The sequence below is a fragment of the Phragmites australis genome, chromosome 7 (genome assembly GCF_958298935.1).
Source record: "Phragmites australis chromosome 7, lpPhrAust1.1, whole genome shotgun sequence".
NCBI lineage: Eukaryota > Viridiplantae > Streptophyta > Magnoliopsida > Poales > Poaceae > Phragmites > Phragmites australis.
The window spans coordinates 21,560,857-21,702,815 of NC_084927.1; the positions used below are offsets into that span (position 1 = coordinate 21,560,857).

A 141,959-nucleotide genomic window follows, 5' to 3' on the forward strand; every position below is an offset into this window, starting at 1 on the left:
GTGACTTCTGGGGTGTTTATGCAATTTTCCCTTCCACTTACTCTAACTTATATTGGGAGTTTTTCTCCATGGCGCTGTAATCACGTTTCCACTGCGCTACCCAACATATCGAAGGGGGCCTGTCAGGCAACCCGTCAGTGGAAAAGTGAGCTCAGCCACGAGAGGGGCCGCCCGAACCAACCTCGTCACGGCTACACTACACGTGCGCGTTCACAGTGCCTGGACGGCCAGGGTCCAGGCTCAATGGACCGACCGTCTCTGGAGCCCTGAAGGTGATATCAGCCGTCCAAGCCTGGTCGAACGGCGGAGCACGACCTGTCGCAGCGGCGCGGCCTGGCCCAGCGAGGCTGGGAGGTCCCCCAGGAATCACAGCGCCCGCTACACGTCCCTCCGCGGCGGGGACCCCCGGACAGCGAAGCATGACGCGGCCTCGGTAGAGTGCGGGGACAAGTGAACAGGACTTGGGAGAAAAAAAGATCGGATCCGGCGTATTTTATCCGCGGAGGCAGCGTTAGATCCACCCAATTCCTCGCTCCACCATCATTTGCTTTTCCTTCCCCGCTTCCCGTGTCATTATAAGAAAACAATCAAATAGGTAGAGTAGGATCCTTTCTTATAGCTTGTTGACGTAAATAAGTATTTAATAGATAATTCTAAATTATAACTTAGTTTATTTTTTAACTTAAGCAGACCAGAGTGAATCTTTAGTTAATTTTTAAGTTTTGAATCGACTTAATGATAAAAAAATATAAAACTTACATCCTAAGTACTAACAAAACCCATAATCCTATTTAGCGAAGAGCCTAAAACTACATGTTGTTTTTATAGTCATGTTCTAAATGGAGGTTATTTGTGTGGTGTCTCTCTTCCCCTTTGCTGTTTTGTTTGTGCTAGCAGTTAACTAATATCTATTCCGGATGCTAAGAGGTGTTAGCTGAGATAAGACTAGTGGATAGCAACGATATAAGTCATTTGTGTCGTCGCTTTAATTCTCACTAGCTACAACCTTGAAGATCGTGTTAAAACCATAGACTATTTAGTTGAGAAACTCATCTCTCCCCTAAAAAGAAACCTCTAATTTGATGTGAAATAGCTCAAACCTACTAATAATAGACCGTTGTTAGCACGCTTATAAACAATGTATTTGAATCTTAATTGGATCAAAGCTCTACTAATAGTCTAAGGTCATTCTTTATCTCATTTTTACTACTCAAACCCACTAAGCATTTAAAAAAATGGTTATTATATTTATCGTATTAGACTCAATCACATTTGAGTAAACTATATAGACAACATCACTTGTAACTTTTAAGGAAGCTTTCATCTCCATTCTGAAAAAACTCACGGATAATCCTCTTTTTCCCTAATATACTAACCCTCGAGCCACCGCACGGCCAATTTCGCACCTCCGTTACCCACAAATAGGGATGAAAATGAACGGGAACGGTCGGGAAAACTCCCTAACCATTTTCATTTTCACATTTTCTCTCGAAAACGGAATTGAAAACGGGAAAGCCGGAAACGGGTACGAACTCGGGAATGTCGGGATATCAAAAACGAACCAATCCGAACATAAATATGCGGGTATCAGTCAGGAACCGATAATTTAAAATGAGAACACCGATCCATAGAACAATGATTTTAATCATCGGCGCGACACATAATTAATTCACACCAACAAAAATAATTTATATCATACACAGATGAACCACGTAATAACATAAGTATCAACTGAAAAATAACTATCATATCGTAACTTGAGTACTCGACATAACATACAATCACACAAAGACTAGGATTGGAGGTGGTGCAAGAGCTTGAACAATATCAGTAGGTTAGCAGCCGACTAAAACTGGACTACTGGGATCTGGTTGAACTTTGGGATAGAGGTTATGTTTGGATTGACCGACCAGGCTTGGCATGTGGGCTACATTGTGATTTGTGAAGTTTGATCTCAATTAGAAAAATGAAAAATTCTAGATTAAAAACGGAAAATCCGAAAACGGTCGGAAAAACCTCTTAACCGTTTTCATTTTCACATTTTCTCTCGAAAACGAAATCGAAAACGGACGAGAAAATATAGAAAACGGATCGAAACGGAACGGAATTTATCCCGTCCGTTTTCATCCCTACCCACAAACACCATCAAACCTGCAAAATTTTGAATCTGGCCGTTAAAAGGCAATCAAACATCCAATGGGCACACCTGACGAATTAAACCGCCTCCTCCCAATCTGCTCCGTCCGTGCGCGCCACGTCCCGCGCCCCCGTACGTGCCGAGCCGGCCGAGGAACCGATCGAAGCGAGCGTGCGGGCCCGCGTGTCTCCCCTCAACCCGGTGGGTGCGGGTCGCGCCGCGCCCATAAAAACCAAACCCCACGACGCCTCTCCCTCGCCTTCCCCAACCAGGTCGCCCGCCCGCCGCTGGGAGCCGAGACGAGCCCGCGGGGTCCCGATTCAGCCCGCAGCCGCATGCGCGCGCGGCCGCGCGCCGCCTCCTGAGCCTCCCGACCCAGAGCCGGAGCGTGCGGCCGTCCATGGACGAGTACCGGCCGCGCCGGTCCCCGGCGGGGGAGCGGTTCATCGGGATGTTCTCGTCGCCATCTCCCTCGTCGTCCCCGACGGAGCCCTCGTTCGTCGCGGGGGACGAGCTCCACGAGGATGACTTCCTCTTCTCGTCGCCGGACGCGCCGCCGCCGCAAGACGGGCCCATGAGCCCTAGCCGGGGACTGCAGCAGGGGCACCTCGGCCTCCTCGCCGCGCTGGCGCTGCACGAGGGGGACAGGAGGCTCCTGGTCCGTGGCGGCGGGGGAGGGGTAGCGGCATCCGCGGCCGCGGACAGCGCGGGGACGCTTCTCCGGCGCAAGGCGACCATCGCGGCCGCAGCTGCCTCGGCGGCCTCCGGGAGTGGGAGCGCGCTGTCGCCCACCCAATCCCCGACATCCACCGCGCGGGCCATCCCGGCGACCGCGAGACCGAAGAACGCCGTGCCTGCCCCGCCGTACCAGTACCACCAGTCGGCGCCCGTGAAGGTGCCGGTTCGCCGTCCGACCCGGAAGCCGGCGATCGGGCGGTGGGACGAATTCGACGACGACGACGACGACGACTTCCAGCGCGGAGATGCCGCCATGCTGCCCCCGCACGAGATGGTCGCCCGGGCATCCGCTGGTGGGGCCGGGCCCGCCGCGCCGTTCTCCATGCTCGAGGGCGCCGGGCGCACGCTCAAGGGCCGAGACCTGCGGCGGGTGCGCGATGCCGTGCTCCGACAAACCGGATTCCTCGACTGAATCCGGCAAGGTGATGTGGCTCTGGCCTTTTGTTCAGCTCCGCATGCTCAGAGTCGTAGATGGGTCACATTAGGGTATAATTCTAGTGGGTTCTTGCTGTTGATCGAGAGGCAAAACGAGAAGGTAAGGTAACAGGTTGAGTTTTTGATGCAACTGCTTGCAATTTTGGTATCCTTGGAGGTGTGCGTGTGCTATTACTATCACTTTCAGCAGTAATAAGAACTGGTGTCCTGTGTTTGGGTCTCTTTGTAGTAACAGGTTGAGACCAATGCTTGTTGGCTCCTCGTGAAAATTGTTAGTTTTGTTTCTTAGTCTCTTGAAGTCACCAAATTGCCGGTGGTGTTGGAAAGTTGCAATCCTCCTGTGCTAGTTGCCTGATGTGCATGCTTGACTGAATCTTCGTATATACTTCTCAGAGAACTTCAGAATTATTTGGATCATCAATATGATCTCACACCATAGAGAACTGATAATGTTTTAAATGTATATCTGAGATGTATGTGGGTTTGTGTGATGGCATCTGAATTGGAAGGTATGTATGAACTCATTCCCTAATGCATGCTCATGGTGCATTTCCTGGGAAGGATTGGTAGTTGGTACTAGAGCACTTTATGCATGAGCAACTGCAAGATTTGAGCTTATTTCTTGAACTCACGTTAGTACATCTCTATGCTTCTGTTTGTAACATTTTTTTTTAAAAAGATCATTAGTTTGGTGTTCAAAATGAACTGCTTGTCATGTTTAGTTTTACTAATTTCAGCACCTTAATGGCAATGACTTATTGAACACATGGGATAAGTACTAGCAACTCATGTCAATCATTCAATGACTTTTTCTAATAGTGTATACATACTTCTGCTTTGCTGTAGCACACAATGCTGAAAAGATGCCTGGTGTACTACTAGAAGAACTCGTTATCATTCTTCAGTGCTTCACGACTTTCTATTTGATGTTTAGAGTTTGTATCTTATGCTGTGGTATATTTCAGTGCCTCTAGGTCTGTGGCTGTTGTAGATCCTCTGCATTAATTCAGAGTTATGAAAGTTGGAAACTTTGGGATGCCCGGAACAATGGAGTTCTTTTTAAACTACATGCATCATTGTTCAGAACTTGTATGGTTTTGGAAATCTGAAAAAAGGTGCTTGCAGCTAGGAGAATTGTGCGAACATGAATACAACTATATTGAATCACCGATACTTTACGTGATGTTTATCATGAATCGGTTGACCTTTTGAATTCTGGTGGGCAATCCTTATTTTTGTTGTTGGTGTTCATAAAACGAAGGACATAGGAGCTAGTCCTGATGCTTTATGTCTTTATCACATAGTTTTCTGTGACAATTTGGTTAGGTTTCGACTGTGAATCACTTGGTCCACTTTTAGTGCCCCTTAGTTGGGGAAAGTGGGTTTTTGTTGCCCCTTTTTAGCTAGATTTTGCTTTATTCCTTTCTGCACCTCTTTCTCCTTGTCAATTTCAAATGTTGGTGCAGTGCTTTAATCAATTCATGGACCCCTATTCAGCATGCCGAGGATCAATACAATGAACCTAATTGATGGAATTGAATATGCCATGCTTTGTTGCATGCCATTCTGTCTGTGCCTCTGTGGGGCTGTGTTGAAGATGAATTTGCTGTCTGGTTCCTCCATTCAATAAGAACTAACTGCACTGCCTGCACATTTGATTTCTCACAAGCATTTTATACCTACCTGGAGCATGGCAGTTGCTGCCCCAGTTTGTTGCTAAGCTGCTTCCCAAGACAAGTTTAGTGTTATCAGAGCCTACTGATGCCCAGGTGTATGTGTTCCCTGTTGGTAGAACATCCATGATGCCTTAAAATGCAGGTCACATCACAGGGCAATGCTTCCATCTTTCCACCTTAATCAAAGATATTTTTTTGACGATTCAAAGTGAGCAAGACGCCACTTCGACCACTATATGTTATTTAGCATGCACTAGAAAAGATGCATGATGTAACAATTAGTATTTTATGAAAATTATTCATATTGTTTTCATGTGTGTAATTTAGCCTACATATTATTGACTATCTTTTGTCAAAAGAATATGATTTGTCTGCACACCTTCCAGAGCATCGCTTTGTCTCCACAGAAAGAAGTCCTCGGCCTATTTGATCACTGTCTAACATTTGTCAAGCGAAATTTCACAGTGAGCTTAACTCCCGCGGGGTCAGTTCTTTTATTTTTCTTAAAACATAAAGGAGAAAAGGGTAAAATGTTCTATACAATGGCTCACAAATTGGATGACCACTTGCTCATTTATCATGCCGCTGGCCCGCTCCCCTTAAACTCTCGTTTGTCCTTAAGTTCGATGAGTTTTTTTCTTTCGGAATGGCTAAACATCACGCGAATGAATTTTAGGGTCAAAATCATTCGAATTTCTGACATTTCTATAGGTGGTGAGATCTGTGCTATTTCCACCACCTTCTTCATCTTCTTCGGTTGCTTCTTCCTTCTCGCTGTCGTGCCGCCTCTTGCCATCATATCATCTTAAACTATTGGATTAGGGTTGAGGGTTAGGGTTTATGATTTTGCTCTCGGGCTGTAGAGGGGTGACCAAAGAGGTCTGTAGGCCTAGCAGTGATGGCGAGTGGGACGGTGAGGTGGTGGCTGGTGGGTGCATCGCTCGCTGTGGTGGTGGAGGATCACTGTTTGGTGGGGCTGGTAGCAAGGGTGCCGTGATTTGTAGTGGTTTGGGAAGTGACGGTTGAGAGAGACAACTCCGATGATGGTGGCATCGCTAGAGCCATCGGGGTGACGTTGGAGGCGGGGGTGCCACAGATGGATTGGCTGGTGTCGAGAAAGACAACTTTCACGGATAGCGACGGATGAGGTCATCAAAGGTAGGGATGGGTGGTAGGGAGGCATGGAGTGTGTGTGGGGGCGATGATAGTGGGATATGGATCGAGGTGGGGAATCTTGGTGGGACTAGGGTTTGATTGTTTATATGAGGCAGGAACTAATATGAGATGTTAGATTGCGATCCGACGGTCTAGAGTTCAAATGATTTTGAGAAAAAAAATGCGAAAGATAATTAGACAAACTTTTTTTATGGCCAGCTCATATTTAACAACGGAGCATGTCGAACACGGAAGGCTAAAAAGGCTAAAAGCTTTTGCTCGTTTCAGCCCACTAGCCAATCCCAACAAAAGAAAACAAAGTCCAAAACCTACCCCGCAAGTGTTCGCACGGGTGGCACCTCGCCGTCTCGTCCGCCCTCCCGGCTCCCTATTTAATACTAATATTTTTTTAGCCTATTTAATACTAATATTTTAATAAAAGCACGTGGGGATTTACAATTTCAGGAAGTAGCCCCTTTTGTCACGCCAAGAGCTTTGGCGTGACTCCCGACTTAGTCACGCCAAGCAGCCTGGTATGACCAAGGTGCCACGCTGGCGATCACCCAGCGCCGTGCCACACGGCGTGCCGACGTGGTAGACATGTGTCGCGCCAGGGGGGCTGGCGCGACTCCGATCACGTCACCCGCTTTGGCGTGACACAGCGCCATATAGGGGGCGTCCGGGCCCTTCTCTCCCCACCTGTGTCGCGCCAAGGGGGCTAGCGCGACTCCTATCACACCATCCCCTTTGGCGTGACACAACTGCATACAAGCCGCGCCCTGGCCCTTCCTCTCCTCACCGGGCTTCTTCTTCCTCACCCACCCGCGAGCAGCAGAGATGCCACGCGCCGCCGACGCCCTCCTCCCTCCATTCTCCATCGATTTCGGGCCCGATTCAAAGGGGATTTGAGGGAAAAGTGTCCTAGGAAGGTAGCTCTTCTAATCTCTTCAAGTATTTTTGTTGTTTTTGGTTTACATTGTTAGTTTTTGGGTAGTTAGGGTTTAGACTATGATTTTGTTGATCTATGAAATTTGTACGTTTCGGTCTAGATCGGATCTTATATATCGTGCTATGTATGTATAGTAATGTATATGTATCGTATAAAATTTGTTGCATGCAATTGTTTGAGCGTAGAAAATTAAAATACATATAGCTACACTTAATGTATATGAGCAATGCATGTTCTTGTGTGTATACAAGTATTTTTTTAATTGTAGAGATGAATTTGAATCATATTGAAATGTATAATGTGTAGGATTTGTATAAGTTATAGCGATGATATTTGTGTATACGTGTAATGTTTGGATGGTTTGTGTAGATGGAACGGATTGTTCGTATGTTTTGTGGTGGCACGGTTAATACAAATAGGGAGTTTGATAAGATGAGGGAGGAAGTGTTGAAATTTGGGAACCCTCCTTGCTTCGACGAAATTGTTGCTCGGGTTAGGGCAGTTATGAATGTTGATACGGATGTAAGTAATATAACCGTACGGGGAAGGTTTGATGCCGGCAGGGGTGGTAGGGATCACTATTTTGTTATGGACTTGGCGTCAGAAATTGATTGGAAGCTGTATAAGGAATGTGTGAATGGTTCTCAAGTTTGTTGCGCGAAGTTGGTAGTTGATGTGGGTGTCAGAAGAAGCTCGATGCCATCGATTCAGGATGTGCCGGGCAGTGGTAGCCAGGAAGTGGAGCCTGTTGAGCATCTGACCCAGGAAACTCCCTGTATTATCGTAGAGGTTGCTGGTGCCATCGGACTCGCGGATGTTACAGTTCCAGAGGGTAACTAGTGCATCTGTTCAGGAGGTACATGCCAGTGGTTCCAATAACTTTGATCTGGCTGTTGTATGTAATGACTTCGACGATGGTTATTTCGAGGATGAGGAGGTTCAAAGAAATGTCGAGGAAACAACAGTATTTTCGTCGGACAGTGAGGATGAAGATGAAGATGATGAGGCAGAAGAAGTGAAACATGTGTCTGGTGTTGAGCAACGACACGGGGGTGTTGAGGTGGGTGGAGAAGCAGGAGAGGATGAGAAGGCAGCTTGGTGGGATGGAATTTACATGGAGTAGGAGATACAGACACTCAAGGCTGTACATGTGGATGTGCCCGAGGTGCCGGGCTACGAGGACATTTCATTGACCAAGAATGCTCTTTGTGATAATGACTTAATGTTGATGGAGGAGGAGCGAGACAGTGAGAAGGAGTTGATTAAGAAGGGGATGCTATTTGATAGTCTTGATTAAGTGAAGTTCTGGTTCAGGGACTACTCAGTTCAGCACCACAGGACGTACGACGTGGTTCATTCTTATGCGAAAGTGAGGTACACTTTAAAATGCCAGAAAGATTATGGATGGGGTGTATGGGTCCGTCGTATCCCAAGTGACGGCCGACGATGGAAGGTCACAAATGTGAAACAACCTCACACTTGCGGGTCTGCGAGGCCGGAACAAGTGCACTCCTAGTGCACGGCGAGGTACCTTGGTCGGCGCATCGTCCCCATCGTTTGGGCGGACCCGGACACGACTGTGGCCTCTCTGATTGAGTCTATAGTTGGGTTTATAAATTACCGCGTGTTGTATGGCAAGGCATGGAGAGCGAAGCAACATGCCATGGCATTACTATAGGGAGATTGGAAGGAGGCATACGCGAGGGTCTCTAGGATCTTGGATGCAATTTCACATTTCAACCCCGGGACGAAGTAGTTCATTTCAACTGGTGGTATGATGGGCAGCGATGGTGGTGTCATTAAGCCGGTCATGCAGCGTGTGTTTTGGTGTTTTCCTCAATGCGTGGAGACCTTCAAGCATTGTCGGCCCGTGGTTAGTGTTGATGCCACTTTCTTGACAAGGAAGTACAAGGGTGCACTGATGATTGCTGTTGGCATCGATGCAGAGGATTAGTTGATCCCCTTAGCATTTGCGCTAATAGAGGGAGAGAGGAACAATAGTTGGTCTTGGTTCTTGTTCCTGGTTCGCCGTCACGTAATTGGCTCGGGGCGCCAAATCTCTATGATATCGGATCGGCAACAGGGTCTCCTTAATGCAGCTAGAGAACAAATGGATGGTTACCCTCCTCTCGTGCACCGGTGGTGCATGCATCATTTTGCTATAAATATTTGGAGAAGACAGAAGAGTAAGGAGGTACTAAAAAAAACTGAAGACACTTTGCAAAGTTAAAGAGGAGAGACAATTCGATAATAAGCTTGTAGAATTGGAGAAGATATTGAACGAGCATGCGACAGAGTGGTTGAAGAGCAAAATGCCTAATAAGTCCAAATGGGCGCTAGCGTATGATGCGGGTGGCTGTAGGTATGAAACCATGACCACAAATATCTCGGAGGTATTCAACAATGTCCCATACGTTGGGCGTGCAGGCTTCCTGCCGTTGGCCAGGTTGGTCACGGTGGGGTTGCCGATGTTCGACAATGCAGCTCTAACTGCGCTAGTCAACCACTGGAGGCTGGAGACACACACCTTCCACCTCCCTTGCGGCGAGCTCACGATCACTCTGCATGATGTGGCCATGATTCTCGGGCTTCCAGTGGACGGGCAGCCTGTGTGCGGGAATGTGCAGCCTGTTGGATGGAGAGACATGGTGGAGCAGTTTGTTGGTAGTAGGCCACCTGAGCCAGCGCAGGATGCGAAAGACAAGAAACCTTCTGGCGTCAGCTCTGCCTGGTTGGCTCAGAACTTCACGGAGTGCCCTGATGATGCAGCGGAGCAGGTCATCGAGAGGTACGCACGCGCGTGGTTGTGGCATCTTGTGGGCGGGTACTTATTTCCAGATGGGAGTGGGAACACAGTCTCGTGGATGTACTTGCCGATACTTGGCGAGCAATGGGAGAATGTCAGACTGTACAGTTGGGGATCGGCCACGCTCGAATGGCTGTACCAGCAGCTATGTGATGCATGCAGGCGCAGTGGGGACCATGCCAACCTTGGGGGATGCGCGTACCTGTTGTAGGTGTGGATGTGGGAGCGGCTGCCGGTTGGTAAACCCGACCGATTCTCTCCCGGGGTACGTATTTTTATTTCTGTTTAAATTCATATTGTTTGTCGTTATTTGCTAATGTGATATGATGCGTTTGAACTGTAGGTTTGGCAGTTCGAGGATTAGGGCTCGCTGCCGACCGTTGCTTTCCTTTGGAGGAACGTTAGGGCCGTGACTGGAAACACAGGCAAGTGGTACCTCTTCTACACCAACGAGCTCGACTGCATCATGCAAAGCCATGTGAGTGCAATTGGTTATGCATTATTTCTTTCACACACTTGCATATGTCAGTTGACATTGTCGTTCATTTTCAGGTGATGTGGGAGCCATATGACTGGCATGAGATCGTTGCCATGGGTCTTAGCACATTGTGCACATGGGATAGTGAGTACTGGCGGTCCGTTCTGCCGCTTATTTGCTTCTATATTATTGAAATGCACTGTCCGAACCGTGTGATGAGGCAGTTTGGAAAGTTACAGCGTACGCCTCCAGACATGACCCCCACATCTGTGGCTTTGCACAAGTGAGTAAAAATACTTGTCGGGTGGTTCCAGGTATCGTTTATGTGAGGTTACATTTGTTTCTGATTTTGCCATCTTGCAGGATTGACAGGAGGAAGCAAAGGGGTGCTAGAGATTGGCGGGACGTCCACAATAACTACTTAGTGCAGTGGACCAACCGGGCACAGATTATCGTGCACGATGGTGCCGCACACCGCTCGGGTCCGTACCGTGAGTACTTGAGGTGGGTGCACAACAACTCCAGGTTGACAATCAAGCCACCTCGAGTTGCAGTTGAAGCGGAAGATTTGCCGGACTCCGATGACGAGGATGACCTGGTAGATGAGTATGATCAGATCACTCGACACGGTCACCAGCCTGAGTGTGCCCCACTTCACAACTACATGGTATTTGTAATTCGTGATAGAAACATCGTATTGACTCTTGGTTTGTACCGTACTTAACGCATTGCGTCATGTTTGCAGAGACAGCAGCTCGGACACCTTGTAAATGAGGAGGACGGCCATCTTCGCTCTTTCGTGGAGTTAATAGTTGACAAATAGACCATTGTGTAAAGTTTTCCCTTTTTTTACACTCTGAAAATTTCACGAACTTCTTTGCAGAGGGTTCGTAGGAGCTGTCGCCGCCTTGCGTACAAGATGAGCTACATGACAATGTCGGATGTGGAGGTTGCACAAGGTGGTCCTTCTTTGGAGCCATCTGCCAGCCACATGGCTGCTTCGACCCAGCAGACGCCGGTGCACTACGGTACCCGAACCCGCACGCGCAGTAGCAGTGTTGCGCGCACGCCGTCACGCACTAGGTCAAGAGCTGCCTCTACTTCAGCTGGCACGGCTGCACGAGGCAAGGCCCCATACGAGAAACCCTCTGAGAGCGAGGAATACAACTCAGACGGTGGCGACCCATCGTACGACCCTGATGTGATGGGGAGCTTACAGCTCGCATGCGCCCCTCCAGCGATGCAGCATTCACAGCCACCGCGGCGTCGCCGTGACAGGACTGACATTGCGAGTGGTAATGTCCTTCCGACCAATCCGGGCCGTGAAAGGAGGAAGAAGAAGCCATACACACCACGGGTGTGAACGACGACACTTTAGTCTCGTTGAGTTGCGTGTGATGCTTTTGTATGGCTAATATGTACTATTCAAACATTGCGAGTGGCCTATGGGTTCTTTGTTGCGTTGCATAAACTGCGTGTCGAATTGTCATGTAATGAATATTGCCTATGTTGCATAATGTTAAGCTTCAAATTTAGTTGTGTGCATTTGATAACTAATGAAGGAAAAAAGGGGAAGATGATATATTATCAGACCATGTTCAAATTTTTGAAAAACCTGCGAGACTGAATGTTGTATATGTGCTGTGGTTTGGATACAGAGGTGAGTAGTCATGCAAAACTGCTCTGTCCAGTTAGTCACTCCAGGGACTATGGCAAGACTAAACTCGTAGTCACGCCAGGACGGTTGGTGTGACACTAGTCACGCCAGGGAAGTTGGTGTGACACAAGTATTAGTCACGCCAGGGACTTTGGCATGACACAAGTCTTAGTCACGCCGATCAACTTCCCCCCACCTCGATCCCAGTGGTGTGCTGGAAATTGCAAAGGCCTGGCGCGACTAAACTGTTAGTCACGCCAGGCACCTTGGCGTGACACAACAGTTAGTCACGCCAACCACCTTCCCCCCCACCACGATCCCGGGGGGTGCTGGAAACCGAGAAGGCCTGGCGCGACGGCAACGTTAGACACGCTAGGCTCTTTGACGTGACACCACTGCTAGTCACGCCAGGCTCTTTGGTGTGACTAACAGTAGCTCACGCATAGAGGGAAGAATTCAGCACCATCTGCTTGCTGACAAATTTCTAATTTCACAATGTGTTTGCCTAACCTTTCAATTATTTAATTGATGCTGGATAAGGATCAATACATGCATCAATGGAAAAGGCGTGCTATAAAGCAACATTAGATAATATCTATACTTCCATCGTTTTTGAATTTTGAGAAGAGAGAAGAACAACAACTAGTTGTTTTGAACTCTTAATTCCAAGGCAATCGGTAGTCAACTAGGATACTCCTCATGTGTATTTTTCCCTTAGTTTTTGATTTACCTTTGTATGTCTACAAATTTTATTGCTTCTTGTGCTTATCCTTTCTAACATGAAACTGGTGGGGTTGACTCATATCATCTCTCGCAACATTATGGCATATTTCAGGCAGGGTGAAAAGATAAAGAATCTCACAAATAACCACTACAATAATGTGGTGGGTTCTTATTCTTCTGACAACAACGTCGAAACCTTGTCTGCTTTTGTAGAATGAATAGACAAACTTACCGGTTTAAATTTTGTGTTTATGTGCATTATCAGCATATGTTTTACTACATAAATAAATCTTTAATAATTATGCTACAAAATCTATTGAAAGATATGACGCCAAGAGTAGCAAATTTGTTGGCATATTCCAATTTGGTCGAAATACCAAATATTCCATGCTTCACAATATAATGGAGATTAGGGTGTGCCAATGCCATACATAGTACAATCGACAATAATTACACATCATGTTCACAAATAGTTCATATAGTACAATTTATTTATCTACCCATATGCCCCATCGTACTAATCGTCAGGCCCATTATAGAGCACATCATTGTCATCATTGTCCGGGATAACCACAGGTAAATTAGCAACAAGAGCCTTTATTGTCTCTATTTGCACCGTCGTAGCCGCAACATCTTGACCCTCCATGGTTCTCCTTTTGAGTTGGGGATACAAAGCACGGTAGAAATCACGAGTTTTCTTCTTACGATGATCCAGATAGCTTGACAGCACCTTCAGATGACGCTTACTCCGCCATGCAATCTCATGATCCACCACACCTTTATCAAGGTACTACTTCCATAAACATCTCCACGCACTCTATTAAAAAAAATCATATGCACACCAATTAACAATACGATAGCGAAACAGAAAATATAGATAATACGCATAAAACTAACCATATCCTTGCCAACCATATATCCGCAGTAGTACCCCATATCAAGTTCGGATGGCACTATCCCGTGTTGAGCATTCACACCAGAAGGGCACTTCCTTGGAGGACATGATTCTATCACTCTTTTCCCCTTTACTTGATCCTTTTCCCAATCTATCCATTGACCATTAGGACCGTACAATGAATCCCAAAAGTCACAAGTAACACCATGGCGCTACATTACAATTCATGATACATGTTACATGACATATAACTCTTCCTCATTCAAATTGTAAACAAGTAACCATGCTCAGTTTTTACCTTCGTCATCCCTTCGCAGCGGAAGTAAGGGAATCCTCAGAAGGTTCACAAAGTACGTTTTGCTTTCCGCAGTTGCACAATGGAGGATCCGCAACACGTGTATTCCTCAATTCCCACTTCTCTTTATCTGTCAGTTTTGGCGGATTTGGTGGAGGAGGAATCCAATGAACAAACTTGCCATATGGCTTCGGATATTGACTAAACTGTTTCACCTTCAGAATCCTCTGGTCATACATCTCGAGCCCATCAATCCATTGGAAGAAGTAGCACATCTCCCACTCCTGCAAATTATTAAAACGTCAAGTTAACAAAAGTAATGCCATATGCTTCTACCCTAACCCATAACAAATATACACTCACACGATAGTCCGTGCATAGGTAGTAAGTACGACCAACAATATCTTTGTGTAGTGACTGAAGAACCACGACAGGCTTACCACAGTCACACGTCGGGATGAGGAGGGCGGGGGGAACGGGGGCATCTTTGCAATTGACATCGGGATACTTCTTACCGATATGTGCCTACTTTTGCTTACGCCATAAATTCGAAGTCATACTGTAAAACTGCACGAATACAAATCCTACACATTATACATTTCAATATGATTCAAATTCATCTCTACAATTCAAAAATACTTGTATACACACAAGAACATGCATTGCTCATATACATTAAGTGTAGCTATATGTATTTCAATTTCCTACGCTCAAACAATTGCATGCAACAAATTCCACACGATACATATGCGTTACTATACATACTGTCAGTGTATCAGGAACCGGGGGTCCCCAAGTCTCGAGGCCAGGCCAGCTGTCCGCCACGTGTCACCATCCCGCGAGGTCCCTCCGGTGGGATGAGGAAAATCTAAGTTCCATGAGAAGGTGCTCGGGGCCACAACCTCTGGTCCCCGAGCACCCCAGTTCCCCGATGACCCGCAGAGTTCAAGTACCGGGAAGAAAGTGCTCGGGAAGGTGCTCGGTCGCCCCCGAGCACCCTAGTCCCCCGATGATTAGAAGAGCTAAGTTCCGGGAGAGAGCGCTCGGGGGGCTGCGTGCGGCAGCCCCCGAGCGCTCGGTTCCCCGAGCGTCAGTACAAAAGTGCCCGGGAGAGAGTGCTCGGGGAGGTGAACAGTACCCCCGAGCACTCGGTGCCCCGACGACCCAGAAAGGCCCCCGAGGGGCCCGCCGATGAGGTGTCAACCAGTCAGAGGTCTGAGGCCGCATTTAATGGGCGTGCGCGGCTTGACATCCTGACATCTCCAACTGCTCCCGCCGCAGTGTCAGTCCCTGCCGTGCTTTGGCAGAGAGGCGTGGGGCCATTAATTGCACGGGTCCTGTCCCGTATCATCCGGTGTATCTCGGGATAACGTTGCCAGGATCAAGGCGTTCCGCCTGCCACCCTACCATGGCAGAGGAACAAGACAGGGTGGGCACGTCGGGTGCCTCTGTGGCTGCCCGGTGGGCCCTCTCAACGGCGCCCGTCGCCAGGGCGTCCACAGTGACGGGTGATCAGACGCGCGCCGCGTTTTTTCCACCGCCCCTGTCACTTCGCCCAGAGGGAATGATGACGCATTTCTCAGTCGTGGCATCTTGGAACTTGTGCCCCTTCTTTCCCATTCGGGGTATGTCGTGGCCGGCGAGTGCATAAAAGGATGGGCATATAGAAAGATCAAGAAAAAAAGATAGATTGAATGAGAGACACGACCAAGACATCGAAACATCGGAGGAGAGAACAAGCCCAAGCAATTGACCGTGCCACACTTAGACGAAGAACACTGCAAGCAAGCCTGAGCAGAGCTAGAACAAGGAGCCTCAAGCTCTTAGTTAGACAATATATTCTTGTAACCAGACATATCCCTGAGGGATCCTCCTCAGGGAAGGTTATTGCATCCATACAGGAGTAGGGTATTACGCCCCTGTGCGGCCCGAACCTGTCTAAACTTCGGTGCATTTACTTCCCTTTGCACTAGGTCGATCATCCCCACCACCGGCCGTTGCAATTATTTCCACGTCCATTTATTTCTCCGACGAACTTATTCAGGATCATCCCCCCGGCCGAATCTCTAAAAAGGGGTCTCTCGGGATCCCTGCGACATGAGTTAATCCTCCGACACATACATAGCACGATATATAAGCTCTGATCTAGATCGAAACGTACAAATTTCATAGATCAACAAAATCATAGTCTAAATTCTAACTACCCAAGAACTAACAATGTAAACCAAAAACAACAAAAATACCTGGAGGAATTAGAGGAGCTACCTTCCTAGGACACTTCCCCCTCAAATTCCCTTCGAATCGGGCCCAAAATCGGTGGAGATTGGAGGGAGGGGGCGTCGACGACGTGTTTGGCGTCTATGCTGGTCGCGCTGGGGTGAGGAGGAAGAATGGCCGGTGGGGAGAGAAAGACCAGAGCGCCCCCCTGTATGGTGCTGTCACGCCAAAGCGGGTTGGCGCGACACAGGTCTGCCACGTCGGCATACCGTGTGGCACAACACCGGGGGACCGCCAGCGTGGCACCTCAGTCACGCCAGGCTGCTTGGCGTGAGTCACGCCAAACACTTAGCATGACAAAGAGAGCTATTTTCTATAATATTAGATGACACTGTCTTTATTAAAATATTAATATTAAATAGGCTAAAAGAATTCCCTGTCGGGCAGGCAGCGGAGCCGGATGCAACCAAAGCGAAAAAGGGAAGGAAAAACAAAATGGCAAAAGCAAACTTGCTCCGTAAGACTGGCTGCCTCACCGCAACTCCTCAGATGGCTGCTCCTGCAGCAGCAGCCACTCCTCCCTGATTCACTCCCCACTGCCTCCCCAAGCCCCCTCGCCTAGCGCTTCCTCCCATTTCCGAGTCCTGCACCGGCGAGTGGCGAGCCAGCAAGCCGATGCGGCCGATACGACTGCCGGAGCCGCCGGGCGGGGCCATGTCGGAGATCTTCAGCGTTGCCGTGGTGTGTCATGCCGTCGTCATCGGCAACGGCTGCGCCGGCGCCGAGAACCAGTGCCTCGGCCTCCTCCGCGCCCTCTGCCTCACCGACCACCTCACGCTCTACTAGTAATCCCCGACTTGTCCCCTCATTCCCTGCCAGCTCGCAGTGATGGTATGGTAAAAGGGTTGGTTTAGTTGCTCATGCATTATTGATGGTATCATTGCGTATAATTAATGGCTAATTGCAATTGGTAATGGCAGTTGTATCTCTGATACAACATTGGATTGGTTTGGTTGGTGTAGCCAATTAGATACTAGGCCAAGCACTAAGTACTCATTATTTGAAAATTCAAGTTGCTACTTACTAGAGAACGAGCATTACGTTTTTTGTGTGTATAATTTTGTGCCTCTTCCGTTAAACGGGTCGTTTGTTGGGGCATATCCATGGCCCATGATTTAAGGAGAATGCATACCTCTTTCTCAATAAGTAAATCAAGAGCTCTGGACTGTGGTTTAAAGATTTACTATTTAGGGATGTAACTGTAAGTTGGATGTTCGTTTATTGTTATTGCAGTCTCTGCTTGATATCTTGCAGCATGTGTTTGAGAGTGGGCGAGAAGGGTTGCCAATTTCATTCATTTGTTCTATATCGAGATATATTTCTGAACTGCAGTTGTCTGCAATTCATCAGTGGAACAAGTTAACTGAATTCTGAAATGATGACTGTTAATCAGTGGAGTTGACTCCAGATGTTCATCAGTTGAATTCTGAAATGATAACTGCTGGATGTGGAACAAGTTAGTCATTCTCTACTACATTGCAGGTTGAATTTTTTGGGTAGTGTGTTTTGATGTATACCAGGGCTACCACAGTTTCCACAGTTGTAGAGTGCATGTATTGTTGTTGCTTGTATATGCAGGCATTTGCTCTTTTTGAATTTTCTTTGTTCAAAATAAATAAAGAAGTAAATTACAGAACATGGCTTAATGGGAGGGAAATTCTTGGTGATATCTCAGTACCTATTTCTCGTTTTCCATTTTTAAACTTCCTCGGTGTCTGTGGGGGCAGAGTACAACCGTTCATGGGCTTATGGCTCCATTGGCTAAAGTTTCAAATGGAAGTTATCATCTGTAATTCAGATAACAATTCAAATGTGTCCTCTCCCAATTCATTCTTTCGTTTTAAGCTAATGGTTGCTAATCGCATTTGTTGTAAATCTTTCTGGCCTCACAACGCTTAACCAGGCCAACAGGAGGAATCAACAAGCATGCTGAACTTGCTCCTTTGCCAAAGCCATTAGTAGCAGTAAACATTGGAGTACCAACAAGTAAATCCTTCCCTCCCTCCTGCCCTTCCTGCCTATATGAAACGATTTTTCCAATGTGTGTACATAGGCCAGGTTCTTGTTTGACTTTGATTGGGGAATAGAACAATCTGTAGTACCAACAGTGGCACCGCAAATTATTACGAACATAGAGCTCCTTATGCATGAAACATATGATCATGCTACAACCAAACCATAATCCCACTTTGAATTCACACCTTATGTATATTGTTATTTTGATGACCTCTTTTGATGTATAGGTCGTTTTTTCACATTTTGGTCATTTTCTAATTAATATTAAGTGATAATGTTAATCTCCTAGGGTGGGAGGTAGCCTACTACCCAATGTCAGGTAGTATGTTACCTATTAATGACATCCATTGGTTCTATGTTAAACAACTGATCAAGAACGTTCACATGTTCCAGGTTTCATATTCCTTTTCATGGTGATATCTATGTTAAACAACAAGCATGAAACATATTACAAAGCTCATTGCATAAACATTCACATGTTCCAGGTTCCATATTCCCTTTCATGCTAACTCTTGCAATCGACATGTGCTTTTGTTCATGTTATTATTCAGGAAAAGGTTAGAACCTTTTCACGTTTGCCAACTTGTGGAAACCAACAAAACAAAGCTTTTAGACTTTCACTTGTTTCAATAGTTTTTCGTTGTTTTACCTACATGTTGAGCTGGTTCTTTTCAAACTTCGTGCGGCGATATGTGGGTACTAATGCATAGTGTTTTCAATGGTTAGGAAACTGTAAATATGATGTAGACCTTGCCAAGCAGCTGGTAAGCTCCCTACACAATGTTCTAAAGACCTGTGTGAGTGTTAGAATTTCATTTTCTAGGAGAACACCGCGAAAGGTAGAACTACTAGAACCTTTGTATGTTCATTTATCATGTTTAGTTGTTTTACCAAGTGTTGTCACTTAATTTCTAAACTATTTATTGGCAGGTATCTGATCTTATATTGAAAGAGTCTAGCCCACATCCTAAGATTTATATTTGGGATGGTTAAGGTGCATTCACAAATGAGATCAGTGGGATTTCTTGATCTCTATGTAAATGAGAAATCTTATGTTGAGTTGGTTTTGTCACTGCAGATCCTAACCTGCACTTGGGCCATCTTGCATGGGCTGATGCTTTCATCATTACAGCAGACTTTATTAGTATGCTAAGTGAGGCGTGCAGCACTGGGTGAGCTGATATGTTATATCTTTTTGTACGTTGGAATCTTTTACAAGATGCATAACTAAGCTTCCAATTTCATTTCTTACAGGAAACCTGTTTATGTTATTGGAACTGAGCGCTGCAGGTGGAAAATTTCAGATTCTTACAACCATCTACATGAGCATGGGGCTGTCCGCCCTTTCACCGGATTGGAAGATATAAGCTTGCTTAATTTCTACCCCTTTTCAGTTGGTTTCTCTTGGGTGCTTAGTTGGGCACCCAGTCACTGTTTCCTTGGGAAAAATGTTTTATTTCCCCACATACTATCTTTGTACAGTTGCACCAAAGTGTTTTCCCATCATTTCAGTTTTGAAACTCTTCAGCTTGAATTTCTAAACATCACCATGTCCTTCATTGTAGATGTCGGATAGCTGGAGCTACCCTCTCCTGAATGATGTTATCGATGTGGCTGCATGGGGTTCGGGAGGTGCTTGCACAACGTGGATGGACGGTGGGCTAACAGTAACCGAAGTAGAGAATGAAAATGTCATTTTGGCCCAGTTCTCTCTTTCGAGTTCTGGTATTTAAAGGACCGCACTTTAGTTATCTTGATTGCACAGAAATTATGCATTTAGTCATGTCCTGTTTGCTAGAAAAAAGCGAACCGATCGTGTGCGATGTGCATGAAACACAGCCCATCCCCCCCCCCCCGCCAAATACCACATGAAAATTTTGAGCAAGCATACCTCCAAAAGTGTGCAGTGCTGGCATATCCATGCATCAGTGTATTGTTCTGCTGCAAAGATGCCGATTGAAGTTCAAGCGGAGTTAATATTTATCGTTGGAAGAGGTCATGGCCTCATGAGACATTTGGCATCGTGGGCTGTGACTGTGTTGAATATATCGTCGAATGATATTGCTCCTTTATGCTAGATTGCTCCTCTTTCGTGACATAACAAATTATGTAGGCCACGTTAGGTGGTTAGCATATATAAGTCCTACTTTGTGGAAGGTTAATAGATCTAGTTTGGCTGTTGCTCTTGTTTATGTGGTGCTGATGATATATTGGAGTCACTTACCTGTCTGGCCTTTCTGGGTGCTGAATGTACCTGACGATTTGTTGGATGGCTGCTGGTTGCTGAACATTTTTAATCGAAACCAATCATCCGGATTTTGATTGGTCTGTTCGTAATATAGCTTGTCGATGTGCTTGTCTGAATTCATAATTGCGTATTTGCACTGTAAGCACCCATCAAGTTATGTGGTAGTCGACGTTTTGTAATTCCGCCTGGACCATGAGCTGTCTTCATGTTTATGGCTGGTTGTGTGCCGATCAGGTATATATACTGATGTAGCGATGCATGCGGCCTTGTTGCAGAGTTCCTAATTGCTACAGTGCCTTGTACTAGCAACATCTAGGGTGTGGGTGTACGATAAGAAATCAAGAATGTATGGTCATTGTCACAAGAACCCGGTTTGTATTGGTCTTCACTTGACTGCTAACATCTGGCCATCTCGTGGAACCTTGCAATCCAAATTGCTAGCCGGTGCACATGTGGATAGCGAGACACTTTGTTGATTTTGTTAATATCAAAGCTCTATATCTCAAATCAATAGATGTTGTGTGAGTGAGTGTGTGGTGATGTAAATAAATGAGTGTGTTTACGAGTTATACTGATGTAGTTATACTGGTATTTCAAAGAACAATATAGGGTGACATGTTTCACCGTTTCAAACAACCTTTGCGTCATACAACCAAAAAAGGATATACCATTCTATCTATGCCAGCAGCTCCTATTTATCTCAAGTGTTCACGGAAGATAGTCGTTGTTGTAGTAGCCACCAACCAGACTCACTCGGTATTGCATATTTGCATGGATGAATCCTAGTCATCTTTAGAGCTCCTTTGGAACGGTAGGATTTTGGAAGCATTTTATAGGATTTGGATCCTATAGGAAATTTTCATATGTGGTCGTTTGAAACAAATAATTGAACATTTTAGACTCCTACAAAATTCATATAGAATTCCTTAGTTCCAAGAGGACATTTAACATAAGGTCAAACCTTACAGGGATTTTTTTGCCTATCTTTCTCCAAATTCCCGTGTTACATTAAAATGTTCCATTGATAAATTTATGTATTTTGAATTCCTATACGACTGTAAGTGATAGACAACTCTAATCTAGACCTCAAAGCATGCCTCACACCAATCCATCGCCCTTTTCTTCGACAGCGCCGCCGAACTCGCCACCAGCCTTCTCCCACCACCGAAGCACGCGAGCCTTCCCGAAAGAGATCTCCCCTCGCACCCGCCATCGCTGCCGTATTCCTCCTCCTCCCCCGCCTCAGTGCTATCTGATTGGTGGTGGAGTGGAGATCGACCCTGTCTTGGAATTCCCTTTGTTGGTAAGGAACCCTAATTTGGTCGGATGGATTTTTCATCTTCGACAGCGCGCGCGAGATCGACCGATCTCAGCTGACGCGTAGGGATTGAGTACACATGGTGTGGGTGCAGTTGATTTCCTAGGAAGATTAGGGGTTCAGCTGAAACCCCCATGCTCGACGCTGAGTACGACCCTGGCGGGTGATGACGAGGATCTTCGTGCAGCGCGGGGCCGCCGGCTCCTCGTCCAGCTCCGGCCGCTCGGGCTCGCAGCAAGTGCAGCAGCAGCAGCAGCAGCAGCAGCAGCAGCCGGCAGCAGCTGCCCGGGAGGATGACCTGCCGCTGCAGCCTCAGCCGCAGCCGCCGGAGCTATTGGCCTCAGATGACATAACTGAGAATTTACATGAGGGCAGCGAGAACGTTAGTGGCAGCAATAAGCCTTTGAGGCTGGATGACCCCGTATCTGAGAGCTCGAGCTCGGCAGAGCAGAGGGCTGTGAGGGAGAAGCCTCCCAAGGATGACTCCAGTGTGATCGATCCTGCTTTCTTGGTGGAGGAACTGACAGGGCTCCAGTTTCCTGATCAATTTGAGCATGGGAATTCAGCGCCATCAGGCACTGGCCCGTCGCAGATGGCAGGCGCAGCATCGCATCCACCGCCGCCACCACCAGCCCCACCTCCAAAACCGTCATCTGGGAATAATGGGTTGCGGAGAATAGGGTCTGGAAGCTCAAATAGTGTGCGAATTGGATCTTCAAGAAGGCCAATAGTTTGGCCACCAGCGGTGGCTCGGACATCTGCTTCAGGTTCTCGGCCTTCTTCTCCCAGGTCGCTTGTGGATGGTGAAGGTTACAATAGTGCAGATGAACAGGGCCCTGGTTACGCCTTGAGTTATAATGATTCGGTATGCTTTCATTTGTCTTGTTCTGTTTTATATGGGTGCTTTAATTTCCCCAATAACTTTTAAAGCATCTTATATATCACATCAGCATTTATTGTATAATGTGAAGATAATGTCATAGATGTATAGGACCTTTATAGTTGAACGATATGCTCTTCTTTGGTAGCTGTTTTTCCTGGTGTATGATTATTAGATGAATCTGTTTATCATGTGCTTTCCTTCATGGTGTAAAATAACAGAAGCATTCTTCTTACTGGAGTTACTTATTCTGATAGTATAAGCAGATAGGGCTATCTAATCTTGGTCAAGGGAAGTACGACGTTTCTTACTTATATTATTAGTGACCCTTTTTTTCCATGTACACAAATAGGTATAATATAATATTTTCACAACTGCTCATCTTATCCATTTTGCGCCTCAGGAAAGGGAGCACATGTTTGAGCACGATCTAAGGCGAGTGAAAGGGTTGGAAATCAGAAAGATGGCGGAGGATGGGAACTGTCTCTTCAGAGCAGTTGCTGATCAAGTTTATGGAGATGCAGAAGCTTATGACATGGCTAGGCAGATGTGTGTTGATTATATGGTAGGTTGCATCTTTGCATCTGAGTAGTAATTTTCTAGTTTATATCTATGTAAGGACAATATTTTGATGTCCATGAGCAGCATATATCCAAATTTTTTAATTTATGAACTCGATTATCAATTTCTGAATTGTTATGTGAATATATTAGTTCTTGCCATATTCTGCGCACCCTCTTTTTCTACCTCATTTATGAACATTAAGTCCTTAGCTTTGTTAGTTTTTTCATAATTTTGGGCACAATTAATGTGAGCTAAATAGTGCACCGAGAGATTGAGACAGCCCCGTTTGCAGTCAGATAGTGTTATGGAAATGGTTGTCACCTGGCTCCATGCTTCCAGCTGATAACAAATAACAGTTTCTGCCTCACTGGTTACTAACAAGTAATAACCAGCTCTCAGCTAGGAAGGATACTTGTCGAGGTAGCTTCCAGCAATTTGGTCCAGGACTGGTTATGCCCTGTTATGAAATTGGTTACAACTGTTTCCAGCAAAAATTACTGCTACTTCTGTTACTTTTCTAGCATATTAGGTTAAAGAATATTATCAATTAGGATAATCATGTGCATAAGCAATACAAACCCTGCTAATTCTACGTGAATCTTCTGTCTGAGTTGACAAAGAAAGTCCTAACTCAAGGTATGGCATATCCAGGAGCCGGATAGCCAATGGATAATGATTTAACCATTTGGTATTTAAGTGGAATGATTAAGGATTCTCATGTCTTTCTATGGGACCTCCAAACATTGTTATAAAAATAGGTTGAAACAGGAATGAGTGCATGTAGCTGTTACCTAATAATTGAGACATTTTGTCTGTATAAACATTACTAGGTGGGCCATTGAATGATTACTGCTTTCCGATTTTCGGAACATCAGCATTAGTTTCCTAGTCAGCTTTTCTAGTGTTTTTTTGTGTGGTCAAAGTATGGTATTCGACAGTGCATTATAAGTAGTTGAAAGGATGGGGGAAACTACTGATCTCTCTGAATTTGCAGAACAGGGAAAAACATGCATTACCATGATATAATATAATCCGTTACTCCATTAGCCATGCAGTTGAAACACTCATTGTCATTTTCTATTTCTTTCTCAGGAAAGGGAGCGGGATCATTTCTCTCAGTTCATAACTGAAGGTTTTACCTCTTACTGTAAGAGGAAAAGGAGAGACAAGGTAAGCTTTCAAATATATGCTTAGCAAATCATTAGTTTCCCACCTGTATTGGTTCATTTGCCTTCCCAATCATCTAAATTCAGTACGGGCAACCTAATATAATCATAGTTATTAAAGTGTCGCCATATCGACGATATATCGGCGTGGTGAGAAACAGTAGCTCGCCACGGTGACGCCACAGCTCGGGTGTGTATGGTACCCGCCATAGTGGTGTGGCGTCGCCGTGGCCCCTCTGTGGCATCTTGTGGCGAGAAGAAGCCCTGTGGCGCCCGCCCCAAGCAAATGGACGATTTTGTCGTTGATGGCCTTCGCCAACTTGATCTTCCACCGTCCACCAGTCCATTCCGTCGCCTCCTGCTCCATTTCGCCCATTGCATCCTCCCTGAGGATGGAGCTCCGATCCAGAACTGTAGAAGTGGGAGAGGGAGGGGGGAGAAGCAAGCTCGATGATGGTATTGTGGCGATCAAGATCTGTGGAAGAGGAAGAGGGATGGATGGAGGAGAAGAAAGCATTGATCTAGATCTGGTGTCTTCAACTGGAGTGGTGACTGCAGGCTGCTTGGTGGTGCTGTTAGGGCATGGGAGAGGGAAAGTGTTTAGATTGGCTGTTGGGCTTCTAAGAGGTATTGGGCTGATCTGTGTAGTGGCCTATATCACCTCTCTCACCTCTCTTTTCCTTTTATTCTCTGATGTATCTGTAATATATAGGCTGGTGGGCTGGGCCAACCCTCCTCCCTTCTCCTTTCCCCTTTTTCTGGTGTTTATTTAGCTCGTATGGCATCGCCACACCACGCGCCGTAAGCGATATAAAGGTGTGAAGGTGGTGGGTTGCCACGCCTCGCCACACCGCCATAATAAACCTTGAATAGAATGCTGTTGTGCTGTGCTTGTGTGCAGTTCTTTATATAACCTTGTGAGTTGTAAAGCCCATCTTGTTCAGTCAACTGACTGTTGTACATATTTGGCTCTTTTTTTTTTCTGGCGCTTTCTTGTGCTCCTGCCAAGCACTGCCCACCTATTTGAATCAGCATTTATGTTTCCTAATTATCTGTGCTTCCACACATCAAAGCATGTATTTTGTCTTAACTTTTGAAACCTTTCCTCTGGTTTTAAATGCTTAATTAGATATAGTAAGCAGCTGCTTTTCATGTACAAACTAAAAATATAGGAAGTTATACAAGGAAAAAATTGGCATTGTTGCCTCTAAGTAGTTGTGCTGATTAATTGTTCAATTCTTCAAGGTATATGGCAATAATGTTGAGATCCAGGCATTTGCAGAGATGTACAATCGTCCCATTCACATATATTCCTACGGTACAGGTAAAAGTTGCTCATGCATTTGAAGTTTTTAACCCTTGTTACTTTTTTTTTCTTTTTTTTTTGTGATAGCTAGCATCAGCTCTTTTAACATGGTTTGCTGTTACTGCAGATCCCATTAACATTTTTCACAGAAGCTATAACACAGACGTTCCTCCAATTCGGTTAAGTTACCATCATGGTAACCATTACAATTCAGTGGTTGATCCCTGTCGACAGACAGTTGGGGCAGGCCTTGGATTTAGCTCCTTTAGAGGGGTAAACCTTTGCTTCTCTGAACCTTTTCTCTGTCTTGCATGAGGTTCAGTTATTACAAGTTTGGCCATTTTTTCGGATTGATAGTAATGCTCTCTTAGATCTCTACCATTTCCTTTTTGTGTAGACCAATAATGTTGACAGGGACCAGGTGAAGGCTGCAATAAAAGCTCAGCAAGATCAACAGATTGAGAATGTAAGTACCGCTAGTTGTTTTCCATGTGTTCTTGCCATCCCAATATCCTCACATATCAAACAGGCCTATCTGAAGCTACCTGAGAATGAAATGTCATATGCTTAATGCTTCTGTTGGCAATGTCAGGCACTTTTGGCTGAAGGGCGATTCTACTCTGATCTGGAGTTGACAGAGAGGGAAATAGAACGGATGGTGATGGAGGCCTCACGGGCAGAGTATCTGGCCGAGGAGAAAAGGCTTAACATTAGAGATTCATCAACATCAGGGGCAGAGCCATCTTCTTCTGCCGCAAGTAAGCCCGCGCTCCTTGACATTTGAAGAACAACTCTACAACGCCCTGCGGTCCTGCCTATCAGTTTGCTTGAAACTAGCATGATTTCCTACCATGCAGTTAGTGGGTCGTCTCGTTCGGCTGCGGCAGCAGATAGAGGGAGCGAGGAGTGCTTCGTACTTCCAGACACTGTGCTGACTCGCAGCATGCAGTTGCTCCTGGCAATGGGCTTCAGCTACATCCAGGTTATGGAAGCCTACAGCATATTCGGCGAGGACGTGGACTCGATGATCTGCTACCTGGTGGAGACAGGAGGCACCGGAGCCTCTGCCGGCGGTAGCAATCGCCAGAAAGGAAAGGTTGCCGAGTGATGTGCTCACCTCTCTAGCTTGTGATGGATCGGTATCATTGGGCGTAAGTCATAGGAGATAATGACAGCCTTGTGAGTTGAGAAGTCAATATACTTGCTACATTATGAGTGATAAATAAAAGTTACTCGCGAGTAGCGACTTTTCTATGGGATCTGATGTTTGAAATGAATGGATGTTGGTGCTTTGTTATCTTCTTAGGCCTTCAGGGAAAATTGTTGGGTTCCCCACTTCACCTGTTGTTCCCCTTTGCGATCGTTGTGAGAAGCCTGGAATCTTCTTCGAGACTTGCGTCTTTCCTAGTACGCTAGCGTGAAATTGGGTTTATGATGCTTTGTGCGTAACAATTACAACAAGATCTAAGGGCGTGTTTGTTCTGCTATTAGTGCTCAAGCTTGCCCAATCAAAACTCGTAGTTTCCATCAAACTTTGTCCACCGTTTAGTTTGAGGATTGAGATCATCTGATTTTACCAACTGAAAAGTCAGGTGATTTTAAAATTTTAAATTGACGTGAACCGTTGAAATTTAAGCAGACGAATCAGCACTTCTCTTTGGGTCTCTCTTCTTTTGGTAAAAAAAAACCTCATTAAAGAAATCAAGTTGAAGATGATGCATCGGTCCACCAATAATGACATGAAAACTCATACTGAAAATGAAGACAAAAAAATATTCATATAGTTGCCTTACATAAAACAGAGAAACTGAAAAAAAAAATGAAGTGACTTCGAACATAATTCACGTCTCTTTTAACTATGAGAAAATATAGATATAGTGATATAGATTCGCTATTAAGAACAAAGCTATTATGTTTAGGTCATATTTATTTTTTATTTTAATTATGGATTCTATCTCCAAAAGCAAAAATAGAAAACAGTCATATTCTAAAAACTGATTCTCACAATTCATAAGTCAAATTGTAATACAAAATCTTATAATCCATAACTTAATAAGAATAAGATTCTTCACGAAATCCAGATTGTGACAATCTAAAACAAAAACAAATAGGACCTTAGTAAACCTACAAAGACAATTACCCAAAATATTTTAATTAAGGAGACAAAAAATCCCAATATTAGTGAATCCCTACAGAAATAAAAGATAAGTAATTTTTTGCTGTATACAAAAGAGATGGAATGATTGGTGAACCCAAACACAATGAAATGAAAATAATAATTAGACAGACAAATAACATCAATTTTAAGGTTTTAGAATCCAAAAGTTTTGAAAACCGAATCAAAGTACCCGTATTAACCAAATGACGGTGCATAACATAAACAAAGCCACGGCTGCTGGCCACTGGGCGTTGCATTGCACATCCAGTTCCCCTTTCATTCCCGGTCCTTCGCTCCTTTAGTTCCCCAGCTGTTCCAAAAAAAAAAGGTCGACATGGTCTCTGCTTATTTGGTGCTGCGCCGTTTTATTCACGGTTGTGTTATGGTGGAGTCGAAGCTGCTACGTCAAGGTGTCTGTCGAGTTTTACAATGATGACACATGATGGCTGTGGACAGAGACACGAGAGCATCAAGATAGAGATTAAGATCTGTTACAGGAAGTCGGAGTTGCTTGGTCGCAGTGACGACCTTGACAATGATGGCCCGTTTGTAGACTCTGTGTTGTTTCCTGTGTGTAGTGGATTTTGGCTTTTGTTTGTCAGGGCGTTCATGTTGTTAGATTTTTGGTCGGTTAGTTTTGATTTAACTAGGTATTTGTTAATGTTTTTAGATCTAATTTCTCTTATAAATAGGATCAACTCTTTTCTTCTATAATAGCATCGGTATTGTTGTTGCCGCCCTTTTGAGAACAAGCCAAAAAGAAAGAAAGAAAAGAAAAATCTAAACATTATGAGTGGCGTGGATCCCTGGCCACTCGTATTTCGGTAGCACAGGCTCGCCCCTATGGCTCCACAACAGGGTTCACAAATTCATTGAAAATTGTTTGAAATTTATGGTTTTTCATAATTTTGATCTGTACCGCATTTAGTTGGCGATCGTATTTCAGTCCGATTCAAAATTAAAATTAAAAATTCTCAAAAATTTGACAAAATTTATCCGATTTCTACTGAACTTCATTGAATTAGTACCAATATTCATGAATTTTGGAGAATTTGCCGTCCACCACATTTGAACTGCATGCTGAGATGACGGGCACGACGCGTGGTGCCGGACATGGTTCGGGACGTCCGGCCCAACGTTGGCTCTGGCCTGCGGACATGGCACCTCCCGGTTCGGCTGCGTATGTGCGTGTGCTTCGGGCGCACAGTGTTGTCCCCCCGACCGTGGCCGGCCAGTGTTTGGAGCAGATGTTTATGCGTGTATCGAAGGGATTTTCGTGCACCTGTCTGTTACACGGCTTATGTAGTAACAGATCAAACTTATTTTCAAGGGTCTTAAGGTTGAATTAGCCAAGTCCAACAAAAGTTGTAGAGGGTTTTATAATCTTCCCATATTTTAGTTTTATGTGATTTTTGACTGAGTAAATCGAGATATATGGATTTTCAAAGTTTACTGACTAACATGTCGTTAAAAGATTTGGCTTTCTCGGTTTTAGTAGTTTTGAGAGCTTTAGAACCCGAATCATTTCTAGATGTAGTTGAAGATGTTGTAGATCGTTTAATCATATTTCTATGTAGTACTCATATATCTTTTTAGCCTGAGTAATTTGAAAGGTATGGAGTTCTCAAGTCTAATATCAGTATTAAGGCTGTTTTTCTGTCCGTCTATTTTGAAGTTCAGTTTAAACATGCTAGTTGTTCGAATTAAATTAGGGCATGGACAGAGAAGTTGTAGTTTGATAAGGATATATAATTATTTATTATATATCTACTACAAATATGGTATATCCATAATGGATATCTACCATACACATGCTCTTTACTCATTTTTTAGGTATCGTGACCGCTATGGAGTAAATAAGACATGTGTGGAAATATCCGGCACTTAGTCTTGTCCAACACAGATATTATCCCCGCATTTGGAAAAGATCTACTAGATGTCCTGGAGATCTACAGTCCAAAAAGATTACACTCAAAGGAATTCGAGTAGGATGGAACTACCGGGTAGAAATCAGAGACACCCAACAAAGATCCACGTCATAGCTTAGAATCATCCGACTAGGGTTTTTAGAACGTAGAATACGGAGAATCCCGCCTAGAGCCTTATGATTAGATACACATAGTCCTAGTTGTAATCATTTATTCATGAGATTAATTGAGACAAGATATGATATATGCTTGTTATCATAACGGACTTGTATAAAAATACATGTCTCTATCTTCAATAGTTACTTTGTGATAATTGGGTATTCATACTTAATATCTAAGTATTCACTATCGATTTACTAATTGTCAACACAGTTCTTTTTATGTAGATGGTGAAAATGCATTTATTTTCCCCATAGCTTATGTAAAAAAATAGATACAAATAATCATATACAATATCAATGCTATATCTGAGACTTAATAAAATTGCTATATTATATCTCTTGTGTGATTGTTCTCTTCTTCGCCCCCTCATCTCCAAATCTTGGCTCCACCACTGGAGCCAACAATACTAAAATTTGGATTATATTAGTGCCAAAATTTGTCAAGACTTGCCAACACTTTGGCAATGATATGGATTAAAAAAAATGATGACAACAATTTTGGTAATTAAAGGAAATTATCCCCCTCCTTTTATCTATGACATGTGGGTCTATAATTGTCATCTAAATTTGGACGCACAATTGCTTTGGCTAGATTGGTTTGGAATGAGTGTTTTTGTTTATGCTTACAATTTGGTCATGATTAAGAGCCTATTTGGTTGGACTAAGGTTTTTTTTAAAGTTTCTTTTAAAAACTGTTTATAGAAAAACTATTTTTAATTGGTTTTTAATGTGGATGAAATATATAGTATATATAATACCTATCAGAATATCATCCTTCAGAAGCTATAAAAGCCCCTCCATACCAGTTTCTGCCTTCTGGTAATAATAACAGCTTTTGTCTCTCAAAAGTTATTTATAGAAACAAATTATTTAGTTTAACTTTCTGTTTCTGAGTAGCCTAAGAATTGGTAGGGACGTTGCGCTACAACCCAAATAGCCTCTAAGACATTACACATGGCAATTGCGTCGTTATCATAGCAGCACCGTGAGAATTGACTTGTCATCCAAAATGTGTTACGCGTAGTACCAGACTCTAAACATTGCAATTGCATTACGCATACTCACCGGGAGGCCTGCGTAGTTGTATGGCATCGCCAATTCACAGTAAATCTTAGGAGGAGAATTGTTGGAGAATTGTCGGATTCCCCTGGTGTTCCCTTTTTCGATCGTTGTGGGAAGTATGGAACCTTCTGCGAGACTTGTGTCTGCCCTACTACACTTGCAAGAAATGAAGTTCATGCTTTGTGGTGCACAACAATTGCACAGGTGTTTAAGCTTTTGGCAGTTTCGATAAAATTTTGCCACCGTATGGTTTGAAGCTAATGTTTTTGTAAGACATTCTCTTACTTATAGCCGTCTATTTCATTTCTTTTTTTTTGAAAGGATGAAATTACATTAAAACAGTAGCACCGTACATCCCCATATTACAACAAAGATCCCATGAAAAGAAAAAATTACAACTAAGTCCTCTTGGATCATTTCCAACTCCGAAATCAGCTTCTCCTGTTGTTGACGCCATGGAAGGTCACCGGAACCGGAACCGGCTCCACTGCTACGTCGAGAGGAAGGTCCAAACTTTGGAATCTGCCATATCATCCAACGCTCTGGACCATCCAAGACATATCTACTCCACCGAAAGTGCATCAGCTTCCACCTCACCAGACGCAAGAGGGAAAGGAACATGGCGCTACCACCTTCAATGAAGAGTAGCAGCCTAGAGATGTATCTGCAACAGCTCACCATGGATACTCCACCATGACCCGACCAGAAGGAAACTCCTCCACTAGCGATAAAGTCGCCAGGCTGGAAGCAAAACATAGACATAGGGGTCACTAAAAGCTCCATCACACTCGCAGAAAGACAAAACAATACTAACCTCCTTCGATTGTCATCAAAGATGTCACCAACACTATCACCGTCGCCAGAGATACCGAAGAGGATCGGAACCCTAGGTGGAGACGCCATGGCCGCCGCCAGGATAAACCTACCTAGCCTAAATACTAGGGAGCACCTACAACCGCGCGTCGAGGACTTGGCCTCCCTCTCCCTGGACGCCGTCGAGGGCGCCAGAGGGAGAGGGAGCTAGCAGATCAGCAGTGGAACTCAAGAGTCACCTTCGATTCGCCCTTTAGTACTGTAGATGGGAAAGAGCAGCGTTCCATGACTTGAATTAGTGATACCGTCTATTTCATTTTCGATGCCATAGTTGGCCAAATCTTGGGCCACTAAATTGATGGTCCAGGTTTTGACATGCCAAAATATTAGGCTCGGTTTGTGTGTGCTACTTTCGTTTGCTAACCAAAAGGGCCCATAAGACTCCATCAAACTCGAGCCCACGTATATTGCTGGTGTTTTTGCAATTTTTTATTTTTATATTTTGAAAATAAAAATTGCAAAAAAATAAATTTCGTTTTAAAAAATTTACAAAACTAGGTTACTAGATTTTTAAAAAATAAATCTATCACCTTTCCAACAGGCAACATGTTTAAAAAATTAAAAAAATACAACATTCCAATGCTCTCAAAATTCAAAATACTATCGAAATAGTCATGAAAATTCTGAAAAAAAATATATGGTGCAAATGATGCTATAATAAAATATATGGTTTAGAGCAATGAAATTAGTCTTTTTTGTTTTTATTGCATAGATCATATTTTTGTCTTTTTAAAAAAGCTAAATCATAGTATCCTCTACACCATCAAGTGTTTTCCTCACTATTTTGGTAGTATTTTAAATTTTAAGAGCAATGAAAGTATTTTTTATTTTTAAACTGTCTCCCTTCCCACCGGTGATAATAATCTAGTTCTGTGATTTTTTATTTTCGAAATATAAAAATAAAAAGCTCGGTGTTTTTAACCTACGAAGCCCAACGTAGCATATGAAAAGCCCGTTTGTAGTTAGCCAGCCCCTTTCGCCCACTGGAAGGAATCGGGTCCATTCGCAACAGTAGCGTCCGCCTTCGACTTATTTTTAGTGGCGAATCATCAATTAATTCGGAAGAAAGGGCCAGAGCACACGTAGAAATTAGAGTCCGCTGGCCTCGTGCCCTCACACCCGCCTTGGCGCCTTGCAAGCGGCAACGCCATCTGCTCCAAGACACTAGAAAAGGGCGCGGCAATGGCCATGGCGGCGCTGCGCGAGGCATCCCGCTGCCTGCGCTTCGCGTCCAGGGGGAGCCCCAGCTCCTCGGCCGCGCGCCCCGTGCTCGTCGCGCGCTCTCGCAGCATCACCTACAAGCTCTTCGTCGGAGGTTGGTTTGTTACCTCAGTTGCCAGCCCTCTCCCCCCCTCACTCGCGCGTTACCGCCTGGATCAGTACAGTTCGTTTTGCGTCTTATCGCCTCTCATGAGTTTCCCTGGTAGAGGAACATCATCTGCTGCGTGGCTGATGCGTCGCGGGGCGTGCGTGCCTAGTGTTCGACAGAATGCCCGTGCAGGCAGTGCACTTTGATGCCGTATTTCTACGCTATAGTTACACTAGTACTATTTAGCTGTACGTTGCTTGAGTTTTGCTGCTACGAAGGACGGAAGGAGATTAGTAGGGTGTCTGATTTGAGGAATGAGGTGTCACATGTTTGGTTTGAGAAGTGGAATGGGTGGATCCATCACCAGCTCATTCCCACAAGCACATAAATAGTGTAAATATGAGGAATGGTGTCATCCCACCAAAACTCATAGGATGAACACAATGGAGAATCCCATCTAGGATGGATTTACCCCTCAAACCAAACATCCTATAGAAGTCGGAGTAGGTGTCAATGGCTGCTTGTTTTTTTTAGCTGATGGTGTTTAGTCCTTTTGTTTTCAAGAAAATAAATGTTCTGGGGCATTCGTTAATATGTTGTCCGTCTTTGAGCAAAGGATCGTGTTTAGCAACAGAGTACGGGTAGGTGCATGTTTTCTATAACTTTCATTTATCTTTTAAAAGTGGGTGCCCTTCTAGAAGGAGGGCCTGTTATCTAGGACTAGGAGTCTAGGACGCTTATGTTCTAGTGCTTTATTACTTTGTGGGAAGAAAGAAATAAAAAATTACATGGAGTACGTATTTTTTTCGAACAGAATACATATTCAACCCATTTTTCTCCTAAAGTTCTAGATGCAATAGGAGTTACCATATATGACTAATCAACCGAATTTAAGTACTAGATTCCAACGAACAGCTTATGAGAATATTTATATAGCATGTTTTTACTCCCGGGTGTATGTACTCCCACTCTAAAAGGTGTTTAGAAAGAAGTATGTACATCTTAAAAATAGTATATATACATAACAGGGAGTATATATTTCACTTAAAAAGAAATATACACATCTCAGAAAATAGTATATACATCTTAAAAAGTAGTATATACATCTCAGAGTAGTATATACTTCAATTATAACGGGATCAACTATGGATCCAGCCGGAAGTACAGATTAGTTTTCCTATATATATATATTGTTAATAAGGAAAACAAAATATCTATCCCTAGATATTCTAGCAAGGGTTGGTATTTTGTTAATCTATGCTGCTTTACACTGAATTATGCCAAGTTATTAACTACACATATTCACACTAATATCAGTTGCTAGTCATGTACTCGTATTGTTCTTGCAAGTAACACAGTGTTGCATAGGAGTAATATTATTTGAAATCTGAGATTTCTGAGAAGCGCCTGAGCTCAATCTGAGCTGATTTTCTCATTGGGGATTAAAACACAAACACCATACACATTTGAGAATCGCTGGGACCAGTAGGAAACTATTGTCCAATTCTCTCTAGAAAATTGTGTCCATAAGTGTCGTTTCTATAGCCTCCTCTGAGTCCTCTATCCTTTTGCAGGCCTATCGCAATTTGCGACTGAAGACAACCTAGCAGAAGCTTTCTCGCGGTACGGCCAAGTAATAGAAGGTCTATCTTATCACTTGCCAGAACAAACTTCTGTTGATATTCGCTGTGTCTGACGTTATTACCCAAGTTGGAGCTTCTTGTTTGAGTGCAGCTACGGTTGTAACGGATAAGGTGACCAACAGACCGAAAGGATTCGGCTTTGTGAAATTTGCCTCTGAGGAAGAAGCCAATAACGCAAGGGAAGAGATGAACGGCAAGGCAAGAGACTACTCCTTGGTTTATGTTTTTGGTATCATGTATGTTCTTTTTTATGCCATTTGGAAAAGAGCTGAGAAATGCAAGCTTGTGACAGGTACTGAACGGCCGAGTTATATATGTCGACAATGCAAAGGCCAAACTGGACCGTGCCGCAGATGCCGGTCCAATAGCGAGAGGTCCTCCCAAGCCAATTAGCAACGACTGATAAACGCCTGATTTGTGCATACTTCCTTTTCCCTGTCTCTATTATACTACTACCACTCAGATTCAGAAGCTCTTAGATAAAAGGTAATGTGTAATAATGTGATGAAATTTTGAGTTTTTGCGAGAACATAAAGAGTCCAGTTAAACATCCTGGGTACTTATAACATGTGCTGCTATAAGCTTATAACGCTATTCACACGAACTGTCTAGTTGATGTTACGGATTTCACTTGCATACGGTAGTTGCATGTGCTCTTCAAGCTGCCCTAGATTCTAGAACAGTACGTATGTTAACCCGTTGCAATTCTGTTTGGAACCAATGCTTTGTAGTTCGTCTGTACTTCATCTGATCCCTGGAAGTTGGGAAAAGTAATTGATTGTGGAATAATGAATGCTAATGCACTCAACGAGAGATATTTTCTTCTGTATTATTCTCATTGTTTGGTTGAATGAGAACGATGTGCATCAGTACATGGTATGATAGATGTACCGTTCCTTGTTAGAGCTAATCTTGATATTTTGCATGTTTATTACGTTAGTTTGCATAGGAGTCTAGTTCTTAGCATTGCAGCAGTACAAGACCCGGTAGATCAAGAAGAGCTTGGCGTGCGAGATGTTCAAGCTGCTGTCTTGAACCGGAACGGAAGCGTGAGAAGCAGCACCAAAAGGCCTTGCTTGAGTGTTGTGTGGATCAATCGAGTGTGCAGGGAGGTGAGTGAATCACCAGGCTGTGCTCGCGTTCCAGAGAGCTGCGCGTCACGTTCAGGTGATCAGAGTGGCGCAGCGGAAGCAAGGGTGTAGCCAACATTTGGTATTCAGAGCGAAGGTATGACGAAGACGATGCCGCGCGACGACGCTTCACCGAGCAGAGCCATTGTGAGCAGTGGTGCGGGCAACTCGATGACGACGGCGACGACGGGGAGGCTCCCGTACCCGATGCTGACAAGGACGAACTACGCGGCATGGGCGATGAGGATGAAGTACCTCCTGCGAACCAATGGCGCATGGGGTGCTGTTGTTCGTAAGAAGGAGTCCGAGGGCGTTGATGAGAGCAAGGACCAGCTGGCCTTGTCGATCATCTCCCAGTCGATCGACGACGAAACGCTGCTACGAGTTGCGGAGAAGGAGACCGCCTCCGATGTGTGGGTGGCACTGCGCTCCATGCATGTGGGCGTCGAGCGCGTCCGGGAGGCAAGGATCCAGTCCTTGCGCTTGGATTTTGATAACCTTAAGATGAGTGATGCAGAGTCCGTGGATGATTTCGCGGAGAAGTTCATGACGCTAGTCGGGCGCATACGTGAGCTTGGAGATGCGATGGAAGAGAAGTACGTCGTGAAGAAGCTGCTGCGAACCGTCTCCAACAAGTTCATGAACGTTGCTTCGTCAATAATGTTATTCGGCGACATCAACTCTATGGCCATGGAGGAGGCTATTGGGTCACTAAAGGCACATGAAGAGCTGCTCAAGGGACGAGAGGTCCAAACAGAAGAGCAACTTCTCATGGCAAGAGGACATGACTCGTTGCGAGGACGAGGTCGTGGCCGTGGCCGTGGCGAAGGGCGCAAAGACAAGAGCAAGGTACAATGTTATAACTGTCAAGAGTATGGACATTATGCTTGGGAATGTCCTAAGAAAGAAAAAGAGGAGAAAGCCCTGTTAGCTCAAGGCTACACAAGCGACGAACCAACACTTCTTTGAAGCTACAGGTGGAAAATGGCATATCAAGATTAGGGGGGTGATTGTTAGAGCTAATCTTGATATTTTGCATGTTTATTACGTTAGTTTGCATAGGAGTCTAGTTCTTAGCATTGCAGCAGTACAAGACCCGGTAGATCAAGAAGAGCTTGGCGTGCGAGATGTTCAAGCTGCTGTCTTGAACCGGAACGGAAGCGTGAGAAGCAGCACCAAAAGGCCTTGCTTGAGTGTTGTGTGGATCAATCGAGTGTGCAGGGAGGTGAGTGAATCACCAGGCTGTGCTCGCGTTCCAGAGAGCTGCGCGTCACGTTCAGGTGATCAGAGTGGCGCAGCGGAAGCAAGGGTGTAGCCAACATTCCTAACTATTACTACTAAGGAAAAGGTGTAACACAAAAAAAGTTCGCTACTCGATCTGATGACATGCCTGTGCACCTACATGGTAGTTGGATTTGTTGCCGAGTTCGTCGGCGGCCAAAAAGAGCCGCGCACGAACTTGTCCGGCCGTCAGCCGGCAGGCGCCGATCACCGGAGCGCGACAGCGCCGAGGAAGGTCAGCACGACGACGGCGCTGGCGACGGAGCAGCACAGATCCAAGAGTGCCTCGCGTCGCGCCTTGCTCTCCTTCCTCCCCTTCTTCCTCTTCACGAACTCTTCGTACCTCCTCTTCGCCTCCTCCGGCTCTTTCTCGCCTCCCCTCCTCTGCCCTTCCATTGCCGCGGCAAGAAGCCGCAGCGTGCCCTCGCCGCTGACCGCGGCGCCGTCGGCATCCTCCACGGCGAGGCTGACCTCGTTGACGTGCCCGGCCCCCTCGGAGCAGGTCACGGTGGCCTCGAACTTGCACCCGCCCAGCACCACCGCGAACCGCACCATCGTCTCGCCGGTGTACCAGTGCCGGTCCACCGCCACCGCGCGCCGGCTCGACACGTTCACCGCCCGGCCGCGGGCGGGGTCCACGACCACCCAGCTCAGCTCCAGCTCCGCCGGCGACGACACCGCCTCCAGCGCCGGCTTCTTGTGCTCGACGGCCTCCACGCGGAACGGCGAGCCGAGGAACCACGACGACGACGCTGGCGTCTCCACCACGCGGGACAGCAGGGGCGCGCCCCTGCAGTAGACGTCCACCGCAGAGACGAGCTCCCCGGGGAGCTCGAGCTCGCCCTCCCCTCCACCGAGGCCCGCGGCGTCCGGGGACGGGAACGGGAACGCGTCGGCGAAGAGCCGGTGCGGCGGGACTGCGGCGAGGAGCCGGCGCTCGCCCGCCAGTGACGGCCACTCGGCGAGGCAGAGCGCGCGCCACGTCTCCGGGTCCGCTGCCAGCGCCCGGAGCCCGGCCGTCGCGCAGCTCGCGGCAGCCAGCGACCGGCCGTCCAGCCGCCGCAGCGCGCGGGCCAGCACGTCGGCGTGCAGATCCTCTATCGTAGTCACCATCTCGCTCCTGTGATCCTGCTCTCTTCCAGTAACTCTTGGCTTGTGATGCGAAGACGCTAGCCGCACGGGATTATATAGAGAAGTCGAATAAAAGCGCGCGGGATACTATAGTAAACTCCGGTCAAAGCATTTCCCCTTGTACATCGCCTCATTACTGCTGCTGGCGCATTTGTTTCCGCGAGGTGTCTTCGGCCGAAAACGACGGGGCCCAGCGTGAATTTTTCTCTCTGTGTTTCGGCGCTCGATTTATCGCGTGCCAGAACGGGGGGCCGCAGTGGCGCTGCCGTGGCGTTGGACGGGAAGCGGTCGATGGGGCGTGCCGGCTCGCAGCGTGGCACGGCTCCGCGGCCGTGCGGCTGGACGCGTGGTGCGGGGTCGCTCACGCGCGGCTTGGGGTGTCTCCCGTACCGTGCCGGGCCGCGCTCCCTCGCACGCGCCCGGGGGCGTGTGACGCGCGTTTTCACCGGGCGGAGGCCGCGTTTCCCCCAGGTTTTCTACGCGCGCGCCGGTGCGGCCGCTGCCGGAGCGTTCGCGTGGACGGGCGCGGGCACGGCTCACCGAAGGAAGCAGTGCGCTGTCCCTTCTCGATTTCCCTGTCTCCAAAGAGAGGGTGGTGAGCCGTGAACCGTTCACGTGACGGCCAGATTTGTGGCGTGGCTACCACGAACGCTACGAGCCTACTGGCTTCTAGGAGCCGCGAGCCATCGGAGGCGTAATTGCGTTAGTAGGATATCGTTTTCTTGAATGGTGATCATCATCTGTACCGCCGACGAAGAGGCGATTCATGTGAGGTTTTTAGGGGCTACTGCTGCACGAGCTGTTTAGGGGCTCGAATCTATGTGTAGCCTAGCTAAACTAGCTAGTAGCAAATGCTTTCCAATCGGAAGGTCGGAGATTTTTCGTGAAAAGGCGAATTGATATCACCACAATCTACGCTTCATGCCAACGCTGCCTGCACCCTCGCCCGCGTGAGGAAGCCTGTGATGTTAGGGGTAAGGCCCTCTCCAACAGGATCTGCAAATTTGAGGATTCTAGTGCTACAGTACTTTGCAGAGTACTGTAGCACTAAGAAATTCGTCTCCAACAGAGTCTGCATCCAGTGATACAGTACTGCTACAGTGATAGTGATAGGGGATGCTGTAATAGTATTTTGAGGATGAAAATTTGAGGTAGCTGTTGGAGATGGCCTAAGGATGACAATTTAATCTGATTATCTGTTTATTTATAGATAAATATTCTAATAGAGTCAAATATGTATTACATTTGATACTTGTATGTACGTTCGTAGCGAATAATATTACCAATGGATATACGAGTATAGGTAAGACATACTCATATCTACACGTACTTGTACAACTCGTTTACCCATATAACCTCTACAACGGGTGCGCCCAATGCTCCAAACCCTAATATACTTACCCCTTTAGTCCTTCTCAGTTTCCCAATCTAGCAAACAATACTATTTATCATTCATCATGACTAGAACTAGATAAAAAAACTCGAGGTTCACGAGCTAGCTTGGGCTCGTGGAGGCTTGGCTCGACTCAGCTTGGCTCGTTTGGAAAACGAGCCGAGCCCGAGCCATCTTGCTGGCTCATTTCCGAATCGAACCGAGCTGAGCTAGCTCGTGAGCCAAATGAGCATATGCTCTTCTAAGTCTATCGATCTCATCTCACTCCCTCGTCCCTACTCGCTACTCCCCATAGGAAATGGCACTCCCACCCACCCTCGCCTCATCTTCTCCCTCCCGAGCTCTCTCCTTTCTCTCACTCACTCCCCTCTCCATTTCTCCCTAACACAGCACCGCCGAGCTCCTTCACTTTCTCTGCTCAGCGTGCCACTATGCAAAATCCTTTGTGCCTAAGCTGGATCTACCTAGCCTGATTAGCAAGGAGACAGAAGAAGCGTCATCGAGAGGTCTGATGCCTTTCTCCATCACGTGCTCCCCTCATCATTGCCAGAAAGCATAGAGCTGAGCTCATCTTCCTTGACTCCGACGTCAAGCTCCACCCGTCGTTGAGCAGATCTTCCGTGCTGCCACCCAAATCTGTTGAGTTGAGCATGGATCCGCCCCTGCCCAATCCACGAGAGCCGAAGGGGAATGATGCACGGGGCTTCTCCGACCGGATTCCATCTTGTCCCTATCGAATCGAGCCACACACCATTTCTTTGCTAACTCCGGCAACACCTTCGCCCGTCACGCTGCCGCACCATAGCTCCTCCTTCCTAGCAAAGTCCCCCAACCCCATGCCACGCTGCCATCGCCCGTATTGTGCAGCCCACCGTTGCCCGCGCTGTGCAAGCCGTTGTCGTCCTAAGCCCCACGACGTCCATGTTGACAAGATCACGAGCCCACGTGAGCTTGCTCAAGCCATCATACGAGCCGAGCCAGACTAGCATTTTAGCTCGGTTTGTAGGCCAAGCCGAGCCATCATTCCAAAGCTTTCATGAGCCAAATCGAACCAGATCATTTCAGCCCTAACCACGACCTGTGACTAACTACTCACCATGCCTCCCAGCACCACCGCGCCACCAGCCCCATCGCCGCCGCTGAGCCCTGCCTTGCAACGCAGCTACCAGCCAACCCTGCCATGTGCCGCCGCCACCTCTCAGTATACCGCACCACCGCCTCCCAAGTGCCAACCACGGTCGACTTCTCAATCTTCCTGATCTACTCCTTGTACACACAGTAGATGTCATTGATCTGCACCAGCGACATGCACTTACCGTCCTCTATCCTATGCCATAGCTTCAGCACACAGCCTTCCCGTGCTTGGAGCATGTGCAGCACAAGAAGTAGCCAATACCTCAGCTGCCTCCGGAAGATGGCCTCATTTGGAGCCTCCAGAGATGTGTTCGGAATCACCTCTTGTATGCAACAGTTCAGCAACTCTCATCAGAGTTAGACTTGGTTTTTTTTAATCTGAGGTCTATACCATTTCTTTATGAACAGTTGGGTTGAATGAACAATGAAGTTTAGTGGTTGTTTGATTGGATGATAGTCTAATGGATGAGAGGTGTGCCGGTGGTGATAGTGGTGATGAGTGGGGGAGTTTGGACATAAAATTAGCCAAGGCCAACACTAAATCATGGATGAATAAGCAAGGTAGAGGGAACCACTTTGAAGTTTAATCAGCAAAATTATCTAAATACTACCACGTTTACCATGCAGTTGCCCAAATATGGGGGGGGGGGGGGCATGGCCCACTTAGCCCCAACGAAGCTTTGCCTTTAGTGGTGATACCGCAAACTTTGTGTTCTATCCAATTCTAATCTCTGCTGATGCAAAATCACTAAGGTACTAAGGTGTCATTTTGTTAATACAAAATCAGTAAGGTATGTATAGGAAGGAGAGTGACGATTAGAAGGGGTGAATAGCCACCTCAATAGATTTCTTGCAAAATTGATAGTCTTTTTCTATTTTGTCACACAACACACCTCAAGAACAAAGTGAAACACAAAACACAAAAACACAGCAGAAACACAGAGCTCAATCCAGAAGATCCGTTTAGAACAAAATAGAAACTCAAAGAATTCAAAAAACAAACTTGAAGATCTAATAAAGGGTGGGTCTCATGATTAGAATTGAACACTAGGTTCCATAGCAAACCAATCCATGACTCATCCTCACACAAAGTTTGAATCTTGAGAAAAGATCACTCAAGGATCAAAAGATGAACACCGGGTGAAAAAGATCTCCAAGATGATTCAAGACCTTATCACATATGCATGTGTATGTGAATTTTATTCCTTTAGCATCAAGAAGAACAACCTCCTAAGGTGTTAAAATTTCAGCTAAAAAGAAAAACGAAAATCAAAACCGAAAAGAAAAGACTTGCACACAAGGCAACAGAACCAAGAAAGGGAAACTAGAAGGAGGAGAATTCAAGCATATGTAACAAAATAAACTTCATTACTCAAAGAGGTTAGCCCTATTTTAGTGGATTACAAAGTTTTTCCTCTCAAAACTCTCACCTATTACATAGGATAATCACTTATCCTCCTCATCTCTAAAACCCTAGCATAATGCTCTCACATGGCTGTCACAAGGGGCTCAAATGGATGGTTCATCCTCTCACATAACCCTACCCATCTATTTATAGGCTTAAGAAACTTGACTTCCAAATTTTCTAGCTTTATCCCAAAATACAACTCTTTTATACTACACTCATACCTATCACCGAGGGTATTTTGGTCTATTTTCTTCTCTATTCATCGAACGGTTTCGGCGCCTTCATGATTTGGCTTCGCCTTGATGCAAGCTTTACGATAGTGTCACGTACTCCTCTAGTCCTCCTATAGTTTTGAGGCTAAACCGCAAAACCCTAACATGCTTCTCAAAGCGTAACTAGCCGCCACTTGCTTCCACCTGAAGCAAGAGCTCTAATGATGACGTGTGTCTTCCGTCTTGCGATCTTGACCGCCAGTAAGTCTCTCTCGCTCCCGATCCCTTGGGCCGTCTTGTCACTTGTATCGGCATCCACTTCGCTTGACTTTGTCAACATGCTATCTTAATCATCCGTTTCATACTTTGCTTGACCTTCATGTGTACAGCTAGGATCATCCTTGACTCTACTCAACCCTCCTTAATCGTCCACCAAGCACCCGCTTAGCCCCGATCACCCATCGTCGACCGCCAAGTTGCATCTATCAGCTACACACCTTGAAACGTGAACACTGGATGTTCCTATGTGTTCTGCTCCTAAATACTAGTCCATCTAGTGAGTGTAGCACTATCTGTTATAGGAAATTTTTGCTCTCTACAAGAAAAGGTCCGGTAAAAGCTTTCGGTGATCTCATGTCCATCACCGGATAATCTAACGTATGCCAATCTACCGAACCACCCTTCTACAACATCTCTGCAAAAAAAGGTCTGATGCATTCTTCGGTGTTCCCAAACTCAATGTTGGACTATCTGGCACACATAATTAAACTCGACGCCAAAAATCTCCTCTTTGTAGAAAATACTTTGACGCTCTCTAGGTCCATCACCAGACCATCCGGTGTTTGCTTCTATTTCTGCTTCAACACTGAAAAAGCTTCGATGCTCATTTCATTGTAACACCGGACTATCCAGTGTGGTCAAAACCCCACAGACTGGATGTTCCGGTGAGGCATAATTTTCTGGACTGTAAAACAGTCTGCTCCAATTCAAACTTTGGTTAGCCATAAACAAGATCATACATAAACAAGCTCATACTAACCAAAATCATTTCAAATCTAATGTTATCAATGACTCATTACATGCAAATCAAGACATATTTCAACTTAATTTCTCAGTATGTGACTTTTGTATTACTATTCTTCTAGAAGTATTGTTAACTTGCTGTTCTGCTAAAATATGTGAGTATGTGACTTGCGGTCATTTTGTTGAGTTCATTTTGCTAGATGTCATACCTTGTTATTGATGTAATGCTTTTTTTAAATGGCCGACGGGTAAATAAGTATGTATATCCATAGGCGACGGGTTTGATGTCCACTCTTTGCCTATGGACAGAGTCAAGCATTACATAAGTTTTGCTTACACAGGAAATTAGATGAACTCCACTTAGTACTACCCCAGCTTGTGCCTGTTCATCTCCTCCTTGACCAGCCTAAGGATTTGCAATGATGGCAACGTCTTATTCTCAAACCACGCATATGACACTCCTTCCAAAGGTTCCAAATTATGTGCATGATCACTGTCACCGTCGTTCTTCGCTAGCTGCTGCACCACGAGCTGAGCCATAGTGTCATTCCACCAGTCCTGGAAGGATTGCCCTTGGAAAGTTGGCATGCTGATCATGTCTTGCATCCAAGCTCTGACATGCTCCCCCAAACCTCCTTTGTGTAGCTGCATTGGAGGCATATGTGAAGCGTTGTTTCTTGCTCTTGGCCACACAAAAAATAAATTGGATTGCACGGCCAGTTTCTACGCAAGAGCTTGTCTGCTGTTAGGATTCGACTCCGAATGACCAGCCAAGTGAAGAATTTTTGTTTCCCTTCCGCGTGTGCTCGCCATATCGCCTGAGCATCAAAGGTATTGCAAGCACCCTCTGTTCACTAATCTTTGCGCTTCATTTTGAGATTTTAAAGCCAAAGTGGTCAAAGACTCTCAGCATTCTATTGGTTTCAGATTTGTCTCACAATAAAAAGAATCTTCACATTACTTCAGGAGCTGCATAAAATAGAGTGGGTATCTTCGATTCCGGCCATATCCAAGTGAGTTCCAAGTGAGAGTTGATAAGAGTTGAGCTTTCCCCATGCTATAGGGCAGAGAGGCGGCTAAGCAGGCGATCTTCTATTCTGGCCAGATCCAGCCCCTTCCCTCTCCCTGGTCGGTGTCGTCGCTGGTGACGAGAGGGAGGCGGGTCGACCCTAGTCATTTGTAGTCTTATAGCTAGTTCTCTTCTAGTGTAGGGATTAGTTTGTGCGTGTTTTGTTCTGACCTCCGTGCATGGCGCCATTGTCTGGGTGAGGCTATCTCTATGCCGGTGGCGAGTTGCTGGGCTTGTTCATGGTCCTGGCGGGGCTGTCGTGGAGGCCTTGAGGAGCACTTTAGGCGGCTTCTACAAGAGCGTCGTGGCATTCTTCGTGTGATGTGCTGCTGGTGCATCATTGTGGAGGGTGCTGGCCATGGGCGTGCTCGTCTACGCAACCATGCTGGAGGATGTCATGTCTCAAAACGCTAATCATGTGATTAAGCATTCATAATCATCATGGCATTATGTTTATATGTATTCATTTGATAACTTGAGTTTAAACATATTTCAAAAGTACTTAGAGATAGTTTAGAGCCCTTTAGGAAAATCCTAAATGCCTTGAAGATGAAGAAGAATAGAATCAAATTTTCAGCACAAGACCGCTCTCACGGTCTGACCGGGATTCCCCGTGGTCTGATCGTCAGGGGACATCCACGTAGGCTTGCCATGTGGGCTTTCCGCGGTCTGACCGCCACAGCACAGAGGCTCCACTTAGGAAGTCGGTTAACTCTCTCACACTCTCTCTCACTCATTCTTTCACCCACACCAAGAGAGAGGGAGAGACCACCTCAACATCCATGCCGATCAAAGATCGACGGAGAGGACTTCCTCAAGCTCCCGAAGGGCTTCCTCGATCTCACCCCTTTCACCCTCGTCATCGGTGAAGTTTCCACACAAGTTCATCTACCTCAAGTCCCAAACCACCCTAGAGCCCGATCTTCAAATTGGAGCTTCCCCGGAGTGATCCCCTCTAATATAAAGCTTTCGTATCCTAAGGTGAGGCATCTCCTATCCTTTTCTGTCATTCCCAAGCTCTAGTCGATCCCCATGTTGTATGGACCCAAGTTCAACATAGCCTAGGGCTTATCCATGGGGTGTTTTGAGTTTAGCTCAGTGAATGTTGTCCAAATCACTTAAGAAGCACTCCACTAGTCTGATATAGTATTTTGGTACCCTTCATGATCGAATGCCTCGTCGGAGCCTTCGCCGGTGGCCCCGTAAAGTGGCGCTGGCAGGATCTCACAGTCTGACCACCAATAGGGCTGGTCTGACCACTAATAGGGCCGTTCTGATCGTCAGACGACGGTCTGACCGCCAACATACCGTCTATCTGATCGCTAGAGTCCAAAACCTTATGCACACTGGCGGTCTGACCGCCACTTCAACATTGGTCTGACCGCCAACCACTTAAAGCTATATGCACTTAGGTCATCTTATCCGGATTTTCAAACTTCATAACCCTAATCATTTGGTGGCCTTTTGCAAATGTTTTCGAAACGCGATGCTCTATTAATTTTCAAGCATGCATCATATACACACTTTTCCATCATTTGATTATTTTTGTAATTCAGTCTTGATTCGTTTAGAGGGCGTTACGCCGACGGTCCAAGCGAGTGAAGGCGATGCCAATCTACCAGAGTTCTATGAGTGTTGCACCGGGAGCAACCGCCATAGCAGCAAGACAATCATCTAAGCATACTCAACCTACTACTTTAGATCTCGTATTGTATAACTTGATAAATTACACTTTATGTATGTTTGCATGAGTAGTGAGTCCATTGTCGGGCTTAGATGGGTATAACCTATGTTGATAAATTGCATTACCTCTACCTTGAGTTGTTGATTATCCATATCCTTGTAGCTTTGATACCATTGTTAATGTATAACTTACAAATTATTCAAAATGCTTAGCAATGCATAGGTCATCGGTAGAAGACAAGTAATGGTTCAACCATTGTTCGCGAGCTTAGGGCTTAGTTATTGTTTACAAACACAATGACAATTATATGAATTGTATAAGACGTGAGAATGAGGAGAGATGTGGATGCTGCTATGGGTATCTTCTGCACCGGAGGAGTTCCTCGGTATAGTTTGGGAGAGGAGCCCGGATGCCATAGACCGCTCGCATCATTTAAGCACCATCCGTCAATGTAGTTGGCTTTATCACTTTTCATACTTACTACATGTCACATATGGGAATGATAAGACGAATACCTTTGTAGCTGTGATCTTTTGGCTGCGAGTTGATGGTGTCGTGGGCATAATGGGCTTGTAGGGATATCCAATTTGTTCTAAAAGTAGTTCTGGATGACCCTCGCACCTATCGATGCATGATCAAATGGTTGGTACCCTTTATGTGGGCCTGTGTGGACATGTAAGCCATTTGGTCCTCGAGTCGTGTAGGTAAAGGAGTACCCCCTGCAGGATGTAAAAAATTTGAATTGCTGTGCTCTCAGTCATGAGCATACTTCTGTCCATTTGCATCGGTCGTAGAGTCTACGAATTCGGAGATCTGTGATATGGAATGGTGTATTGGGATGGTTTACTATTGCAAAAACCCTCATCAGTGTTGGTTCAAAATCGTCATCAGTGGTGAGTTTTGAACTGACACTGATTACTCGGCACTAATAGTCACTGACTATCAGTGTCGGGTATGTAACCGGCACTGATAGTAATTTTCAGTGTCGGTTGGAGCTACCAACCTGAACTGATAGTCTTGATCTTGATTCAACATTTTTTGGGCCGAAAAAGCTTAAAAAAAATTCACGACCAGGGGCGCCCGACCAGAGGGTGCCCACCCGAACGCGCACAACATTCACAAGTCACGCGATATTCACTCTCATGCGGCAACCAAGATTCGAACTCAAGACCTCATAGCCTGTGCTTACGTGTGACCCCTCTAACCATCTCAGCTATCATCCGTTCATGAGTATAGTAGCACAATAAATCCTTTTGACATCTTCTGGCCAAACATTTAAATAGCTATTTGGACATCTAAATGACCTCAAATGAAGAAGTTATCAACTACAAAGCTGTGCATCACGTCGATTTCTACAATTTTCATATAAAATTTTTCTCCATCCGACTTCGTGTGAAAAAGTTATGAATTTTTTAATGTGAGCTGTCATCGACCGCTGCTGCAACTTTATTATAATTATTTGGGTATTTAAATGACTTTAAATTAAAAGGTTTCAACTACAAAGTTATAGATCTTATCGAGAGCTATAATTTTTATATAAAGTTTTTCCCCATCCGACTTCGTGTGAAAAAATTATGAATTTTTTAAAATGAGCTGTAACAGTAGCAATCTTCAATACCGGTTCGTAGCTAGAACCGGCACTGATACATCAGTGCTGGTTCATGTCTAGAACTGGCATTGATACAGACTGTATCAGTACCGGTTCTTTACTCCTCAGTCGTTATTCGCGCGTGGGAGTTTAATAACCGGCATTGATACATCTTCAGTGCCGATTACTGTTGAACTAGCACTGATAGGGCGCTACATATGTGGTTTTCTGTAGTAGTGGTTGGAAATATTTATTGATTACATGAGATAGTTCCAGTTACATTTATATTCAAGTTGTTTGTTATATGGTAGAAATGTACTTTTGATTAAGCATAGAAGCTCAAATGTGTATGTTAAGTTACATTTCGCTTATAAAATTTACTTAACCAAATGGTTGATTTCTTGCTAATACCTTAATGCATTCTCTTTGGAGTCAGGCTATTATATGTACCTATTATGATTAAGTCTTGCGAGTACCTTCGTACTCACGCTGCTCTTTTAGGTTCTACCGGTGAGAAGGAGCTCGTGTTTGGTAATTTCACGCCTATCGATATAGGTGGCAGGAATGAGTAGTCCAAACTTGAAAGTGCATTTAGCCTTTATATGTGGTTTTGATAATTAATGGCAATATCTGTGGACTAACAATATTGTTGAGTTTGTTAGCAAATTGTTCCATAGGTGATGTATGAAGGAGATATATGTATCAAGATCAATGAGCTCTTAGTGATGCTCATAAGAAGAAAGAAAAGCTCATATAAGATTGACAATAAGTGTGAATGCTAAGTTACTTGTGGAGATCAAGTAACGAAAAGTATGCCATTGTCAATAGACTTTTATGGACTAACCCGTGTGCTTTATGCTTAAGAGTAAATTAGGGTTAGAATATATAAGAAGGCATAAGTTGAATTAAAATCCAATATACCAAGAGTGAAGAACAAGATTGGATTCCATATATGATAAAGTGAATTTATTAAATATGTCGGATACAAAATAGTTTTCTATAGCTAGACGGTGAAGGGCAAGCAAGATTCGCCTGTGGTGGACTATCAGTGGTGAAGGATAAGCAAATGGCTTGGCACTGAAGGACCAAAGCGATGGTGAAGAGCTAGTGAAGGGTTTGCACCAATACCATGCGAGACCATGGGAAGTTATGGGTGATTCACATCAATCACATGAAAAATCAAGAAGAGATGGAGTAAATACGATATAGAAGTTGGCAATCCTCAAGGTTTAAAAGAAAGAAGCGGTTCTTGAAGGTATTCAAAGGCTCAAATTGGTTCAAACGAGTATTACATTTGAATTTAAGTATAGGTATACCACACTATTAAGAGGGTGCAACGTGAGCTATTTGTCATGTCTCATTACTCAAGAGTTTCTAATCAATCAAAAGTGATAGTTCGCTTTAGGAATCCCGTTCGAAAAGTGTGAAAGTGTCTAAATTAGGTTTTGAGTTTTCCTAGTTTGGTCCTATGTGTTTGAGGTCATGATTTCAGTTGATATGTGTAGCCATTTGAATAAGCTTTCTGTATGAGTCTAAAATCGTCGAAATCGGACTTCGGGATCAAAAGTTATTGTTGTTTTCAGAGGGTCAGCTGTGCTGAACTTAGACATTCAGGATTGACTCGGATACTCTGGGTTGGCCGAAGTCTCTGGGTTTAGCTCTGAGTCAAGTGGTTTGTTGGGACTAAGAATTTCACACGGATATTTTGGGTTGACCCGGAGACTCTGGGTTCTGGTAGTTGTCTGGACCCTTCGAGTTGTACTCTGGCTAGGGCTCTCAGTTATACATTCTAGTGTCAACCTGAAGACTTTGGGTTGACCTGGAGACTCCAGATCAGTAAAAAAATTGTGTAACGGCTAGTTTTTGGGGGAAGAGTATAAATAACCCCTCACCCCACCATTGTTTGTTGTTGCTTGGCCACGAAAGAAAAACCTTCTAGAGCCAAAAGAACTCTCTCTCTCACTCCAATCTAGTGTGTGATTTGAGGAGAAAAGTGAGTTGGGTTGAGAGATTGAATGATTGTGTGCAAGTGAGCTAAATCCCATCTTGAGCACTCGAGTTCATCGAGAAGAAGTTTATCGTCGTGTTTGTTACTCTTGGAGCTTTGAGCTCCTAGGCGGCTAGGTATCGCCAACGAGTACCCATGGTTGTGGTGTGCTGCGGGAAGTTTGTGAAGACTTTGATTTCGCCTCCAGAAGGGAAGAAATCAAGAGTGGAAACCCAAGCTCAAGTATGACCGAGCTTGAAGAGGAAAATAGTTGAGAGAGACCCAGCTCAAGTGTGATCGAGCTCCTCAACGGAGACGTAGGAACCTCTAGTGGAGGTGTCCGAACTTCGGGAAACAAATCACGTGTTTTCTCTCTTGTTTCCTTGTTCTTAAGTTCTTGCTCAATATTTATGCATATTGCTTGATGTACTTGCTCATATGAAATTGATTGTAGGTTCTCCGTGAATCTACTTAGAATCAACATTTGGAACACACGATTTCATTTGGTTTGAGCTAGAACTCCTTAGACGTCTTTTAATTTTAGTTTTGAGTTCATTCTCTGCTGAACTCGGAGGTTCCGAATTTAACCCGAAAACTTTGGATACTTCATTTGGTTTGATCCTACATTTAGAGTAAGTCTCTCTCAAGTACTTTTATTGTATAAAAGGTGCATAGAGCTTTCACTTGATTTTAATTAGTATATAATTTTATTCGGTGTATATTTTCAATTGGTATCGATCTATTGGTATGAACTTCATTTGTTATCATTTCCATATTATATCAATATGCACCGGTGATTAGAGAGTTTTCTCTATGTGGTAGGTTTCACTAACCTTTTCGAACCCAATTAGTTTAAGAACCAAATTGTACTTACATTAGTTTTAGGTACAATTGACATACATTCTAAGCTTGGATTAATCATAATGAATGCCCTTCCAAATAGAAGGTTATTTCATTGGAATTTTCATGAACAAGGTATTTATCTTTCAATTAGATTATCTTTCAAATGGTATCTACAAACAAGACCATTTCCTTCAACTTCAATTAGAATAAAAAAAAGTACTATATCAAAGCAAAACTAAGCAAGGATGTACAATGATTTGTTACATCAATCCAATGCTTATCTCGATAATTTGTTTTAAATTTATGCAATCTACACAATTGCTAGATTGCATCATAGCATGAAAATAACTTACGAAAATTTATTTTTCATACGAGTGCTTAAAAACCTCTTTATTGAAAATATGAGCAATTTGAAGTAAATATTTTTGTGAGAATTTATAGTCATGTTTATGATTCATCCAATCCCAAATATGAAAAAGATTTCATATCAAATGCTTAGTTGCTTTTATATGTTATATTGATGAAAATTGCAAAATCTTTTGTCTAAAGTTTTTAGTCCACCTTAATTGCTCTTTTGGACATATATGCTTATGTGATATTGACACCTTGTGATAAACAAGAAATTCGTTATAATGTCAACTATTTTTCTATGTTCAACTTGGAGCCTAATCTAAAACACAAGTGCATTCTATTGGAGATATCCAATTGATGTGCTTTGGATATTTATTTTGGATTCATGACTTGCCTTCAATTGAATTTGTTTCAATTGACACTCTTTTTCAATTGGTATCTCTTTCTACGGGTATGCAATTGATATCTTTTAAAATTTTAATTGATATATTTGCTATTGCATTTGATATATTTTTCAATTGGCATCTTTTAAAATCTCATTTGACATATTTTTTATCTACTTTGATCTACTGTATAGCTTGTTCTCCTCACATAGTTTATAATTGGATAAGTGTATTTGATTTAACTTAAATTATTAGAAATTCACATATTTATGAAGACTTTACACTATATATGGTCTTGCACTAGTTCTCGATGATTTCTTTTGTGGGATAGAGTTAATACACTTTGGAGGAAAATTTCTCTTTGGCAGGTTCTCCATAATTCTTACCAATTTGATTCAATCGGGGGAGAATTCGTTTCAGTGATTCTATTTTAGCATTGGTATCAATTGGGGGAGAATTTGGACTAGATGTTGTATTTTGAAAGAGAACTTTGCTTATGTGGGAGAATTATTTCTCATGAGGAAAAATTTGTAATAGATATTTTGTTTGTAAAGAGAATGTTAATTGGGGGAGTTTTAAAAGTAAAATCATGCAACTCTTTTGTTGTTGAAATGTTTTGCTTTGCATGAGCGTATTCATCTTCATACACACTCTATCATGCTTGCTTGATATGTATAAAGGAAACTCTGTCCAAAATTTGAGATAGACTATATATACAACGATATTCAAGATTTATTCACACATGAATAGATTGTGGGGGAGTTTAATATATACATATTGGTTTTTATTAACATAAAAACATTTGTGGTGTTTGATGTTAGTGAAGCTATTTTTGGCAACCTCAAATGTCTTTGTGATGTTTGATGTTTCCAAAACTTGTTCTTTGTATACATTTATCTTCGGATTAAATATATACTTAGAACTTTAAATTTTTGTCAAATATAATCATCGAGCGAGATTATCATCAATTACTAAAATGGAGGAGATTGAAAGTGCATCTAACCCTTATGTGTTTGGTTTTGTTAATTAGTGACAATACCTATGGATTAACTACATTGTTGAGAATTGTTAGTAGAATGTTCCATCGGTGATGCATACAGGAGAGATATGCATCAAGATCAATGAGCTCTAGGTGATGCTCAGGTAAGTGGTAATAATACATATGGGCTAACAATGATATTAAGAATTGTTATTAGATTATTCCATAGGAGATGCATAAGAAATGAAGTATGGATTTATTGAGAAATATCATGAGTTCAATGAATTGCATCAAAGTCATTGAGATCTTAATAATGTTCCTAAGAAGAAGAAGAAGAAGTTTGAAGAATGAAGGCTAAGTTACTTGTGAAGATCAAGTAATTAAAGGTATGCCATTGTCAATAGAATTTTATGTACTAATCTATGTGCTTTGTGCTTGAGAGTGAGTTAGGGTTAGGATCCATAAGAAGACATAAGTTGAATTGAAATCACATATAGCAAGAGTGAATAACAAGATTGGACTCCATATATGATAAAGTGAATTTATTAAAGATGTCGGATACAAAATGATTTTCTATAGCAAGACAGTGAAGGATAAGCAAGACTCGGCTGCGATGGACTATCTAGTAGTAAAGAGTAAGCAAATGACTTGGTGCCGAAGAATCAAGGCGATAGTGAAGAGCGAGTGAAAGTTTTGTGCTAATGGACCATGTGGAGCCATGAGAATCTATGGGTGACTCGCATTAATCATATGAAGAATCAATAAGAGATGAAGTAAAGATTATATAGAAGTTGGCAACCCTCAAGGTTTGAAAGAAAAAAAGCAGTACTTGAAAGTATCCAAAGACTCAAATTAGTTCAAACGAGTTTTACATTTGAATTTGAGTATATGTATGTTGCACTATTAAAAGGTATGTAACGTTGAGATACTTTTCATGTCTCAGTACTCAAGAGTTTTTTAACTAACTCAAAGTAAGAGTTAGCTTAAGGAGCCCAGTGCGAAAAGTATGAAAGTGTCTGAATTAGGTTTCAGAATGTTTCTAGTTTTATCAAATATATTTGAGGTCATGAATTTAGTTGGGATGTGTATCCCTTTGAATAAGCTTTCTGTAGAGTCCAAAATCATCGAAATCGGACTTCAGGATCAAAAGTTATCGTTGTTTTCAAAGGGTCAGATGTGTTGAACTCGGACATTCTGGGCTGACCCGGATACTCTAGGTAGGCCGGAGTCTCCGAATTTAGCTCTGAGTCAAGTGGTTTGTTATGGTCTAAGTGTTTCACCCGGATACTTCGGGTTCCGATGTTCTGTCCAGAGTCTCCGAGATGAGCTCCGGCCAGAGTTTTCGGTTAAGCGTTTTAGTGCCAACCTAGTGTCTCCGGGTTGACCTGGATACTCCAGGTCAGTACAAAATATTATGTAACGGCTAGTTTTTTGGGGTTGAGTATATATACCCTCTCACTCATATCCTTTGTTGCTGCTGCAAGAGCACGAAAAATAACATCTTTAGAGCCAAAAGAACTCTCTCACACTTTGATCTAGTGTGTAATTTGAGAAGAAAAATGAGTTAGGTTGAAAGATTGAAAAACTAAGTGCAAATGAGCTAAACTCTATTCTTGAGCACTTGAGTTCATCGGTGAGAAGTTCGCGAAGCATTTGTTACAATTAGAGCTTAGAGCTCCTAGGTTGCTAGGCTTCATCGGCGAGCACCTAAGGTTGTGGTGTGCCGTGGAAGTTTATGAAGACTTCAATTTCGCCTCCGCTAGTGAAGAAATCAAGAGTGGAAGCCAAGCTCAAATGTGACCGAGCTCGGAGAGGAAAAGAGCTGAGAGACCCGACTCAAGTGTGATCGAGCCCCTCGACGGAGATATAGGAACCTCTAGAGGAGGTGTCCGAATTTCGAGAAACAAATCTTGTATCAACTCTCTTGTTTCCTTGTTCTTGTGTTCTTGCTCAATATTTATGCATATTATTCGATCTACTTGTTCATGTGAAATTGATTGTAGGTACTCTATATATCTACTTGGAACACATGACTTCATTTGGTTTGAGCTAGAACTCTTTAGATGTACTTTAATTTCAGTTTCGAGTTCTTTCTCTGCTGAACCCGGAAGTTCCGGATTTAACTTGAATACTCCGGATACTGTACAATCACCTTTGAACCTGGAGGTTCTGGGTCAACCCGGAGTATTCGGTGAACAATATTTTCAGGATTTTCAACAAGAGTTTTCTTGCATATCTTTTGCTAGTTTTGAATAATCTTTGTCACCCTATGATTGTAACTTTTACACTTATTTAAGGTGATTGTGCACTAGTTGATTCTAGCATATTTAGGTTTTTTACTTATGAAAAATCCGTTAGTTTATTTTTCGCTATAAGTTTAGACAAACGGTAAAAGGAGGCAAATTTTATAAAAATACCTATTCACCCCCTCTAGGCTACATCATTGTCCTTTTAGATATATATTGCATCTGTGTAATATCCCCGTGTTATAAAGGGTTCTTTTCATATTACTCATATGTACATGTATATTTATTGGCATATGACCACCATATAATACAAGTTGCTATCTCTAAAATGGTATTAGAGCTTGGTTTTCTCCAGGTGACGCAACTCATCCTAAAACCTATATTTTTTTTTTCTTTCATCGACCTATCTCTCCCGCCGGCTCTTTTCTGCTTCCGCCTGTGGCCGCCTCACCTCCTCCCTGTTACCGCCTTCACTGCACCGTTGCCGGCCATATCCGCCCGTGCTCCGCCTCCTCCTGGTTGCTTTTGCCTGTGGCCTCCTCCCAGCCGCCGCCTCAACTATGCCACCTCCGGTCGAATCCGCCCATGCTCCTATCCACGGATCTGCTGGCACTTCACCAGGCTGTTCTCACGCCACCATTGCTTTGTGTTTGGAGTCATCATTTGGAACACATGACTTTATTCAGTTTGAGCTAAAACTCCTTAGGTGTCCTTTAATTTCAATTTTGACTTCATTCTCTGCTGAACCCGGAGGTTCTAGATTTAACCCAGAAACTTTGGGTACTGTACAATCAGATATGAACCCAGAGTATTCAATGAACAGTGTTTTCGGATTTTCAACTAGAGTTTCTTGCATATCTTTTGCTAATTTTGAATAATCTTTGTCACCCTAAGATTGTAACCTCCAAACTTATTTAGATGATTGTGCACTAATTGAGTCTATCATTTTTACGTTTTTTACTTGTAAAAAATTCGTTAATTTATTTTTCGCTGCAAGTTTGGCCAATAGTAAAAAGAGGATGGATTTTTGTAAAATCGCTATTCACCCCCCTCTAGACGATATTATTATCCTTTCAAAACTACTTATGTGGCGTGCTTTTAGGTGGAGTCTAAGGGCATATGGCTTCACCTAGCTTTTTGTGTTGATAGGTGTTATTTTTCCGCTATGTAGTTTCTTTAATCTTTTTTAATTATTGTAAATGGTTGAATGCTTAAGAACTTGTAATAGAATTTAATTATTTGCTCTTTCTTAAGCTTTGTTGTGATGCTATATGTTAAAAAGGTATGTGTCCCGATCTTAGCCAAAAAAAAAATGCCGGGACTACAGGATGGTGAAAGGTTAATCATCGTGGTTGTGATTAAGTAAATGATTGTCTTGATGATTAATTAGAATATTATTTGGACGGTTCCTCACAGAGAAGGTCGCCGTTCACGTCACCGATTTCGTCGTTGGTGGCCTCTTTCATTTGTGCCATCTTTTGGTGTTACAGATGGAGCTTTTGTCTGCTGTAATGGGAGTCTGGGCGGCTTTGCCTGCTGCTGTTGTGGTGAGCTATTGCAAGTGGTATATGTATGTTTGTGTGATGCTTGTCTGGGTCGACAACGGCCTCGTCGGAGACGCAGGGTCTCCTTTCCGGGCTGCCAACTTGTTCGACAGTGTCGGGTTCCTTTTTAGCCGGCGAGATTGCCCAGAGCATTCATCGGGCTCAATGCATCTTAGTTGCGAGATGTTGTTGGTGATGGCTATGAAATATCTATTGGCTTGTTATGACTCTTCTTCGTCGGTGCAGAGTGTGGCTTCGGTTCCTTCGGCCAGGATCGGCGATGGTGGATTGGAGATAAAGTTTGGGTGATAGCGTTAGGATTTGTGTTGTTTTCTCGGTATTTTCTTTGACCTAGGTTCCTGTATGCAATATGTATATGCTACTCTTGATCAATGAAAGTCACCCTTTCTGCAAAAAAAATAGAGTGGGTATCTGAGAGCATCCTTATCTAGGTGTTACAATACTGTTGTCTTTTAGGTTTCTGAAGCCCTGGCCGACCATCATGGGTTCCCTGATCTTGCATCAGGCTTTGGGGCCCAAACTCTTCAAGAACCACTTTACTCCATTCAGGGATACATTGTCCCCATGACTATCTACATAGAGTATTTGACGATGCGTTCTTTTATTTATACGCGCGTTGCTATATGCACGAACAACATCTATTATTGCACATTGTTTGTAATACAGTACCCAGTTACGGAGTACTAGTGATTTTGCTAGTCTTATAGGACTTTGTAATAGCTGTTAGAAGCATTTGAGCTAAAGAATTACTGGATACATATGCACAGCTTGGAGAACGTAGTGGCCATCTTAAAAGTTTTTTTTTGTTACACACAGAAATTTCATCATTTTCTAGGGTATTCTGTCCTTAAAAAGGGGGGGGGGGGGGTTTACTTGGAGAAGCATTTCAGCATTTTTTGTTACATATGCACGGCTTGGAGAAGCATCTCCAGTTCTTTGGTCGCTCTGAACCCATTTTGGTCTAGTTTCTTCTAGTTTCCTGATTTATGCAGATTGGTGCGTCTTGGTGTTGTTTGCAGTTTCAGCTGGGATCTTGTTACTGGCGCTTTTAGCCAGTTCGTAACTGTAATCTGCAGCTTCTCCTATAATGTTAATGTTCTCGCGCTGCGGTTTTCCTGAGGCGCCGTCTAAAAAAGAAGCACCCCCAGTTTCTCCAGTTCAATGACACATTCAACGGTTCCTTTTTACCTTTTTTCTCATGCATGCATCTCTCTTGCACCTAGAACTCTCAGTAGAACAAGAAAATGCCGCTTATTGCGACTCGTGCATGTACCTGTAGGAAACTGTTAAGCTTAGGCCAAGGAGCTACGTCTGCTACGACATTCTAAGTGGAAAGCTTCAGAAATGCTAAAGGAAAAAAAAAAGAGCAGTTGGAGTCTTGGATTAATCACATTTGTGCACTTTCAGCCTCTCCTTAGCCGCCCCCAACAGCCTCCATTCAATTTCGTTCAGTGAATTAGCGTACTAGCTGAGTTAGACAGAGCTTTTGACGCCTCCCCAAAGCTTATGATCTCAATTCCTAACCTAAGCCTAAACTGTCAGTCCCTTCTCTTCCTTGTTTTTCCCTTTCTGTCATTTTCTTTTCTTTTCTTCTGCGACTCAAGACCTGTTGATTGCGTACATTCAATCACTGAGCAAGTTGCCTAGATTCTCTCGATCACGGGCGTGCGTTCTCTTTGTGCGGCTCTGGAACTGGACGTATCTGGTTGAAAATCTGTTCAGAAACTGGTTCACATCTCCATCTTCGTACTGCTCTCTCGCTCTAGGTCCGACATTGTACCGTGGCTTTTGGACTGGATCTGGATTGAGTTTGACGACGGGTCATCTCTCTGTTGTCCTGTAAGGCGAGTGTTTGGTGCAACAGTAGAAGCTCAAGTCGGATACCTCCATTCTGAGTAAACTCAAGTCCTTGTCGTTTCCGTGAGAATGGAATATAGATGAATTGGATGGAAAATAGCATTGGATGCAAGCGTAAGTGCAGCCGTTGTGAACTCATTCAGGAGTTTGTTTAAAAAAAAAATTATTTGACAGAAGAAGTTCAAGTGCAGACAGCGTCCCTTTTTTATAATTAAAGGATTTATTCAATTCAAACACTGAGCTCTGCTCTTCTTGATTGGCCCCTAGTTTTCTCTCACCAAGAGCTGTACCTGTACTGTACGCAGCAAGAAACTGTGCACGGGTATGGATGCGTCTGGAACAAAACCTGTGCCACTCTGAGTGCCATCGGCTGCGAGTACAGTGCTATGAAGAAGTCATGGTTGAGTGTCGGTCGGCTCAGAGTTTCAGTTGAACTCTTCCTCCTATGTGTTTGTAGTTAGAGAAAAAAAAACACCGGCCGCGATTGATTCTCTCACATGAGCACTGTGACATCACGCATTCATGCTCAAAGGATCACCGAAACGTAATTCTTGATAGCGCAGAATGAATTTGGTAAACAAAGATAGTATAGCACAGGCAGTAAGTATATTAGCTAGCTGCTAGTTCATCACGCGATCTCGATCGACACATGTGTCGTCTTCCGCGCGCCCGGAGGAACCCGTCCCTCGCGGCGATCGCGTCGCGCATGATCATCCTCGGCGCCTGCGTCGTCTCCTTCCGCTTGCTCCCCTGCCGGCGCGAGCCGCGGCGCCACCGGTGGGCCGTCGAACAACGACATCACGTCCACCGTGTCCTCCAGCCTCCAGGCCAGCCTCCTCCTCCACGTCCATCTGGGCGGATGCCTCCTCGTCTGCTTTCCTCGGATTTGTTTCGGTGCGTGCGGTGCGTTCCCGTGAACTCCTGCCGTTCCTCTCAGACACCGACCGAGTCGGCCGGGTGAGGTGGCTCGGGGCGCGCCAGGGCTCCGAACGAGTGTAGGACCGACGAGTTCGCGCCGTTCGGTCTCTGCACGGGCTGACGAAAATTGCATCCCAGCCCAGTACGGCCCGTCCCTTGCAAGCAAACATCAATAAGGCCATCCGGACATTCCGGCCTACAAAAAAGCAATTGCTTCCGAGCCCAAACTGAAGTTCTTGTGCCACGTTACGAGTGGAAATTGAGCTGCCACGCTGGAAACGACCCAACGTGGGGTACTACATTATTAGAGTAGAAATTGTAGGTAAAGATTGAAACTTGAGATTAGAATGAATCTATTGTCTTTATTGTATTGTGATGTGTATAATATATACATGTTTAATAAATATTGCTGGAGAGACATTCTTTTCCAATGGACGAATAAACAACTGCCATAGGTAGTTACAGAATTAATTATTATGATGGTAACATTCAAAGGCCCATGACCAGTTCCACGAGTATAGTATCTTATCCGGACATATCCAAGTGGAGCACCCCTATAGGCCGCTCCTCCGGCGATGAATCTATTCCATCCGCTGCAAGTGATCCACATCACCCGAGTCCCCACAACAATCCGCGCCGTCTCATCTTCTCCTCTCGAGTCCACACCAGCGCACGTCCCTGTCCGTCCCGTGCCGTCCCACCACAAAATAAGGGGCTACCCCGTGCAGCACACCACAGACGGATCGCGCGCACTGCAACGGCGCTGACAGACATGGCCGCCGCCGCCTCCACCGTCTCTGGCCTCGCCGGCGCCGCGCTGGCCGGCCGGCCGGCCTTCTCCACCAGTACGTATCTTTAATTTCTGCTCCCCCCTTGCAGCGGCACAGGAACAAACTGCCATTTCGCGCGCCATTACATGTAGGTGGAGATCGAACTGTGGTTGACGATGTCTCCGTCTTGAAATGCTCGATCCTTTCAGGTTTCACGAGGGGCGGTCGGGTGTCGGCGAGGAACCCCCTGATGGCGAGGAACCTGGAGAGGAACGGCAGGATCACCTGCATGGCGTGAGTGCCTAGCAAGCTGGCCGCGTTTGACACGATGGTTTCTTGCTTGAGTTGTCGCTGATCACGGCGGTTTCTTGCGTGAAATAATGCTCCAGGTTCCCCCGGGACTGGCTGCGGAGGGACCTGAGCGTGATCGGGTTCGGCCTCATCGGGTGGATCGGGCCGTCCAGCGTCCCGGCGATCAACGGCAACAGCCTGACGGGGCTCTTCTTCTCCAGCATCGGCCAGGAGCTCGCTCACTTTCCCACGCCCCCCGCTGTCGACTCCCAGTTCTGGTGAGAGCTTGCTCACCAAGCCCGTGCATGAATGCATTGCAGTGCGCTGCTGCTTGCTGTTTTCCACATCAGTTTTGAACCGAGGGACGAACTCGTTGCAGGCTGTGGCTGGTGACCTGGCACCTGGGGCTGTTCATCGTGCTCACCTTCGGTCAGATCGGTTTCAAGGGCAGGACCGAGGACTACTTCGAGAAGTGAAGCTGTTGGAATAGTGCCACGTCGGTTTTACTTGCGGATTCAAAAGCTCAAGAAAAGTGCAGAAGCGATTATATAAGCTCATCAAGTGCGTGCGTGCGTGTGACGCCGCAACGAGCCATGCATGCTTTGTATAGGGCTCTGATTTGGTCGTCCGTGTGATGCTACTATTTTACGAGCTTAATGTAATTCTATCCCCTGCACCCTTGGCTTTTATTTGATGAGTCTAGCTAGCTTAATTAATTTGCTGCCTGGTGAGTGATATTTTTTTCGAAATTAAATTATGCAACAAAATCGAGGAAACGTTCAGGGAGATTTCGAATTGGAAAGTGTGTGGTACAAGTGATACGTGGATTTTCTACAACCCAGAAAAAGTCAATAACTGGTGCTTGTTACACAATTCACGAAAGGAATTAATTTTGATGTTACAACGGACAAGGGGAGCTGGAACATTTCCCCTATATTTGATAGCATGAAGCATGTACCACGAAAATGTAGTGCCATCCGGTGTGGGATTCATGTGATGACCATCACGTTTAATTTTGAAAATTTACGTGGTTCGTAAAGTCACTTTCTCTACATATGGTAGTTTTTTGGGGATTTTTTTTGAAAACTTATATATATGTTTTTAAGTGGTTTCCATGTTTTCACATAGTAGTCATGAGTTTCCACCACATATTTTCCCAACAAATAAGTACATTTGTGGATCTTTTTTGTAACTTATTTGTGATACCAGCTTTCAAGGAACAGTGTTCGCTACCTCCCCTCCCACGTTGTTTGTTGTTGTTATGTAATTATTTTCTTCTTAATTGATCGACAGAGCTCATTCTGTTGTTTTGAAAAACTTATTTGCAATGATTCAAAAGTAACTGTGATCTTCTAGAGAAAAAGCATGAATATTAGTTGATAAACGGATTGCTTTATACTATCGACACAAAACAATGCAATTACGTTAGTGTTATTGCCCATGAAACTCATACCTTACTTGGATGAAGAAAAGGGTCTAATCACTTGGATATGCCGGGAATTCCGGCTCGTAGAAAGGGAAGATTTATTTTTTAGTTGTCTAAAAATGTCTCATCCTAGCACAACCTCCTATGACTAACGAGCCTGCCGCACTCACTTCCAATTATCGTTGTGAACATCTAGGAGTAATCCACCGTTGCGATCTTCACCTGACTCTACCTAGCTCTACTTTCTTCCCCATATCCGGTGACGACCCTAGCCACCGTCATCCTTTTCTTTCCTCCTCTAATCTAATCTCGGTTAGTGGTGTCACCACTGCCTCACCACATTACCTCTCCTTTCGTTAGAGCTTTAGATAAGATAAAAATATAATTATAATTTAGTGGTGGTGCTACGGAGGAGAACGGCCGTATATAAATTAAACTCGAATAACAAGATGATCAAAATGTTAGAAATATGCTGCTATTTTAAAACTTTTTAGAAAATTAAGGTTTAACAAACCCGTTTAAATGGAAGCATTTTGGAAAGTAGAACTTTTAACTGAATTTCCTGAAAGTTTCACAATAAAAAGAACAATTTTTTCTAAGTTTACACCAAGCACCGAGCAGGCCCAACTACCACCAAAACTGCACTTGAGCTCTTGTTTCTCATGCCCAGAAAGTCGAGTTAAAATATGATCATATTAAAATTAAGATCATGCTAAAATTTAGTTATGCTAAGTGGTGTTTATTTTAGATCAAGCTAAAATTGTGACAGGTAAAAGATAGGATGGTCGCTATAGAAAAAATTTGACCAATCAAAATTTTCGAACTTTTAGACTTTTGAACTAAATAGAAGCCAATTTTTTTTTAGATGTAGCCAATTTTTGGCTGAACAAACAGCCCCAAATGCCACCACTCGGTTCCCGACTCGCCGCGGCGGCCGCATGAACCCCACCGCCGGCTTGCCATCCCCTCCGGTCGCCACCCTCATCGGCCGCTGCCGCACCGCGCGCTGCCTCTCCCAGGTCCACGCCCACATCGTCCGCCTCGGCCTTCACAACGACCAAGCCCTCCTCGCCCGCTTCGCCACCGCCGGCCGGCCATCCCTTCCAGTCGGTACTATCCTCGGCCGCTGCCGCACCGCGCGCTGCCTCGCCCAGATCCACGCCCGCATCGTCCGCCTCGGCCTCCATAACCACCAGGCCCTCCTCGCCCGCTTCACCACCGCCGCTGCCCGGACATCCCCTCCGATCGCCACCCTCCTCGGCCGCTGCCGCGCCGCGCGCTGCCTTGCCCAGCTCCATGCCCGCATCATCCGCCTCGGCCTCCACAACCACCACGCCCTCCTCGCTCGCTTCGCCGCCGCCTGCGACACCCTCGCCTCCCCTTCCGTCGCCGCCTCCGTCCTTGCCGCGCTCCCCGACTCCCACCCCGCCCCGCTCGACCTCCGCAACTCTGTGCTCGCATCCCTCTCCCGCCACGCTCCGCTCCACGCCGCACTCGCGGAGTTCAACCTCCTCCGACACGCCGCGCGCCCCGACTCCTTCTCATTCCCTTCCCTCCTCCGCGCGTGCGCTCGCGTCTCCTGCCTCCCGGCGGGAGCCGCCCTGCACGCCGCCGCCATCCGCCTCGGTGTTGACAGCGACCTCTTCGTCCGCACGGCGCTCATCCAGTTCTACGGGAGGTGTGGCGCCGCCAGCGCGGCCCGATCGCTGTTTGATTTAATTGACATCCCCAGTGAGGTTTCCTGGACCGCCATCATTGTGGCGTATGTCAACACTGGTGACATTGTGGCCGCCAGAGTGCTGTTCGATCGAATGCCTCACCGGAACGTGGTGCACTGGAATGCGATGGTTGATGGGTATGTGAAGTGTGGGGACTTGGAGGGCGCAAGGAGGCTGTTTGATGAAATGCCTGAGAGAACGGCCATAGCATACACATCGTTGATTGGTGGGTATGCAAAGGCAGGGAACATGGAAGCCGCAGGGTTGTTGTTTGATAAGTTAGAGGACCGGGATGTGTTCTCATGGTCAGTGATGATATCAGGTTATGCGCAGAATGGTTACCCTGGAGAGGCTTTGAAGATTTTTAATGAGTTCCAAGAGCAAGGCATACACCCAGACGAGCTTGTTATTGTTGGTCTGATGTCAGCATGCTCCCAAATAGGTAATATCATGTTGACAAGATGGATTGAAGATTACATCGCAAAGTACTCGATAGATATGAACAATGCCCATGTGTTGGCTGGCCTTGTAAACATGTACGCTAAGTGCGGGAACTTGGAGAGGGCTACTGTTTTGTTTGAGTCTATGCCAGTTCGAGATGTGTTTTCATATTGTTCAATGATGCAAGGTCATTGCCTCCATGGTTCAGCTAACAAGGCTGTTGAGCTTTTCTCTGATATGCTTTTGGAGGGCCTCTGCCCTGATAGTGCTGTGTTCACAGTTGTTTTGACAGCTTGCAGTCATGCTGGCCTAGTAGAAGAAGGGAAGAAGTACTTTGACATGATGAAGAATGCGTACTTGATCGTGCCATCTGGGGACCACTACGCTTGCCTTGTCAGTCTTCTCGGACGTTGTGGGATGCTAAAAGCTGCATATGAGCTTATCAAGTTAATGCCCGGGAAACCTCATCCTGGGGCATGGGGTGCACTGTTGAGTGGATGCAAGCTTCAATGTGATATTGAGCTAGGAAAAATCGCAGCAAAGAAGCTTTTTGAAATTGAACCGGATAATGCTGGAAATTATGTCTCCCTATCAAATATTTATGCTAACATTGACAGGTGGGGAGATGTTTCTGAAATTAGGGCTGAAATGACTGAAAAGGGGATAACGAAAATAGTAGGCCGTACCCTGGTTTTGCAGTGAATCACCGCTGACCAGAATTTTTTTATATCTTGTCTTGTGTTACTTTGCCCTATTGAAACCTTGAGGAGGCATAAGTTCTGGACCAAGAAAAGAGACCTCTGTGCTCTGCACTTTTGAGTCACAATGGTTATGAGAACAGTAGAAGTTCAGTGCATCGTGATATATACAGCACGCTGGTCAACAGGCTGTTGGGTTAATAAGAGGTAGGAGACCATCTGGACTGAGTTCGACACTTCTCTTCGCATAATCTTGGACGATTTTCTGCTAATGCCACCTTGTCAGAGCTTGAGAGGTTTCTTTGGCGGCTGGTGAGATGTCATCCAGTGCTGCTGCTGCTGCGGTGCTGCCACTTCTGATGAGTGATGAGATGACGTCATGTGAGCGCTCCCTCCTACTTTTGAGTTATAAACTGATAATCCACATGAACTGGCGTATGTTAAAGAGCAGTATTATCAGTTAACTAGTGATTCTGTTTTTACATTATTTCTAGCAGTTAGTACAATAGTTTGGTGCTATGCCTGAGGATTGCAGGTTTTGCTTTCCTTGAGGTAGTAATTATGATCTGTGATAACAATGTAGAGTAAAGCTAAAACTGTTTGACTAACCGAAATAATCATTTCTTATATCTCAGAAAGGGAACACACTGTAAATTACAGAAGAAATTGTAATATTTGAACTCTCAGGAGAAGTATCGAGGAAAAAAAGTTTAGTCTGTTACCTTGAATTGTGGAGAGAAGATAATTCATCCATTAGTCTTGACTTCAATATATAGAGTCCTCATGGGCCACCTCATGGGCCTAGAATACATATGGGCCTAGATATATACTTAACACCCACCTCAAACTCAAGGTGGTATAGGAGGTTAAAAAACATTGAGTTTGAGCAAATGTGGCCGACGATGCGTTTGAGTTTGGGCTTTGTTGAAGAAGTCTGCAACTTGCAACTCTGATGGCATATATTGAAGAGCAATTGTTTTCTAATGACAATGAGACTGAGTAAAGGAAGCATCAACATCAATATGCTTTGTGAGTTCATGCTTCACAGGATCATTAGCAATCTATATGGTGCCAGTGTTATCACATAAAAGATGGCAGCGACAGGGCTCATGGAGAAGGACTGCGATGGGCCCAACGGAGACATGCGGCGACGGCCGTGTTGAAGACAAGCGGCAGGTGACGAAAAATTTGGATCGTGGGTTTGTGGATTAGACTAGACCTAACCCTAACCCTAATCCTTGCCCTGATGCCATATTACCTTGACTTGAATTGTGGAGAGAAGAGGATAATTCATCCATTAGTGTTGACTTCGATATATAGAGTCCTCATGGGCCACCTCATAGGCCTAGAATACATATGAGCCTAGATATATACTTAACAGAGTCACCTTTTGTTAGCAGGTCATTTGAAACTTTCTGTTAGCTGTTGTATCTTTTATTGCCAAATTCTTAATATAATTCTCTTACAGCTTCTTGCATTTTCTCTTATGTCTGCTTGCATTCTAAATGTCTTATGGTATTGCATTAACTGAATGTCAAGTTTGTTGGGAAGAGGAGCCTTTCTTCATGTTATGGTACCGAATTTTAACTTCGAACTGCACTATGTTAAATTCTGTCAAGTTATTCAAGCTCTACCTGGTCTGTATTGAAAGACTTTTTTTCTTCCTTTTTTTTATAGTGAGCTGTCCGATGCCTCTCAAGTTAGGGATATTGGCAAGCCTTGTTACCATGGTTCATTTGGTGTTGAACTACAATATCTCCAGCATTTGAATGAAATATGTAGCTTCAGAAGTTTGTGTAGTGTAAGTTTGGAGCTTTTGAACTTGCATGCTCTTCAATATATAATCCTGAAGGTGCTCACTGCCGAATTTAGTTACACTTGCCAACCACAACCAGCACCTAGAATATTGCTTTTATGGGTGTATTTGTGTTTGTTCCTTACAGGTACTGTGAAAGACCAGGATGCTATTTTACAAATATGGCCCTGATCAAGATACAAAGTTTGGCATTTGATATGAAGGTACTTTTAAGCTTAACCCTTAAGATTTAAGTGGAGAAATGTTGCCTAGTCAATAATACTGTGTGGCACATGCTTCTATAGTCTTTACTCATCAATTTATACATGTAACACATGGTTTCCTCTTATGATTAACATGGCAAGAATGAGAAATACGGTTTATCTGCTGTTGCATTTATTCATAGCGCTTGCATGATCTGCAATGTGCTACTGCAAATATCTAGGTGTTACTAAGCAGTAGTTAGATAATTGATACATAACATTATGGTTGTTGCAGCTATGCATAAATTTAGAAATAATTTTAAGAAGGCAGCATGCATATATTTTCTTGACAAATCCAAGGTAAGAGACAATATATAGAGAGATCAAATGTGAATCCTATTGTGAATTTGTGATCTGTTGAATTTTAATATAATAGCTTGTCTTATGGCTTGTAATGATTAGATGTTGAATTTGAATCCTACAATGACCGGTACATTGTTGCTACAGCACACACAAGGATTATACAAACAGTTGCCTCCAATGCTCCATGGGCGCGCTATACTGACACCAACTCAGGTGGTGCGCAACTGCTTTGTCCGGGTAGAGTGGCAGGTCCTGGTTCGCTGGGCGGGCATGGCTGATAGCAAGCCACTTGGGAAGATGTTCCATCTTTCAAACAGCGGTATCCTGCATTTCAGCTCGAGGATGAGTTGTTTTCAAAGGAGGGGAGAGATGCTATGTGTGGGATTACCTACTGCAGAAAGAAAGGAAAAGGGGGCGCCAACGGGGTAGGAGATGGCGATGGCTGATTGAGGAGATAAGTCAGTTTGGATGTTTTAGAGGTAAATAAATAAAGATTTGGAAGTTGGAAAAGTCAGATTAGGAAAGATATTTGGTTTAGAAAGAATAAGAAGTTGTAGTTGGATTAGAGATTGAGATAGTCTGAATAGGTTAAGTTTAGATGGAATTGTTTAGGGCTGGGCTCTATATATAAAGAGCAGCTGGCACCCCTTTTGGAACAATTATTCCTCATCTCCTGCTATCTATTTTCCATGTCCCTGCCTCCCGCTCCTCTCCTCCTTGCTGCAACCGGCGCCTTCAGGCATCCTCACCACCACCATGGGCAGGAAGCGGGCCAAGGATCGGCCAGAGATCTCTCACACCTATCCTATTAGGTCACTTCTCCAAGGACGTGACACAGTTGCCATCAATGCTTACATGTTATTTATCTTTTAGTTCGATGAAAGGTGTTTTCAGATGCTTCTATTTGAAATACCTCTGGTTATAGTTAGTTGCAGAATCAGTACAATAGTAACATGTTGCACATTGATTAAATTATGGCCTTTCATCCTAGCCTTAAAGAAGTTGTTGGATTGGTTCTTTATGAGTTCAAGTGGACCACCTTTCATAGTGCCTCTTGCCTTTTCATCTGCATACCAGCATACAGGGTACCTGTGTGTGATTTTGTGGTCCAACATCATACGATGGAGAAATGTCGGAGCTGATAGTAGTTTTCTGACTTATTAAGGCCATGTTAATCATGGTAATTAGACTATACAACTAGGATGCGACATGTACATATATGTGTAAGTCATTAACATAGCAGATTTTTGTTGTGAGACGTGATAGCTTGTAAAATGATATGGATTTGATGTAGCTATAAAATGAGCTTTCCAGAGTATAACTCCACATATTTAATAACTAAACCAGACCATGATTGGCTGTACGACATTTGTTTTAATTTATGATATTTGAGACAACAGTTATGACTTATGTATTGAGTTACATGCACCAATCCATAGTCATCAGAAATTTGGATCGATCAGGTTGAGGAATGGGATCGCGGGTTGACATCTAACAAAAATGTGATACGAAAGGGGTATACCTCTTGGGACGATAAATTAGCAACGCGGAACACGATCCCGATTCATCCGGGTGGATGACCTGGGTCAATTTTGCTATTATGTTTTTTGTTTTTATTTTACTTTTCTTTTAACATAAATAATATATATTTGACTTTTTTTTCTTAACACAAATAATATCTCTCTGTTGGCGGCCTTGAATCAACTGTTAATTTCCACTTTTAGGCCCATGAACAATAGAGGTGTCGATTAGTTTCTTAGGAGAGCAGCTTTTGGCCCAACATACGAGTTATCATCGAAAACAACTTGGCCCATAAAGCCCAGAAAAACAGAGCAACTCTATCTCCTTATCTCTCTTCCCCATAAACCTCTATCTCATTATCCATTCAATTGAGCAGTTGGCCGATCACTTCAGGCACGACGGTGGGTGGGCGACACGGTGGGCGACGAGGAAGCAGAGTAATGCATCCCAGCAGCGTCCCAATGATGAATCGGACCCGCCATTCGAGGTCGCGTGTCGCGGCATGCTGACATCAACCCCGACCCCTGTGACTATGCACTAACCAGTTCACCTAAAAATCTAAGCTGATGAGAAAAGGTGGATAATTCATTTATACTTCAATATTTTTCCTCACGTGGAGGCTCTCTCAGGCCTCATATATGAAAATAGGAATCAACTGCAATTTTCTATTTAATTGCGTCTGTTAGACTCGAACTTGGAACATCTAGCCCTGATACCATATTGAGTTGTATGCATTAACTAATTCACTCAAAAGCATCAAATGTGAGCAATTCACTTATACTTTAATATTATGATAACGAAAATACAATGTCAAACAGTAATTGAGCTTGAACAGGTCTATATTGCATTATACAGGTGCATGATAATGTGGTGGGATCATTGGCTATCATGGTATCTAGTTTTTTCTGCTTATAAAAGGGATATAGTTCGTACATTCATAGATACATAATAATACCTGTGCTTGAAGGTTAGTGCTTACATGTGCTATCCTAGGTATATAAATCTCACCTAATGGTTACTCACCTGGTCTGTTGGAGCATCTCCTCCATAGGTGGTGCATGATCCTTTTCTTTTTTAGTTATGGATCTGTTAGGCCCCGTTTATTGCAGACAAACTTATCTTCGTGTCGACCTGGGTATTAATAATTTGTCCACTTATGCTGCGGCACCAATATCGCTCTCCCAGGTCAATGAACTTGTTATTAAGGAGATCACACTTTGATTCAAACATAGGCCTTATGATATTTATATTAGTAGCTCCACAATAGTAACAACAATTTGGGGAGTATATAAAAAGCAGTTAAATTCTCTGCTTATCTGGTTGGTCCATGTTAGATTCTTAGTGGGATGTGTGCCTTTGAGCACTATGTATTCTTGTGGGCATGCGCACGAGTGTATGTGCATGTCGTGGCACATGTCTACCATTACGATGCACGTACTGAATCCTGTGATAATGCCTTTTTGAAGGAAGTTATCAGTACTTGGAGAGGATTGGTTGCTAAATTTGTCCTGCTTGATCTTGGTTAGGTTATTGAAGTGTGATTGTTGGACTAAAAGAACCTCTATGCATAAGAAACTTTTGAAATATTCAGGAAACACTTCTTAAGAAGTGGGTCTAATGTAAGTTGGATTATGAAGAGCCCACCTATTGTTGAATCTATTTCACTAATATGATTGACTAAATCGTATGATCCATTTTTATGCTATGTTGCTAGCTTTAGAGTGATAAATGCTCTGCTTGGCTTAATAATTTTATCAATTGTTCTGCTACCATTTCAGTAATATTAATGTTATTTTGCTCCAGCATTTTCAGTTTATCTGCTAAAGAGAAGCTTCGAACAAATAAGAGACGCATAGAGTTAAATTGTTTAGTGAGAAGATAAGACAAGTATAAAACTGGAACAGTACGGGAACTGAAAAAAATATTGAATACTAAAATCTAGACTGGTCCTAATGGTTGACATTAGGATTATACTTTGAACTAATGATACTTATGGCGGGTACTATGGAGGTTCAAACTTCTGTGTTCTTTATTGAAGTTGCGCCATGAAGTTCATGGCTGTATCTTCAAGCCATTGTGTTAATGTTGTGTTCCCTCTAACAACGTGTCAGTTTCTTGCAGTAGTCTACTCCTTAGTTCGTACTAGCATTAAAAGGAAGATTAAATGTGATCCCTGCACTCTGAGTCCACTATCTTCAAACTAAACAAAGTCTTTAGCTTAATGCATTGTTTTTATTTATTTTGAAGGATGCTTTAATGCATTGTTAGTTGGATGCGCTCGTGCGTGCGAGAAGAGATTATGGGTTTGACTCACTCCTGCAACATTAATGCACAGGATCTTTTTACTTGTGATTAAAATATGATGTTTAGCCTTAGCTTGCTTCAGAACCGAGGGTTACAGAGAGCTGCGCCACTTAAACCCCGCGGTGTTGTGAGGTTAAAATATTGGAAAGATGTTCCCTTCGTGGGTGGGATGATCTGTTTGTCTATTCTTCCAATGCAATAGGGGAAGAGATGGAAGACTAATGCCGGCTGCCAATAGGAAGATCTCTCTATTTTTTCCTACGTATATTTTGGTCCTTCATTTACAAAAATTTCAGTATCGGGTATACAGGCTATTAATCATTAATCATATAGTATGTGTTTTGGAACTCCCTGATGCCATTATTATTTGTGTAATTCACCTTTTCTTTTCTTTTTTCAGGATTTGAAGTCAATTCTTGCGTGATAGGCCACACAGATATACAATTGTAGGACCGAGAATAGTGACTAGGAGGTGAATAAGCACCTCAACAAATTTCTATCGAAATAGATGATTTTCTCCTATTTTATCATCTAACGCACCTCAAGAACAAAACGCAATATAGAAACACAGCGGAAACACATAGCTCAATCCAGAAGATCCGTCTAGAACAGAATAGAAACTCAAAGAATTCAAAAAACAAACTTGAAGATCCAATAAAATATGAGTCTCATGGTTGAAATCGAACACTAGGTTTTACAGCAAATTAATCCATAACGTATCCTCACACAAAGTTTGGAACTTAAGAAGAAAAATTCAAAAATCAAAGATAAGGTTACCGGTAGAAGAAATTCTTCAAATCGATGATCTAAAGGCAATAGAGTTTAAAACCCATGAGTATACACTCATATGTGATTTTTATGCCTCTAACAACAAGAAGAATGACTTTATAAGGTGTTAACAATTTAACCCAAAAATCAAAATGAAAATCACAATGAAACATCGAAGACTTGCAAACTTGCAAGGTAACTAATAGAGAGAAACTAGAATAAGAAGAATTCAAGCATATGCAAAACATAAACTTCATTACTTAAATATATCAGTTCTATTTTAAACAGATTATAAATATTTTTCACTCAAAACTCTCACCTAATATATAGGCTAAACATTCATCATTCATCTCCTTTAAAATCCTAGCACTAAGCTCTCAAATGAGTGGCACAATAGGTTTAAGTGGCTGGTTCATCCTCTCTCATAGCCCTACCTATTTATTTATAGGTCTAGAAAATTTGACCCTCAAATTTCCTAGTTTTTTCTAAAATACCTATCTCTTATAGTACACTTCTACCTACCACTGATGGTATTTTGATTTATTTTTTTCTCCATTCATCTAATGGTCGCGATGCCTTTAAAACTTAGTTTCACTTCGATGCAAGCTTCGCGATGGTGTCACGTACTCCTCCAGTCCTCCCACGGTTTTCAGACCAAACCGCGAAACCCTAACACGCTTCTCAAAGTGTGACTAGCCACCACTTGCTTCCACCTGAAAGAAGCACTCCGATGATGACTCGTGTCTTCCGTCTTGTGGTGTTGATCGCCGGAAAGTCTCTCCTGGTTTCGATCCTTCGGTCCGTCTTGTCACTTACACCGGCATCCCCTTCGCTTGACTTTTTCAACACGTCATCTTCATTATTCGTTTTATGCTTTGTTTGACCTTCATATGTACATCTAAGATTACCTTTGACTCTGCCTGACCCTCCTTGATCGTCTGGCACTAAGCACCCGCTTAGCCCCGATCACCTGCCGTCGACCACCAAATTGCATCCGTCACCTACACATCTTGAAATAAGCAAACGTATTTTTCCACACTCGAAAACATCTTCAAGATAGCACAAAATCAAAAACTTCAACTCAAAGCACATCTTGTAGAAAACATGAACACCAGATGGTCCACTGTGTTCTGCTCCTGAACACCGGACCATCTGGTGGTGTAATACTATTTGTTCCAGTAAAATTTTACTCTCTGCAAGAAAAGATCCAATGAAAGCTTCCAGTGATTTCATATCCATCACTGGATAATCCGGTGTATACCAATGCACCAAACCACCCTTCTGCAACCTCTCTGCAAGAAAAGGTTCGGTGCATTCTCCAGTATTCACAATTACAACACCGGACTATCTGGCGTACATAATGAAACTTGGCGCAAAAAATCTCCTCTTTGCAAAAAATACTTCGATGCTCTCAAAGTCCATCACTGGACCATCCGATGTTTGCTTTTATTTTTGCTTCAGCACTGAAAATATTCCAGTGATACCCTCCGGTGTAGCCACCACACTCATCGGACTTTTTGGTGCATTGATCTCCAGTTTCGCCCGAAAAATTGCTCTCTGCAAGAAATAGTCCGGCAAGTATACACTGCCCACACCGAAACTTCCCGTGAACACCAGAACAACCAATGATCACACCGGAACTTTCGGTGTGTGTAATTTTTCTGTATACAGAGAAGAATTCACCAATTCTAAACACCGCCAAATCGAGTTAGACATGAACAAGAATAAGTATCCACAAACACATGCTAACCAAGTTCAAGACACATCAACTGTTGTCAATGCCTCATAACATGCAAATTAAGGCACTTCTCCACTTGGTTTTTCAATCTTCCCCTTGATGAGTGCATTGACAATCATCAAAGTATAAAGATTTGAGATAGAAGAAGTGAAGCACATCCAAGTGACAAAAACTCGAGAAAGAGTAAACACAAATCACTTGGCATAAGACAGATTGCAAAAGGCCGAAGATAGGCAAAGACAAGCCAAAACCTCAAAAGAGCAAGAAAAGCTCAAAAACTTAAAAACAAATGCTCTCCTTGATGAATGCACATTTTTCATTTTTCTTTGAGATTTGTTACAATTTTTCTCATTTCTCCTCCTTTGTAGCATATCCTCTACTTTGTGCATATGCTCTCCCCTTTAGCAATGAAATATCAAAGATAAAATATTATACAATGCATGAACATGCAATCCTAATGAGCTTTTATAAGTATACCACAAAGCATTTACAAGTGTTAGAAATGTCAAAAGGGCTCCAAAAAGGAGATGACGGAGCTAACAATTGCACAGAGGCTCAAAAAGAGACAGTGACACAAGAACATTAAACTTGATAAGCTAAACCCGAAAAGTTAGTTGGCGCATTTAATTTCATATAGTTGAATCATGTGCAAGGTGATCACCACATAAGCATCCACTCATGTTGAGGCAATACATGCATTAAGAACTAGCTAACTTCAATCTCAAACTAGGCAAACAAGTATTCATAACAGTGGGCTATACAAACGCTCACATATGAAGTCAAGACTTAGTTAGATCAAGTGATTAAAACAAAATTGATAATTTAGGCATATTTATTTTATTTTTATCCTTAAGTTGACACTTATCCAACTAAAGTGTCGCACGGCTAGGTACGACAAACACCTTAAGGCTTTAAGACAACCATATTGGATCACATTTTAACACAAGATACTTGAATTCACTAGATTATTTACATTTTACAACAAAATAGGTTTTCACATGATCAATTCAAGTAGTGTCTTTGCGATATAAGGAACATATGTTCCCCCAAGGTTCTATTATCAGCTAAACATTTGACAAAGATAGAAAATATAGTGCAATATTCCCTAATCTACAATATTAAATCAAGAAGCCTTGAACAAGATATCCATCAGACTAGCCTTAACACAAGTATTGACTAAGCCAAAGCAATTATGAACATGGTGATCAAGAATATATCATTTCATAGTCTACATGATTCATAAAATTACCAAATTTTATCTTAAGGAAAGCTAATTTGCTTGAAATGTATCATGTCAAAGCATCAAGAAGAGACTAAGATTAAAAGATTGCTCCACAAAATTACTCAACTTAGTCCAAATTCAAGTCTATTAATCGAAAATGCTAAAGACATACAAGTCAAAACTCAACTACTATGATTATCTTACATAATGAAATGTAATGCAAATGCAACAAAAGTAAGATAGAGTATGTGCAAAGGATAATTCCCCCTCACATAATGCCATAGGGATGAAACACACCAAGCTCTCCTCTCAAATAGGCAAATTTTATAGCATCTAGAGACTTGGTGAATATATCGGCTAGCTAGTGTTGGGTATCTATGTAGTTCAACTCAATGTCTTCCTTTTCATTATGGTCTCTTAGAAAGTGGAATCTCATATCTATTTGTTTGGTTCTGGAGTGTTGAACTGGGTTGTTAGCTATGCTTATGGCAGTGGTGTTGTCACACAAAAGTGGCACATTCCTAAAATTCAACCCAAAATTTCTCAAAGTAGCAAACATCCACAAAATATGTGAGCAACAGCTAGCAGCAGTTACAGATTCAGCTTCAGTAGTAGACTGCACAACGTTAGACTATTTACGAGAAGACCAACACACAAGAGAAGTACCTAAGAAGTGACAAGTACCGGAGATACTTTTTTTTTTGTCAATTTTACAACCAGCAAAATCCGCATCTAAAAAAACTCGAAGAAAAAGCAAAGAGAAAGCAGAAAACTAAAGCCCATACTCGAGAGTGTGCTTGAGGTACCTCAGAATGTGTTTCACTACTTGGTAGTGAGACATCCTCGGTTAAGCCTGGAAGTGAGCACACAAGCAAATGACGAAGTGAATATCGGGTCTTGTCGCCATCAAGTACAGGAGAGAGCCAATTATGCTCTTGTACTCTCGTTGGTCCACCTCCTTGCCATCTTCATCTGGATCAAACACGGTCGATGTCGGTGTATCAGGAACCAGGGGTCCCCGAATCCCGAGGACAAGCCAGCCATCCGCCACATGACGCCATCCCGCGAGGTCTCTCCTGTAGGATGAGAAAAGGTCAAGTCCCAGGGGAAGGTGCTCGGGGCCATGGTCGGTGGCCCCCGAGTACCCCAGTTCCCCGATGATCCACGGAATCCAAGCACCGGGAAGAAAGTGCTCGGGGAGGTGTACAGTCACCCTCGAGCACCCTAGTCCCCCGACGATCAGAAGAGCTAAGTTCTGTGAGAGAGTGCTCGGGGCTGCGTGCGGCAGCCCCCGAGCACTCGGTTCCCCGAGGATCCGTACAAGAGTGCTCGGGAGAGAGTGCTCGGGGCTGCACGCGGCGACCCCCGAGCACTCGGTTCCCCGAGGGTCCGTGCAAGAGTTCTCGGGAGAAAGTGCTCGGGGAGGTGAACAGTATCCCCGAGCACCCGACACCCCGAAGACAAGGATATGTATTCTCGGGAGAGAGTGCTCGGGGATGTGAACAGTACCCCCCGAGCACTCGGTACCCCGACGACCCAGAAAGACCCCCGAGGCCGCATTTAATGAGCGTGCGCGGCCTGACACCTCCAACTGCTCCCGCCGCAGCGTCAGTTCCTGCCATGTTTTGGCAGAGAGGCGTGGGGTCATTAATTGCACGGGTCCCGTCCCGTGCCATCCAGCTTGTCTCGGGATAACATCATAAGGATCAAGGCGTTCCGTCTGCCGCGCTGTTGTGGCACGGGAACAAGACAGGGCGAGCACGCCGGGTTGCTCTGCGGCTGCCCGGTGGGCCCTCTCCACGGCGCCCGTTGCCAGGGCATTTATGGTGACGGGCGACCGGGCGTGCGACGCATTTTCCACCCCCGGTCACTTCGCCCAGAAGAAATGATGACACCCTTTCCATTTATGGCGTCTCGGAACCCGAGCCCCCTCCTTCACGTTCGGGGCATGTCGCGGCCGGCGAGTACTTAAAACAGCCGGCGGCACAGAAGCAAGGGACGACGAGAAATAGCGACAGAACAAGAGACGAAGAATAGCAAAACAGAGACCAAGAGCCGACACAAAGAACATAGCGCAAGAGAAACACTGTGAGGAAGACTGAGCCTAGTTCCAGCCGAAGAACAAGGAGCTCCAAGCTCTTAGATAGGCCAATATTCTTGTAATCAGCAATATACTTGAGGGACTTCCTCAGGACAGTTATAGCATCCACACAGGAGTAGGGTATTACGCCCTCGTGCGGCCCGAACCTGTCTAAATTCTGGTGCATTTACTTCTTCTTGCACTAGGTCAACACCCCCCACCACCGGCCGTTGCATTCATTCCCATTTATTTCTCCGACGAACTTATTCAGGATCATCCCCCAGCCGAATCTCTAAAAAGGGGTCTCTCGGATCCCTACGACAGGAGTTAATCTTCCGACAGTCGAGGTAGCCATCAGTGTTGCCAAAAAAGAGCTTCGCATCACTCATGTCAAACTTCTTTAGTAAATCCTTAGTGTACTTCGTATGGTGGACGCATGTATCTTACTTGCATTGCTTGATTTATAGCCCAAGGAAGAAGTTGAGCTTGCCCATCATCGACATCTCGAACTCCTTGCTCATAGTTTCTACAAACTTGGCCACAAGTGCATGAGAAGAGCCACAAAAAATGATATCAACCATATATATCTGAAAAGGTAAGAAATTATTATCATACCTGAGAGTGAACAAAGTTTTATCAGCTGACCCCATCACATACCCATGCTCTAGCAAGAAAGACCTAAGCCTATCATACCAAGCTCTAGGTGCCTGCTTAAGCTCATACAAAGGCTTTCTAAGCTTACAAACTCTATATGGGTATTTGGGGTGCTCAAAGCCTAAGGGTTGCCTAACATAGGTCTCTTCCTGAATGAAACCATTTAGGAAAGCACTCTTAACATCCATTTGATACAACTTGAAACCTCGGGATTTCGGAAATGCAAGGAGGATCCTAATGGCTTCTAGTCTAGCTACTGGTGCAAAGGTGTCTTCAAAGTTTATCCCCTCTACCTAAGTGAAACCTTGAGCCACTAGTCTACCCTTATTTCTTACTATAGACCCATCTTCCCCCTATTTATTTTTGAAAACCTATTTTATGCATATGGTGTGAACATTAGGGGGTGACTCTATAAGAAGCCAAACTTAGTTTCTCTCAAAAATTTTAAGCTCTTCATACATGACATTGACCCAACTCGAATCGAAGAAAGCATGTCCATCATATGGCTCAAAAGAAGCAATAAGTGCAGAATCAGTAAAATGAGCATGAGAAGTAGATTTGGATCTCGTTACCTTCTCATTGATGTCACCAATCATCATCTATGGAGTGTATCGTCATTGAATGTGTTGAGGGGCCTTACACTGTGAGTGTACCTCCCCCTCAAATATTGCTGGTGCAGGTTCGAAAGCAACTAAAGTGGAAGTAGAAGCTACATGACCCTTTGCTAGAGTAGAAGAAGCAAGAGTTAGCTCTGAAGCAAGTGTGGTAGAGGGAAGTAGTGGATCATCCTCATCATCACCAAGAGCTGGAAGGTCGTCATCTACGAAGATGCTCTCGCTCATCTCCTGATCATTTACACACTCAAAGACAGAACTAGCATAGGGGATTGACTTATCAAAAGTCACATCACAGAATTCTATTATTGTGTTAGTATCAAGATTGTAAACCATGTAATCATTACTATGAAGAGAATACCCTAAAAAAAATCATCGGAAGAACACGACTCGAACTTGTCAACATTGCTATACTTTAGGATGAAGCACCGAGACCCAAAAACTCTTAAATGTGAAACCTTCAACTTCCTCCCAAAATGAAACTCATAAGAAGTCAAATTCAAGATCGAGCATAAGAAAATTTGATTGGAGATGTAGCATGCTATGCTAATGGCCTCAACTCAAAACTTCCTAGGAGTCTTATGCTCATCGAGCATCGTCCTAGCCATCTCCACTAAAGTGCGATTCTTCCTCTCAACCACACCATTCTACTGAGGAACCTGTGGGGCAAAAAATTGATACTCAATGGCATACTCAAGACAGAAAGAATCAAAAAGATAGTTCTTGAACTCGGTGCCATTATCATTGCGAATTGCTTTCAATGCACCAAGGAGTTCTTTGAACAATCTCAAAGCCAAGCTCCAAAAGTGTGAAAACACTTCATCCTTGTTCACAAGAAAGAAGACCCAAGAGTAGCGAGAGAAGTCATCAATAATGATAAAAACATACTACTTCTCGCCCGTCAAACGTGAAAGTGCATCTAGCCTCTATGTGTGGTTTTGGTAATTAATGACAATACCTATGGACTAACAATGGTGTTGAGTTTGTTAGTAGGTTGTTCCATAGGTGATGCATGGATGAGAGATATGCATGAGCTCTAGGCAAATGAGGAGATTGAAAATGCATCAAGATGCATGAGCTCTAGGTGATGCTCGGGTAAGTGATGACAATGCCTATGGACTAACAATCATATTGAGATTTGCTATTAGGTTATTCCATAGGAGATGCATAAATGATGAAGCATGTATTCTTTGAGAAATGTCATGAGTTCAAAGAATTGCATCAAAAGTCATTGAGATTTTAGTGATGCTCATAAGAAGAAGAAGAAGAAGCTCAATGAGATTAGCAATACACTTGAAGGCTAAGTTACTTGTGAAGATCAAGTAACTAAAGGTATGCTTGTCATTTAGGTTTTATGGACTAACCCATGTGCTTTGTGCTTGAGAGTAAGTTGGGGTTAGGATCCATAAGAAGGCATAAGTTGAATTGAAATCATATATGCCAAGAGTGAAGAACAAGAATGGACTCCATATTTGATAAATTGAATTCCTTGAAGATGTCGAATACAAAATGGTTTTCTATGGCAAGACGGTGAAGGGAAAGCAAGACTCGGCTGCGATGGACTATCCGTGGTGAAGGGCAAGCAAATGGCTTGGCGCCGAAGGACCAAGGCGGTGGTGAAGAGCGAGTAAAGGCTTTGCGCCGATGGACCGTGCGAGGCCATGGGAAGCTATGGATAATTCACATCAATCATATGAAGAATCAAGAAGAGATGGAGTGAAGAATATATGGAAGTTGGCAACCCTCAAGGTTTGAAAGAAAAAGAAGCGGTACTTGAAAGTTTTCAAATGCTCAAAGTGGTTCAAACGAGTTTTATCTTTGAATTTGAGTATAGGTATGCCGCACTATTAAGAGGGATGTAACGTGAGCTAATTGTCGCGTCTCAGTGCTCAAGAGTTCCCAACCAAACCCAAAGTGAGAGTTTGTTGTTAAGAGTCCGGAGCGGAAAGTGGGGAAGTGTCCATAATAGGTTTTAGAGTGTTCCTAATTTGATCCTATGTGTTTTAGGTCATGAATTCAGTGGGATGTGTAGCCCTCTGAATAAGCTTTCCATAGAGTCCAAAATCGTCAAAATCGGACTCCGGAATCAAAAGTTATCGCCGTTTTTCGGAGGTCAGCTGTGCTGTACTCGGAGACTCCGGTGAAGACCGGATTCTCCGGTACCTGGAAAGGCCGAAGACTCCGGTGAAGTCCGGATACTCCGGTACCTGGAGTGGGCAGAGACTCCGGGAAGTCTCCGGGGCTATTTTCTGGGTTAAGTGCCAACCGGAGACTCCGGTGTAGGCCGGATACTCCGGTAAAAGTCCAGAAAAAAGCATAACGGCTAGTTCTGACACATTCTGTGACCGTTCTGACGCCGTATTTGGATTTAGGGCCGGATACTCCGGTGTTCACCGGATACTCCGGTCAGTTCTGACAAAAACAGTAACGGCTAGTTGTTTGGAGTGGGCTATTTATACCCCACTCACCCCATCCTTTGGGGCTGCTGCAAGGGCACGAAAAGAACATCCTTTAGAGCCAAAAGAACTCCCTCCCACTCCATTCTAGTGTGTGATTTGAGAAGAAAAGTGAGTTGGGTTGAGAGATTGGAAGATTGAGTGCAAGTGAGCTAAATCCATTCTTGAGCACTTGAGTTCTTGACAAGAAGTTCTCAAAGCGTTTGTTACTCTTGGAGGTGAAGCCTCCTAGCCGGCTAGGTGTTGCCTGGTGAGCTCCCGCGCATGTGGTGAGCCGCGGGAAAGTTTGTGAAGGTCGATCTCGCCTCCGAAAGGGAAGAGATAAAGCTAGTGGATCGAGGAAAGCGGTTGAAAGAGACCCGGCTCGTTGGAGCTTCCTCAACGGAGACGTAGGATTCACGGTGGTGAATTCGAACTTCGGGAAACAAATCTTTGTGTCTCCTCTCTTGTTTCCTTTCATTTATGTTCTTACTCAAATCTTTATGCATATTGCTCGATCTACTTGTTTGTGTGTATTTGAGTGTAGGTTCTTCGTGAATCTACTTGAAATCATCTCCGGGAACACACGACATCACTTGGTTTGAGCTAGAACTCTCTACTCATTTATTTCATTCAGTTTCGGGCCCAGTTCTGTACAGAACCCGGAGAATCCGGCCTTTACCGGAGTTTCCGGACCTGTACACACCGGAGTATCCGGACAACACCGGAGATTCCGGGGTGAACAGTAATTCCAGGCATATGAACAGTATTTTCAGCCTTTTTCAATTTAAGTTTTATTGCATATCTCTTGCTAGAATTGAGTAATTTTTGTCACCTTAGGATTGTAATTTCCACACTTATTTAGGGTGATTATGCACTAGTTGAGCCTAGCATATTTAGGTTTTTCTCTTGAGAAAAACTCGTTAGTTTATATTCCGCTGCAAGTTTAGGCCAACGGTAGAAAGGGTTGAATTTTTGTAAAAACGCCTATTCACCCCCCCCTCTAGGCGACATCATTGTCCTTTCAGAACGAACCCGAGAATGACCAACAATGTCTATATGGAGAAGTTCTCCCTATCTTTCAGTCATCACCAGCTTGACTGGTGGGTGGGAGGCAGCAACCATCTTGCCATGCTGATAAGGAGCACAAATAAGATTTTTCTCAAACTTAAGCTTGGGCAATCCTTGGATCAAGCCTAGGACACTCAAATGAGTAAGCAAATCAAAACTCATGTGCCCTAGTCTCCTATGCCACATCCAAAGCTCAGAAAAAGGTTGAGCAGTCAAACAATGAGAAGAACCAAGAGACTTAGAAAAATCAGCTCCAAAAACTCTCCCAACTCGAGAAATCTTGCAAATCAGAGCGCTCGAAGAATCAAGAAGTTGAGAAATATCGTGTTTGAAACGCACTTTCAAGTTCTCATCCAACAACTGAGATACAGAGAGAAGATTGTATCCCAGATGATTTACCAAAACTACATCCTTGAGAGTGAAACTCTCATTCACCCTTACCATATATTTGGCTTTCATCCTTTCTTTCTGATCATCCCCGAATGTGATGTACTCGTGTCACTTCACGGGGGTGAGGCTGAAGAACCATGATGAATCTCTAGTCATATGACGCGAACAACCAAAGCTAATGAGCCACTTGTTCTCCAAGCCTCTGCCTGCCACCCCATATGAGAAGAATAATAGGTGGATGGCTCAGTACTAGGGTTAGTTAAAAACCTCTTAGGAATCTAGTACTAGGTCATCCGCCCTGAAGTGGTAAAAATAGGTGCAGATAAAACAAGGCTAGTACGATGATGGCGAGTACCACGATGAGAAAAACGTGGTCCGCCAAAGCGTTGAGACTTAAAGCCTCTTACACGTAGACCAAAAACATATGTCATGGCAAAATCCACGCCGGGCAACACCTCTAGGAAGAGACTGAAAAACGCTAGGGACTTCTGAGTGGAAGAGAGGAAAATGCTCATGTACACCAACAGAGGAGCGGTACATGTCCCGAGTGCTCCACTCCCACTCACACCGCTCGTATCTCCTACGGCGAAAGCAAAACCCAACCAAGTGACCCTCTCTTTTGCAGTAAGTGCAGTGGTAGCATCTCTCGGGAACTCGTCTGCCGGTCACTCGGGGCTCTCTCACAGGTTCTCTCATCTTAGGTTGTGGAGCTCTCTTGGGTTATGGTACGAGTTTCTTCTTTGTGGGTTGAGAAATGTGTTTCTTGATAGGTTGTGGTGTTATATTGATTTTGAACTTCTTAGCTTCTAGGGTAGTAGGTGTGGTGAACACAGTCTTACTCTCTCTACTGTAAGCCACCCTCTCAAAAACCCAACCCAAGAGTCAAACCTGCCTTGTTAGCATACAGTTTGGTCTTGTCCAAGATCAAATTCATTTTCCCTTTGCCCTCTGAGCACTTCTCCACCAGAGAAAGGAGGTACTTATTCTCAGTCAAAAGCTTTTGAACTTGCCATCTGACCTAGCTGAGTTTGTCCACGCACACACAACTTTCTTAAGTAACCTATCCTGGCTAACAAGAGCATAATTCAAGATATCAACTTGGATGAAAAGCTGGTCGTAGGAATGCAATACCTCGAAAGGATCCAGCTCGGGTCGCTGTCATCGTCGTTGTCGTCCTCCATGAAGTAGAGGTCGGCGAAGTCCTTGGCCTTCTTCTTATTCTTTTCTTGCAGTTCATCCTTCTCCGAGCTTTCTTCCTCACTGGAAGAGGTGTCGACGTTGTTGAGAGCCGCCACAAATACCCTAGAAGCCGCCTTGGCCGCCTTCTTGACCATCTTGTCGTGGTTCTTCTTGAAGAAGGGATTCTTGTTCTTCTTCTTAGGCTTGTTGTAGTCTTGGTCATCGTCCTCCCTCTTCTTGAGCTTAGGGCAGTCCGCCTTGAAGTGGGTAATATCACCGCACTCAAAGCAGGCACGAGAACCACCCCTCCTCCGGTCTCGACGATTATTGTAGAAGCAGGTGAACTTCTTCACAATCAATGCAAGGTCCTCATCATCTAGCACGTCCACGTGCTCCTCTGTGACATAAACCAAGGAAAACAAAGTAAATCCACTTGATGAAGTGTTAGCACAAGAAAAGTCAGCTGCAAACTGATTGCCACCACCAGGTTTGGAAACCAACACCATGTTCTGAGACTGAGGATTTTCGAGACCGATCCGAGCCACCTTGGCTATCTCAGTGGACTTGAGCTTGCTGAAGAGCTCATCACAAGTCAACGTGTCGTAACTTGGATATTCTTCAATGCTCGAGATCTTCACTTCCCTTATGCTACGGTTAAGAACATAAAAAAGTTTGATCGCTCTCTCATGGTCAGAATAAGATAAAACACCAACTGATCAAAGATTGCTAATAATCCCATTAAAGTGAGCAAATATTGCATCCAAAAACTCTCTGGGGCCTTTTATAAATATTTGGTATTCTTGGTTGTATATGCTTTGGCGTCTGACCTTAATCTGATTAGTGCTTTTATGAAAGACATTCAGAGTATTTCAGATCTCCTGGGTAGTATGGAGATGTTGGAGCATGTCAAACTCATTCTGACTCAGGCTAGTGAATAAAATATTTTTGGCCTTGTTGTTGGCCTCATATTGTTCGATTTGAACCTAAGTTGTACGAGCAGCAGAGATCTCGTAGTTAGAATCAATTACTTTTCATATTACACTTCCTTGGCTTAGAAGATTATTCTCCACGCGCACCTTTCAGTATGAAAAATCATAGCCATCAAACAAAAAAAAATCTTCCCACTTCTTTCTATGTCGCTTGCGGATCACAAAGTCGGTTAAGATCAACAAGTGATCAAACTGACTCTGATACCAATTGTAGGACCGAAAATGATAACTAGAGGGGAGGGTGAATAGGTACATCAACAAATTTCTTTATAAATAGATGGTATTCTCCTATTTTATCACCCAACACACCTCAAGAACAAAGCGCAACATAAAACATAGAAACACAATGGAAACACAGAGTTCAATCCGGAAGATCCATCTAGAACAGAATATAAACTCAAAGAATTCAAAAAATAAACTTGAAGATCCAATAAAAGACGGGTCTCATGGTTGAAATCGAACACTAGGTCCATAACAAATCAATCCATAACTTATCCCCCACACAAAGTTTGAAACTCGAGAAGAAAGATTCAAAAATCAAAGATAAGGTCATCGGTAGAAGAAAGTCTCCAAGTTGATGATCTAAAGGCAATGGAGTTTAAGACCTATAAGTATACATTCGTATGTGATTTTCATACCTCTAATAACAAGAAGAATAACTTCACAAGGTGCTGAAAATTCAGCCCAAAAACCAAAATGAAAACCACAACAAAACACCGAAAACTTGCAAACTTGCAAGGGAACCAATAGAGAGAAGCTAGAAGGAGGGGAATTCAAATATATGCAAAAATATAAAGTTCATTACTCAAAGATGTCAGACCTATTTTAAGCAGTTTACAAATATTTTTCACTCAAAACTCTCACCTAATACATAGGCTAAACACTCATCTTTCCTCTCCTGTAAAATACTAGCACTATGCTCTCAAATGAGTGGCACAATAGGCACAAGTGGCTAGTTCATCCCCTATAACCCTACTCCTCTATTTAGAGAGCTAGGAAACTTGACCTCCAATTTTCCTAGCTTTTTCCTAAAATACTCATCTCTTGTAGTACACTCCTACCTACCACCGAGGGTATTTTGGTTTATTTTCTTCTCCATTCACCGGACCATCGTGGCGCCTTTACAACTTAGCTTTGCGATGGTGTCACATACTGCTCTAGTCCTTTAAATGGTTTTGAGGCCAAACCATGAAAACCTAGCACGCTTCTCAAAGCGTGACTAGCCGCCACTTGCTTCCACCTGAAGCAAGCGCTCTGATGATGACACATGTCCTTCGTCTTGCGATCTTGACCGCCGGCAAGTCTCCCCTGCTCCTGATCCCTCGGGCCACCTTGTCACTTGCACCGGCATCCCCTTCGTTTGACTTTGTCAACACACTATCTTCATCATCCGTTTTATGCTTTGCTTGACCTTCATGTGTACATCTAGGATCACCCCTTGACTCCGCTCGATCCTCCTTGATCGTCTGTCACCAGGCACTCGCTTAGCCTCGATCACCCACCGTCGACTGCCAAATTGCATCCGTCACCTGCACATCTTGAAACAAGCAAACATATTTCTCCACACTTCAAAATATCTTTAGGTTAGCACAAAATCAAAAACTTCAACTCAGAGCACATCCTGCAGAAAACGTGAACACCGAATGTTTCGGTGTGTTCTGCTCCTGAACACCAAACCATCCGGTGAGTGTAACACTATCTGTTCCAGTAAAATTTTGGTCTCTGCAAGAAAAAATTCGGCAAAAGCTTCCGGTGATCTCATGTCCATCACCAGATAATCCGATGTGTGCCAATCCATCGAACCACCCTTCTGCAATCTCTGTGTAACAAAAAAGTCCAGTGAATTCTCTGGTGTTCACAATTACATCACCGGACTATCCGGCGTACATAATGAAACTTAGCGCCAAAAATCTTCTCTCTTCACAAAATACTCTGACACTCTCAAAGTCCATCACCAGACTATCCAGTGTTTGCTTTCATTTCTGCTTCAGCACTAAAAATGCTCTAGTGATATCTTCCGGTGTAGCCACCACACTCACTAGATCTTCCGGTGCATTGATCTCCAATTTCGTCCAAAAAATTACTCTATGCAAGAAATAGTTCGACAAATATACACTGCACATACCGGAACTTCCAGTGAACACCGAAACTTCTAGTGTGTAATTTTTCTGCATACAGAGAAGAATTCGTCAATTACAAATACCGCCAATTCGAGTTAGACATGAACAAAACAAGTATCTATAAACATATGCTAACTTACTTCAAAACACATCAGCTGTTGTCAATCTTTATCATATATAAAATAAGGCACTTCTCTAATTAATTTCTCAACAATGATACCTCACGTTTACTAAGAAATGGCACGCTTCTGATACTGGCTGCAGTGACACACATTACTTCGTATTTCTTGAGATCTTGCGGCAAATGTTTATTTATAAGGTTTTGCGGGATAGTATACAAATATCCTCTTCGGTGCTCTGTGATTAGCTGCTCCTCCATGTCGCTACATTTTGTATGGAACAATGAGGGTAACTGTAATTATCATAGGTGTCCTTGGATAAACCGGTAATTATCACAGTTTATGTACATGAAGCACCTTTGGTGTTATCAGGCGCCAGGTTGCTGCTGGCAAGGCAAATTTTAGACCAAGAGAGTGATTGTTAAACACGGTACTTCTTAGTTCTTATTACCTCCAATCCTAAATATAAGTTTATTTAAGTTTGTCCTAAATTAAATATTTTAACTTTGACCATCAATAACTAAAAAATCATATAGATGGACAACATAAAGTTGTTACTAGATGCATTATGAATAATGTTTTTATGATATATAATTCTTTATTTTTGTAATAATATATTTTTATCATTTTAGCTCCACAACCAGACCCCGCAGCAGAAACAATCAAAAGGTTTGCAGTCCAAAAGGTTTCATTTCAATATATATCTTAAATAAGATGAGAAAAATTAAGAATAAAAAGTAATTTTAAAAGAAAAAGGTGTACACAAACTTCAATAGACTGAAACTTCTGGACAAATCACAGTGCGCCCAACTACGTTTCCTCAGAATTCGATTATCAGTTGCTTGGCAAGTTTATGGATCAACATGGAACAGTATATCCAGATGCCAAAGAGGAAACAACAATAACAAGAACACGAGGGATTGATCACTCACGCAGAAGACTATTTTCTGTAAGCTTTAATCAAGCGCCTTACCCCTCCATGAATTCAAAGAAAGGCACATGGGTTGGCCCCAAAACACCGATTAATCACAATTTATACACCCAAAACGGATTTTAAACTATATCCTGTACAAATAAGTAACCTAGTGCCACAGTTATGGGCCCACATTCAGGTAAACCCCCCTTGCCTCCGGATTTGGGCTGAAGTTGCGTTCAACTCCGAGCCTTCATCTGCAATGTTAAACACATCGACAATGAATCATGGCGAATGATGGAAAAATAATATACGATCGAGTAAAGCGAATTTTAATCTTTAATCCCAAGGCCAATACCATTTGGCTCTGGATCCCAAAACCATTCATTACTGCTTCCATTTGCCCCAAAAGTGGCATTAATGCTAGGATTAGTCCTAGCAAAGGCAAAAGAAAAAAAAAATCTCCAGATGGCTCGTTCTTAACCATGTAGAGTACTAGAAGGCTGTAGCATTGACCAAACCCGATGCAACACACAAACCAAAACAACTTTAAGTGAGTTGTGTGTCAACATCATTAACCAAGGTGAGATATAGAAGCAATCTTGGGGGATTACATTAATGGGTTACTATGACTTGATGATCAAATTTTCACTCTGTTTCTTAAATGGAAGGTGATTAAGTCACAAACCGGGATGCAATATCTCCATAATACTAACAAGTCAACCATCAGATTTAATACTGTGTATATGGTGTCAGGATTTAAACATCACAAGCTAGCTGGAAACAAGCAAAATCCCAGCAGAGCTGCAGCTTTTAGTGGGAGATGACATTAGAAGGGGCCACTCTTATGCGCGTCAAACAAAGTGGCATTAACTCGCTCGCTTATCTCTTAGTCGTCTCTGTAATCTAAATGCGGTCGCATTCGCCACCTCCACGTCCGCAAATGGATTTGCAGCCGCTCGATCTGAACAACTGTCGGCTAATTCGAAGAGTTCATCGTATCAAGATGCGCACCAGGCAATGCATGGTACACAGGCCTTGCCTCGCACCATTTGAAGACCTAATTGCTTAAGCTAGCACCGCACTCCATCTATTCAAGCAAGAGCCTCATTTATTCAAATAAAGAAAACCATGGCTCAACATTCAAGTCCATTTTAGTGCCCTTTTAGCAACATTGTGCATTTGAAATACTGTGCCCAACAAATCCCATTCATGGCCACATCAAGTTGTGAAATCAATTGGAGGCCAGTCAAATTCTACAAGCTTTTTGAAATAATCAAAAGGAAATTAAACAAAATCGACGAGTTTCAACACTCAACCACACATCCAATAATAATTGCCATAATTATCTGATGAGTCCAGCTAACTTCCTTTTATGTTCACCCACTAGTCGTAAAATCTATCGGAGGTCGGTCATTATCAAAATTCTGAAACATGGTTTAGATACCGATATCGAGATTCAACTCTCACCAAGACATGCAGTTCAAAGACGCCGAATCCTAGAAAACGTTGTGGAGCAAGCTAAAAATACCAATGAGCAAGCTAAAAAATATACCGATTAACACATTAAGCACCACAATAAAAAGGATTACATCGCTGGTTTTCTTGTTTTAGTAAAAGCAGTGCAAAACAAAACGAAAGTTCAACTGTAGATATGTATTCCAGATCCTGTTTTCCTCTTTAAGTTTGTCACCACAAAGCCTCTCACCTCGCACTTCTCTTCCACCCAAACATGACATATTCAATCCATCCCTTGCCACTCCCCAACCATGAATATGATAAGCAATAAAATGCGTATACATGTAGAGAGTAATTAATTAAAATGGGAGCGCACTGAAGATCATTTTCTACTGTCACATTAAAGAAAACCAATTGACCTCCTCCCCCTATAAATACCTGCCATCTCTTCTCCAACAACACCAAAGAGACACCTCCGAGCATTCTGAAGATCGGAGTTCTCTACTTCCAGAGCACCTTTCATCGCTCTCGTCTCCACCTGAACACCCCCAGCGCCTCGTCGACCACGCAAAACAGTAAGTTCCTTGCGATATGTATCATATCCCGGCCTCTAATCCCTCTCGTAACAGTAGAAAATCTATTCTGAAGTGTATATCAACCAATTGATCCAACGTTTGATGGATGCAGACAGCGCATACCTCCCAGGATGAGCCGCAGCAACAGGAAGAGCTCTAGGGGCCTTGATCTGAAGCTGAACCTCTCGCCTCCGGCAACAGGAGATTCCTCCGGGAGGGCGATGGCTGACGAGGAGTCATCCCCGAGCTCCTGCCTGTCGTCGGAGAACGAGCATGGCCTGCAGTGGTCCAACAGCCCTGAGGCGACGTCCATGGTGCTTTCTGCCTGCCCTCGCTGCTTCATCTACGTCATGCTCCCCCAGGATGACCCTCGGTGCCCCCAGTGCAAGAGCCCCGTGCTCCTTGACTTCCTGCAGGATAGCAACAAAAAGAACAACAGCAATAGCAGCAGGAGGAGCAGGGGGGGATGAACAATGAGGTTCCATTTGGTGGTCCAGCATCAAGAAAAAGCTCAATATGAAGTCCTAGGTCCAGTAGTTCTATTTTGTCCGGTCATTTCTTCAGTGTAACCGTGATATACCCGTACTAAAATTGTGAAGCTACACCCATGTGTTAGTATCACAATTTTGATATATCACGGATGCACTGGGGACTACATCATTTGTCCTCGTTTTCTTCTTTAGAGGCTCGAAATGTAATAGTTTTGTTTAGACATAGGACCAGACTTCCTGTCTTGCTTTTTTATTTCAAGATAACAAGAAAAAGCTTGCCCCTAAGAGTGTCAAGTTGAGAAGCGATTCATTCTAATATCCATAGGAATCTTGAACATCAAGCTTCCCCAAGTCATGGATTCCAATTTGCTCATTGTTTTGTGCCAACATCGAGAAAAGGGGATAACACAGGAAGAACAGTCAACCCCAGAAATAGGGTGTTAGGCCGACTCCAATGGAGACTTCTTTTTTGCCATATTCCTGTGCCTCCGTACAATTGCTGCTCTTCAACACCGGCAAATCACTCCAACAGAGACTGCATTTTTGCTTTTGCCGGTGCTACCGGGATACGGCATCGGCATTTGATCGGCAAATTTGTAGATGAGTTGGGGGCTTCCGTATCACTGTTCCTGAGTATGCGCGTGGGTCCAGAGGAGGAGGAGAGGAATGAAAGGTAGAAAATAGGGTGTTTGATGGAGATAAAAAAAAATACTGTAATAGTATTAGAAGATACTGTAATAGTGTTAGAAGATGCTGTAATAGTATTATAGAGTATAAAGTTTAGAGTTTCTGTTAGAGATGATCTTACAAAGATGTCATCACATATTAGCTGAACAGACCAATTGGCACTACTACTTCCACGTTGCAACATGAAGAGGCGCCTCATCGACTCTCTCTACTAGCCTTGAAGAAGACATTAAGTGATTAAAATGGTGATGGAACTTTGAATTGGAAAGAGATATGTTTGAAACAGTTGAAAAAACAACTGTGCGAAGCCATGCAATGAATACCGATCAATTTCAGCATACCTCACTCCATCTCTTTCTATTATACATCCATCTAAATATGTGCATTACGACGCAGCAACCTTACTCGATGCTGCATTGGTCAACTTTGTCAAGCCAATAGATTTAAATTCACTTGATAAAGACGTCTGAGGTTAAGTCCAGATCATCATAATCAAATACGGTGACCAGCCATACTACAAGTTGGTTTGAATCACATCAAAAGGAGAAAGATCGAAAGATAAAAAAAACATGTGCTTATGTAGTAGAAGTCCTTTAATTCATGTTGACTGGAAATGGCAAGCCTGTCACTTTCATTTCATCCATCAAAGAAAACAACATTGTTTCAGGCTGTAATATGGTAGTTCAGTGACAAGACAACATAAAAGGATTGATCTGTTATTACAAAAAGAAAGAAAATGACGGGAACAACATAAGAATGAAAGAAGAAATAATCAAATTCAAATCTCAGGCCAACATACATTATAATTTATGATGGTACCTTAAAAATGAGCTCATTTTTTTTTAGATCAGCCACCCTTACCCGGCCTGAAGGCCTCAAGAGGGGTGTACGGGGGCTTTGAACCCCGCCGGTTCGGCTCCACCTGGAGTGTTGCCTGAGCTCCATGCTCATCTGCAAATGAGGCCGGCTCGGCTCCACCCGGAGTGTTGCCTGAGCTCCATGCTCATCTGCAAATGAGGCCGGCTCGGCTCCACCCGGAGTGTTGACACTGAGCTTCATGCTCATCCGCAAATGAGTTCATTTAACTATTACCACGTGCGAAGCTGTTATATTTGGTGATTGTGCGGGCTTGTGTGTACTTGCCTTGTCATAGACAACTAGCAAAACACATCATCCCAACTCTCAAATGATCATCCAACTAGATACACCTGCATCATAAGCAAATAGGTAGTGCAAACATCAGCAGGAAATCACATCGGAGTATGATAGGACTGATAAGCCAAACAACCCATCAACGAGAAACAGATAAAGGAATAACAAAGCATTACCCAGTACATATTAATGTGCACGTTCCTCCATTTTCGTAAATAATGTTCTTTTCCGTACAAAAAGGACAATTGCAAGATCATTAGTGAAAAAGAGAAAATCTACGATTCGCCATCGAATAACTACTGATTCTATAATTCGCCATCGAATAAATTCTGTTTACTTCTATACCATCGAATAAATATTTCAGTTCCTTATATGCCATCGGATTCCGATACTGCCCTCCGCTATACTGTTCATGAAAAGTACCCGAGAATAAAAAAAGTCAAAAAAATATGTCAATTTTTGTGCACGCTCTATAATTCATAATCAACCCATTTTAACTGTATTCACCTAAAAATACTGTGTAAAATTCGAACTAAAATTTCTCAAAATGGGATACTTTTGTAATACTGTGCATTACAAAGAACTAATTTTTTCACCCGGGAGATAATTTTAGAAATTATTACATCACATTAGAGGAATATTAGTAAATTTTCTCATATTTTTTGTAAATTTTTATGAGGCTTAAAAATTGCAAGAAGTTATAAAAGTAGTACATTTTGAAGAATTTTAGTTTGAATTCTATACAGTATTTTTAGGTGAATACAGTTAAAACGGGTTGATTATGAATTATAGAGCGTGCACAAAAATCGACATATTTTTTGTGACTTTTTTTATTCTCGGATACTGTTCATACTGTTCATGAACAGTACATCGGAGTGCAGTACTAATCCGATAGTATAAACTGAAATATTTATTTGATGGTATAAAAGTAAACAGAATTTATTTGATGATGTATTGTAAAATTAGTAGTTATTCAATGGTAAATTGTAGATTTTCTTGTGAAACAAAGGCCAATCTGAGGCCTGGAAGATTCACTGAAGAGGTAAATCAATGAACAAGAAGAGAAACTAGCTGAAGCTACAGCTTAATCGCACACCTTGGAGTGTTTGGTTCATGGATCTTGAACTCCACAGAACAATAAGCACGCGAAATGAGAGCAGAGGCGAACACAGGTGAATGTATCCAGAAGTACATATTGTCCAGCCAAGATTTCGATCCCAGGGGTCTGGGTACTGTGGGTATTGTAGCAATGGGTCCCACATATGTGTATATATATATATATATATATACACATATACATGTATACATATACGTATATTTACACATATAATATAATTTTATTTTTTGAGAAATTCCAAAAAATATCGAAAGGAATATTAGTTATATTGATAAATCGACTGAAATAATCTAAAATGCAAAGAAAAATATATAAAACTCAAAAAATATGAAACAAATTTTGTTAGTTTTGTATTACTGTTGTCTACGTGCTGAAATTATGTGCATGCATGAAAGTACTACTGTTTTTCCTATAATTAAGTAAATGTGTAAATATTGATAAATTCATAAATAAATATTGGGATATCTTAAATCGGTGAACCCAATTTTTTTTGTCTTCTTTTGTTATACGCTGTGCAAAAGAAAAAAGGCGCGGCGTAAGCGCGTGTCGGAGAATTAACTCCTGTCGTAGGGATCCCGAGAGACCCCTTTTTAGAGATTCGGTCGGGGGATGATCCTGAATAAGTTCGTCGGAGAAATGAATGAGAGTAAATGCAACGGCTGGTCGTGGGGGACGATCTAGTACGGAAAGAAGTAAATGCACCGGAGTTTTAGACAGGTTCGGGCCGCACGGGGGCGTAACACCCTACTCCTGTATGGATGCAATAACTGTCCCGGGGGAGATCCCTCAGGGATGTAGCTGGTTACAAGAAAGATGATATATCTAAGAGCTTGAGGCTCCTTGTTCTTCGGCTGGAGCTATGCTCAAGCCTGTTCACAATGTCTCTGTTTGCTTGCTTGGTTCGTCGTGGGGCTCATCTTCCTCGTTGTTTTTTTCGTTCTTCTTTCTTCCTCTGTGTGCTGATTCTTTTATGCACCCGCCAGCCGCGACATACCCTGAACGGAAAGGAAGGGGCACAAGTTCCGAGACGCCCTGACTGAGAAAGGCGTCATCATCTCCTCTGGGCGAAGTGACTGGGGCGGTGGAAAAACGCAGAGCGCATCCGGTCACCTGTCACTGTGGACGCCCTGGCAACGGGCGCCGTTGAGAGGGCCCACCGGGCAGCCACCGAACCACCCGGCGTGCCCGCCCTGTCTTGTTCCTCTACCACGGCAGGGCGGCAGGCGGAATACCTTGATCCTGGCGATGTTATCCCGAGACACACCGGATGATACGGGACGGGACCCGTGCAATTCATAGCCCCACGCCCCCCTGCCAAAGCATGGCAGGGACTGACACTGCGGCGGGAGCAGTTGGATGTGTCAGACCACGCACGCTCATTGAATGCGGCTTCGGCCTCTGACTGGCGGACACCTCATCGGTGGGCCCCTCGGGAGCCTTTCTGGGTCGTCAGGGAACCGAGTGCTCGGGGGGTACTGTTCACCTCCCCGAGCACTCTTGCCCGATCCTTCGGGGAACCGAACGCTCAGGGGCCGCCACGCGCAGCCCCGAGCATTCTCTCCCGAGCACTCTTTGTGTGGAACCTTCAAGGAACCGAGCGCTCGGGGACTGCCGCTCGCAGCCCCGAGCACTCTCTCCCGAAACTTTAGCTCTTCTGGTCATCGGGGAACTAGGGCGCTCGGGGATGACCTGGCACCGGTCCGAGCACTTTTCTTCCCGGTACTTAGACTCCGCGGATCGTCGGGGAACTGGGGTGCTCGGAAACCAAAGACTGTGGCCCCGAGCACCTTCTCCCGGAACTTGGACTTTCCTCACCCCGCAGGAGGGACCTCGCGGGATGGTGACACGTGACGGATGGCTGGCCTGGCCTCAGAACTCAGAGACCCCCGGTTCCTGATACACCGACAGCGCGCCAATCAAACTAGTTTTTCAGGGTCTGCCTTCTTACAGAACAAAAGGAGGAAGCAGGATATCAGTTCTGACTAAATAAAAGGAATATACAGGAAATTAATATCGCTCTTCTTACACACTTATGTGCTAACATCGTAAAACTTCAACTGCCTAGATTACAACATAACATTGGCGATTATGTAATTTAACAAGAAAGAGAATTGGGGATTACATCACAGGAGCATGCACTTTCAAAGAACTGAAACTAACACGTGTAATTATAGAAAAATTTCTAATTAACAGGTGGTTTTTTGCTTAATAGACAAATAGGGAGTAGTAATAAGTACTCTACCCAAAGAAAACTGCTGAAAATATACGACATTATCTCAGCACAATTTGAAAAGTCAAGTTAACCGCACACCTTGCCAAGTGATGAATACTGAAAATGAAATATTCTACTACTATTCTTTTACGCTCTGAACATGTCTCACCGGAGCTTCGCCAGAGGAATGCGATACCATGCTACCGCCTACCAAAGTCTACGGGAGATGGTGCAATAAAAAAAGAAGGTGATGGGGAGTCTCACCGAGGGTTTCACGGTAGCCGGTGGGGTCTCAGCGGCGGTCGACAACGGAGAGAAGCGGCGACGGTAGTCGGTGCTCGACGGAACCACGTCTACGGCGACGGAGCTGCGGAATTGACGGGCGGGGAAGCTCCCACGGAGCTCTGCAGTGCCGGAGAGATGGGTAGCCAACCTCATAAAATGACGGGAAGGCTGGCAACGGTGAAGGGCGGTGAGGCTTACCAGAGCTCGGCAAGAGGACAGCTACGGCGATCGAAGGACGTCGAGGAGCAGGGGAGAACGATTTTTGTGCTCCTGCGAAACCGGTGGCGCGCTCAGACGCGACAAGGAGGGCACGAGCATGGCGGACGGTGGAGCTCTACGGCGGCAACAATGGCGGCTTGGGTCTCTCGGCGAAAGGGAGTGGGAGATGGCTGGGGTAGATATATAGGCGTGCGCACGCGTGCGGTTGCGAAGTTCATGGGCGTGGAATTGGGGGCGTGTGTCGACGAATTTGGGCGAGCGGCGCGCGGCCGTTGCGGTAGGAAGGGGAAGGGGCTGACAGGTGGAGCCGAGGTGTCAGTGCGAGAACGTGAGGAAACGGGTTGGGCTTCGCGAGCGGGAGAAGTGGGCCGGGCCGGCATAAACGGGAGTCACAGTCTCTGTCTTGTCCAAGTCCCAACCGATTACGAGGGGATCCCTCTGGGCCTATATAAGCAGAGCAGAGGCGCAAGGGAGGGGGAATCAATCTGCATACTTGACCGAAGCCCTGTCGCCGCAGCTCCCGTGCGCAAAACCAATATGTTTTGCCGACGATCAAGCCACTGCCGCCGTTGATATTCACCACCGACGCAATGAGGAGCTTGACTGCTGTCTCAGGTCATGCCGATGATGAGTATCAATACATATATTGATGCCCTTTTGCTTTTCCCCTTTCTGTTCTTGGCTCCGGCCAGTCTCCGTCACCGCGCCGTCGAGATGTTGCTGCTGGCCACTGTGCTGTGCAGGTGCAAGTGGTCTCGCCAGCCATCATGCCGTGTAGGTCGAGATGCGTTTCAGTCTGCTTCGTGTTGTGATATTCGCCCAGTTTAGCTCCGGCCGACCGGGCGGCCGTGGCTGTCGACGTAGCTCTGGCTCGAGTTGTTTTGTTTCCGTGTTCGCCGAGTTTAGCTCCAGCCGGTGTCTTCGCCGTGTCTATTGAGGTAGCTCTGTCCATGTTGGCGCCCTTCGTGGTCGTCACCGACGAGCCGACGCTCTTTGTTGTCTCCACCGCGTCTGTGTTCTGTGTGATATCGCCGGCGTCGAGTTTGGTGTGCTGTTTTGGTCAATCTATGTCGCCGTCGTGGGTACATGGTCGTCTGGCCGTGCCGGCGTTAGGGATGTCTCCGGCCTTTGCGCTGTTGAGGTGGTGTGGCTCCAGCGTGCGCGCGTGTCTGCCGTGCTGCTGTCGAGATGGTTGGCGCTCCGGCCGGCATCCTGCCGTGGCTGTCATAGCGCATGGGCTCCGGCTGAATGGCCATGAAAGCGTGTACCGTTGAGGTATTCTTTTCTCTGTCTTGCCGCCGGGTGTGCTTGACGCATGGTGTGTTCGCCGCGGCCTTGTCTGATGCGTGCTATGGTCGCCGGGTTATGCGCGTGTGAGCGCGTCTTTGACACGCCACCGGCCGTTCTGCTTGTCCACCTGTTAGCTAATTCGCGTGACGCGTCAATAGCTAGGTGGGCTGCACCGGCACCACCGGTCGGTGAATCACACCGCTGGTCGGGAGAGTCGTGCCGCCATCGCGCACAGTTGGCGCATGGTTGATTCGTGCGGCCGTCGAGGGGTGGCAGTGATGCCCTGTGTCACCGGTGCTTTGCTGTGCTGATGGCTAGTACGTGCGTTGCCTTTCTCCTCTCTGAGCCTGCCTGGTGAGCGTGCCGCCCTCGTGGCCGGCGTGCTTGCCACCGGAGCATAGCTATTTTCTCTAATTCGGAAGCATATGCGTTGCCTTGTCATTCTGATTGACTTGGCCGGAATATGTTGCTTTCGCCGCGTGTTTAAGCCAAGGTGCTGTTTTGAATTGATGGCGCACGCGGGGTCTGGTCTGTTCATGCCGCCGAACTGGTGCCATCGTTGTTTTAAAATCATTTCCAAAAGATTAAAATCTCTTCACGAAGGGATTTTCGTTTTTTTAGCGCTCTAACAGTTTTTTTTCACGATTCTTGTCACGAAGGAATTCCTAAGATCATTCCTTTCAGGACAGGATTCTCTCTCCTTTTTCTTCATGAATTCTTTCGAAAGGAAGCTGTTGAAGATAAAAGAAAATAAAGAGAATAGAAATAAGAAGAGAAATCAAGAAGGGAAAGAAATGAAGAGAATATAGTTGAAGATGTTCTAATGGTGCTAGCCGATGTGTGCATGATGTGTTCCGTCTGTCTGGCATATGTGCGCGCTTAGGCTGCCTTTCCATGGCTTGGCTATTGGGGCACGCTTGTTTTCACTTTGTATGCTGGCCCTGTTACTAGTCACTTGTCGCCGGTCTTTTGCTGTTGTTGGGAATGGACGTAGAATGGCGGCGAGGAGGCTCTGTTGTTGGCAACCTTTTCTTCGGTGGCTACTGGTAATAGATGGTGGCGAGGAGGCTCTGTTCTAGTAGCTGTTGCTGGTAACATGGGAATGAGGCTTCTGCTCGTGGCTGTTGGCAATTGCCTGAGGGCCAAGGGCTGTGATGTTTACCTCCTTCGTTGCCTTTCACTGAGATCCTGTCGCCTTAGGGTGTGTTTGGTTGCCCGCACGAGGTTTCGTAGAGCTGTATCGTATATCTTGGATGAGGGGAAGCAGTCTGAGGGGATCCGTATTCTGGAAAAGAAGTGTGTTTGGTTGGTTGTATGAGCGGATGCAGATTGAATTTGAATTTGTGTTTGGTAGACTGAATCTGAGGCTGCATGAGGAAGCTCGCTGTCGCTGACGAGTGGGTCCAAGCCGTCGATTGCTGCATCTGGCCAGCCTGCATGCAACCTACGGCCATTTCCAGCGCATGCGTGGATGCAGCGGCCGGCCGTATAGCTGCATGAGCGGGTGCAGCCTCGCATAGCTCGTCACGCCATCCAAACGCGCAGCTCGCGGAGCATATACGCCGATGCCTGCATCCGCTGGTGCGTGCATCCGCCGGTGCACCAAACCAAACACGCCCTTAGTATCTGTGGCCTCGTGATCCTGTCGCCTTCAATTCTCTTCCACGCGCTCGGAACACACAACTGTTAGGTGGGGTCTATTTAATTTCTTTTTAAAAAAATTCTCAAAACTTTTAAGGCAAAATTTTCTTGTTAACTTTTTCTCAAAACTTTTTTTAGCAAAACTTCTCTCATACAATTTTTTTCTGAAAACTTTTCTCGACAAACTTTTCTCATACAAACTTTTTCAAACAAAGAAAGGCGGGGAGGGAAAAAAATTCCAAACAAGGAAATGAGGGGGGCTGCTGTGGTGGGGCGCGCGGATGCCTCCTTGAGACCTTGAGCGCGCATGGATTAGGACCCTGCTATTTCGTACGCAAGCGTGAGCAGACCTCCTCGCGTACCTTCTGACAGCTTCTTGCTCTTTTCTTTGTCTTTCTTCCCCGTCTTTCTTTTTTTAGAAAAGTTTACACGAGAAAAGTTTAACTAAAAAAGTTTTTAGAAAAAATTTGCAAAAAAAAGCTGGGATCAAAACGAGAAAAGTTTAGCCTAAAAGTTTTAAGAAAAAAATTACGTGAGCCCCACGCAACAGTTGTTTGCTTAGAGCGCACGTGTGAGGAAAAGAATTTTTAGTTGCCTTCCCTACTGTCACTTCGTGATTACCCTTGCATGTGTGGCTCCATGCCTTCGTGGCTTGTTGCCTATATGCTGGGTTGCCTTGTTGCCTTCAGAGACAACCGATGAGGATGAGTTTAAGGCCCGAGAGAGAAGGGATAGTGAGTTAAGTATAATGTTAGGCTTCTAATCACGGTCTCACCGTGCTCTTAACTCACCCCTATCATATACACTATACTAAGGCTGATGATAACTCAGGATGTATAAACAGTTCATTAAGTAATGCTAGATTATTCTCCTGTTCTTGCTTTAATTACCTAACACTCTCACTTTGCTTGATCTTGGATGCTTGTGACTACAGCTATGCAGGGCTCAGGAGACTGTCAGTTCTACGACCATCACAACGCGTTCAATCAGAGGTCGTACGTGGGAGATACATGTAATTAACCATCAAGCTTTGCAAAAGCCCCAGGAACTAGAAGGATGACATGATCGCCAGATAGATGGATACACGTGTGTGTGCATGGCATATGAGTTATAATGAAAAACTTGTACTTTATGAATTTAGACAAATAAATAAAGAATTAGTGTTTTCCTTTGCAATATTTGTGTCTTTACTTTGTATATTATGATGTATACTGGCATGCCCCCAATATATTATTGTCGATGATTTGTGAATCGATGATCTAACGAACTTGTTAAAGAGGTAAGGGATGCTTCGAGTAGACGAATCACAAGAGAACACACAATATTTTTATACATATTTGGGGCTTATTGAGGATAATAATTCTACATCATATTTGTCTTGTATTAATCTGAGCCTATTACAAGGTGGTATGTGGCTAGCCTAGATAGATCTAAACCTAGTCAATGACTTCCTTGCTTGGCTTTGTGTGTCTTCTGGCTTGTAGAAAGGTTTGAGTGACTTCTTCAATTTTTAATGGCTCTTGTCTTTTGCAGGGGTCCCAGGCTCCGTATATGAAGGTGTCGTACGTCATCATGAGTCTTTCTTCCCGTTCTTGGAGATAAACTTTTCTGTTTACGGGATACCCTGAGTACCTACGGGTTATTTCCTTTCATCCAGAGATCCCCTTCCCGAAGATAGAGATATGCATGGAGAATTGCGAGAAACCCTAGGGTGCCCAGATTTGGTAATTATTCAATATTCATCATCAATTATCTTAAGCAAAACGTCGTTGAAGGCTCGTTTCCCTCACGCAAAACAGATTGGTACACCCGGTGGAACTTGGTTTTTGATGAGCCCATGGCTCCTTCGGATACGATCAATACCGTTAATAATCCTCAAATCATACAAGGTCCAATTACAAGAGCATATGCACGACAATTAGACCATCATGTGAACTCGTTTCTCGCTGTTCATGTTTCCTTGGATGGCACTACTAAATTCTTATGATATTTTATTACTTAGGAACATTGGAAAAGCATTACAACCTTACCCGGACATCACCTCTCGAAAGCCAAGTCTACTCGGACTTGAGGCTGAGCTCTAGTCGAATTCGTGGTTGTGGTCGAGTCTCAAGATAGCACATTAGTAAAATAGGGATAACTCTCTCATACGAAGTCCATTTTTGTCGTTCTTGGACTTGCTGGAAAGGTTATGACGAGTCCTTTCCAATGGATCCATGCACAACCAAATATGTCTTATAGTTTAGTCAAAGTCAAAGGAATAAGGTGATGCGTCACCATTTTGGACCCTGTCGGGTTTTGTAATCATGTCGGGTTCGGAGTCCAGGTTGTGCACACCTCTCTGCACAACCCTAGGTTGATCGCCTCATGTCCCTATATAATTATACGGTAGCCATCATAGTTTAGGCTCGAGTTTAGCTTAGATTATTCTATTTTAGACAGTTTCATCGTTTATCGGTTTGTTGAACTCCAAACTCGAGCATTTCATTGGTAATTTGCAATATTCAGAATGCATCTACCTGTTTTGCTTGTGTTCTCGATTCACTTGTAGGAAAAGCCTTCTTGGAGAGGTCAACTGCGTCTTGGCACGGTTGATAATCACGAAGTAGTGGTGTAGTGGTTGCGAGAGTTCTCGATATGTTCTGGTCAGAGCTTTTGGATCATCAACATCGAAGCTCCACTAATCAACTTATTATATTACCTTTCGGAAGATCGGCAAACGCGCATCAGTTCTCCTCCCATCTTTGCTGCGTTGTGATGGGCATTGTGATGGTCTCTAAAGAGCTTTGCGAGCTATTATCCGTTGAGGTTATGGGTTGAGACCAATTGTTTCCGCTCACAAGTGAAGTCGTCCCTACTAGCAACTCTGCACCAACACTTTTCCAGTCCGGTACTCTCCCGTTGATGACTGTCTTTGAGTTTGGGGGCTAGGTGTATGCCCATCAGACGCAAGACTTGGGCACAATGAATGTTGAAGAGTCCGAGAAGTCTCATAAGAGAGCATTCGCCGACATCAAGAGCGAATGCCAAGGCATGTTCGCTAAGGCCGTTGAAGTCTTGAAGTTCGAAGAGATTGAAGAAACCGAGAGAGCTAAGATGATAGTGACTCTAGATGCGACCTGTGTGAACCTACATCACAACATGGTTCTCGCCTATTGTTCAAAAAGGTCTCATGCACGCTGTAACTCTAGGCGCGAGCATCCCAATGCCAGGAGGCTTCGTCAGTAGTTAGCCTCTCGTATCACTACTCCTATTGTCCCCGAGGAGGAAATAATCCCTCATGAGTGGATTTACAATCTGATTCAGAGCAGGCTCCTTGCTCGAGAGGCAATTGTGCAAGAATTCCTGAGCCGTCGATGGGGAAAGAGATAGGCTTTATTCAACCCGTGTATGACCCATGTGAAGCACTAGGTACACTGCTTGCATACCAATGCAGTTACTGACCTATCTTCCTCCAAGAATCAGTTTGAGGTGCTTCCAAGTGAAGTGCCAGCACCGCACTCTGATGAGTTACAGCGGCAACAGTAGCAGCTACGAGACCAAGTTAGTGGTCTTGAGAGACACCTCCAGGGGAGTCAGACACCTGGGAGTTCACGGTCTGGGGGCAACCCTCATGTTTCAACACCTTAGCAAGTTTGCCAAGCTAGGGGTCTTCCTCGAAGGGGCCCTCGTCCTTCTTACAGATTGGGATATGCCAAACGATCTGAGAGTTGGTGCATGTGGTCACATCATTCCAAAAATTAGAGAGGCCAAGGGTTTGCACTGCAATGGCGTGACCAAAGGCCCTCGCACGTGGCTGCTTCCACTAGACATGACATGCATGTGCCCCAGGCACAACAATTAGTTCCTTCGTCCTTAAATCTGCCTGAAAAGGCTCAAGATCTACATGCACTCAGTGTAAATTAGAAGAAGCATGAGAGGAGAAGGGGAGTTCGTCAGGCCCTATACCAGGAGCTGCAGGATATTGTGCTCTAACATGTACAAGTGAAAGTTCAAGCTGGTGGTTAGGTATACCTCGAAAATGGGCGAGTTAGTGTTTGGTCGCTCCGAGCCCAGAGCAAGACTCCATGTACAATGTCCTTCTCAACATCCTGAAGCAATGGCTCACCAAGCTGATAGAGCGTAGGAGGCTTGTACCTTGAATTGTATTGTGCGATGGCTTCAATTGCAATCTAAAATTGTCTTACAACTACTCATAGAAAAACAATGCCCATTGCACATTCACATAATGCTTCTCCTCATTTGTCTTTGCGCTGGACAGAATTGTGGGTTGAAAATGCCTTGAACATCTTTCATCAACTGTCTCTTCGGGTGTTCTTCAAAGCATATCAATAACTGACTTGGTTGCCTTTGGCTTTGTCGTGATCTTGTTTGCTTGTGCATGCCTTCTTTTGACTGCTGTCCCTGAATTTGGCTGCACCTGGGAGACTTGGGACTCCACAACATAAGCATTTGGTACCACCTCCACCACATATGCTTCTCCATCCTCCTCAGCACCACTATCATCTAGGAACAATGGTCTTCTTTTCTTGTTGGCTCTCAAGTAATCTCCCATCTTCTTCCTAATTGCAGTGGACACCTTCTCATACATTTTTGCATTTACATAGCCAGCTGCCAGATGTTTCTTCAACCTTTTTATCCTACACAAACCTTGGCGCTACAAAGAGTACATGTCACCTCATCCCTTTTTGAAAGATCCACCCAATAGCCATTCTTCCAGCCCAAATCCTTGGACTTTGCCTTCCGAGTTGGATCAGTCCTTGGATCATACTCAGCGACGATGGAAGATTGAGTTACCATTATGCCGTTGATTGCTGCAATGCTGCATGCAAATAAGTGAAGAATAGAATAGCAGAGCAGAGCTAACTAAGCAGAGCAACACAGTACTGAGAACAACTGAGCAGAGCTGAATAGAAGGATGGGAGGATTATTTCTCTTGTTAGACCTCCTTTGAGCATAGCAGAGCAGGGAGGGGATCCCGCTACCGAGTAGAGTAGACAAGGGATCCCTATGCTGAGCAAAGTAGAGCAGGGATCTCATCGCCATCGAGCTGCCTCTTTCCCTCCCTCTCTCTGTTTCTAAAGCACACATTGAGATCCTGCTACGCCACCACCGGTTTTAGGTGCCACATGCCCACCGCTTCTTTCCCTCCCTCTCTCTCCCTCGATCTATTTTCCCTCCATCTTTTACCCACGCGTGCCACTTTTCCCACTAGTTTGCCCACTCTACTTCATCGAATGGCATCCGCCTTAAGCTGTTGAACAAAAATAGACGCATTATCGTGCCTAGCGCGATGCCACAATGTGCAAGGAAACGCCATACGCATGGATGGCAACATCGACAGTCAGAGCCTAAGCTCGCCTGGACACCTAGGTGACACCTTAAAAATGATGGACTCAAAAGATACAAGTTGAAACTGACTCGAATCATCTCCAACATTCAGACTGCGCCTCCCGCTGGTCATATCTATCCTTTCTACGGTCAAACCACTGACTCCATGTACGCCTCCAACACACATCACATCCATATGCATTGTTCTCTAGCCTGAATGCCCCGCACAACCTTCTTGATCACTAAAACCTCAATTCCTCTCTCAACTTAGTTCCGGTCCTGTCATCAACTACATTAGACCTCAAGAAACACATGCACATGAACAATTCATGCAAAACCTCACTCATATGAGATGTATTACATCTATATCAAAACCAAGACTACGCTACCATGAGCATATCCAATCAACACATTACTATACTACCATGAACATATCAAGCAACATATTAAAAACACATACTCATCATCCTATATCATAATGTTAATTACTATACCAATTTCATCACTCATGATCTCACACAAACACGAACTTTAGCTACAAATGCTAAGTGCTACGCGTGAATTTTGCTGGTCTGATATAAAAGAACGATTAATCTACTCTCCCCCTATCATTGGCATCGTCCACAAAAACAAAGGCTATCCACCTACCTACTAGCACCATTGATTTGTTTAGGCACACTTGTCGGACCGAAGGTTCATCAAGTGCATTTTCACCATAACCTAATGAATCCTCATCATGCAGTTCCCAATGGTATATTAGATGGATTCATCAAGCACTAAGAGTGAAAAATCATGGACATGCTTGGTGCTGATCCTGTCTCTCATTTTGATCATGCATGGACCGGCTCTAAATTCCAATCAGTACCTCGAGCAATTCAACATGCATGCTCGAATCGAAGCGGATGATCTGTGAGAATCCCAGGATGAGAGTGTGATCTATTCGCTACTACTATATGAGCTAGATGTGCTGGAGACAAGAAACAAGTCAACTTTGCATGTGTAGACGGGGCATTATCCTTTTAATTGTAGTTGCTCACTCCGTTCCATCATTTCTAAGTTCTACTCTGAATATTGTTATAGAACGATGACGTTGTTAAGTCAGGCTGTCAGAGACGTATTTCTACTCCCCGTGCTTCAAATCTGCTTCCCATAATTCGGCACCATCAGAGGAGCAACCTAACAATCATCGATCACTATATGTTCAGTGAGTACAGCACGTGCCTGATTTCTCTTTTTTAGAAGAAAAGAATAAAAATTGTTCTCTCCTACCGTGATCCAAATCCAATAGCTCAAATAAAGAGTTTGCGATCCCTTATCAGTTATCATGATGAGTTTCTCAGATGATGCAAGCTACTGGTGCTAAACAACCTGAATTCCTTTAACTAAATCAACTGCTACACCAACGTATGATGTTTATATATAATTCTAACTAGCAATGTGACTCATGCTAATAGCGAAACTAGTCTCGCTGTAATATCATAATAATCTTTGATTAATTGCATTTTACACGAACTCTTTATTTAAGTATTTGATTTTTACAATAATTTAATTTTTTTAATACTATATTTGATATGGATCCTTCTTTTTTCTATTCTAACCTCAATTTCAATTATTGTTCATTTTATTTTATTTGGACTCTTCATTTAGATATTTTGCTTCTCAAACTATATGGAAATCGAACTATTAATTTTCTATAATTTTTAATTCCGAATTTAGCTATTTATTAATTGTATTTGATAAAAACTCTTTAGTTTAATTTAGACCGTTAGACGTTCATAACAATGAGTGATCTATATCATTTTTTTTTCTAATTAATATGGTAATTTTGTAACCTTGAGAGCAGATGTTGTGGCTCTTTTTTCTCCTCAAATATTAATATAATAGATGCCAACACTTCAATTATTGGATACAAATTTTTTAATTTAATTTTAAAACGGCCCAACAACACACACCCACATAAAAGTCTTTTGATCCACCCACAAAACCTGAACAAGAACTAAACTATCAACAAGAAGAGCATCAATATAAGGAAACAAGAAGGTGGCATCCAGACACAGCCAAAAACATGGGATAATGCAAGCTATAAAGCGAAATGTCCATGCATGTAGGCGTTTGTCGGCTTATAATTGCCACAGCACTTGTTATCCTCTTGCGAACAGGCCATTAGGCCCTGAAAAGAGCAAGCACTACCCCTTTGAGTGCTAGCATTTGGGTCAACCTTTAATCTTAGATGTGGAAAAAAGTGGTTTATGTTCCAACCTAGCTTTTCTTGTCCTGAGGAAAAGGGAAAGCCCCACAGAAGACATCAGGGAACATCAAGAGGATCCATGGCCATCTGCCCCTCCATTTTGATTCTTTTTGTGCCTGAATTGTTGAATCCACGTTCAAGGCAGCATATTTGTTATCAGAATCTGCTTAGCTCCCTGAGTGCTAAGAGGACAGCGGCAAGCCCAGCCAGAAGACACGTGGAAACCGCTTGGTTGCGGTGCACGACAAACTACAAGTTGTGTACTCTACTCGATCGAAAACCGGTGCTACAAATCAGCAGTGGTACAACCCTAGGTAGGGTGCTCTTAATCTGGACCGTCGGTTGCTTTATCCGACGGCCCAAGACAGCTGCAGGCTGAAGCCTCTCCCACGTGCACAGCTCCCACTCGACACGAACTTAAAGAACCATGACACGACCAGCCAAGCTTTCATCCTCAAAAGTAGCAATGGTGGATGCTTAATTAAGCGATCAAACATGGCGTTTCGTCTTGAGAATGACGACACGCTCGCGCGCGTGGAGGTTAAGCTCGTCTCGAGAGAACTGCACGCATGGTTACCGGTGTTGCGCCTGACGGCAAGAACAGGACAGGAGTGGCAAGTATGCGTTGTTTAATCTTCTGGAAAGGGGAAGAGGCCAAGGGAGAGATTTTTCTATGAGATGTTCCATTCAAATTTGTCACAGTGCCCAACCAACCTGTGATTGTCTTACTGGCATGGACCTCTCTTCCCTCTCCGTTTCACTAATGTTCAGAAAGTTTCGAGATTGCATGCATGGATGCATGATGCATCACCTGTGCTGCTGATGTACATGATGTACTTGAGCTTGGTTTTCTTCAGAAGTTCAGACCGGACTTGTAAGACAGAGCAAGAGCAGGACCATAAAAAGTGTGAGATGTGACATCTTACACCTGCCACATTGCATTCAATAGCTTGCAGATTGTGCCAGACATCTGCATCCTACAGATTTTTGCATCTGTCTTTTCTTTTAATAAAATCAAGCAGAGAACAGTAGCAGCTCAGGTAATATTGAATGAGAGATTCAAGAAGTGGCAGTATTGAACAGAGTAATCCACAAGGTGCACTGTAAATGCCTTCAGGAAATGAACAGCAATCCACAGGTCAAAAGAGGACCAATGCCCATGAGACCTGTAGACAACAGAACACTGCACCAGCACAGTTACTTCCTCCATTTTTCAATATTTGATATTTTTTATCAAACACGTAAAACTAGGCAATTGTTTGGGTAAATTTTTTTTTGACCAAATTGCACTTATTATCAGCACACTTGCAAGACACATGGCAAAAATTGTGGCTAGGGACGTGCAGCTGAACAAGATCTAGAATTTTCTACACACTTAGCTCGTAGAGTTGTTGAATAGGATTAACAAGAGGCAAAATGGACAAACTAGCATTAGGAAGCGTGGAATGACAAATATTTGCAAACTTTGATTTGAGTTAAAATAACAGTTATTGAAAAACGGAGAAAATATTTAGAATTTTTGCTGTTTTCCTAGTATTTTCTTCTAGCAGAAAGCCAGAAACAGCTGTAGGGTAGTACTACAAAGTATTTTATAAAGGCACCTTTTCAACATAATAAACAATACATTTAAAAAAAAGGGCAAAGAACGCTTTTGGTCGCAAGCAGAGAGCGCCGAACATGACGAGCATACCCAAATCTTTGCAGCAGACATGTTCATCCCAAATTTTAAAAATATCAGAAAGTTAATGGAAAAGCACATAACTTTCGTGTGATCATACATATTTCTGGCCTCCCTAATTACTCTTATCATGACTTCGTGTAATCGTACATATTTCCTGTGCTCAATATGAACAGCTAATAGCATATAACTTGACTCTTTAGAAAGTCTAACTATGAGAGGATACAGAGCCCCTCCACTTCATCCCTATGAAGTCTGGGAATAATAATTTGCGAGAAAAGTACAGTAATTTATAGTTATTCGTAAAATAATATAGTATTAAATCTTATCCATCTATCTAAGATTCAATAACTCACAGAGAATTAAAATCAGTGACTTCACTTCTTATAAAGGCCGAGGATGCCAATTCACTATCCGAATGCCAGGTCTCTCATTTTTATTAAATGGACAATGTTTCTAGTCTTTGCAGGAGAAATAGATCGAATGACTCTTGTACAAATAATTACATTTTAACTAAAAATTGTTCCTCTAAATCGCTATATTTTTCATATCGTCACTCCAATTTTCATATACATCTTCATTATCCAATACTAAAGTGGACGAACATTGAATAATGAAGACATAAAGGTTAGCGCAAAAAATACAAACATATCCTTCGTAACGAAAAAAATTTACAAGAAAACAGAAACCTCTCTCTCTCTCTCTCTCTCTCTCTCTCTCTCTCTGCGCTGCGGTGTTGTGCATCAAATTTTGGTCTTGTAATTGGCCGGTGGACCATTCATTTCATCAATGGCGGGATTCAATTCCTTACTGAAACCTCTCCAACCCTACAGTAAATGAGCATGTAGTCATGAACTCGCTCTCGTCTTCTCCACCTCTATAAGACAACCAAGCAAACACAGCAGAGCGGCAAGGCCACCACGCACCCGTCGAGCACGGCGCAATGCCTGCTTCCCTGCACCCTCCCCACCTCCACTTCCACAAGCTTAAGAGGTGCCACCACCCGGCGGCCATGGCCAAGAAGGGCCTCGCCGCCATCCTCTACAAGCTCCGCGACGTGCACCGCCCGCCATCGTCGCCGCCATCTCCCTCTCCCTCGCCGTCACCGTTGACCCCGTCCGCGCACTACACCCAGCGCTGCTACCCGCCGCCGCCGTCCGCGTGGCCGTGGCCGTCGTGCCGGCACCCGCGCACCAGCTCGTTCCGCGGGCCCAAGGACGATGCCATGTACCGGACTGTGAACACAGTCTACGACACGGCTTCGGAGCAATGCCTCCGGCGTTCGTCCATAGATGAACCGTCGTGCACTGACCGGAGCCTCCTGGCGCTGCCCGGGGAGGCCGCGGTGGAGCAGGTGGGAGAGGAGGAGGAGAAGGAGATGCAGCTGCGTGAGACGGCCGTCTTGCGCGGCGTGCGGTCGGAGCGGCTCTTCTTCGAGCCGGCCGGCGCGGAGTTCTTGCCCAAGCAGGTAGTGCATTCTGCATCTGCATGTCGTCAACTGTCCGACGAGAACTCGAGAAGGCACCACACCGTTCGAATAAGTTTTAACGCGAACGGTTTCAGCAGGCGGCGCCGGCGCGAAACAAGAACGAGGCGGCCGCCGTGGTGGCCGTCAAGAACGAGGGATCGGCAGGGACCATCGCGCCGCCCGACAAGGACGAGGCGGAGGAGGTGCATGCCGCCGCGGTGAAGGGCGGCGCGGTGGTGGTGACGGTGGAGTCCAAGGACCCGTACGGCGACTTCCGGGCGTCGATGGGGGAGATGGTGGCGGCGCACGGGCTGCGGGACTGGGAGGCCCTGGAGGAGCTCCTGGCGTGGTACCTCAAGCTCAACGCCAAGGGCGTCCACGCTGCCATCGTGGGCGCCTTCGTCGACCTGCTCGTGAGCATGCAGGCGTCCCCGCTGCCTAGCCCGCCGTCGCTGCCGTCGCCGTCGCCATCGTCGTCTTGCATCACCTTCGAGGAGTACTCCTCGGCGACTTTTGACGATTAAGAAGGCAAGAGCTGAGGAATTCGTTTCTTTCTTTGTTTTTTCTGTTCATCGACTTGTTCAGAGATAACAGTTTTTGTGAATAATTTTGTGTGCCTGAGGACGAAGGAATGGAAGGTGTGGCATGAATGTAGCCATGTACAGTTGCTAAAACTAGTTGATGCTGACCATTAGAGTAGACTAATGCCTAGATGACTAATTGACCATATTTAATTTGCATGTTTTTTCTTGCCCTTCTTTTGCCACCTGTCTCTTATGTGTTAAGGAATGTAAACCGGACTAACTCTGAAGCATGTTCATCTCTGTGCCTGCTTTGTTTGGCTGTTGTCTCAACAATTTTCGTAGCTTTGTGCATACCTTGGCCAAGTTTTTTGTATGAAGATCCAGACGAAAGTTGAGTCAAACGCTGCTGGCATCTTGGTCAGTATCGACGCTGATCCAACAGGCCATAAATTTGAGATGTTTGCATCCCATCAATTCGTCCGCAGAGATAGTCTCAGGGTGTCATTTATCAGCTATTACGACCATTGACCATTGTGATTCACTGTACTGGTTGTTTTGGCATAAACAGGATCTTGAATATACGTTTTCACCTTGATTTTTTAAACCATATATTGGTAAAAAAAACTATAAATTAATGATATTAAAAATTTATAAGAAATCTGCTAGGCCATTTTTACGTGGCAAATCTAAATGTTCTATGCGTATCCATGGTCAATTTTTTTGGAAAAAAAGTTGGCGCGCACGTATTCTAGAATGACAGGTAACACAGGGGGGAGCGGCAAGTCCTACTCTCGTTTAGTTACAGGACTTTTGTATCATAAACTTTGTACTATGACGTTTTAGACGGCTAATGCGGCATTTAGCTCGATGGTAGGCCGTAGGCGAGGCAATGATGCTCTCTGAACTGCCGATGAACAAGACGTAGATGTCCATGAATCTATTAATCTATAGCTGCTTGCCATGATATGACCATCTCACAGGACATGGCATACGAGTGAGTAATATCAGCTAGGTGAGGCCCCATCCAAGCGAACTGCCAGCCTTGGTCTCATGTTGACCGGCCTCCAAGAGGTTCCCATGTGAAAATTTCCAAGGTAGAGGCGTAGAGCAGTCGTGCCCTGTCAACCTGGCGGTCCTGGCCAATAAAGTTGAGCAAAAAAATAGAAGACATGAGTCCACAACGCTACACAACTTTTCCTGACCGAACAAAGTGCACCTGCGATGGCATTTCCAAATAAGATATTTTAGTTCATTAACTCAAACAAGGTGAAAATAAATTTGTTATGTGGGGAAGCAAATACAGCCAGCGCCACTCGAAGATCAGCGCATGATCATAGGCAGTTCAGCGCATAGACATGTTAGTTAGATTACAGATTGCTTTGTTAAGTTTGTGAGCAAGGTTTGTTAGACAGAGATTTCTATATAAGGGGACATCACATTAAGAAATAATGACAAGCAAAGATTTACTTTGTAATCTATCTCCTTCTCTCTTTGCTCTACACTCACCGTCCACCATAGCTATGCGGACGCGAGGTTACAAGCATCGCCCTCCCGTCGAGCACCCCTCCAACCTGCGAACCACCAGCCAGTCCACCAGCCATATCATCTTGATATCAGCTTCGAGCAATCCTAGCCTGTCGTCGCCATGTCTTGTTCCCACGATGACGCCGATGATCTCAAAGCCACACTGGCGACAATCGTGCAGAAGCTCACCATATGGGACACCATCAAGGGCACCATGGCTGATCTTTACCCGTAGCAACAGGTGCATCACCTCGCCATCATGTGTCTCGAGAAGCACCAGAGCGAACTAGTGCCGACCGCGGCCACCGGTGAGCAAGCGGCTCAGCGCGAGCATCAAAGACGGAAGATCAGCCGTCGTCCATGGGCATCACGAGGATAGACCACCGCGCTTCCACAAACTTGACTTCCCTAAGTATGACGGTAAGGGCAACCCATTACCATTCATCAAATGATGTGAATCCTTCTTCCACGCCCACCGCATCTCGGAGGAAGAGACGGTCTGGATGACATCCTTCCACCTCCTCAACACAGCGTAATGTGGTATATGCGCATTGAGCGGGAAGAAGGCACTCCCTCGTGGTGCTGTTCCGCGGAGCTGCTAAACATCTGTTACACACCACCCCTGTGATCCAATCCCCTAAGTGAGATGGTGGCTTGCCAGCGCACGGGCGCGGTGGGTGACTACCAGGAGTGCCTCTTGGAGCTGCTTGCTCGCATCGGTCCCCTCACCGAGGCACAACAAGTCTAGTTGTTCACCGTTGGCTTGCAATAGGCCATGAGTTTGGACGTTCATATGCAAAATCCGCAGTCCCTCGAGATGGGAATGAGCTTCACGCGCTCTTTCAAGTGCCGCAAGCAGGTAGTCCAGCAAGCGCCTCGTGCTTCTGTAGCGAAAATGACCATATTAGGTCATGATTGTGATTTTTACGATTAATGACAACATAGTCATGGGACTAACATGTTTGTCAAGAAAATATGTTAGTAGGTCTCATGGATGTAATACATGAAGAAGCCATCATAGCCAGGACAAAGTTTAGTTAATTGGAGAAGTCCCGAAAGATTTGTTCTCACCGGATGGTCCAGTGTACCAAAAGCTATAATCACCAGAGTATCCTCAATAGAGGAGAAAGAAGACACTGGATAGTCTGGTGTTAAGAACCGTGTACTCATTAAAGTGTTTCTGTTCAGAAGGCAAAATAGAACAACCCACTGGATGGTCCGATGATCAGCGGAAGATATACACCGGAGCAATTCTTACAGAGAGGGTTGCAAGTGTTTAAGAGAGATGACTAGTTGACTGGATGGTACGGTGTTTAGCTTGTGCACACCAGATGATCTCACCGGAGCATTCCTACCAAAGAGGATGCAGTTGTTCAAGAAGAAGGATGAAGTTACCGGATAGTCTGATGATCATATAGATAGTTGCACCGAAGCATTTCTAAGGAAAAGAAGAGAATGTTTAACTCACCGGATGGTCCTATGTGAATGGAATGAACATCGGATGGATGCACTGGATAATTTTACACAGAGAGGCTGCAAATGTCTGGTTTGGCTCAGGATAACTCACCAAATAGTCCGGTGATGAAAAGATACGCACCGAAGGCTTCACCGGAGTAATTTACACAGAGAAGATGCGAAGGCTCGGATGGCTCAAGATAATTCACCAGAAGATCCGGTGATGGATTTGGGTATACACCAGAGAATTCGGTGTTCAAAAGAAGTTTGAATAGAATTCCAATGGCTAGTATCCACTGATATACACACCATATGGTCTGGTGCTTGTACTACTGCTGTCATCGGATCATCTGGTGTTCACAGTAAAGTTGAGCAATTGGCGCAACGGCTAGTTCGCAAGTTTGAGACTATAAATACCCCTCCACTTAGTCATTTGAAGGTGTGGTATGTTGCTGGAGTCCAGAGAATCTCATATACACTTGAGAAGACATCCAAGCCACCAAAGTGCTTCAAGTGTTCATCCAATGCAATTTAAATACTATTAGAGACTGATTAGTGCTATTAGGCCTAGAGAGAAGTGTTGCTAGGTGCTGCAACCTAGAGAGTGGATCAAGGAGTGATCCAACCGTATACCGAGAGGTACGTCGACACCTTAGAGTCTTTGTGATTCGTCGGCAACTTGTTGACCCTCTGACTTGGTGTAGAGCGGCGGCAAGACACGTGTATGGGGATGCGGAGACCCTTGCCTTGGTGGTTTAAGCTCCAAAGTGATCACGACGATAAGGGATCGGAAGAGAGGCTTGTGGTGAGGCCTTCCCTTAGTGGCTTGGTGGCTTATCCGGGTTAAAACCTTATATTTGTGACTTGGTGGTTCAATAGCTATGACCGGGTGCCTATCGGGAGCATATCCTTGGTGGAGCTCCAACGTGGATTAGGGGTGACATTCATGCTATCGATACCACGAAAAAATCCTTATGCCGAGTTTGCTCTCTCTAGCTTAGTTACATTTCCGCATTTACTTACTTGCAATTTACCTTCTTAAATAGGTTGCAAGCATTTTGATCAGTAGAGTAGACACACTAGATAAACCTAGAGTACATTTAGATAGAAATTGATATAGATTTATCTTGTGTTGTTTTTGAAGTCGAATAGATTCTAAGTGTCCTAATTCACCACCCCTCTTAGGACGTCACCGATCCTCACAGCCTCGTGCTACCGGGGTCTCCTGATGACTCCACAGACAATGTTGCCGCCGCCAACGGAATTGAAGATTGACGTGGCTCAGTCCTCTACCGCAGGAACCACGCCGCCAAGCATGATCACTGTGGGTGGCCGCAGCATCCGCCATCTCTCACCAGAGGAAATGGAAGATCATCATTGTCGTGGCCTCTGCTTCAACTGCAAAGAGAAGTATGGCCGCAGGCGCTACCAATCGTGCAAAAGGTTGTTCCTATTGGAGCTCAACGACGACGACGCGCAGGCCGTGACCATGGACGAACCCGACGATGACCCGCAAATCTTGTGCCACGCCATTGCGGCAATCAAGACCACCAAGACCATGCAGGTTCCACTGCACCTAGGCGGCTCCGTGCTCCACACACTCCTCAACTCTGGCTCGACACACAACTTTGTGTCCAAAGTGGCGGCACAGCACACGAGCCTCCCATTCCAACGCCACACCAATCTCCACGTCACGTCGCCAATGGCGAGCGCATGCCATGCGCCAGAATATACTGCCGCGTAGTGTTTTCAATCGAGACCAAAGAATTTATGGCGGATTTGTATGTCCTGCCACTCGGCGGCTACGATGACGTCCTCGGCACCCAATGGCTGGCAACCTTAGGCCCGATCCTCTGGGATTTTGGGCGCCTCACCATATCCTTTTGGCACCACGACCGCCATGTCCAGTGGCAAGGCATCCCCCGACCACCAACTCCACAACTCTAGCTGCACACATGCCAGGACCTCCTCGTGGCGTTGTTGTTAGAATTCACTGATGTCTTCATGACACCATCCGACCTGCCGCCACAGCGCGCCCACGACCACCGAATCCTCTTGATGCCAGGAACTTTTCTGTGGTCATGCGCCCATATTGCTACGCAGCCGCTCACAAAGACGAATTGGAGAGCCAATGCCACGACATGGAGGTGCATGGCTTGATCAGGCACAGCATAGCGCCATTTTCCTCACCGATGCTCTTGGTAAAGAAGGCAGACATAACGTGGTGCTTTTGTGTCGACTACAGCATGCTCAAGGATAAATTCCCCATTCCCGTTGTCGACGAGCTACTCGACAAATTGCATGGCGCTAGGTTCTTCACGAAGTTGGATCTCTGTTTCGGATACCATCAAGTCCGCATGCACTTGGATGATGTCGAAAAGACTGCGTTCCAGACTCACAACGACCTCTTCGAGTTCCTCGTCATGTCATTTGGGCTCACGAACGTGTCGACGATTGTTCTCCGTTAGGGATTGGGTATGGTTACGCTTGCTTCACCGTCCAGTAGCCTCGGTGACCGCTGGTATGACAGCAAGTTGCGACCATGGTTCTATGGGCCATACCATAGCATTCCGGCTGGCGCTGCTACCCAATGCTCGGTTGCATGACATCTTTCACATTGGCCTCCTGAAGAAATTCATCGGCACTCCACCCGAGGCTCCTCCGACGCTACCGCACAATGGTGTTGTGGTACCAAGTCTGGGCCACGTGCTAAAGGCACGGCTTTGTTGGGGGGGGGGGGTCCGCCAAGTGCTGATTCAATGGCGCTCCCAACCTGCGTCAGGTACCTCTAGGGAAGATCTCCACACATTTCAGCAACGTTGCTCAGATTTTTAGCTCGGGGACGAGCTGTTAGTCGGGAGGGGGGGGGGGGGGATGTTAAGTGGGGACACAAATACCGTCGGCACCATTTGAAGATCAGCGCATGATCATAGGCAGTTGAGCGTCAATTGCTTGCCATCCGATCAGATACAGTTAGTTTGTTTAGTCACAGTTAGTTGTTTAGTCATTCAGATAGACATGATAGTTAGATTACATATTGATTTATTAAGTTTGTTAGCAAGGCTTATTAGACAGTGGTCTCTATATAAGGAGACATCACGTTGAGAAATAAAAGCAAGCAAAGATTTACCTCCTAATCTATCTCCTCTCGCTATGCTCTACACTTACCGTCCACCATAGTTCCGGGGAGATGAGGTTACAAGTCACGCCCTTCTATCAAGCACCCCTATAACCTCCTGCGAACCACCAGCCATAACAAAATGCCATTTCGGATAAGCTTAGTCTTCTGAAATTAAGAAGCACGTAATTTTTAGGCTTCTGTCAGTTACTGAACTATCTAACGGACACGCCTAACACACAACAGCAAAGTATATATGCAGTCCACAATGCTACACAACGTTTCCTACTTCTAAAAAAAAAAAATCTTTTCCTGACCGATAGTTTTTTTTTACTCAATTACTCGTGCAACATTGCATCTATTCCTTCAAGTAAACCGTTCCTATGCGGCCCAGGAAGACCCAGCTTGTAGATTGCAGATATTTGCGAGTGGAGAGGAGTTAGATAGAACGGCTCATTCATATTTTTGGGACTCTTCTTCTTCTCCCTTATCTATAGTAATTGTTAGGTATAAGAGGTTTCTATTGACTGTGAAGCGGTAGAGGAGCTTGAGCCCCCGGGAGCCGCCCCTGGCTGCAGAGATGCTTGAACGATTCGAGTCACAGTCGTTCACGGCATTTAATCTCTGCAGCCCCGGCTGATGCGTAGACTGCAGCCCAGTGCTTGTGGACGCGCGGGAGGCACACGGCTGCAACCACAAGAAACGACGCCGCGCAACGCAACGCAACGCGGGGACGCTTGCCCGATGCAGCTCCAGACAAATCGAAGGACGGACGTACGGGCTATAGCGATTGAGCACTGGTTGCCACGCGGTCGTCTGCAATTTCATGGGTCGGCGGATTGCGCAAGAGCATTCGAGGACCAATCAGGGTTGGCAAATTCATTGAAAATCAGTCGCAAAACCGGTCAATTCTGTCTGCAGGAATTTTGAATTTGAATTTAAAAAAAATACAAAAATACAAAAATTCTAAAAATACTAGAGATAATTCTAAGACCTGTGAAAAAAAAAATCAAAAATAATATCTTTTACATCATATTTTATGGAGAGAAAGTTTAGAAAAAAGATAAGAAAAGTGTGCTTTAAAAAGCGTACCACTTATTTATTAACTCACGTTAAAGAAAATATTAACATGCAAACACATTTTTTTTAATGTATGATGTACGTTAGGAGGATCTATAAAATTAGTTTCACTTCATTTAGAGTTTTATTAATTTCTTTATAATTTTTACAAAGTGTACATGTTAAGAAAAAACATTGTGATTAACTTTGAGTATGTCTACCATTATTTTTCCTACACAACGCATTGTTTATGTAAACTAATAAAAGTGGTTTCATTAATTTTCGAGGTGTTATGGATTAGTAATGAATTAATCTAGTTGTAACACATTTACGCAATCATGTATGTTACAATAATTATTTCATGATTTTATGTACTTTTATAAGATAGAGGATAATGTAAAAAGACTTAATTAACTATGCATTTAACTAGGTTTATAAATAAATTTTTTCATAGAAAATATACAACTTTTCATGAGCATAAATATTTTTATCATATAGATCATGTTACAAGAAAACTAATAAAATTTATTTCACTTGATTGGAAGCTTAAATGAATTAGTTATCGATTTCACAAGATTGAGCTATTTTTATGGTTTTCTTAAATTTTACTGAAATTTAGTAAAACCGAACTGTTTTCATGGAATTCGAGTTATTTTTTAGGAAATCGAGCATATCACAAACGAAATGTGAGAAATGCAGTCGGTTTTCGGTAGAATTCGATCGTTTTCAGTTGAATTCGATCGGTTTTTGTTTGTCGATTTGACCTTTTGCTACAGTTAAATCAGTTTGATCGAATGAATTTGACAGAATTCTCATCGAATTTTGTGATACTCGTGAAAACCACGAAACCACTGAGGAACACATTTCGAACCTCCAACTAATTTTTGAACCCTGGAACCAATGCGTTACTCCTTGCAAGAAAGCAGCGCAACCGTCAAATCGCGCGAGCACCTAACAGACGCAACGGCAAGCCGCTCTATTTGATGCGTTCATGATGGTGTGATACATACAGTACATGTGTAAACTGGCTGCAGAGATGCTTGCACGATTCGAGTCACAGTCGTTCACGGCATTTAATCTCTGCAGCCCCGGCTGATGTGTAGACTGCAGCCCAGTGCTTGTGGACACGCGCGAGGCACACGGCTGCAACCACAAGAAACGACGCCGCGCAACGCAACGCAACGCGGGGACGCTTGCCCGATGCAGCTCCAGACAAATCGAAGGACGGACGTACGGGCTATAGCGATTGAACAATGGTTGCTTCTGGGCGTCTGCAACTTCATGGGTCGGCGGCAACGGCGGATTGCGCGAGAGCATTCGAGGACCAGTGCGTTACTCCTTGCAAGAAGCAGTTCAAGCGTCAAATCGCGCGAGCACCAAACATACGCAACCGCAAGCCTCTCTATTTGATGCGTGCATGATGGTGTGATAAATACAGTACATGTGAATTTATGAATACTATATTTCTGCCTGGCAGGCGCCAATGATCAGCTTGCAGCTTGATTTTCTCTACTTATATGCTAAAAGCATCTCCAAGATTAGGGGTGGAAATGGATGGCAGGAAATCCGAATTATCCGATTCCGTATCCGTTAAAATGCGAATATGGATATCCGTATTCGTATTCGTTTCTGAAATGGATACTAAAATGGATATATCCGAATTCATTTTCGAGATTCGGATTCAAATGTGGATATCCGAATTCGAGATATATCCGATTCGTATCCGTATCCGCCAACCAGGGAACTAAATTTTGCTAAAGTTTTAGAAATTTCAGATATGAACGAAATTCCAACCCAATCAAATTGGAACAATTTCAGTCAAATTTCATCAAATTTCAGTTAAATTTGATTAAAAATTTAAATTTTCAACATGAATTTTGAACAAAATTTGTAAAATTCCGGCCCAATCAAAGTAGAACAAATTTCATTCGAATTTTATCAAATTTCAGTCAAATTTTTTCAAAAATTTAAATTTCCAACCTGAATTTCGAAGATCGAGTAGATATCCGAATGCGGATTCGTATTCGAACTATCCGATTCGTATTTATATTCGTATTCGTATTCGAAGATATCCGGATCCGTATTCGTATTCGGATTAAAATGTGGTAAATCGTACTATCCGAATTCGATTCCATGTGTATCCGATCCGTTTCCATCCCTATCCAAGATATATTCTATTTTATTCTCTATAGGTAAATTTATAGATTTTGACTAAAAACATCCTCTAATAACTCTTCAAATTGGTTCTTATTTTTACCAATCCTCTAAACACACCTCCATCCTAGCTAGAAGTAGGAAATCCTTCTCAGACTTCCAATTCTACTAGGCCCACGCTCCCACCGCCCGCGGACTCAATAACCCAGTCCACGACGCTCGCGCTCTTGTCCCACACCAACACATTATACTCCAACTCGGTGGCGGGGCTCACCACGTCTGTCCGGCGCGTCAGGCCCACCGCCGCCGCCGTCACCTTGACGTCACTCACCGTGCGCTAGGGCACCGAGGAGAGACGGAAGAGGACATGTGGCGCGAGGTCGAGCATGACGAGGCAATGATGGCACTGTCTTTCCTCCTCAGCCCGCCTCGCATCCATATCTTGGAGATCGAAAACCTCTCCCTCTTGTCCACCGTGACCTTCGACGGTGGCGGCTGCTTGGGCAGTGCATCGAAGCCATGAAAGCCTTCCCGCTTGGAGTTGCAGTCGCACTCCGACATGGCCACGCAGTGCCCCGGCATGCGCGTCGTAGGCCGCTTCTTGTCTAGCGGCTTCACGGAGACGTGGAGTAGGGAGATCTCGTCCATGACGTACTCGTAGGTCCCTATGGAGTAGCACCGCCTCACGTCCTGGCTAGGGTTGACGCTGCAGCCTTCGCTAATGGTGGCGCCTCCTTCGGTGGATGCCTGGCTCCTGAACTTGTCGAGCTTGACGGGGATGACCACCTCGTCCTTCTTCTCCACTGCCTCTACGGCGTGCTTTCGGTCCCGCGCTGCCTCTTCTTGCTCCATGATGAAGCTAAGATGAACAGAGGACACTCGTGCAAAGGTGGAAGAAAAGGTTGGGGACACTGGGCAAGGGGTGCAAGGGCGCGGGGGGCCGAGGTCATGGTGGGACGCCAACGACAGCGCGAGCACGATAGGGATGTAGGTGCCCAGGTCGCCCACCGCACCGCCCAGCTCTGACCAGACGGACCAGACGTACATCTTGCTCTATTTGCTCGTGATGAGGAAAGAGAGAAATGACAGGTGGGGTCCATCAGTCGGTGACATAATAGATAACATATAGGGAACGGGATATTGAGAGTTTATTAGAGATGAAGAAAATTTATAGAAGAAATATTATAGGAAGGCTTCCTATATGAAGATATAGGGAATGTGTTTTAAAAAATTCTTTTGAGATGCTCTAAATACAACAGTCGGAACAGGCCATCAAATTCCAGTTCCAAAGGTTGGTGCACGTGTGTATGCGTGTTGTGGATAGGAGAATTCGGTTGCCACGGTTTGATAGTTGCAACAAGAGCAATAGCAAGAGCATGTGAAATTATTTTGAGTTGGATGAGTTTCTTGAAAAACGGCATGAAATGGTATCTCTGGAAGGTGTGCGCCATTAATTTGAGCTGCATTTGTCATTGAGCCTGGCTTCACGAACCTGACGACAGTTTCAGTGTCGAAGAAGTTGTATAGCCTCCCGAGTTTTCAGCACTAATGACTATTAGTAAATTATCTGGCTCCAATAACAGAGACAGTCAAACTTGCCAAACCAATGCACGACGCTGGATCTTTAGTTGCAAGGTAACTACAATGAGCAATCACACGGCCTGGGGACTTCACACATTCACAAAGTTACAAGCTGTCACAACATAAGCAATCTAATATTTTTGTTGTTGTGAGCATTTATGAACATGGTCGCGGCATCTAGTTTCCAAGCTGTAGATTAGCCGATTAGGTGTCGTGTATATGTCACTATCTAGATCGGCCGATTAGGCTTAAATTATTAAACAAAATCATTGTGGTGCAGTACAAAAATCTTAAAGCGCAGCATCCTCTATTGGTAGTTCAAATGTAATGGTTCTGATATTAATCTGATCATAAATAGGAGGATGATTGCAGACTATTCTCAGAAATAAAATGGTGCTTATTTCTAGGGGTGGAAATGGATGGCAGGAAATCCGAATTATCCGATTCCGTATCCGTTAAAATGCGAATATGGATATCCGTATTCGTATTCGTTTCTGAAATGGATACTAAAATGGATATATCCGAATTCGTTTTCGAGATTCGGATTCAAATGTGGATATCCGAATTCGAGATATATCCGATTCGTATCCGTATCCGCCAACCAGGGAACTAAATTTTGCTAAAGTTTTAGAAATTTCAGATATGAACGAAATTCCAACCCAATCAAATTGGAACAATTTCAGTCAAATTTCATCAAATTTCAGTTAAATTTGATCAAAAATTTAAATTTTCAACATGAATTTTGAACAAAATTTGTAAAATTCCGGCCCAATCAAAGTAGAACAAATTTCATTCGAATTTTATCAAATTTCAGTCAAATTTTTTCAAAAATTTAAATTTCCAACTTGAATTTCGAAGATCGAGTAGATATCCGAATGCGGATTCGTATTCGAACTATCCGATTCGTATTCGTATTCGAAGATATCCGGATCCGTATTCATATTCGGATTAAAATGTGGTAAATCGTACTATCCGAATTCGATTCCATGCGTATCCGATCCGTTTCCATCCCTACTTATTTCGAATCAAATAGAGAGTACTGCTGCAAGAGACGACACGAACACTGACTCTCCCCTGTTTCTTCTCTCAATAATTCCGACCTCACTTTCAGTTTTGGTGGGTTTTATTGTCTCCAATCATAAATACATATAGTTTTAAATAAGACTCGGTTCTTTGATCACTATTTTTTATTAGAATATATTTATAAAATTTTATTAAATTTGTGATATTATGAAAATATTTTTTAAGATAAATATACATCTATGATTTTAAAGTTTCCAAATAAAGTATTTTGAAAACTATTGTTAATCAAATTTAAGAGTTGATTGAACCTTTCTTAAAACAATATGTATGTATGATCCGAGATAGTATGTCACGTCACACCAAATAACACCACATTGTGCCTAAATCATTGAGCTCCCTTTTAAAGTTCCTATAGACCCAATTCACTTTCCCCTTTAGTATATTCACAAATTCATCATGTGTCCCAGATCCTAAAGGGCTCCACTCGCCATTGACCTCTAAATGGAACCGGAGGGGTAAAGCCGTAACTCTCCCATCCAGAAAAGATCCTGCTGGTGCAGCTGACCTTACCAACTGCCTTCCCTTGTATCATTGCGTGTCCAAGAACTCTCGAGCTCTGAGACCTCGGCCTCCCCGCGAGGATTCGACGCTCGGTTCAGCATGTCGACCGAACTTCTGACGAAATTCCTCACGTAAGTGCCCCTTCCATTCCTGCCCAGGCCTCTCTTGCCTGCAATCTTGATGGGATTTTTGCGATGCCGTGCGGTGCCTCCGCTTTTGTTGGTCTCTGTTCCTGGGAGGAGAAGAGGGAGAAGGCCGCGCCTGCCTGGCTCATATGCTAGTTACTTGGCTGCAGAGTGCTGCTCGGGTACGTGATGCCGGCGCTGGAGTGCTTCAAGTCGATCGAGCAGCGTCCCGGCCGGGCCGATGAGCTCCGGTTTTGGTGCGAGTACTGGTAATGATTCAGAAGACTTTATCCCTGGGTAATTGATCCGTTTTAGCTGCCTGCGATTTGTTTAATTGGTTGTCTGGTGATACTTCGTATTGGTAGTACTAGTTCACAGAATTGGATCTGGCAAAGCTCATACAAGTCCAAGAAAGGGGATTGATTTTTATCTAGCAGGTACAGGGGCCACTGTATCAGAATTGATGTGTTGTTGGCTTGATACGGAATTCAGTAGCAAATTCTTTTTTTTAAAAAGAAAAACGAGGAATTCTGTAGCAAATTCATATTTGGGATGTAGAAGCACAAGATCTTCCTTCTCGTTGCTGAAAACTTTGGGGTGGTTGACTTGGTGTTAACTGTATGTGTGCTGCTTGGAGATCTTGGTCTCGTTATGTTTGACCAATTTCAGCAACCTCGCAGGATCATTCTAGTCATCCTGGTCATATTCGACGAAATTGCTGGCGCTCTGATTTCCAAGTAACCACCAAAGCACCAATCACAATTCATGTTCCTTCAGAAAAGTGGCTGTAGTATGACAATTCCCTCCATTCCCATCACAGGATTCCAATGTACTATGAGCTCAAGCTCGCCTTCCTCGTGTACCTGTGGTACCCAAAGACAAGGGTACGAAGGAGCACAACCCTGCAACATCCATTGATTCATGTCGGAAAAGATAAGTTTTGCTGCATGCGTGACCGCTTGTTCTTGTGTTCTGAATCAGGGAACGGACATCGTGTACGAGACCTTCCTCCGGCCGCTGGTGATGCAGTACGAGCCCAACATCGAGGCGAGGCTACAGTACCTGCGCGCCAACGCCGGCGACATCCTCGTCTTCTACCTCAAGAACTTCACCGAGAGGGGCTACGACCTCTTCCTCCGAGCGCTCGACTACGTCCGGTCGCAGGCATCCAGAGGCTCAAGAACAAGGGTATACACTACACCAGTTTGGCTCTTTGGTGGTGGGTTAGTAGCGTTCAGATGTTACATTTTGCGACTGTTTCCCGAGGTGCAGAACTTCTTCTCGTTCCGTGGGGACCGGGCGGAGAGGCCGAGCTTCGTCGACGACTACGGTGTGGGCGGCGACAGGAGGGACGCGGCGAGGCACCGGCGACCCCGCGGTGGTTACTAGCAGGCCAGAAGAGCCAGTGGATTTATAGGATGTGCACAGAAACTGAAAGGGTACTGGCATAGACTTAGGTAGGATTAAGCGAATCATTGTGAAACAGATTGATGTGAACACAAGTGGATTATGGACAAAACTTGTATAGATGATAGGCGTCGAATTGTGAGTGGGTACCGATCACAATTCCATGAGCCTAGATAAATAGCACATGATTTCAAAGTTTCGTAGGAGAATCCTAGCCAGTTATGATAATAATCATCTAAGGAATTGGCCAATCAGGAATTAGGTTTGGCACTAATTACCCGTCTAATGCAATTAAATCATAAGAACCATATCGAGTAAATAACGAATTACACCCTAACTAACGGATTCGATTCCTTTGCTAGATTGGATCGACCACGTTGGGTTGACTTGCTGATCACAATGCGATAGCACAACTAGCCTAGGCAGCAGAAGGCGCTGGCGAGGAAGCCGAAGCAAGGTTTCACGTACTTCCTGACGAGCCCGTGCATGGCGCTGCCGCGGCGAGTACCCAGCGGTCCCGGCGAGCGGCGCCGGTGGCGCGGCTGGGCCACCTCACCCGCGTACAGCCGTGACGCCGTCCTCACGAGCTGGTCGCTGATGCCCGCCTCCGGCGGCCGGCCGGCGCTGCCCTCCCGGAACGCCTCTGTGCCGATGACGTCCTCGAAGCTCACGTAGCCCGGCGCCATCTCGCACCGCTTGAGGTTCGTGTCGGTGTCGCCGCTGCCTCCGTTGCCGTGAGTACCGCGAGGGACGCCGCCGCCGCAGCCGCAGCCGCAGCCGCAACCGCCGGCAAGTATCTCACCCCACGAGTGCAGCCGTCGCGCGTCGGCCGAGCAGGAGCAGGCAATGGTGCACCCGCCGGAGGAGCTGCCGTCATCGTCGGTGTGGCAGCTTAGGCTCATCAGAAGAGGCTCAGAGTAGATTGCCATGGCACCCATCGATGGAGAGCGGCGTGAGAGGAGATAGGCACGCCGAACCTTTGATTAGAGTACGATCGAGAATTCGAGATGACTTGTTATTCCCGATAAGAAGGTTAGTAGTTACGATTTTATTTATTTTTTACTATGAAAGTAGTTACGATTTTATTTTTTTATCCGAAATTATTTCGATTTTAGAGGAAACTCGGTACGCTGTACGCAGCGGTACTCGCACCCAGGTATCAAATGCATACCATGGGCCACTTTTTACTCAATATGAGCCTTGCAGTTGGTTTCCCCCGCAGGCTCTTTTACCGTAGCCGGCCCGATGCCCAGCATGGCTACATGTAGTTGGACGTGCTTAGGGATGACAATTTGGATTTGTTTAATATATTTTTTCTTTAATAATTTCAAAATACACTTCGGTTCAAAAAAACCATATCTAACCTACTGTCGCCCGTTCAACGGGTGAGAACAAGGTCTCGCTCGTTGAACGGGCGAGATGTTGTGGGCCAAAGCGTTCGCGACATTTATGCGATTTAATTAATCGGAGAGAGGTACATCTCTCCCGTTCACTAGGCGAGATGAAGTTATCGTATGCTGAACAGGCGAGACCTTCGTGGGTGCGGCGCCATGCGGTCCCACTCAAAAGGTATCGCCCGTTAAGTGGGCGAGATGTTCTGCTATTTAGCCTGGCCACGCCGGCTCTGCCGACGTCAGCTTCATTTGCTCCCACACCCGAGCCAAGAGAAGAGGAGAGGAGAGGGGAGGGTAGAGGGGAGGGGAGAGGGCGGTAACTTCATCTCGCCCAGTGAACGGGCGAGATCTACCTCTCTCTGATTAATTAAATCGCATAAATGCCGCGGACGCCTGAGCCCACAACATCTCGCCCGGGCGAAACCTTTGTTCTCACCCATTGAACGAGCGACGGTAGGTTAGATATGGCTTTTTTGGAAACCAACGTGTATTCTTAAAATTATTAAAGAAAAAATATATAAAATAATCTGGCAATTTGTCCTGTTGGGTCGGGTTCCCGCGGGTTTTAGACCCCGCGGGGCTAGGTTTAGGTGGTAAAATGGTCCTGCGGGGCTGGGTTCAGGTTTGGATTTGGGGAGTTGGGTCCGGGGTCGAGACAGATATTGCATCTACGGGTTTCCCGTGGGCCTTGAAGGCTGTCCAAAAAATGGCCCAACCAAACACCTCTCCTCCACAGCCCGACTCCCCCCGCACGGCCCAACTCGCCCGCTCACCCCCTGTTGCTCAGCCAGTCCACTCCGCCTCCCCCGCACTCCCTCTACTCGTCTGCTCCGCCTTCCCCACACTCCCTCTACTCGTCCGCGCCGCCTCGCCCACGCGTGCCATTTGCCCTCCGCTGCTCCGCCTCCCCGCTCGTCGTCCACTGTCGTCGCTCCGCTTCGCCCGTGCGCCCTCTGCCACCACGCCACCTCTCCTGCGTAGCTCCGCGACCATCGCCACACCCGCGCCCATCCGCCGCCACCGCTCCACCTCGCCCACCCGTCCTCTGCCTCGCCCGAGCCCTCTGGCTCTGCCGCTGCGTCGCCTACCTACCTCGCCTGAGCCCTCCGTCGCCTTCCCGCTCTGCTGTAGTACACCGATAGTTCCCCTGTCGGGTCCCCTCACTTGATCCCTCTACGGCTGTCCCGCTCCTCTGCTGCCTCTATAGTACGTCACTGGGTCCCCGCTGGGTCTCGGGTCCCTGCTGGGTCCGGGATCGGGGCGAGTTTTGCACTCGACAGCTATTTCGTGGACGGGTCGGGTTTGATGTCGCGGGTTTTGGGTCGGGTGTGGTCAAGCTAAACTCAACAGGGGTAGACCTGTTGCCACCCTTAGATGCGTAGGGTTGTGTAGCAAACAGTATTGGATATCACAAGGGACTGGCCGACCACTCATCCACTTACATGCTATTAAGGATGACAGTGGGTCGGGTCAGTCCCTGCGGGTTTTACACCCAGCGCGCACGGGTTTTGGTGTAGAAACTGCCACATGAGCCGGTCAAGTCAAGACCCTGACCCAAGTCGGTTTCAGGTCTGGATTATATTTTGCACCCGTGGGTGCCAACAGAAACTTAAAATCCTGAGGCACAACGCATTACCCATTACGGCCTATGACCCATTCCCACACACAGCTTAGCCCTTACCCAAACACCCACCCACACTCACCCCACAGTAAACTCGAACGGTCAAACCCTAGGCGGCGGCTTCAGCAGCTCCTGTACAGCACGGGCGCACGGTCACGGCTCCCCCTCCCGTGCTCCCCCTCAGCTGCCCCAACCCTATAACATCCCAAGTTTTAGCATATGAATTTTAGCAAAATTCATTCTGTTTTTAAAAAACTTCTAATTATTTAAAACAACATAAAATCAAGGAAATATATATATTTGAATATATATATATACACACTTTTATGTGTGTATTCAAATACATTATTTCGGCTAAGTATTCCAAAGAGCACCAAATTAACTTTTAATTTAATCCCTACAATAATTAGGATCATATGCATTTGGTTCATTGCTTTTATGGTTCTTTGAGTGGAGAGTTGAATTTAAATGTTTCTCAAATTCAAATATATTCTTAGATTCAATTCAGCTGAAATCTAAATTTAATTCAAATCTTTTGATTTCAAATCCTCTCACAAATCTCATAGCTTAAAATCCAAATCCCAATTCAAATGCTCTTATTTGAATTGGCGTCAAATACAAATCTAAATTCAAATAAATGCTATTGAATTTAATCTAAAACCTTTTTCCTTTTCTTTTCTTTTCTCTTGGGCCACATCCCCCCTTTCCTCTCAGCGCAGCCCACACCCTTGGCCCAGCCGGCTTGTTTTTTGCCTCACTCTCCTCTCCCTCACACCTGGGCAAGGACGTGCGGCCTAGCTGTCGAAGGTTTTCCCCTGACAATATATCCGTAAGAATAACAGGGTTGTCTTCATGATTCAGGAATTGAACAGGAGACGAGGCACACACGATATATACAGGTTCGGGCCCCCAGTTAGAGTACTACCCTACGTCCTGTGTTGTCGATGATGTATCTGTATTCACTCAAGTACAAGCAATATGTCTAGATCTATTATAAGGAGTAGATGGGATCTAAACTAGACTAATGAGAAATCACCAAGTATCTCTTGTGGCTCTGGTGCTTGTGTCAAGATGCAAATGAGTTGTGCTTCTATGAAAAAAAGAGAGCCTCCTTTCGGGGGTCTAGGTCCCCGTCTTATATAGGGGTCTTGTACCGCCTTCTATCTCACCGTAGTCGATAGAGAGTCCTTCATCTTGTCCACTAAGAAAAATCAGATAAATCCAACTGGAATGCTAGTTGTTCTCGAGTTGTGTAATCAATCGAGACCTTCCTCGTATGCACCGACTAGATCTCCAAGAGTATCAGGTACCGCAGATTCGGTTCCATAATATCCAAAGTTGTTAAGCATACACACATCATACCTTATCAGTATATGTATACTCTTTATGATTATATACCCCATAGTTAGATATTCGACAGTAGCCCCTAACTCTACATGGGAGGAAGGTTTCTGTAATTTTTCACTCGAGTACCGCCAAGTCTAAGCCTGGTCTAGTTAGGTGGTTCAGGCTTGTAGTCGAAAGAATCGAGTAAGAACGGTTCCTATTCCGAGTATCGAGTGGAAATACAATTGGGTCAAGTGCCCTACTGTTAACCGCACTCGAAACTCAAGAAAGGACTAAAAGCTCGATTAGTTGATGCCTGATTCTGAGTAGAGTTAAAAAAACCTTTTGAAATTTGAACCGATGGGTATGGGCACATTTAATGCGTGCAGAAGTTGGACGGGTGTACAAAGATTCACACAATATCGTCACTCCACCTTTCATGCTGGTCAAGGCGTCACAGAGATGAGAGTGGTTGTTGAAAGACAATAAGTTTTGGGCTATTTACCCGTACTAACCGAAACTATAACGGTCATTCCTTGCCCTCATGGTCAACCTTTTCACACAAGCCTCTATCTTTCTCCTCCCATACACTCACTGGCGCCGAGAAACCATGGATTCCGGTTCTCCTTCGAAGACCCCCGCTCCCTCCTCACCGGAAGAGGAATCCAACTTGAATTCCACCGATGCATCGCCCAACCAGCTTGATGAGATAGAGCTCCTGATTGAGACATGGTCAGCCTCCCTCAGCGCTAAAACAATGCTAGGTCTTCTGAAGAGCTATGACCCAAATCTTGACACCTCGATGGTGATGGCAGGTTTTGGATGCCCTGTAGAGGAGGCAACAAAAATTATGGAAAGCGTCGATGAAATAGAGTTAGCATAAGTAGATGCAAAACTGATTAGCAAGTATTATTATTATCCTCGAAGATCACCTATCGAATATCTGTTAGTTATTGAAATCTCAACTAAACAAGCAATTAGATGCACGATCCTCGAGTAATTACTTGAGGCGTCCAAAAAATGAATAAAGAAAAGACTAGTATAAAACTAGAAACAGAACACATGATGCACTTTTGCAAACTTTTACTGATTTGCACATTTGATCAACATACGAATAAAAACTCGTCAAAGAGCACACACGAGACCAACTAGGACTTTCTGATCCTTTGTTGGCCATTAGGCGTGAGATGTCTGACAATCTCAGTGTTGTTATGCCTTATGAGGTGTGATTGTCTGTCATCGATCCAACACATACCTCTGTTGGTTCTATCCAACGCAATCAACACAAAGCTAGATAAACTTTTGCAAAAATACTTATAGAAGAACATGGTATTATTATGTAGCCAACTGACTCTTTGGTCGAGGAGAAATTTTTTCGAGTAGAGAGTAAGAAAGAACATACTTGTATCATTGAAGGAAAATAGCGTAGTCCTCGACTTTCTACTCGATGACTGAACAGAACGAAAGGTAAAGCCTTAGCATCGAAAGTATGCGATGTAGCCCTCAACTCTCTGTTTGATGTGATATTCGAAACAGAAAGTAGAGCATATGCGCCATATTTGACGTGGCCCCTATCTCTTACTCAATGACTATATTTGAGTAGATAGTGGAGCATAAGCGCTGATATTATACGATGTAACTCCTAGCCTTCCGAATGGTATGATAACCAGAGAAAAAAAGTGAAGAAAAAACATAAAAATGCATGATGTATCCCCCGACTCTCCACTCGATGCGATAATCGAGTGGAGAGTAGAGTGTAAGCATAAAAAATAAGTGATGTAGCCCCCGACTCTCTACTTGATGTGGAAGTTGAGTGGAGAGTAGAGAGTAAGCATAAAAAATACATGATGTAGCCCCTGACTCTCTGCTCGATGTGGAAATCGAGTGGAGAGTAGAGCGTAAGCATCAACACAGCATTCTCGACCATAAACTTGCTGGCCTTAGCCCTTGAGCTTTTTGTTACAACTATGTTGTGGTCACTAAGTAAACTCGAGCAGACGGGTAGGTGAGCATAAAAAATCCACTCCCATTCATGCTAATTTTTACTGCAACCTTTGATTTGGCGTGTCATAATGATGTGTCATAACACTCCCACGACGCCTCGACTTCCACCGGGCGCGCAGTGCGACTGAGGCATTCTCGAACACGCTATCGTTTTGGATCTTGGCGGCTCCATTTACAAAGTACAATCTGTTTCCACAGCTATAAATAGAGGGGACCTGAAGCTGTTTATCTTCACTCAGTCTCCTCCCATTCTTCTTTTCCCTTGCCTGGTAAAACTTGTAGAGCTTGAAGTCATGGCCTCCACTCCACTGCCGTTTCCCGAGTCGAGCTCAGAAACTAGGGGAGAGTGAATTCTTTCCCCAAAGCCTCTCACTATGGTTCCATCCGGTGTTATTGTCATTTCTTCCAACGAGGAGGAATCGAGTGAGGGCCCTAGAGGAAGAGAGCACAAAGAATCACCTAGGGATGGTCAGCCCTTCTCCCGGCGGATTCATCGCTTCATTGCTGCTTATGCCACACGGCGAGCGATGCGAATGACACGGGAGAGGGATTAATCTGGTGGTGATCCTGACAAGATCATTGACCAAGCTGCTGACAAAGTTTTCAGCGATGAAACACCTAAGCCCTGGCGGCGAAGAAAGTTCGGTCATATTCTCCGTTGACAACCACTAGACCGCCTCTGTGGCTCGCGGAGGGTCCTTCAGGCTCATCGACGTCGGTCAACAGCTTCAGAAGGGTCTTCGTGTTGACCATTTTTCCCGGCTCTTATGTTGGCCAGCGTCTGATTCCCGGAGTTATTAGCTGCCGCCCCAGGAAAGAATATAGAAAGTTTCTCGATTCGTCCAAGGGAGAATAGGGGTCCACACGCTTTTGAACTCTTAGAGGTGGTGGATCCTCACTATTTGCCACATAGGTTGAGAGGAAAATATGTAATAGGTTAGTTAATCTGATCGAATGTAATTGACTTACCTATAACTTACCTTATCTATGAATGGAATTTTTGGAGTTGGCCTATGTGCCATGAGTTCTCGATTATCTCACCGTTTGGAGTAGATAACTGTACTAATCTAGGTCGAGTAACTTCAACTACTATATTGGGTCATTCTCACTTAGGTGATAACTTATGGCGTCAGGCCTATTTCTGCACCTTTCATAGGACAAGATCTCTAATAGTGAGTCTCTTGGGGCAGACTTTCTATGATATCTATGCAATACTTGCTGATCCTTAGTCGCTCGAATGAATGCTTGATCACAGTACTCATCAAGTAAATTAATGTCGTCTGCTCGTAACTGCTCCTGCCCCTCTTCCGAGTAATTTTTCACTTGAGGTGATCCGAACTGTAATTTAGTCGGGAGCACTGCTTCTGCTCCGTAGACTAAAAAGAACGGAGTTTCACCGGTGGCCCTATTAGTCGAGTTACGAACGACCCATAGTACCAAGGGAAACTCGTTCACCCATCATTTCGAATAGGCCTTTAGCCTATCAAAAACTCAAGTTTTGAGACCCTACAAGATTATACCATTGGCACGCTCAACCTGACTGTTGCTCTAGGTGTGAGCTACAAAGGTGAAACAAGTTTTAATGCCAAAATCTTCACAGAACCAAATAGAGGCCTCTCTTTTGAACTGGCTACGGTTATCGATAATTATCAGATGCAGAATTCCTAATTGGGTAATTATGATCCTGATGAATTTCTTAGGCGCTTCTGGGGTTATTTTCCCAAAAGGTTCGGCCTCAATCCACTTAGTAAATGTGTCGATAGGCACGAATAGGAACTTGTAACCACCTTGGGCCTTTGGAACGGTCCTAGGATATTCAAGCACGAAATAGAGAAAGTCCAAGAAAGAGGAATTATTTGTAGAACTTGGGCCAGTCGCATGGTCTACCTTCCGAAAAATTGACAGTTCTCGCACTTTTTGACCAACTCAAAAGCATCCTGGAGGGCAGTCGGCCAATAGAATCCCTGGCGGAAAGCTTCTCCGACAAAGTTGCGATAAGATGTATGATTACCATACATGCCTCTATGGATATCGAGCAATAATTTATTACCCTATTCCTGAGTAATGCACTTCATCAAGATTCTATTACTTCCCTGTTGGTAGAGCTTGTCGTCTACTAAAGCATATAACTTGGACTTATGAGCAATTTTTTTTTCTGTAGACACATCATTGTTAGGGATGTATCAACCTTCGAGATAGGCTTGGTACGGAGTCATCCAAGTCGGTTCATGTTCGAGTAGTGTAGCTATCGTGTCTACAATTTTTGTCATGCTAAACTGGCCAGACTGTTGATCGGGTTGGGTAACATCCGTTCACCAAACTATCAGGACAGATGGTCTAATGAGTTTCTCAACGAAGACCTCTATGAGCACCTATGCTCGAGAAGAAGTGAGTCGAGCAACTTCATCCACACCAGAGTTATCACTCCTTCTAATATGTGTTACTTCTAGCCCTTCAAACTTTTCTTGCGTACCTCGTACAAGTAAGTCGTCATGTTGACATCCAATCACGGGTGCTCCTTTTGCACTTGGTTTACAACTAGCTGTGAGTCCCCTTTCACGAGAATTCCCCTGATTTCAAGTGACGTAGCTATGTGGAGGCCATCTATCAGTCCCTTGTATTTTGCAATATTGTTGGAAGCTTTAAAATATAATTGAACAATGTACCTGAGTTCATCGCCTGTTGGAGATTTGAGTATGATGCCAGCCCTTGAAGCGTGAGCGATCCATCAAAGAAGAGGGTCCAGTGGTCCTCAACCACACTTGGCTTAGTTTCATCAACGCTTGTCCATTTAGTGATGAATTCTGCCAGTACTCCCAGCTTCACGCTTATGTGTGGTGCATAGTGTACGTCGAACTCATATTATTCAAGCGCCCATTGGACGATTCATCCAATAGCCTCCCTATTGTGTATGACATTATTCAGTGGATACGTCATCATGACAATGACCTTATGAGCTTGGAAATAGTGTCGTAGCTTCTAGGAAGACATCAAGACATCATAAAGCAATTTTTGCACTTACGGGTATCATAGTTTCGCATCGTGTAGGACTTCACACACGTAGTAAACAGATTTCTGGACCTTGGCCTTTTTATTAGGGCATTCCCGTATGACCACCAGAACCGTGCTTACAACTTGCAGGGTAGTTGCAACATACAAAAAGAGCTCTTCTTTTTCATTAGGTGGGGTAAGAATTTACAGAGACGATAAGTACAATTTTAAGTCCTTGAAGGCGTTCTCCACTTCTTCCATCCACTCGAACCGGTCGTGTTTCTTCAGCATCTCAAAGAATGGTATCCCTCATTTGCCCATCCTAGAAATAAATCGACTAAGGAATGCTATGCGTCCTGTCAGTTTTTGGACCTCCTTTAGTGTTCGAGGGACTGCATTTGGTCAAGAACCTTGATTTTGCATGGATTAGCTTCAATGGCTCGACTTGACACCAGGAAGCCGAGAAGCTTACCAGATGGCACGCCGAATGTACATTTTCAAGGTTGAGCATCATGCAACACTTCCTGAGGTTGTAAAAGGTTTCCTTGAGGTCGATGATCAATGCATATTTGGTCATAGACTTGACTATAATATCATCGATATAAGCTTCTACATTTCACCCAATCTGGGGTTCTAGACAATTATGAATACATCTTTGATACATAGCACCGGTATTCTTCAAATCAAAATGCATCTTTACATAACAAAATACACCGAAAAGAGTAGTAAAAGCAGTTTTTTCCTCGTCCTCAATTCCCACGCTAATTTGGTGGTACCCCAAATAGGCATATAGAAGACACAACAACGCACAACCTGTTATGGAGTCGACTATCTGGTCAATGCGCGAGAGAGGAAAGGGATCCTTGGGGCAAGATTTGTTGAGGTCAGTGAAGTTGACACTCATTCTCCACTTGCCATTAGCCTTCTTGATGAGGGCAGGATTCGTGAACCATGTAGGATGACGAACTTCTCGAATAAAGCCCACCTTTAGTAGTTTGTCGACCCTCCTCCTGGATGGCTAGCTTCCTATCCTTAGCATATCTTCGCTGCTTTTGCACCATAGGTTTGGTGTCAAGTTTAACAACTAATCGATTCTCGATTACTTCCCTAGGAACCCCAGACATATTAGACGGTTGCCATGCAAACACATCTTGGTTCATTTGGAGGAAAGCAATGAGCTTGAGTTCCTATTTAGGGTCGAAACTAGCCCCAACCTTGACCATCTTGGCTGGTTCAGGTAGGGCGAGGGGCACTACCTTGACACTACCATCAGTTCTTTTGTCCTTGCCACCGTTGTTGGTCTCTTCCTTTGCATCATCATCGGACTAGGATGTGTCAGCAAGGCTTATGTGTCATCTACCTTTTGAAGTAATTGACTATCGACTGAAGTGTTCAACCATATCCAAGCTCTGTTTGTCGCACTTAACTACTTCTCGTTGATCTCCTTTGAGAATTATGTCCCCTTTATAGCCCAGGATCTTGAGTGCCTGGTATACGTAGTGCACGACAACCATAAACTTACTCAGCATTGGGCGCCCTAAGATCACATTGTACACCATCTCAAAATCCACGACGTCAAAGGTAAGCTTCTCTGTGCGGAAGCTTTTCGATGAATTGGGAGTTATGCCATGGAAAGGCTCGACTCCCTTCTTGAGCTCCGACCTCTCAATCCCCATCTTATCTAAAGTCTTGGTGAACATGAGGTTCAGTGAACTACCCCCATCAACCAGTGTTCGAGAAACTTTGATGTTGTGAATAGTCGGCTGTACCACCACTAGATACTGATCAGGATGTGGGACCACAAGAGGATGGTCGACTTGGTTGAAGGTAATTGGAACTTCAGACCACCTGAGGTACCGAGTAGGTCCAGTGAGAGCCAGGTTGAGCTCTTGTTTGACCGCCTTTTATTGTTTTTTTGACTCGTACGTGACGGATCCTCCAAAAATATGTGCCAAACTTTGGTCAGGCTCATGGAAGTCGGGCTCATCGCCTTTAGCATTTGGCTTAGTCTATTTGCTACGGTGCTCGACAATGTCGGCTTTGAGCTTCTTTTTGAGGATGTAACATTTGTCAATGTCATGTTGATTGGTATGATGAATGGGGGCACCACTTCTTGCCATCTCAACTCAGGCTTTTACTGTCCCCGGTGTTGTGTGACTTGCTCCTATTGACCGTGGCTACAGTCATATCTGGACCCTTGCACTTATCACCAGGCTTGCCGTTCCTCCCCTCGTTCTTTCAGGACTTGGGATTATCCTTGCTAGGCTAAGGGTTTTGGCATGTGTCTGAGCTTCGGGTTTGTTTGCAAAATTTATTAGCCAACTCGAAGAGCTCCTTGACCATCTGGATCTTCAAGGTAGCAAGCTTCATGACCAGATCTGTGTTCTTGATGACTCTCTTGAAGGTGAAGATAACCAATTCATCAGAAATATCTGAGATCATGTTTCGCTGGTCACTTAATCATTGGATGAAGTCTCAAAGGGACTCGTCCTTTCCTTGGTTCAGTTGATGAAGATCGTTCTCTGTTCCTAGGTGCTCAAAAGTACCTTGGAAGTTGGCTATGAACTGAGCCTTCAACTTGGCCCATGATCAGATCGACTTGGGAGGCAGGTTCAACAACAAGGACCTTGTCGGTCCATCAAGCGTGTTTAGTAGGTAATTGGCTATTACCTTGTTATTTTCACCCGCTGCTCGGATAACTGTGGTATAGATCTATAATCACTCATTGGGATTCATCTTCTCGTCGTACTTCTGGATTGGGCTAGTCTTGAACTTACTAGGCCACCGCATCGAGAGGAGCTCTAGGATGAAGGCTTCACAACCTCCATTGAATTCCTCAGGAGGCGGAGGAGAAGGACTGTCATGTCTATCCCTTTGATTAGGGGAGTCACGTCAATCATTCCATCCTAGAGATCTGGGATCGTTTTAGTGTCAATCATCCTCATGATGCTCCTCATGATTGTTGTTGATAACCTCCCGCAAGTCACGTCTGTTGTGAGGGATGAGGTTTCTTAGGTCTCCCTGATTCATGCGCTCGTGGACGGGGCAGTTGCAGTTTGACCTGCAGGGCTGTACTCGGGGTCAACCACCCGAGGTACCTACTTGCGACCCTTCTTCTCGAGAGCGTTCGCATCCGTGGCTCCTCGAACCAGTACCTTGCTGTCTAGGGGGCCTAGAGGCACTATGATTGTTTGCTCGAGCAACTTGGATCTGAGGCACATCGAATAGGGTCCTGACTTGATTAACCATAGGGGTTAAACGATTCGTTTGATCCAACTTCGGATGGGATCTTAGAATCAGATGGAAGCCACGTGATGGCCGCCCTGAGGGAGTTCATCCCTCAATCTCAGGACCAGTGCTGGTGGAGGCGTGCCCACTGGAAGCCGTCGTTGAAGACTAGGAGGTGCCGGTTCTCCTACAGTTCATCGATGATCAATGGTATTAGGAGTTTATAGAGCTGTGACTGCATATGTCCTCGGCGGTATATCTCTAGCATTGCCGGTGTTGGCAGTCGCTGTCGTAGGATCCTTGAGGATTTCCATGCTGTTATTCACCATGACGTTTGGATCTACCGCCATCGGATCGACAGGTGGGACCCCGTTTCCTCCAGCCATAAACACGAATCGATTCGCTCGGCTACTCTGACTGTCAACGGAGCCGTTGTCACCACTCGCGTTGCTGTCGATGTCCATGAACTATGGAACATTGGGCTCCTTGGGATCCCATTCAAGGTGTCCTACCTTGCGGTACACATCCAATGAACTGGACTCGAGAATACCAATGTGGATTAGTCCACTCTGATCATCCCAACAGAAAACCATAGTTCCGAACGTAATCTTTGATCCAGCTGGGGGCGATTCAAAAGCGATTGCTGGCGACTTGAAGCGGTCGTATAAGCCAGTGTCAGAGAATTCGGTACGAATATGCACTTGAGACATAGTCGATCCTGAAAAGCAGAAGACCCCTACCTGGCGCGCCAATTGTCGAGGGTTTTTCCTTGATAATATGTCTGTAAGAATAATGGGGTTGTCTTAATGATTCAGGAATCGAACAGGAGATGAGACACACGTGATGAATACAGGTTCGGACTCACAATTGAAGTAATACTCTGCGTCACGTGTGATTGATGATGTATCTGTATTCACTCGAGTACAAGCAATGTGTCTAGATCTATTACAAGGAGTAGATGAGATCTAGATTAGACTAATGAGGAAGTCGCTGAGTATCTCCTGTGGTCCTAGTGCTTGCGTTGAGTTGTAAATGAGTTGTGCTTCTCTGGGAAAAAAAGAGAGCCTCCCTTCGAGGGTCCAGGTCCCCGCCTTATATAGGGATCTTGTACCATCTCCTATCTTGTTGTAGTCGATAGGGAGTCCTTCATCCTGTCCACCAAGAAAGATCAGATAAATCCAGCTGGGATGCTAGTTTTTCTCGAGTTGGGTAACTAATCGAGACCTCCCTAGTATGTGCCTACTAGATCTATGAGAGTATTAGGTACCGTAGATTCAGTTCCGTAATATCCAGAGTTGTTAAGCATGCACACAACATACCTTATTCGTATATGGTATACTCTTTATGAGTATATACCCCATAGTTAGGTATTCGACACTATCTCCCCCCTCGCGCTCTTCAACCCACGCGCTCGCAACGCCCATGCGTCAGCCATTCGACTGCTCACCCCGCTCCCCTCCCGTGTGCCACACTGCCAGTTTCCTCTCGCTGCTATGCGGACCCCACTGACCAGAGGCTTTCTCCACCTCCAGCTCGCCCCACGATCCAAAAGTCACCACCGCCTTCCCCCACATTAAAGTCTCAGGCGATTTCCTCTCCCGCTACCTCTCTCTCCCTCTATCTACACTCAATGCATGCACCAAGGCTTGACACACGCGTGACTTTGGCATCTACCACACGTGGATGGCGGGAGTAGAGCTGCCGCGCTCCATGAAAATCCCAGTAGGCGCCGCCCAGCCACTGCGCTGTTCAACCGAGAGGACAAGATGCCCATCTCATCGCCACCGCCTGCTCCCCTCCCTCGCTATAAATAGAGCTCCCGTCCCTCTTTTTCTGTTTTCTCCCTTTGGCCCTACCACCGTCGTTGAGCCAGCATCGCAAACACATGCCGCCGCTTCACTCTGCTAGCCACCGTCACAGAGTCATCACCAGGAGCATGAAGGAATCATGGTGGAGCATCTGGAATCAGGAGAAGCATGGGTACGCAAAGACAAGCTCGCACACTATCCACCTTGCTATCGCTTGCTTCCCCTCAACGTGATAGGGTTGGTAGAGCCCACCCTCATGTGGCAGGCCTCGGCCAGTAGCTGCACACGCCATGGCGGTGAGCTTCTTATCACCGGCGTGCGCATGATCTCTCTGTGTGAGCCATCCTTTGTGGGATGCACACAGTGCAAGGATGTGCTGCCCATCTTTTGTGCCACCGTCGTCTTCTTTGGCTCCGATCTCCTTCCGCTCTGATGGTCGGATATCGTCATTGACCCCCAAAACGGGTTCACATGCACAAGAAGACCACCGGCCCCTAACCCTTGACCCAAACCGCATCCCCTAGTGCAATTCCGGTGAGACTATGACACAGATCCACCATAATTTCTCGCTGTCGATCCCCTTTCACCTCTGCTTCGTCGGTGATCTCGCACGCCAGCGCGGGCGACTGGGCCCTTGGTCGCGTCAGCATAGGCGACAGAGTAGGCCAGCTTGGCTTGGTCTACTCACCGTTCGCCCAAGGCCATCCTACCCAGTGGGCTGCTCTTGTGTTCTCATCCCAAGTCAAGCGCTGACCTACTCTCTCACGTGGGCCACAATGATGACTAGGTCGAACCATTGTCCGATAGGGCAGCCTCTGTGCAGGCCCGGGCCTAAGTCCAGCCCAACCCGAGCTAGTGGGACCCACATAGCACTGTACAGTGGACCCACTCAGTTACTGTTTAGTGGGTTCCACTTATGGGCCTCGCTAATGAATAGTGCCTTTTAGTATTTTTCTGATTTATTTTTAGATTAAATATTTCGGGAGTCATAACTTCTTCGTTCTAACTCCGATTCTGGAGATTCTTTCACCTAAATTCATTTAAATTTGAGATCTATATTTCTATATCAGTGTGATATCCATTAGGGCGCATTTGGTTTTCCATTTGGTGTTATTTGATTTTTATCTAGTATAAGCCGTTATTAATCATAATCATGTTTGCAGAACTGGAGGAATTCGTTGAGGAACCAAGGAACCCCTACTTCGACCAAGGTTGAGAAGAAGATTTTGAAGAAGGAAAGTCTTATCTCCTCGATCATTTTGAACCCATGATTTCGGTAATATAATTGATCAACTTAAACTTGACTTATCATCACATGTGCTATGTACTATGCTATTTCAACTGCTTGCAGTAGTTAAAACCCATCAAACAATTTACATGCCTTATATACCATATCCAGAATACATATTACCCTAGGATTTACCTGTCGTTATCTATATTAACGTCGGACGACTCCTTGATATCTAGCATGTTTAGGATGAAATACATCTCTTCCAAGATGTCGCTTCTCTGATTAATCAATTCAATTCATATGTCATGAATCTTTGGCGATTGTGGAATCTTTGATGTCATGTGGGATATGACGAGTGGTGTGTAAAATAGGTGAAATCTGTTTTGGCGGGGGCAAGTAGAGTAGTCGTCTGGTGAGGATGCTCCTGGGGCTTGAGTTACTTCTATGGTATTCATTGCTAGCTAAAGATGCTTGCCCCAGTCGTATAAGTATCGAACCAATGTGCCGTCATGCTAAGTCACCTAGTGCAACCATGCGTCATGTATGGGTAGGACTTAACCTTTCTGTCTCCTGACCAAGCTGGACATTTACCTGGAGGCCAAGGGAGCAATGAGCACCCAAGGGTCTGTCAGGTGCTTTGTGGATGTTTGTGGAACTAGACTCTTTTCGTAGGCCCCGGTGGTACCCTATCATCCCTTGCGTAGATCTGAAGCACTTGAGATGTCTCGTAGTATAGTCTAGCAAGGAGAGGTAACTGAAGCGTCTCGGTATGATTTACTCATCTTCTTGCAATAGTTGGAGGCTGAGCATATTATGTGGGTACAATATACAACTTCTGTAAAGTATAAGTCTATTCAAATAGCCGTGTCCACGGTCATGGACATGCAAAGAAATGGCCTCACTTGGTTAGACTTAGGGTGTGTGTATCTTTGATTAGTGAGTGTGTGAACTAGATATCTGTGTGATGAGGTTGCTGGCTCAATCTGCTAGGAGTTGTGTGTACTAGGGGTATACTAGACATAATGATAGGAATTGCAGATAACCCCTTCCAGGACCAAAAACCCCCTAGATATAACTTGTTACCTTATTTTCTCTATTTCAAAATTAACATTAGAGAATATAATTGAATACCTGCATAAACTGCTTTACGCTTAAAACCAAAACGTAAAGCCTTATCTTTGAGTCATCATTTATGCATCTATCAACCCCTTGCAATAGTATATGGCTTGTTGAGTACCTTCCATACTCATTCCTGCTATCTTTCATATGAGGAAGCAGATGACGACTTCATTGGAGATAAAAAGGCACACATGAGGAGTACGTAGATTAGTGATCGCGTTCGCAACCTAGCTGCCTGTGGCTTTGGGTTGTTGTTCTGCTGTGTTTTTGTTGGCTATGCTTGTAATATACTCTATGGTTTAATACCTTTGTATTGTTGTAACCCTAACACCTTTATATAGAATGTTTGATTGTGATGCCACAATTGTTGTACTATGCATATTAGTTACTTTATCTCAGGATTGATACAAGAGACATAGGAGATCCCGGGAAAGGGGTCTAATAAACCCCCTCTCGCTAAGGGCTCGGGATCATTTTTCCTAGGATGATGGGGATTAGGGGTGTGTCGGATGAGCTGTTAGGAACATTCATGCCGATTGTGGTGTATTGGCTCTACTCAAGGATGTTTGTGGTGCTGGACGGGGTGGAGCGGCTCAACATGCATCGGTTGCACCCCAGGGAGGAGGCTACTGCCAAGAATGTCATTGTCTCACTCACCCTCTCCACGGTAATCTTCTCCTGCCCTCCTCATCGTCATCTCTTCCCTTGTCCTTATAGGCACTTGCTAAATCTGAAGCTAAATTGGCTTCCTACATTGTTTTGCCACCCGGTTTTGGGTCCCCTAATCTCACATCCCCTCTAGGGCTAGGGGCAGGGGGGTGGATTTGCATCTGGTTTAATTTTTGGGTCTAGGTCGGGTTTTAAGTCGGATGCATTCTTACTCCACTTGGCCACGACCCGACCCATTGCCACCCATACATACTATGAGGGTCACCTCCAATAGTGTAGTCAAACTGCTAGCTACATGGTTGTTCATGTTAGCCATAGCTAAGTCACCTCTCCAATAGTTCAATTGGAATACAATCTCCGAAAGTAATATGGGTCCCATGATAGAATTTTTAATAACTCTTCTCTCTCATCTCCACTCTGGTCACCTTCGTCCCTTTCATCCCCATATCCCATCTAACCTCCCTCCCTCCCATTCACCCATCTCGCCTGCAGCCGATTGTCGGCACGTCTCCTGTTTGCGACTCTCGAGGAAAATGAAATGTACTTTTTTTAGATGAAGGAATATATATTATTCCAGCCTCTGCATCTTTCAAGGCACGCGTCCATTTATTATTACAAAAGGACTACCATAGGCCATCACACACACATAATAAAAGTAGCCTGGACATAAATAGTCCAAATTGACTCATCATGGATGAAATAAAATCAAACACAAAATCTTGTTACTCAACTGCCACCCATGCCTAGCGAAGATTTCCATCATTGTAGTTTCCAACAAACGACATGCCACCCGGATGGTGTTCCTCTTTCTTTTGCAATAGGGACCATTAGTGTATCCAATATGGGCCCCTGAATATTACCACCTGGAACTTCCAGGTTCCACCACACTAGCATGCATGCTACACGCTCTATGGTGTGTTAATTAGCCAAATTGTCCCTTCATTTGCTGAAGCGCTTTGGAGTCGTTGTCGGTGTCATGTTGCCTGTGGTCCCATCTGACCATCAGTTTGTTGCAATCCCCCTACTGAGAAACCATGAGCCTCATGGTCCCGTCTGCCCTGCAAGGAGACACCCTTCTGTTGCACCACTAGCCCCTAGCAGGCAATGAGCCTAGAGCCTCCTGCTCGCACCCGCCCAGCTGGTGGCTAGCGCTCTTGTGCTCCATCGCTGGGAGTCGGCTAGGAGACACCTGCTCCTGGCCACCCAGTTCTTGTGCCTCGATCAACACAAAAAAGCAGGTCTGGTGCTACATGGACCAGACCGCCTAGCTATAGGTCTGAGGTGTCAGCCCCTATCACTATGTGGTCTAGAGCCTCCTACTCAAGACT

At 44.6% G+C, this 141,959-nt stretch overlaps 12 protein-coding genes and 1 pseudogene across 23 annotated transcripts; 10 read left to right on the plus strand and 3 right to left on the minus strand.

Moving 5' to 3' along the window:
- The first annotated feature begins 2,372 nt into the window (after positions 1–2,372).
- LOC133924176 (protein S40-7-like) lies at positions 2,373–3,636 on the plus strand. Its single transcript, XM_062369598.1, has one exon. It carries the CDS (start codon positions 2,538–2,540, stop codon positions 3,285–3,287), a length of 750 nt encoding a protein of 249 aa, XP_062225582.1. The 5' UTR covers positions 2,373–2,537; the 3' UTR covers positions 3,288–3,636.
- A 13,077-nt stretch (positions 3,637–16,713) lies between these two features.
- Positions 16,714–19,813, plus strand: LOC133925463 (mitochondrial fission protein ELM1-like; annotated as a pseudogene).
- A 1,752-nt stretch (positions 19,814–21,565) lies between these two features.
- LOC133924177 (OVARIAN TUMOR DOMAIN-containing deubiquitinating enzyme 6-like) lies at positions 21,566–26,973 on the plus strand. 2 transcript variants are annotated; one of them, XM_062369600.1, is made up of 9 exons: positions 21,566–21,788; positions 21,898–22,668; positions 23,087–23,248; positions 24,340–24,417; positions 25,659–25,737; positions 25,847–25,992; positions 26,117–26,185; positions 26,312–26,477; positions 26,577–26,973. In XM_062369600.1, the coding sequence occupies exons 2-9, from the start codon at positions 21,970–21,972 to the stop codon at positions 26,825–26,827; spliced, it is 1,650 nt and encodes a 549-aa protein (XP_062225584.1). In that variant the 5' UTR covers positions 21,566–21,788; positions 21,898–21,969; the 3' UTR covers positions 26,828–26,973. The 2 variants fall into 2 exon arrangements, with proteins under 2 accessions (XP_062225584.1, XP_062225583.1); XM_062369599.1 differs by having other exon boundaries at positions 21,566–22,668.
- Positions 26,974–32,956: 5,983 nt separating this feature from the next.
- Positions 32,957–35,483, plus strand: LOC133924178 (small RNA-binding protein 11, chloroplastic-like). Its single transcript, XM_062369601.1, has 4 exons — positions 32,957–33,216; positions 34,785–34,853; positions 34,945–35,051; positions 35,146–35,483. The coding sequence occupies exons 1-4, from the start codon at positions 33,084–33,086 to the stop codon at positions 35,254–35,256; spliced, it is 420 nt and encodes a 139-aa protein (XP_062225585.1). The 5' UTR covers positions 32,957–33,083; the 3' UTR covers positions 35,257–35,483.
- Positions 35,484–36,094: 611 nt separating this feature from the next.
- On the plus strand, positions 36,095–36,952 carry LOC133925464 (uncharacterized). Its single transcript, XM_062371385.1, has one exon. It carries the CDS (start codon positions 36,095–36,097, stop codon positions 36,950–36,952), a length of 858 nt encoding a protein of 285 aa, XP_062227369.1.
- A 356-nt stretch (positions 36,953–37,308) lies between these two features.
- Positions 37,309–38,806, minus strand: LOC133924179 (probable F-box protein At2g36090). The gene has a single exon (XM_062369602.1). The coding sequence runs from the start codon at positions 38,375–38,377 to the stop codon at positions 37,472–37,474; it is 906 nt and encodes a 301-aa protein (XP_062225586.1). The 5' UTR covers positions 38,378–38,806; the 3' UTR covers positions 37,309–37,471.
- A 20,912-nt stretch (positions 38,807–59,718) lies between these two features.
- On the plus strand, positions 59,719–60,785 carry LOC133924182 (photosystem I subunit O-like). The gene is made up of 4 exons (XM_062369614.1): positions 59,719–59,880; positions 60,015–60,099; positions 60,195–60,374; positions 60,476–60,785. The coding sequence occupies exons 1-4, from the start codon at positions 59,808–59,810 to the stop codon at positions 60,570–60,572; spliced, it is 435 nt and encodes a 144-aa protein (XP_062225598.1). The 5' UTR covers positions 59,719–59,807; the 3' UTR covers positions 60,573–60,785.
- A 1,156-nt stretch (positions 60,786–61,941) lies between these two features.
- LOC133924180 (putative pentatricopeptide repeat-containing protein At5g37570) lies at positions 61,942–67,761 on the plus strand. 10 transcript variants are annotated; one of them, XM_062369607.1, is made up of 5 exons: positions 61,942–64,760; positions 65,919–65,952; positions 66,057–66,180; positions 66,323–66,398; positions 66,885–67,761. In XM_062369607.1, exon 1 carries the CDS (start codon positions 62,461–62,463, stop codon positions 64,381–64,383), a length of 1,923 nt encoding a protein of 640 aa, XP_062225591.1. In that variant the 5' UTR covers positions 61,942–62,460; the 3' UTR covers positions 64,384–64,760; positions 65,919–65,952; positions 66,057–66,180; positions 66,323–66,398; positions 66,885–67,761. The 10 variants fall into 10 exon arrangements, with proteins under 10 accessions (XP_062225591.1, XP_062225595.1, XP_062225594.1 ...); XM_062369611.1 differs by having other exon boundaries at positions 61,942–64,586; positions 64,666–64,760; positions 65,919–66,180; XM_062369610.1 differs by lacking the exon at positions 65,919–65,952 and having other exon boundaries at positions 61,942–64,586; positions 64,666–64,760.
- A 21,023-nt stretch (positions 67,762–88,784) lies between these two features.
- On the plus strand, positions 88,785–89,666 carry LOC133924183 (protein GL2-INTERACTING REPRESSOR 1-like). Its single transcript, XM_062369615.1, has 2 exons — positions 88,785–88,890; positions 89,003–89,666. The coding sequence occupies exon 2, from the start codon at positions 89,022–89,024 to the stop codon at positions 89,358–89,360; it is 339 nt and encodes a 112-aa protein (XP_062225599.1). The 5' UTR covers positions 88,785–88,890; positions 89,003–89,021; the 3' UTR covers positions 89,361–89,666.
- Positions 89,667–108,081: 18,415 nt separating this feature from the next.
- Positions 108,082–109,428, plus strand: LOC133923487 (transcription repressor OFP13-like). The gene is made up of 2 exons (XM_062368775.1): positions 108,082–108,709; positions 108,808–109,428. The coding sequence occupies exons 1-2, from the start codon at positions 108,185–108,187 to the stop codon at positions 109,231–109,233; spliced, it is 951 nt and encodes a 316-aa protein (XP_062224759.1). The 5' UTR covers positions 108,082–108,184; the 3' UTR covers positions 109,234–109,428.
- Positions 109,429–118,870: 9,442 nt separating this feature from the next.
- Positions 118,871–119,590, minus strand: LOC133925465 (RING-H2 finger protein ATL13-like). The gene has a single exon (XM_062371386.1). It carries the CDS (start codon positions 119,588–119,590, stop codon positions 118,871–118,873), a length of 720 nt encoding a protein of 239 aa, XP_062227370.1.
- A 2,077-nt stretch (positions 119,591–121,667) lies between these two features.
- LOC133924184 (putative HVA22-like protein g) lies at positions 121,668–123,433 on the plus strand. Of its 2 annotated transcripts, none has more exons than XM_062369616.1 (6): positions 121,668–121,839; positions 122,004–122,102; positions 122,514–122,570; positions 122,654–122,717; positions 122,815–123,021; positions 123,106–123,433. In XM_062369616.1, the coding sequence occupies exons 1-6, from the start codon at positions 121,808–121,810 to the stop codon at positions 123,220–123,222; spliced, it is 576 nt and encodes a 191-aa protein (XP_062225600.1). In that variant the 5' UTR covers positions 121,668–121,807; the 3' UTR covers positions 123,223–123,433. The 2 variants fall into 2 exon arrangements, with proteins under 2 accessions (XP_062225600.1, XP_062225601.1); XM_062369617.1 differs by having other exon boundaries at positions 121,675–121,839; positions 122,004–122,130.
- Positions 123,434–123,653: 220 nt separating this feature from the next.
- Positions 123,654–124,223, minus strand: LOC133925466 (uncharacterized). The gene has a single exon (XM_062371387.1). The coding sequence runs from the start codon at positions 124,176–124,178 to the stop codon at positions 123,654–123,656; it is 525 nt and encodes a 174-aa protein (XP_062227371.1). The 5' UTR covers positions 124,179–124,223.
- Between the last annotated feature and the right edge of the window lie 17,736 nt (positions 124,224–141,959).

What these genes read in the sequence shown, in the direction of transcription:
- LOC133923487 (XM_062368775.1), top strand. Translation starts at nt 108,185, where the DNA reads ATGCCTGCTTCCCTGCACCCTCCCCACCTCCACTTCCACAAGCTTAAG. An exon ending in CGGAGTTCTTGCCCAAGCAG is followed by an intron (nt 108,710 to 108,807) that starts GTAGTGCATTCT and finishes CGGTTTCAGCAG; the next exon opens with GCGGCGCCGGCGCGAAACAA.
- LOC133924179 (XM_062369602.1), bottom strand. Translation starts at nt 38,377, where the DNA reads ATGGTGACTACGATAGAGGATCTGCACGCCGACGTGCTGGCCCGCGCG.
- LOC133924176 (XM_062369598.1), top strand. Translation starts at nt 2,538, where the DNA reads ATGGACGAGTACCGGCCGCGCCGGTCCCCGGCGGGGGAGCGGTTCATC.
- LOC133924182 (XM_062369614.1), top strand. Translation starts at nt 59,808, where the DNA reads ATGGCCGCCGCCGCCTCCACCGTCTCTGGCCTCGCCGGCGCCGCGCTG. An exon ending in CCGGCCGGCCTTCTCCACCA is followed by an intron (nt 59,881 to 60,014) that starts GTACGTATCTTT and finishes CGATCCTTTCAG; the next exon opens with GTTTCACGAGGGGCGGTCGG. An exon ending in GCTGTCGACTCCCAGTTCTG is followed by an intron (nt 60,375 to 60,475) that starts GTGAGAGCTTGC and finishes AACTCGTTGCAG; the next exon opens with GCTGTGGCTGGTGACCTGGC.
- LOC133925466 (XM_062371387.1), bottom strand. Translation starts at nt 124,178, where the DNA reads ATGGGTGCCATGGCAATCTACTCTGAGCCTCTTCTGATGAGCCTAAGC.
- LOC133924177 (XM_062369599.1), top strand. Translation starts at nt 21,970, where the DNA reads ATGACGAGGATCTTCGTGCAGCGCGGGGCCGCCGGCTCCTCGTCCAGC. An exon ending in AGATGTGTGTTGATTATATG is followed by an intron (nt 23,249 to 24,339) that starts GTAGGTTGCATC and finishes TTTCTTTCTCAG; the next exon opens with GAAAGGGAGCGGGATCATTT. An exon ending in AAGATCAACAGATTGAGAAT is followed by an intron (nt 26,186 to 26,311) that starts GTAAGTACCGCT and finishes TGGCAATGTCAG; the next exon opens with GCACTTTTGGCTGAAGGGCG.
- LOC133924180 (XM_062369603.1), top strand. Translation starts at nt 62,461, where the DNA reads ATGAACCCCACCGCCGGCTTGCCATCCCCTCCGGTCGCCACCCTCATC.
- LOC133924183 (XM_062369615.1), top strand. Translation starts at nt 89,022, where the DNA reads ATGAGCCGCAGCAACAGGAAGAGCTCTAGGGGCCTTGATCTGAAGCTG.
- LOC133925464 (XM_062371385.1), top strand. Translation starts at nt 36,095, where the DNA reads ATGCCGCGCGACGACGCTTCACCGAGCAGAGCCATTGTGAGCAGTGGT.
- LOC133924184 (XM_062369616.1), top strand. Translation starts at nt 121,808, where the DNA reads ATGTCGACCGAACTTCTGACGAAATTCCTCAC. An exon ending in CTTCTGACGAAATTCCTCAC is followed by an intron (nt 121,840 to 122,003) that starts GTAAGTGCCCCT and finishes ACTTGGCTGCAG; the next exon opens with AGTGCTGCTCGGGTACGTGA. An exon ending in CCAGAGGCTCAAGAACAAGG is followed by an intron (nt 123,022 to 123,105) that starts GTATACACTACA and finishes CCCGAGGTGCAG; the next exon opens with AACTTCTTCTCGTTCCGTGG.
- LOC133924178 (XM_062369601.1), top strand. Translation starts at nt 33,084, where the DNA reads ATGGCCATGGCGGCGCTGCGCGAGGCATCCCGCTGCCTGCGCTTCGCG. An exon ending in CTACAAGCTCTTCGTCGGAG is followed by an intron (nt 33,217 to 34,784) that starts GTTGGTTTGTTA and finishes ATCCTTTTGCAG; the next exon opens with GCCTATCGCAATTTGCGACT. An exon ending in GGGAAGAGATGAACGGCAAG is followed by an intron (nt 35,052 to 35,145) that starts GCAAGAGACTAC and finishes AGCTTGTGACAG; the next exon opens with GTACTGAACGGCCGAGTTAT.
- LOC133925465 (XM_062371386.1), bottom strand. Translation starts at nt 119,590, where the DNA reads ATGTACGTCTGGTCCGTCTGGTCAGAGCTGGGCGGTGCGGTGGGCGAC.